This window comes from Rhinolophus hipposideros, assembly GCF_964194185.1.
Source record: "Rhinolophus hipposideros genome assembly, chromosome: 1".
Classification (NCBI taxonomy): Eukaryota; Metazoa; Chordata; class Mammalia; order Chiroptera; family Rhinolophidae; genus Rhinolophus; species Rhinolophus hipposideros.
In genome coordinates, this window is record NC_138047.1 from 101,304,383 (window position 1) to 101,448,561 (window position 144,179).

A 144,179-nucleotide genomic window follows, 5' to 3' on the forward strand; every position below is an offset into this window, starting at 1 on the left:
GCTGGACCACCCAGGTTTGTGTAAGGGCGCTCTGGGATGTTTGCACGACAAAATCACCTAAAGACACATTTCTCAGAATGTATCCCCATTGTTAAGCAGCATTTGACTGTATTTGTGTCAGGTCAGGAGAAAAGAAACCACAGTCAATGCTTAAGAAAAGGCTTTGTTTTTTCTGCCCCTGCAAAATAGCCCTGACTCATTGCATGCCCTGGCATGCAGTTGATGCCACCTGGGTGCCATACCCAGGCCCCCACCACACAGGGTCCAGGGACATCAGGACAATGACTAGCTCCACGAGTTCTAACCGCTAAACGCCTCAGCCACAGTGTGTGGTAACTGTGATACGCCCCATCTCCTTCTCCAGGGACACAGCCAAGCTAGCATCAGGTCGACGAGGAGCAGGAAGGCCAGTCGGGGACAGAGCTAGGCGTCGGCAAGCAGGACAGAGGGCCTAGTGGGGCATTTGGGGGCCCAGGAGTGAATGGCACCCTGGGAAGACCTTCTAATTGGGTGTCTGGAGGAAGCCGGAATGGGGTAGAAAAGAAGATTCCACTTACTAAGTACTTACTGCACCCAATACTATGCATACACTAATCCTATTGCTCAACCTTCTCGGTACACGTGAGCTAGGTATCACCCATCATTTATCCATAAAATATTATGGGCTGGTGGGTCTGTGCCAGACCCTGGGGAGACAGCAGGCAACAAACACGAAGACGCCACTCCCATGGAGCTCACTTTCTAGTGGGGGAGCAGACAAGAAAGAATTGGACCAACACATAGGAGCAGAGGGGTGAAAGTGCCCCAGAGAAAAACTGAGCTACCTCAAGGGGCAGCGAGGGGTATGGTCAGCAAACGCCTCAGGAGCTGTGCTGTGTCGGGGCTGAGGCCCAGCTTGAGGGGAAGTGTGATCACTGCAGGGAGCCCTAGGGAGGGCTGGCAGATTATAATGGGCCATGCTGAGCACTTTGGACGTTATTCTGAGTGGGGCTTGTGTTGGGGACCATCACCGGCTTTTAAGTAAAGGAGTGACAGGCTCTGGCTTCCATTGTAAAAGCGTTGCTCTGGCCTCTGGGTAGAGAATTAGACCTCAGGTGGGTGAGAGAGAGAACAGGGAACACATTATGACCCCTTGCTGACAGGTGAGGATTTGGAGACTCAGGCACCACGACCATCCTGAATATCTGTGTGACTTACTTTGCCTGTGGGATTGAGCACGTGCTCACAGATGTGACCCAGCTCGGTTGGCCTTGGCCTGTCTCCCCACGTTCCCTATTGCCTTTGGGCTTCTCTCTTGACTCCTCAATGGAGCCACGTTCAGGTACTTACCTGGCCTTTGTGCACCTGTCCTGATACCTGTAGTGCCCTCCTCCCATCTGCTCACCTGGCTAAGTCCTAGCCATCCTCTTGTGCTTAACCACCATTTCTCAGGGAAGCCACTCCTGTCTCCTACAGACCAGGCCAGGTGTGCTGCGTACCTGCGTGGGGTCCATCCTCCTCTGTGGCTGCATTCCTCATGTTTGGGAATCCCTGCTCTTTGTTAGACCGCCCTGGGCTCTGGAATACCCCAGGGCAGGCTGGCTTTGGTCTTGTTGACACATCATTTGGACACTTAGTAACAATTCTTTGTGAGTTAAATAGAACCCTTGTCCTAAGATCACACAGCTAATCAGAGGGAAGAACGGGTTTCAATCTTCTGATTCCAGCTTCCTTGGTGCCTCAGGATTAGTCCCAGCTAGTGATGGCTCAGGAATGAGCCATTTTGTTTTCCTAGGCCTCGATTTTTCCAACTATAAAAAGAGAAGGTTGGACACTGAGTGTCTTTCCAGAGTTACATACCCTGGAGGGATTCCACAAATTCATCTGACCACAAGAATCTTCCAGGCCCTGGGGCTTCTTAAGAATACTTGTTCCTGATCTCACTCCAACCTGCAAATCCACAGCTCCAGAAGATCGACTTGGGATCCTGGTTCTGTTTGTTAGTTTGATCAAAGGCCCCAATTCTTACCATAAGTGTTGGAAACACATTTCAATGGGACTGCTTCTGAGAGGAGCTTCCCAAAGAGACGGTCAGGCATGATTGCAATGAGTATTTCAATTCTAATAACAGTTGCTTCTCAAATGTCCACTCTCTTTTATAAAAAGAAGCTCTGCAACTGAAGCCTGATATTTATTTACGTGAATTATTTTGGGGGCCTAATGGGAGGTTCCTGAATTTCCGCTGAGGGTGCAGTTTCCTAGACAACTCCGAATAGCACTGCCCTGACAAGTGTTGACCAAGTCGGAATGAAGGAACACTCACAAGGAGCATAAAGGCAGGGAAGCTCTCAACATCCCTGAAAAGAGAGGCCAAAGACCAGAGAGGTTAACCAACTTATCTGAAGGCACACAGCAGGTGGGCAGAAGAGATGGAACCATATCCAACTCTCTGCGTCCCTGGCTGGTGTTTTCCCTTCTGAACCACAAGAGTGTGCCAAGGTAATGTGGGCTCTTCATAGAACTGTGATGCTCATACTTCACAGCAAAAAATGTCCCAGAAACATGACATCAGTGAACAGTGCATAACGCATAGTAGGCACTCAATATTAGGAGTTAACTGATTGGCCAACCCCACTCTCTCATGACCCTGGTCTGGGAACAGAGCACTTTTCAGACTATTTCATTCTCTGCCTTGTTGGAGTAAATCTATGGAATACCTAAAACAAGTTCCCACTAGCGAAACAGAAATATATTTGATGATTTAAAAAATAATTAATGCAGAATCAAGGGAGACAAATGGATTCTCACTCTGCCATTTCCTTGCCTCTTCAGAACCTCAGTTTCCTCAGCTGGAAAACGGGAATGATGCCTCCATCATTGTGTTGTTGGTGAGGGTTAGACAAGAAACGGCCTGGTACGTGGCACCAAGTGGCTCGGTGTTGGTTAAATGAAAGAACAGACAAATGAACGAAAGGAAGGAGGTGGTTTGTTTTGCCCTGGATTTGGATTTGTCTTCCATCCTCCCAGCTTCTTACTCTTTCTTTCAAGTGTACAGCAGCTATAGCTGGAACTTTCCTGAATGAAGAGCCTGAGGTTGGGTGCAGAGTGAGAGTCCAAACACGCCCTACAGTGTTTGATAAAGGCAGAAACGAATGACAAAGGAGTTCCCACCATCTTCTATTGAATGTAATATATTGGCATTTTATTTGTTATGAGAAAATTAAGCTACAAGTAACCCAAAACCTAAAATGACAGCAGCTTAAACCCCACAGAGGTTTATTTGTCATCTGTGATCACAATGGCAGTAGGAAGCCGCATCATGAGATGGAAAGGAAAAATTTTGACCCCTGAGCAAGTTAATTTTGAGGGCATTAAGCCATGTTCATGGTTGTGTCCTTTAACAGAAGATGTCACCAAGGAGAAAGAGAGGTTCCCAAAGCTCTGAATGCCTCAGGGGTCCTTGTAGGACAGCAGGAGAATGAAGAAAAGGTGGAGAGAGCAAAGCTGGAATGGAGAGAAGACAAAGATGGCAACCGAGAACCCAAGGACAACACGGAGTTGCGGCCTGGGAGTGGAGGCCGGAGGAAACGGTGATGAGCTCTAACTGTCCATTCAGAGAATCCTCACAGTAACTGTAAAACAGGTGCTGTTATGCCCATTCTGTCAACGGCAAAAGTGAGATTCTGAGCAATCAGACGATATGTGCACACCATCCAGTGTGCTGCACACGTGGGCTTAGAGCCTGGGTCTGTTTGGCTCTGAAGCCCACGTTCTTCCTTTCAGACGTGCTTCACACTGTCACCTGGAACTGACCCTGCAGGGAACACACAGGTCATATCGAAAAAAAGGGGCTTCTAGAACGTACCGCAGCAGAGCAATGGCTCCTAGAGTGCACGGTTACTCCAAAGGTCTTTCAAACACCAAGATTAAAGTCTCAGTGCAGGTTGCTCTGAGGGGCATCCAGAAAGCTGGAGCAGAATGGAAGCTGACTCAAGAGAAAAGGGAGTCAGGAAGCTTAACCTAAGCTCTTGGAAACCTCTTAATGACAGCCCATTAACACTGAGTGACAGCATGGGTTTCCTGGCTTTCGTGTAAGACACGATGGACTGACTAACGAAGCTACTCAGTAGCCTGCAGCACGTCTGTTGACAAGTAACTTAAAGGTTGTTTCCTAAAATAAAATATTAAACTCCTTGTGAATCACAAACTTGCCCAGACACAGAGCTGACCTTGGGAAAAAATGAATCACGGACTGTCAGACCCCTGGAAGACTCTCTGAGATTCCACTCTTGGATGAGGAAACTGAGGCCTGGAGGTTTTAGTTAGCTCCCTACATCTATGTATCTGGCCAGAGGCAGTCAGGTCTAAAATGTCCAGTTCCTGACCCCAGTGAGCAGGTAGCATTGGTCGACATGCCCAGAGCAAAAGAGATTTCCACTTAAATTAAAATCTGGAACAGGAAGTGCCGAGGGTCCAGGCGGAGGTGCCTGGAGCTGAGGGCTAGGCAGAAGGAGCTGGCCTGCGGGCATCCAATCCCAACCTTGGGAAGAGACTGGGCCCAGCCAGGCGCTAGGGCTTCCCCTCCAGCCTGGGGAGGAGACAGTGGTTAAGTTTCCTCTTAAAATAATTTTACTTGAATGAAAAACATGAATCAATGTAAAGGAGTAAGCGGTTAACAGTGCAGTGGCACAAAGGCTGCCTCTTTGCCCGAAGTCTCTGCTCTTGCGTAGAAGTCGGTGCCAAGGGTGAGTGAGACCCAGAAGACGAAGAGGCAAAGGGAGGAAGTGAAGGAAGAGTGGGGAGATACTGGACTGTTGTGGAAGGATGGTGTCACTCCAGCGGTGAAGACCCAGAAGACACCCAGGCTCCATGCCCCAGAGACCTGCATGAGGAATGGGCAGGCAGACTTTGCCACCAAAACCACTGAGCTGAGGGGCAAGCATGAAGAGAAACTTCAGCTATTGTTCCCTAAGAGTCCAGTGACTGAGGTGAAGAGAGAGCACTGCTTGAAGAGCACTGCTGAAGTGGTTCCAAAAGTCCTGAAGCAAGAGCTGACCGACCATGGCAAGACCCCGCTGCAGCTGAAAAATGGAGTGGACAAGCATGGATCAGGGCTGGACCAGGTGTCCGGACTCCCAGCCTCTGCCTGCACAGCCCGCAGCCCTTCTTCACAGACCCCAGTACAGTGTGACCTGTTTCACACATCTCTCCATACTACGGATAGCCTGAGCAGGATGTCTTGGAGCCATTCCCTATTCTGAGTCACAACCTTATAGCTGATTAAGGACTCTGGGGAGCCTCCTATCCCCCACACTTTCCCTTGTGCTCTCAAGAAGGGCAATTTTAGGCTGACCCAAAACTGGATTATTAAAGCCAATTTCCAAGCCCAAAAAAAAAAAAAAAATCTGGACATGACCTCAAAATCAGCCCCCCTCAGCTCTCTGTTCATTTACTTTACTTGGTTTGATTTTCTCCATAATTCTTAGCACCACCAGAAGTGATCTGCTTGGTTGATTTGTTTACAGATTTTTCTGTCTGCCTCCCAAACTAGACAGTAAGCTCTGGAGGAGAGGCTCTGCCTTGGTCCCTCTGTGTCCTGAAAATTTGGGAGGGGGGAGGGCGTGCCTGGCGCATGTAGAAGGTATTCAACAAATATTTGTAGAAGAAAGGGTGGGAGGAAGAAAAAGAGAAGAAGCAAGAAAGAAAAAAATGTGTGTCAAGCACTTTATTTATGGTCACATTCAATTTTCTTTGTATATTTATTTATACCTCACTTTATTTCTAAAAATACTTGAAGGCAGCTATAAGCATTGTAAGGCCCATTTCCAGTGAGGAAACTTAGTTCCAGAGATATAAAAGGGTTGGTCTGAAGTGTAGCACAGCAGGACGTGAACCCAGCTTAGCGTGCTTATGCCACATTCATTCATTCATTCAACATGTATTGACTGAGTGCCTACTTTGTGCCAGGATCAGCTCTAGGCTTATGGGACATTTTAGCATACAGAACAGATAAAGCCCCCTGCCCTTGCAAAACTTACAGTCGGGGGCATCTGAAATTTCAGTGACGTATAACAGAGGAATGGGCAGCAAGCCCTGATATGAAATACGTGGGAGGTAGACCTTCCGAGGCTACCCTCTTGGGCTGAGCTGCACATCGTCTCCATCTCATGCTTTACCATATGGAGCAGGAAACTGGGGGCCTGGCAGACAATGCAGGAGGTGGTGCGGACCTCTTTCCTGTCTGCGTCCATGGGAGGTTTGAGGGTTGGAGCCCTTCTGATCAGAGGGGTAAGATCTGGAAGCTGATGGGACAGTTCATAAGACCCTTATGAAGCTCTAAGAACAAGCAAAGCTGTTTTGAGTTTCAAATTATGGCCCATATCTGTGTGGTGCCCCTGGAACTCCACGTTGAGGGCTCTGCAAGAATCTGGAGATGGTGGTGCGAAGGACGTTGGTGTCTTGTGATGGGCTGTCAGCCCAGGCACCGAAGGGCTTCCTCAGGGGTTTTGTGGGCCAGAGCAGGAGCCAAGGCACATGCTGGGCTCTGGGCTATGGCAGGTGACAGACTGTACAGGACGCACATCTTTGGGGACTCCCAGACATGCCTCCCAGGTACTGTAAGAGGCATATGGCTTCCTACGTACGTAGGTGGAGGTGGACAAGCATGGAGTCTTTCTGAATGGGAATGAGTGTAAATGAGTGCAAATGAGGCCTCATTTTGTAGACCCAGGATGTGAGGCCAGCAGACATTTGCTATATATATTAATCGCACTTCTTGTCAGCAGTCGGGAGGAGAGAGGCAACAAAAAGAGAGGTTACATTTAATGGGTTATCTCAAAGACCATAGCCCTTCAACCTACAGGAAAAGGCCAAACTCCTTAATAGGACAGGAAGGACTCATGAACCAGCCCCTGAGCACCCATTCTGGGCTGTCTCTGGTTAGGCTCCTCTCTCCACACACCTTCCTCCTCCCCAGGCCTCTTTCTGGGTTGATCTTCCTAAAACCAATGTCACACCATTACTCCACTACTTTACAGCCTTTGATGGCTCCCACATTGCCTTCAGATGGTCCAGATGTCTTAGTGTGCGGTGAGCCCCTTTACAACCTGATGCCTCTCTCATTATTCATTTTCTCCAATATTATGTTCCAGGCACATTGCACTCCAGCCCCATGACATCACTGACCGATCTGAACACAGCTGGGTGTGCCAACTCCTCCACTTGGAATGTCCTACTCCTGGGTCTCCATCTGCTGACTCCATCAATCCAAAGAACTAGCTCGGGCACCATAGCCCCTGGGAAGCTCTTTCTGACCCAGCCGGGGCCGAAGTGAGTCTTCCTACCTATCTCCCTCCCCACACTGGCCTTGTCTTACCTCTCTGTTGGCACTCCTAGAATTGACAGTGGCCTGTTTCCCTCACTAGTTGGTGACATTCCTGAGGGCTGGACTTGATGTAATCATCTCTGCATGCTTGAAGCTCCGGGTGCAGAGTAACGCCCCAAAGAACTTGTATAGTGAGGAAATCAGTGGATGAGCTCTGGCCTTCACCAGCATTGCATAGAGGCAGGCAAGGGCCAGCAGAACATTTAAAGGGGAGGGGATGTCCTCAAAGCTCATTAATTAAAAGAAATCATATTTTAATGTGATATTTTTAAATCCATGTTTAAGCCCTAAACTCCATGACAAACAAATCTCAAAATATTCCTTCTCTCTCTCTCTCTCTCTCTCTCTCTCTCACCTTCCCTCCCTCCATGCCTCCCTCCCTCCCTGCCTCCCGCCCTCCCTGCTTTCTTTCTTTCTTGCCTTATTTTTCTTTATTTTTTCTTTTTACCTTATTATGATGGAAAATTTCAAACCAGCACAAAATATTACCCAGCTTCAATGATTTTACTGACTTAAATTTGACTTCAGTGCACACTTACAATATTAATTAGTAGTTCTTGCATCTCTAGGGCTACTTGCTAGGGGATTTTTTCCCTTAGAATCCAACCTTAATTTTACTTTTCTTGTCCCCCACCCCCCACCTCTACACATTAAGGTACTTCTAAAAGCAATAAATCCTTTTGGGGGGTTTATGCATTTTAACACTTTTAGGCAGCATTAAAATGGCTCCTGAGATGTTTTGCAGAATTACATTCATGCAGATGTTTTCTCCTTCGAGTCTCTAATTCTGTTCTTTGTCCCAGTGAATCTCTAGATACCTCTAACCTCAACTCAGGTCGTCCGAGGCCCCACTTCCCCAGGTTTCTGGTCACTGCTTTGTTGCATTCCAACAGATCTAGGATTTGGGGTGTTTTCTTTGTTTTTATTAGATTTTCATTTTAAATTATTATTTTTACCACCATAATTAATTGCCATTTATTAGAGTTTGATTGCATAGTCACAGTGTATGGCAGTCAGATCCAAGAAAAGGGTTACTCACTGGGACGTGGCTGAGTCACCTCTGTGTCCCTGGGTGCCTCGGAGAGGGCCTGTGTGGTTAAAACCTCCCTGAGAAAGTGCCTTACTTAGCATCCCTAGGTCTAAAGACTGCCATCTGCAGTTTTGTGGTAAGAACTTCCAAATGGGGGGCAGAAGGTGGGATGTGGAAATGAATCACCCCACCCAAAGGTATTTGGTAGTGCCTGCTTTCCCTCTGAGACGATACACTGCATGTGGGCAGCAGCTATCCACTGCTGTGTCCCCTGCCCCTAGCACCATCCCGGCGCATAACAGATACTCAGCAGATGGTTGTTTCATTTGCTTGGATAATACCTGCTTCCTAGTATTATCTTAAATGGTAAACGAAATGCTTAGAGTAATGGTGGCCTTGATAAATGATAACTGTTATTCTTATTGTGGGACTGATACAGGACAGCCTGGGTCTGTGAACCTCAATTTTCTTCTCTGGAAAATGGGGTAACTGTGCCTCCTTAGGAGGGCTTAAGTCAATAAGAGAAATGCATGGAAAGTACTTTGCTGGGGGCTTGACAGATAGTATAATAGATAGTCAGTAAGGGACAGCAGCAAGCACGCAAGCTGCCCAGGGCGTATACTTCATCTTTCCTAGAGCACTCTCTTGCTGTTACCACAGTTATTTGTCTGCTTCTGAGCTTATAGTTTCATTTTGTTCCCTTTGTTTTCCTCTAAGATTTACTGAAGCCTTATTATGTGCCAGGCACTTTCTCATGAGGCCAGGGAAATAGCACTGTCAGTCCTTCTACTCTGCTTTCTGAATGCTTCTATGATCAAACTTATACGAAAAATACTGAGTTTCACCACGGGCCAACCTATCCTCAGAATAAGCACACATCGCAGGACGTTGGTGAATGTCCCAGTGGAGGGATACAGGTGGGTGAGCTACATTCCCGAAATGACTCACTTCTTTCCGAAATGACTCAATTCTTCCAGGGCAGGCTGTCTTTGGGGGTGATGAGGAATCAACATGGCAGCTGACTTCCCATGGCCAACTAGGCACCAAAAGTGGGTCAAGAGGCCTGAATGCACCCATATACTTTAATTCATGACCCCCAGACCTTACTTAGCATTTGCCAAAGCTGACAGCAGGGACCCCCTCTTTAGTATATATGACAAAATGCTGCCCAAAGTCAATAATTTCTTCCTGTGACTTAAGAAAATAAAATCAAACACTAGATTTTGAACATTTTTGGTTGTCACAGTTTGGGGAGGGGTGCTGCTTATATCTAGTGAGCAGAAGTCAAGGATACTGTTGAATTCCCACAGTACAATCCCACGAAGAATTATCCAGCCCAAAATGTCGAGCGTGCTAAGGTTAAACAACGCTGATCTAGAATAATTTTTTCTCTCTCTTTCCGTCACCATAGATTTGATCCCCTTTGTCTCTCTTCATTTGTAATTTTCTTATTTTCTTCCGATTTTACCCAGGTAATTGGAAGGGATTCGGCAGTCTCGCTATTTTATCCCATCTCCAAGCATGGTTCACGCACATGCACTCCCCCCAGCCAATCCCTCCTCGATGCTTCCTGCTCCTTCCTGGGTAAAGTAATTCCTCTTAAATCCTGAGGATGGAAGGGAAAGCCACACTTTGGAAACATTTAAACCTATACCCCAGCCACTAGCTTTGATCTTCAAGAACCTCGAGACTGTTAATTAGAAAACAACAAATCATTGTGTGTTCTCGGCAGTCAAAAGCAGTCTATTGTAACCTAACTTTTAAAATATCTCCCCTTGTTCCTAGCAGTTCCTTGGAGCCTCTCTAGTCATAGACTATTCTGAATGGGATTGCTGTTGGGAGGGAGTTGGGAGAAAAGTTGGTAGGAAGCTTTGGTGTGAGGCCGGCAGGCTCTCTGTCCCAGCAAAGGGGCAGTTATTACAATATTAGAGTCTGTTCAAAGGTTTAGAGGTAACTATGCATTTCCCATTTCCAGCACTGATACATGTTTTAATTAAAAAATTAATGTTTAAAATTTGCTGTTTGCCTCCCTAGAGATCATAAGCGCCATTCGGGCTCCTACATTATAGTTTTCAAGGAATTAAAAATATGACTCCCATGCAAATATGTAGCAAACACATGTCAAAGATTTCACTCAGCTCATGAATGAATGAGGGAGCCAGTAAGATGTCATGACTGGTTCAAAGGATCTCTTGAAACATAGGCGTTTCCCTAGGCAAGCAGGATTGCCAAGGGAAATGTTAATAGTTGCAGGTCAACAAAATGTTGTGTTTGCGATCATCTTTTCTGCAAAGTAAACATGAAATTATCTCTACCGGAAAACATTCGTTGGCATTGCCATCGGTTTTCTACAGTTTAACTTCTACTCTTACAATGTTGTAATATAGCCTAGGCAATAGAAATACAGTCAAAGGTACCCACCTCTGTAGAAACCAATAATTCCTAGAAAGTCCATTCGATTATGCCCCTTCGATTATACTCTACCAAAAGGATGACCAGGCTTCTTTTTTGTCCCTTTCCAAGTCTTGGAAAATTTCTTCTGTAGGGCAGAGGTCAGAATATATCCAGCTCTGTCAGCCTTTGTGGCCTGGAGCCTTGAAAATCCTTGGGATGTATTCCACAAATATTTGTGGGATGAAATAAAAAAGGTGGGGGTAAGCGCACGCGAGAGACTTCGACAAAGAAACAGAGCAGAAATAATAGCTGCCACTTAATTTATTGCCTGCTATGTGCCAGGTATGTTGCATATATCATCTCATTTAATCTTTGCAAAACGTGTATTTTGTAGGTAAGGAAACTGAGGTTTAGAGATGTTAAGAATTGATTTGGGGGACAGCCCAGTGGCTCAGGTGGTTGGAGACCGTGCTCCTAACACTGAGGTTACAAGTTCGATTTCCACATGGGCCAGTGAGCTGCGCCCTCTACAGCTAAGATTGTGAACAACAGCTCTCCCAGGAGCTGGGCTGCTGTGAGCAGCTGGAGGTTGGCATGAGCTGCTGTGGGCTACCATGTGCTGCCAGGAGCGGCCAGTGGCCAGCGGTGAGTGGTAGGCAGCAGTCTGCTGCGTGCTGCCTTGAGCTGTTATGACTGGCAACCGAGTGCCTTGTGGGGGGGGGAGAAGGGGAGGGAGCAGGTAGCACAAGGCTCATAACACGAGCAGGGGCCAGGAGCTGTGTACTACACAACTAGACTGAGAAACAACGGCTTGAACCGGAGTGTGTGGGGGGGGGATGATGGCGGAAGAAAGGGGAAAAAAAAACAATTGGTTTGGTGGCTTAGTTTCACATTCTCCTCTATGAGGGGGTAAGCAAGGGTCTCCTTTGTTTTGCTCTCTGCCATACCTGAGTTTGACCCACAGAAGGAGCTCAATCAACATTTGTTCGATACATATATAAGTGAGTGAGTGAATGGATGAATGAATGAATGAATGAGGGAATGAATGAAGGAAGAAATGAAGGAATGGAGTAGCAGAGCTGGGACTCATTCCCAGGTCTGTTCCTTTTTCACTCTCTGGTTTAAGTAGCTGGATGGAACTGTAATTTTTTAATATTGTATTATGTGTTTTTTATTTTATGTTTTCTAGTTTTATTGAGATCTAATTGACATATAACACTGTATTAGTTCAAAGTGTACAATGTAATGATTTGATATATATATATTGTGACATGATCACAATAAATTTACTTAACGTTTATCAACTCACACAGTTACAAACTTTTTTCTTCTGTGTGATGAGATCTATTCCCTTGGCAACTTGCAAATATACAACATAGTGTTATTAATTGTAGTCACCACGCTGTCCATTCCATCCCTCGGACTAATTGATCTTATAACCGTTAAGTTTGTACTTTTAGACCACCTCACCCAATTCCCTTGCCCTCTAAGCCCTGCTTCTGGCAATCACCAGCTTGATCTCTGCTTCTGTGAGTTTGCTTTCATTAGATTCCTCATATTAGTGAGATCATACAGTATTTGTCTTTCTCTGACTTATTTCACTGAGCGTAGTGTCCTCAAGGTTGGATTGAGACGGTTATTTAACCCCTTAATTGCTCTGGTCAAAAAAAAGAAGAGCGTTTTAATTAGCAGAAAGTTTACTGCATTTAAAATAAATATCTGATTATAGCTTAGGTAGCATATAACATATGAAGCAAAAGAGAATTTTGCAGAAAATGCTTCTTTTAAAAGTCTTCCAATGAGGGAAATATGCCAGAAGTAAATAAGAGGAAAGACAGTGGTTGAAAAAAGGTTTTGTTTTGTTGTTTTCACAAGTTCTGAGCCAGATTACCTGGAGGCTCCAGTGGGTGCTGAGTAAATATTACTGACTGACTGAATAACAGATTGTCGAGTCCCACGCCACAAGAGTTGTGGGGAGCGAGGAGGGTGGCACAGGTTTAAGAAAAGACAGTAGTCATGAATAGAGTTTAAGCAGACCAAGGGACCCCTAATCTCAAGGACTGGAAGCCCCTAATCGGGCCTTGCATCACCTTTTATTAGTTCGGTGGGGAAGTAAAGGAGATAAAGCTTGTCAATCTCAAGATCTGTGAATCCTATACATCATAGTAGGAAACCGATTTAAGTCAATCACCCTTGCCTGCAGACAGCTGGACCTTAATTCCCAACTTCCCCAAGGAACAAAACCTATATGCATATGAATAGATGGAGAGCACCTCATTGAATCACTTCCCTTGCAGGTTTCAGGAAAGAATGCAGCCACAGAGGCTGAGGCTTTCCTTAGCCTGAGGAAGGTGGGGGGCTGTGCCCACCTCTGTGAACCCCGTGGGTTCTCCTGTTGGTCTCCATGTGACTGCGCCTGGCTTGACTTGTTCCTTCCGTGAGGAATCTTACTCGTCATTGACTGTCCAGTCATCTTTCTGGGACCAAACAGGGAGGCATAAGGTGCAAACACAAAGGTTTAGCAAAGTCCTTGAATTACAGACTCTCCTTTTAGGTAGAAGGAAACAAAACAGTTATGCTGTTGCGTGTGGAGACAACAGACAAAGAGAAGTGCAAATTAGTAGTTCTTTCAAGGAAACTAATAGTAATTATCCCCAGAGGGGTAAAGCACTGCTTACAAGATGTAAGTTTTGCTGTTGTATAAAGTACAAGTTCCTGGGTGAACCTTTTTTGGAATATGATTTAAAAAAACACTGAAAACTATAGAATTTTCCTGTCTACCTCCTTCTGCAAACTTTCAGTAGCATTTAGATGGAAGGAACCTCACCTTCCTTGAGAAAATGAGATCCAATACCTAGTGCTTTATTATTCTTTTACTTTTGCTATCCTTATTTTCTCCATATGGTTACTAAAGGCCAATTATAAAGCTCCATTTGAGTTAGTGCATGTTAAAAATTATGTCAGAGGGGAAGGCACAGATGAAAGCCAGCCTAGAGATAAGACATTTATTTGAAACAGTTAACCAGAAGACAGAGTCAGAACATAAAATGTAAAACTACCTCCATAACCGCCCCGTTACCCTGTGACTGAATTCTCTCCCCAAGTTTCACATTCAGAGTCCAAGCTCTGAGGCACTGGCTTTGGGCTGGCCCTTCTCTCTCTTTCCTCCTTTTGTCTAAACTGGACTGAAGTATTTTTCCTCTGCCTTTGAAGTATCATGCAATGGGCTTGATGGATGAGTTATAAATCTTACCTGAAGTTTTCCAATGTACAAGAAGAATGTTTTCTTGGCTTTCGGTCATTCAACACCAGTAATACTGCTGTTTGGTATCTAAGCCCAGAGGCAAGTGGAGAGGGGGGCGTGGAAAGCAAGATGAACAGGAAATGATGAGGTAAAACATTTATAGGAGAACTGTGGCTTGCATGAGGCCATTCCTTTCAAAACTAATAGAATTTCTATTTAGAACAATCTCTCAATCTCTCTCTCTCTCTCTCCCCCCCCTCTCTCTCTCTGTCTCTCTGTCTCTCTCTCTCTCTCTCTCCCCCTTTCCCTCCTACTCCCCTCCCTCCTTCCCCACTCCACCTTTCTGTTTCTGCCCCCTTCTCCCTGTCTCCTTGTCTGTCTCTTACACAAATTTCAGAATTACAGTCTTAAGAAGGCAGGCCAGTGGAAGCTGAAATGACACCACCCTGTTTTTCTAAAGAGTCATATGCTGCCATGTTTGTTGGTCATACAGACACGTTAGTTTTTTGAAACATAGTTATTCATGGTAGAAATTGTCAGGTTGACTAAAATAATATAGTCACTCACCTATTTTATTTTAATCTTAGTGACTAAGAAAAATACCCAAAGTCCTTCATAAGGAACATCTTATCAAAGATTTGGGATTGTTGAAGGCCCAAGTGTTGGGTACTCTGACAATAAGTAATCTCAATCAACACTTCATTTTGAATGCCACATAACCCTGATAACTTTGTTGAAACTCAGTCTTCCTATTCCAGTACTACTGCAATTTTTTTTTCTTTATTATGGTTCACTATTTAACCCCACACCATCCAATAGACTATTCTGTGATGACAGAAATGTCCCTTATCTGCACTGTCCAAATGGTAGCCTCTAGCCAGGTGGTCATGACCACAGCTACGGGACCAAAGAGGAATGTGAAGACCTGGGGATTATGCGACTTACCAGGGGCCACACTGGCAGTTAGTGACCTCACCTGAATGAATCTCTTAGGACTTGCGAGGTAGGACGCCCCAGTGCATCATGGTTAGATTTCATTTGGGCACAAAAAACGAGGGGGCAGTTCCAGAAAAGGAGACCTAATTTTTGCATCTAATGACAATGTATATATGGGAATAACATCACCCCCTTCTGGACTTAACAGATGACACAGAAATAAGTGGAGGGCCCCAAACCAAACTGAACAGAGCAAATCATGAGGTCCTGTCACAGTCTGCTTAAGGCTGATCAAAACAGACCTTCATGTTTTGTTCTTGTTTATTATATATTTATTCACTGATTGAACACCTATGATGGTCTAGGTGGAGTAGGTGTTGGGGGTAACGAAAATGGATAAAAACAGTTGAAGCATTCATTGTCACATTGCACTGTCTACTGGGGGGAATAGGCCAGTGGGGGTTTATGTTATCTATGCACTGGTGTGTTAGGGCAATTATGGGCTCTGGAGGCCGGATCTGGCTTTGACATTGGTGCTTCACTTACTAGCTCTGTGAGCTTGGACAAATTACTGAAATCGCTTTAGCCTTCCGTTTAAGATGGAGTTAGTAATATGCTGCTATTGTTGCTAAGATTACATGAAATGAGGCATGCCAAGCTCTTAGCTTAGTCCTCATTCACACTGAACACTCACTAAGCCCTAGCACTCACCACTTCCAGTACTGTTGTGGGTATTAGTATTATTAGGAATAAAATCGAGCCCTGTGAGGCATAGTCTCTTCATTTTGCAGACAAGGGAAATGAGGCTCTGAGAGATAAAGCAGCCAAAATTACAGTGACGAAAAGCGGCAGGACTGAAACTCAAGGCAGATCTAGGGCAGCCCGCTCTGAGAAGGGAGCGCTCACCTGGGAGCCCATCCCGAGAGGGCTGCCTCTGAGCAGCAGTGCTGGGTTCTGCAGGTGTTCAAAGAGAGGTCCCTGACCAGCAGGGGCTTTACAGGGGAAAATGTCAGGCCTGATTAGAAGTCTCCGGGTATCACCTACCCTTGGCATGCCTGTAGGGAAATTTTCAGAAGTTTCTGAAAACTTCCATACTAATGGGTTGTCCTGGACATATGCACACTCAAGATGAATTTAAACTTTAAACCAAACAACACTCTTTCCAGCAGCATTTTATGCTAGACTCTGGGGTAAGTGAAAGAGCCACTGAGTTAATATTCCTGTCCATCATTCAGTTGTCTGTTCATCCTTCCATCGATCCATCCATATGATGAACATTAAACATGGACTGTGTACTAGTCCTGAAGAAAAGGTGTTTTTCTCCCATACGTCTTGTTTGTCCAACCAGACAGCATTCTCAGTTCAAGGCAGGAAGTGGTGAGAGAGACACAAGAGGCACACTCGTGAGTGCACTTGGAAGAGGGATTACTTTCTGCAGGTTTCCACTGGGCAACCTAGCAGCGGGGCGAAGACTGTGGGGATGCCGGCTACTGACAGCTGCCAGGGATCAGACCCATATGAAATGATTAATTAAGGCACCGTGTGTTTCCTGTTCAGCGGATGCCTGCATGCGTATATGGGACAATGACTGTTTATGCCGTTTTTTTTGTTTTTGTGTGCGTTTTTTTAAATAGCTCCCGCCACTAGCATTGTGATTGGTACACACGAAGAAACCAAATAATTTGGATTTTGTTTTGTTTGGGTAATTTTTTTTCTTTCATTAAACTCTGTTGGGAGCTGGCAATAGAAGCGTCCCAAGCAGCCTGGGAGGGAAGGGGGTGGTCAGCGCAGGCAGGTCTGAGTTGGAACCCGAGCGAGGAGGAGTTTGCAAAAGGTCAGCGGCGTTCCAAGGAGAGTGCTCTGCCTACTCGGTGAAGGAGGCGTGGATGCTGTGAAAAGGGCGTGCTCCGGTGAGCGGGACTCGCGCCACAGGAAATGGATGCAGTCCCATCTGGTGGTGCCCAGGGCCATTGTGGCGAAACCGCCCGGCGGGTCCAGTGGGAGCGCGTCCGGAACCCCAGGGTTAGCTATCTTTAAAACAGCGAGCCGGGTCCCCCACCAGGCACCTGGCCGCGTGCACCTTTCCCGCCGCAGGTGAGTAAGTGTAAGGAAACACTGCCACGCCGGCGGCTCCATCCACAGATCAGGGTCAGGGAGCAAGGGAGGCCGCAACAGGTCCTGCGGGCCCCTCGGCCTCGCTCACGCGCCTCAGGGGCAGGGGCCTCTCCCGGCCCGACGCGTCCCGGAGCCTCTCCGGAAGCCTTCCTGGTGGTCCCCGAAGCCGGCTCATACATCATTCATGAGCCGGGGCCAGGCGAGCAAGTCTGCGAGGGGAGGGCGCAGAGGCTGCGCGGGCCGAAGCCGGAGCTGGACCTGGCGCGCGGTGAGTGGCCGCGGCCTCATCCCGAGCACAGGGGGCGTCTGTGGACCGAGCCGGGAGCTGCGCTCACTCCCTGCGGGGAGCTGGGGGTGCGGGGTGGGGAACGGAGGGGCTCGCTCTGCGCGCCTCACCCCCCAGCCGGCCGCCGCCCCCGCCCCTGCCCGGCGGCAGCAGGTGATGTGAGCCCCGAGAGCGGCTGGGGGGGCTGCCGGGCGGGCGGGTTGGTCCGGGCTCCGGGCCAGCGGCAGTTCCGGGCGGAGCGCGGACGCGCGCAAACTTTGCCGGCTGCCTGGTGGGTCTTCTTTCCATCCCGAGCAGGGGACGGGCGGCGTGGCTCGCCCAACGCCCCGCGCGAGCAGGAGCGCGAGCGGGAGCAGGGCCGGGACCCCGAGGCCGCGGGCTCGCTCTCGGAAGGGCGAGGACGGCTGGGGAGGCCCATCCGCGTCCCGGGGACCGTTCCGCGGTGAGGGAGCCCCGGGGGTGGTGCCGGCGGCCGGCGCGGGGCTCTGCGCCTCCCGAGCGCGTGCGGAAAGGGTCACCGTTCTCCGATTTGCCCCATGGAGTGCTCGGTGCCCGCGACCCGAGCGGGAGGGGGCTCTGGGGCTGCGGGGGGAGGCCGTCTTCCCGCGTCCGTGGGGAGCGCACTCACGCCTGCCTTGCCGCGGTCCCCCACCCCCTTAGGGGGCACAGCGCCGGGGCCTTCGGCGACCGCGGGATCTAATGGGTGCTGGGGCGCCCCCGGCTGTATGGCGCCAGCCGGGACAACAAAGGGAAGCGTGGGCACGGGAGGGCTTTGAGGAGCCGGAGAGCAGGCGCCGAGAGAGGCGAGGGACCGCTCCCGGGCGGTGCAGCGCTCAGGCCCCTGCTCCCTGGCGACTCCGGGTCCGTGCCCCCCAGGGCCGCGCGGGAGGCGGCCGAGTTACTCCGCACCCCCGCCCCCGGCGGCGGCGGTTTCCTCTAGTCTTCTCGGTGGGCCGCCCGTTCTTTTGTGTCCTGCAGCCCCAGAGAGGCTCCGCCGCGGAGGGAGCCAGAGCGGGGGACCCGGCCGGCGACGGGCCGGAGTGACGGGCTGGGGAAGCCGGTGGCTCCCGCTTCCTGAAGCAACAGGTTGCGCCGCTCCCCGCGGCCGCTGCTGCTCTTCCTCCTGCCGGGCGGGGAAGGGCTTTCCCCCAGGTCCTGCGGGAGGCCGCTGCCCTGGGGAAGATGCGCTGTGAGTGGCGGCGGGAACGTACCTCCCGCCCCGACACAGACCCAGGAAAGACACAGCTGCCGTTATGTGTTGGGTTGGACCTCGTGAAATGGCCGTGTTTGTGGCCCCCAGACGTGAATGTCGGCAACTTCATGTGATTCCACTTGGATGACATTACTTCTTCTTTTTCCTTTCTCACTCACTTGTGAGTTTCCTCTTTCAAAATCCTGGGAGCAGCCCTGTGTTTTCAGGGTGCGAAGACTGATTCTCTCAGCGGCAGAACAGACTCTTTACTGACTGCCAGCTGGGTGCCAGGGGCTGGCCCTGGTCCATCTCTAACCCTCCAACGCTATTTGAAAGCCCATTTTACGGATGAGCAAAGGAAAGCGCGGAGAAGGTAAAGAGCTGCTCACTGTACAGAGTTAATAAGTGGGGACTAGAGAGTCCTTCCCTGTCGCCTCTTCAGCAGTGCCCTTTAGTTGTGTTCTCTTAATGTGTCCCATAATATTTTTTATGAACTTCCTTATGAGTCCGTGCTGGATTGTTTCTGTGCTTCTAGTACAGTGAGGCAAGCAAGTGCATCAGAGGACAGGTTGAAAGTAATAAAACTTTAACCCACATACGGTTTTGTTGGTACTGTTTAAAATATGAAGGGAATAGGTTTTGCAGGGAGTCAGGAGCTCTCTCTGAGATTTGTTCAACATCAGGACACTTTGTTACAGATGATAAAAGCCAACTCTGGGTAATTTTAGCAGGAAAAGGACTGGGTCCTGGGTGCCTTAGAGAAGTGACAGGAGGCTGGCTAGCCAGGCTCAGGAGTCAAGGAGAGTGCATCTGAGGACATGCAGCAGGATCTCTGGTGTATGGACTCCTGGCACTACCACCATCATTTCTAGAATGAGTTAGAAACAGTCTGCCTCAGTGTGGTGCTCCATTCATAAGCCCAGGAGTAAGCACCTGATTGGCTGAGCTTGAGTCACCCCCCAGGGCACAGTTGGGGCACCTCAGCTGGCTTCACAGTGAGAGCCAGGGCTGCAACCCAGACTCACAAAGGTGAGCTCAGAGCTTGGGCAGCTCCCATAGCCTTGCCCAGCCCCACCACCAAAACCCCACATGACAAACATCCAGTACAAAGATCTTTTGAAAAGAACTTCCGGGTGTACTTTAGTGCAAGCCATTACTTGGTCATGGCAGACCACTAAAACAAGTTCCATCAAAAGAAGAGAAAAAATGATGCTGGATGGTCACCATGTTTGCTTTTAAACAGGGTTTGAGTGCCAAGCTGTGGACTCCATGCTCAGAATCATGTGAAATATTTGTTTAAAATTCACATTCTGGGGTCCCTTCCCCAGTTTGAGCTCAGTGCTTTTGGAATGGAAACCAGGAAGCTAATGCCCCATAAACCAGAAAAATGGTGACATGACCTTATTGATTAGTCTAGTGCCTGCTTAAGGAGATAGCCCCAAGGGAGCAATTTCCAAAGCCTGCAAACTTGAGGGTCCCAGGAGAAAGTATGGCCCCCCCCAGAAGGGTAGACCAGTTGTTCTGCCCTTGGTGACTCCAGTGAGGAGACAGTCTGCTGCCTGTGTGGGAGGAAGTAGCTACAAGCATCCCCCCCACCCCCCTTTCCAGGGGCCATAGGGCTGCTCCTAAACAAATGCTTGATACAATTTTGAAATAGGCAAAAATGACCATTTTGTCACTCCTCCCTCGTCCCTCCACTCCTCCTCAACCCTCCATCATTTGATTTTATCAGTCCTTACTGAGTGCCTACTGTGTGCCTGACTGTGGGGCCACAGAGGTGAGTCAGTCATGGACCCCACACAGCCACTAGGCTGGGTCAATGCTTTACTTCTGTTGTCCTGCAGCCCTGCTTGGGAAGCCTGCGTGTCTTTGGAAAGTGGTCTGAACGAGCTAAGGTGCAACTCAGGAACAGGGCTGGTTCTCAAACCATAGATGTCTTAAGAATCAGCCGCCAGGGGAGAGTGTTAAAAATGCAGATTAATAGGCCTCATCTCTAAAATGAGGTCTGATAATCTGCGTGTTAACTAGGCGCCTCATTTCACGCTGATGCAGCTCTTGGTCCCTGAGGGGTTTCCTGGGTTTTTTATGCTGGCAGTTCTGGGAGCTGCTCTCAGTCGTGCTTGCTACCTGTGTGGCTCAATAGGCGAACACTTAGAACTTCCCTTTTAGCAGTCAGTTAAAACAGGTGAAACACCCTTCGTTTTTCACTTAACTTTTATTAGTTGTCTAGTGTTTCATACGTAGTGAGATTTTAATATTTTCTTAATACTCATTCTACACTTTAAGAGGGACCTGCACTTTGGAGCAAGATGTAAAGGCATCTGGGGTTCCAGGTGCCGTATAGCTCAACTGCCACGTCCACCTTCGCTAGTGAGAACTAGCATCTCGTTTCGGATTTCTCTTCCCCAGCTGTTTCATGGAGGGAGCTTGAAAGTCTGTTTATTCACAGCTCTCCCAAGGGCCTTCTGCCAGTCTCTCCTGCTCTTTTTCTCTCCATCCCTGGCTGAGACTTGGTGGCATTACCAGGAAGCCAGCCTTAGCAGCTGAGCCTTTAATCCTTCCAACGGCTGAGCTCTCTGCCTGTCCTTCAGTATAAAACAAGACAAGATGTGTGTGTGGTGTGAGTGTGTGTATATGGTGTGTGCTTTGTGTGTGATATGTGATTGTGCTCTGTGTGTGTGTGCACATATGTATATGTGTATGTTGTGTGTATGTTGTATATGGACATGGTACGTGGTACATGGTATGTACAAGTATGCGCGCCTGTGTAGTGTGTGGGCATACCTGCCTGCCTGCTCAGAGGAGCCCTGTCCTACCTGAATAATCACCCACAACTATCCTTTCATACTTTCCTCCTACCCTGTGCATCTCCAAGAGACTTGAAGACTGAGGGGCCTTGCAAAAGCTGACAAGCTTTGTTTTCTTATTTGTTCTCTCTGGAAACAACTTGAAGACTGAGCAGAGCACTGGTTTCCCATGAGAACCAATGAAAGGCAAGAATGCTTTGTAGCTTGATGACAGTTATTTGCAACAGCCATGCCTGGCAGGGAAATTGCCTTTTGGGAACAGTGCCCAGGGTTCTGGTGTATTTGTGGGTGAGACAGAGAGCTGACATGGAAGCTTGGGGTTGATGAGCTTGGTACTGGGAGCCATTGGGGTTCTACAAGAACCACGATTTGAAAAAAGGGAGAGTTTGGGGTGATTCTATTAGTAGCTCTGGGCAGAAGTAATTGGAGTGGGACGGGACTTAGAAGCTGAGGCAACATCTAAGGGGATTCTATATGAATTCACATCTTTATTCAAATAGCTCATGAAATCCTACCTCCGTCTTTGACTTGGTGGAATGTAGGCAGTGAGTCCACCTGCCCCTTGTACAATGTGTCACTGTCTTGATGGTCCCTCTCCCCCATCTCACAGTGTTTCAGGAGCGCCTTTGTCCTTATTTGGAAGTTAGTAAGTGTGTCTATAGTAAAAAATAAAATCTGAGTGTTCCTGACGCAGGAACAGAGAGGATGAGTAGGACATCCCAACCGCTCTGGTAGGTCCTGTATTGGTTCGCCTAGCCTTGTGCAACAGCACAAGCGAGGCAGCTGTTTTGGCTTGTTTATGTGCATATTCAGCAGCACTTACTGAGCTCTGACTGTGTGCCCTGTCTCTTGTTCAGTTCCGGGCACAGAAACGAGGAGAACAGTGTCCACGATGGGAATCTCAGTAGACACTGGGTGGGTCGCTCTTTGTAGGATTCCTGTTTCTTTCTCCCTGTCCCCAGGATGAGCGGAAGTCCTCCTCTGCCCTGACTCATCGCCTGGACCCCCAATTGTCCAGGTGATTGTGACTTGGGGCGAAGGTTTCCATCAGCTGCCTGATGAGCGAGTGAGAAAGACAGATTTTAGTGTCACCTAGCCTTAAAGAGTTGGGTCCCTGCCCTTGAGGCAGTCCTCTTCTGGTTTGTGTTGAGGGTGAGTGGAGAGGGGGATGTTTGAAATGAGGTCAGTGAGCAGTAAGTAGAATAACAGGCAGAGTACAATAGATCTCCAGAGACAGGGACAACCACACAAACTTGGAGCAAAAATAAACCTACAGTCTCTTGCTGGGCACCCCTGTGCCTCCGACTGGAGCCTGAGAGGCAGGGTTCTGTAAGGAGAGTGTCTTGGTGTCTAGAGCTTGGGCTCTGAAGACAAAATCTGGGGTTTAAATTCTGGCTTCCTCGTTAATCAGCCATGATCTTGGGCAAGCCACCAAAATCCTCTCTGCGTCAGTCCCCTCATCTGCAACATGGGATAATGCCTTAAACAAGGTCCTACCTGTAAAGCAGGTGTCTGGAATATAGTCAATGCTCAAGAAATATTAGTTTCTAAGACATCACAGCCATCTCTGCACTAGCGGGTGTTGCTTGAACCCCTAAAGAGTTTGTGTTCTGAGTGTGGCCCCACACAGAGGGACCTGGTCGCCTTCATGGCCCTGTGGCTCTGAGGCGGCCTCTGCTTGCTTCCTCGCCCCTCATCCGGATTAGGCTGCAGGGCTTGCTCGCTCTGAAGCAGTGCAGCCTCCTTGGGGCAGCTCCTGGTGCAGGCAAGCTACTGTGTTGGTGACTGCTGCCCCTTCTCTCCCTGCCAGGCATGCTGCCTTGAGCGACTGACCCCCTGGAGATCGCGCATGCCAGCCCTGCCAGAAAAGAGGACTCTGCAGACCCAGTCCTCCCCATACCTCTTCTGCACAGAAACTACGCTCCTGTCTTACCCACCAGAACCACCAGAACGCAGCTTCCAAACCTCTGAGGCAGGAGGCCCTCCGTTCTACCTCATGTTTGGGGCCCCTTGCTAACTATGGCCCTGACACTCGGCTTCCTGCTGCTGCTGGGCCTGTGCCGGATTATCGTTTCAGAGGGGCCGCCGTCATCCACAAGGGGCTCTGATGTTCCGGAGTTTGAACTGCCAGCAACGAACTATGAAACCAAAGACTCTTATGAACCTGGACCCATTGGCGTTCTCTTTCAAATTGTGCAGACCTTTCTTCACGTGCTGCAGCCCAATGCTTTTCCTGAAGGTAAGTGCTGATTGCGGGAAAAGATAGAATCATTTTCCAAACACACACGTGCACATATGCAATATTGCTTGTTCATGCCGAAAACAACCAATATAGAAGATAGTATTTTAAGGTATGAGGCTTCAAGTGATTGAATTGCACATGAGCAGGAAGTATCAAAACAGAGGTTAAGAAAACTTGTACCACATTAAATAGGTTGTCAGAAATGTGATTATAAGAAATGAAGTCAAACTCTGTTGCTGTGTTGGTTTTCTCTATCCTCCTTAGGATATCCTCTTTCTCTCCCTCCTTTTTTTGTTTGTTTTGTTTTGTTGGCTAGAGCAGTAAATTATTCTCAAGTGCATACCAAAGGTAAAACTTAGGGTAAGAATGAAAATTCTCTGTCATCAAATGAGAAGTTAATAATTACCTGCTGGCTTACAATTTTAAGTCTCCTCCACGCACCACAAAATGCAATTTTGACATTGCTTAGGGCAAGGACAGGCCTGACCAAACCTATTTACCTGAGTAACTGTTTCACTTCTAAGAGTTTGTGAGGAAAGGAAGCACGGCCACTCATTGGAACTTGCATGGCACCGGGCTATTATTCATTCTTTACATGTTCCACTCCTTGGCCTTCTTACCATTGTTTCCCCTCCTCATCTGTACTCAGTCTCTGAGGTATGCGTTTTCAGGAACAGGATTATGAAAATGAAAATGGTCTGTGGGAAGTGTCTGTGGCTAGGGTTTGGCAGTCTAAATTTTTATTGGCTTAATGTTAGAGCTATCCTAAGCTTGTTGTTTAAACTACAAAGATTTGAACACTATCATGATTACTAAAAATTATAAAATTTGTAGTAATTTTTATCATTTTCCTTAGCTGTTCACCTATTGTTCATAAGAGGCATGTGTGTTGAGAGAGAGAAAGAGAGAGAGAGAGAGAGAGAGAGAGAGAGAGAGAGAGGCAATGTATTTAATGAACTTCAGCACTTTATATACTGAGCAGTTTATAGATTTTGATTAAATACATTTATATTGAAGTTTTTTGCATTTATTTGTCTTAGATTAAGCAATTGAAATAGTTTGAAGTGTAGTTTTCAATTTTTTGTTAAGTTTAATTTCAATTTAATGAAATAAAGCACTCTGAGACCTATTGTCATTGAAGAGAGTCCTGAAGATTACGACTTACCATTTATGTCATGGCTTAAAAGACTACATTTGGAAATCTAAGAGATAGAAGTAGAAAATAAGCTGAGTTTCTTTATTTACATTGAATGCAAATTCACTGTTTTCAGTAGATATCTCTGTGTATTAGCAGAATTGATATAAATATTATTGAATAAACAAATACCTACTCATGTTTCTACTGGCTTCTTATTTTATGTAAAGGTCATAGAATTCAGTTGTTTCCTATGACTTCTTTGAAAAGATTGTGAAGCATCTATGTGTCATTCTAAGGCATGCCAGGTAATTAGCTAATAGTGTAATCTCTTTCCATGTTGTGTTTTATTTCTCTTCCCCTGGATTTCAGAGGAAGGCATCATCACACTTATTTTACGTGGGGAAAGCAGTATTTTAAAAAAAGTCTTCATTCAAATGATTGTGTTAAAAGATATCCTACTTCCAGCCCACTTTAAGGTTTTGAACTCCACCATCATCGTTAGTCTAGAAGGCGGCGTCAGAAGCATTTAAATCCTAATGTAATCTGAGCGAGTCAGCCTTGCTTGTATTATACCTTGGCCTTATTCGATATGTATTACTTCAGAGAAAGAAATTCCCAAAAGTTTCAACAGTAGACTAGAGCAGACCAGCACTACGCTTTTAAAAAAATAATCGCTGGTTGCTTAAAGAATGTAATATTGAATTTAGCAGGTGACATCTTGGAGTGTTGGTGTTTTTTTCCACCATCCTATTATTTATATTCTTTCACCCAGTTACTAGATTTCGTAACAGTCTCAAAGTACCTATTTGGTGCTTTGCAACATAAAGGAAACAGGACACAAACATGGGCTTTCCATTTGAAGCCAGTGCATTTCATGAGCACCAAGTCATACGTAGGTGTCTGGATAATTGAAGATGAAAAGAGTGAGAGAATGAGAGACACTGATACCTATTTATTAACTTAACAAAGTTAATACATTAACCAAAACAGAAGACTTTAGGACGAGTCATCTGCAGAATAACGTCTTCACAGAAGCTATTGTCCCATAGGTATATGCTTTCATTTGAAATAGCAGTGTTTTGAATGCAAAGTCCCAGTGCAGGAGCAGAAGAGGAAGAGGGGACCCTGGAGTCTGGGCCCCCTCTTCTTCTGCCATCCTACTGAGGAGTCTTCTACTTTTATGCGCACATCCTGTGTTCAATTAAAAGGGTATACTTTTTTTTTTTGGCACTTGGAACTCTGAAGAGAAGTACATGTTGTATCCTTATAAATATAAGATATTATATTATAAGTAATAGATTTGTATTATATTACATTACATTATATAAATAATAGCTAAACAATAGAAAGGTATTGTTCAGCTGGGACTTGAGACAAAGGCCTGCTTAACTTCCTGGGAGAAGAAAAGATTAGCTCAGATAAGACCAGGAAGCCTACACACTGAGGCAGAACCTAGATCTGCCCTGATCTGAAGCTGCAAGGGCGACACAGGGTCCCGGGCTTAGACTCACTAAGAGAGTGATGGCCGACATTTGGGAGGACTCATTTGTCCGTTCGTTCAATTTAGAAAGGACGTTGATGGCAGGATGACCAGGGGGCGTTGAGGAAAGGGAGGCCAGGCAGAGAGAACACCATGTCTGGAGCGTAGAGGAGACAGTGGTTTACAGTGGACTCGTCACGGGGGTGTTCATGTGGTAAGACTGCCAAGGTCAGGGAACCAGAGCGCAAAGACCCTGACTGACAGGCCAGGGAGTTTTGCAGAGGGAAGGAAGCTGAGGCAGCAGGAGTCCAGGTTTCATTTCATTCTAGAAGCGTTTATTGCAAGCTGCTGCCTTTTGTGGTATGTCTTGCTGGGATCTGTGAGCCAGGTTTTGGGAAAAGAACCCAGTAGCAGCTGGTAGGATAGGACACAGGGAGATGGAGGCTCCCGCAGTGGTCCAGAGGGAGGTCAGAACAAACGAACGCAGAACTAAACAACGATAATGGGGGAAGGGGCGGCAGGATCCATTTTATGTCCAAAGGACTCGGTTCAAATCCTAGCTCATGCCTGTTACCTGTGAGTGACCTTGGCCAAGTGGTTTAAGGTTCAGAGCCTCTGTTCCGTTAGATATAATATGACTGTGATCATAACGCACTTGATAGCTTTTATCTGTGATGCTTAAATGAGATGATACATGTAAACCCAGTGTTTAAAACCATGCCTGAAAAGCACAGAGAAGAACCCTCAATAAATGTGGCTCCTATTAATATTATTATTTGAGAGGAAGAACTGGTCGACTTTGATGCCAAGATTGGTGTCAGGAGGGGATGTGGGAAAAAGAAGGTGTCTCTAGGAGGGATGGTTAAAATGTCCCTGCTGCTGCTTCCTTGGAAACATTCCACATGGAGTTGCCTCCTAAGAGGCAGTTCCATTACTTTTGATGTTAACTGGGCTGTGTCTGCTGGTGAGTCCCACAGGAGCAGAACTGGGTCAAGAAGCCAGGACTCAGGTGTAATGCTGGTTTACTGAGCGGTCTTTACTCCTCCAAAAAATATCTACATCTAATGAACTCTAGCTTTGCTCTGCCTCTTTCTTGTTTCTTGCTGTATCTCCCAGTATCTGCTGTAAGGCGTACTTTGCTAAGTGTTCGCTCATTTGAATCTCCCAGCAACTTTTGAGAGATAGATAATGGTGGTCTTACTTCTGTTTATTATATTCCCCTTTACAGATCCGAACATAAAATCCACACAAGACGACATGATCAAGGCACACAACCAGCCAATGGCAGATTGAGAAACTCGTCTCTAGGACTGGCATTTCTCCTATATTCCACAGCTTATCTTGTGGATAATTTATTTCCCTTTTATTTTATCATAGTGCTTTCAAAAGGGTCATGAGTTACTGTAAAAATAGTAATTTTTGCAGAAGATAATCTGGTCTGGTTGGTGAACAGTGCCTTTTTCAATTTGACGTGTCTGTGTTGAATTTGGCAGAAATCATGACCCAGATGAGAACCATTCTAATGGGATAAGAAAAGAAAAAAAAAAAGTCTCCTCTGCTTTTATTTTTATAGAAATTTTCTAAAATTATTCCACGCCCTGTTTTGCCATATTTTTAATTAAATATCAGAATGGTTGACCTACTTCGAACAGTGTTTTAAGCTAATCCGATTTGTTCCTTAGATTTGAGGGTCGTGGGAGTGGAGTTAGGGAAGTGGTCAACTAGGAAAAGGAAGAGTGAAGCTTAGTTTCTGTGGAATTGGGATGCCGTCAGGCTGTTCTGTTACACGGGAGCTCTCTCTGTTGCAGGTAACAGGAAACTATGAGCTAAGGCAATCTAAAACAAGGACTTCTCATCAGGACTCCAGGGTATCTGGCACTCAGTGAAGGGGTCAGCCGCCAGGGACTAGAGCTTGCTCTCTTGGGACTCTACCTCCCATCTTGGCTCCTCTCTGCATGTAGCCCCTTCATCCCTCCTCCCCTCTATCCTTACTTACTCCCCCCGGGTTCCCCAACTCCTGTAGTCCTCAGGCTAGGGAACCAGGTGTTAGTCCAGTTTCCTAGAGAGTGGCTGGGCGTTCTTTCTCTTTCAGCCCCAAGTCCCAGTTACCTGGGACTGGTTGACCTGCCCGGGCCAGTCACCAACCATGGGCCCACTGAGTTGCTATGGCCAGGGTCACAATGCGTGGGCCTGATACAGCATCCCTGTGTGCGTGGCGTCACAGGCAGGGAGGGCGTTCCAGGAAAGAGGTGGCCGGGCAGACAGCCCAATAAGTGTGTCTATGCCAATATCCACGTAGAATCAGGACGTTACATCTCACATCTGCAAGGTCTTACTTAATTCAGACAAAGCCAGTCCTATCATTTAGATCATGTGACTCACTGGCCATGGGACTGGCCATAGAAGGTCATGGAGGGAAACAACTAACGTCTATTGTTCCTCCCTACCTGGTGTCACTCATGCTGGGCAGCCTACAGCTGTCATCTTTTTTCCTCCTAACCCTTATGAGAGCAAACAGCTATTATGTGCCTGCGTTCAGGGATTTTGACAACTCTGTGGGCTAGGTACTATTATTCTCATTTTACAGAACAGGAAGCTCAGGTCCAAGCAGCCAGCTAACTTAATGAGGGTCACACTCTGCTCAGTGGCAGAGGCAGCGTTTGAATCCAGCCAGGCAGGCTGGCTTTATAGAGTCCAGGGACACCGTGGCTGCTTTTGTTTTGGTGATAAGGAAAGAGATACTCAGGGAGGGTAAGGAACTGTTGCAAGTCACACACACTGGTGGCTAAATAAGTGGCTGAGCCAGGGTTTGACCTAGGGCCTGTGACCCAAGCCTGGGCTTATCCCCAGTGCCCCATGTTGCCTCCTGGAGGAGACCTGCGGCACAGATTGTTTATAATCCACTAACCCGTGGGTGTGGGGTGGGATTGGCTGGCAGGTGATGTGTACACACTTTGTAACTGGCACGCCTCTAATCCTCCACACTTGTCTTCCGCTTCTTAGTACAGCTTTTTCAGCTGAACTGAAAATTGGGTCCTATGGACTATTTTCCCATAAGCGTGTCTACAGAGTCCTGCTGAAATGTGCTTTTGTCTTTCCATAAGTAAACAACAGAGACAGGCTGCTTCCTTTTGGGAAGTGTGTGCCTTACCTGCAAAAGACAAAAAGAAAAGCTTCCTGCTGTCCACGTCTCCAATGATGACGTCCTTTTAGGAGGCCTTCAAATATATGCAGGAAGTGAGAGATTAAGTATAAATATAAATAAAGACCAACCCAGCAGCTGTTGGATGAAGGCAATGTGGTATTAAGCATCATTTGTCCATTGGGGTCAAGAGTGGAAGAGCAATCCCAAAATTTGCACGTGGAGAAGCAGCTGTGAAGTGTGTTCTGTACACAGCAGTGCCGGGTCAGAACCGTAGAGCGGGATGGACCTGACCAGGAAAGATGGCCCCAGGCAGGCCTGGCACGTACTCTCTGTTTGGCTGGGGTCTAGATTCGGAAATGAGCCCAACACTTGAGCAGTGGTGAAGAGCTCATAATCTGAAGCCACTGTCTGGCTTTGAATCCTGGCTCTGAAGTTGGCTAGCTGTGCGACCTTGGGCAAGTTGCTTAAACTCTCCATTCCTTAGTTTTCCCTCTGTACAATGGAAATAACAATAGTACTTTTTGGGTCATCATAATATTTAAATAAACTGGGTCGTTTTAAACAACAGAAATTTATTTTTTCATAGTTCTGGAGGCCAGGAATCCAAGGGCGAGGTGTTGGCAAGGCCATGCTCTCTCTGGAGGCTCTCGGGGAGACTCCTTCCAATTTCTGGACTCCAGGCATTCCTTGGCTTGTGGCTGCCTCACTCCAATCTGTGCCTCTGTCTTCACATGGCTGCCTTCTGTGTCTCTGGCTCAGATATCCTTCCGCCTTTCTCTTATAAGGACACCTGTCATTGGATTTAGTGCCTTCCCCATGTCCAGGATGATGTCAAGATCCTTAAGTTAATCACAGCTGCAAAGACCCTTTTTCCAAATAAGGTCACATTCACAGGTTCCCAGGGTCAGGACTCGGACATATCTTTTGGGGAGTCGCCATTCAGCACACTGCACCTATTACATAGTTCTTTAATTTTCCCCAGCAGCTCAGAGGTATTAAGTAATGTGCCCAAGGTCATCTTTCTGAAAGATGGTGGGACCAGATGCAAACCTATTTGATTCCAAGGGCTCACATTTCAATCCTGTAAATATGTAGTGTGCTCCTACTGGGGATGAAACCTGGTGCTATTTGGCAGAGATAGTGTTGACTGGGTCTCCCTGTTCTTAGAAGGCTGACATCGAGCGAGGAGACCTCCCCTTCCACAAGGGGCTGTGAGGAAGGGCATGCTGGTCCGTGCACTGTCAGGTATGAAAGGTTTGTTCATGGCCACCGAGAGGAGGGATGAATCATGACAGGGCAATCAAAGAAGGCTTCATGGTGGAAGTGGCATTTGAAGTGAATCCTGAGGGTATGGAAGGGTTCAGGAAGCAGAGGAGAGTGCTCCAGGTAGAACATTCCAGGTGCCCAAGCAGAGGCCTGAGTGATGCAAGTTGAGACAGAGTCTCATAGGGTACAGCCTGGAGAGTAGTGTGGCTACAGGCTCTGCTTGTCTGGGAGGTTGTCATGATCCTGGGGAGTAGCTCGTAGGCAGATGGCAGGCCAGCTCTGGAATGTCCGGACAACACGTCTGCATGGGGTTCTGCAGACAGTGAAAGTGGGCACTACTCAGTAAACCTCTAACCCTGACCAAAGCCTCAGGAAAGACTCCATGGGGGTCTGCGTTGTCCACTGAGTGTGTTCCTGGAAATTCTCATGCACCCTTGGACAGCAGTGGCCTAGCTCAGTGCTACTCCAGATGTGGGAGCTTGTTAGAAATGCAGATTCTTAAGTCTCATCCCATGTCTGCTAAATCAGAATCTTTTCTTTAACAAATATTTAACTTTTTGTGTTGAAGTATAATATGCATGCAGTAAAGTACACCTAAACCTACAACGTGGTGACTTTTCACAAATTGCACACATCTGTGTAGCTAGCCCTCAGATCAAGATAAAAAGTAAGTGCACAGAAGATTTTCTTATTTCCTTAGAGCCTCATGTTATTACTCTTTGGTTTCTGGCTTCTTTTGCTCCATATTTTATTTATGAGATTTATCCATATTGTTGCATGTAGTGTAAACATTCATTTTCCTTGTTGTATACTATTCTATCACATGAATATATCATAATTTATTCATCTTAGTAGGTTGGCATTTGAGAGGTTTCCAGTTGGGGCCTGTTTTGGTCAACTTGCGATGCTATAAAAAAACCCCAAAAAACAAAAACAGAAAACCCAAAAAACAAAACCAGAGACTGTGTGGCTTAAACAACAGTTATTTATTTCTCATAGTTCCAGAGGCTGGAAGTTCAAGATCAAGATGCCACCAGATTTGGTGTCTGGTGAGAGTCCTCTGTCTATTTTGTAGATGGCTGCCTTCTTCCTTGGCAGAGCAAGGGGGCTCTGGTCTCTGCCTGTTCTTATAAGGATGCTAATTCCATCATGAGTGCTCCACCCTCACGACCTCATTTAAAGTTAATTACCATCCAAAGGCCCCACCTGCAAATGCCATCACTGGTGATTAACACTTCAATATATGAATTTGGTGAGGGACACACGCATTCACTCCATGGTAGGGCCATTATGCATCATGCTTCTATGAAGATTTCTTTTTTAAATTAAAGTTTATTGGGGTGACAATTGTTAGTAAAGTTACATAGCTTTCAGGTGTACAATTCTGTAATACTTCATCTATAAATCCCATTGTGTGTTCACCACCCAGAGTCAGTTCTCTTTCTAGCACCATATATCAGACCCTGTTTGCCATCTTTTGGTGCCCCATTTCCCCCTTTACCCTCTGGCACTTCCTAAACTATTGTCTATGTCTATGAGTTTTTGTTTCTTCATTTGTTTGTCTTGTTCTTTTGTTGTTTGCAGTTTTATATACCACATATCAGTGAATTCATATGGTTCTCCACTTTTTCTGTGTGACTTACTTTGCTTAGCATTATAATCTCCAGAACCATCTATGTTGTCACAAATGGTACTATTTCATCTTTTCTTATGGTAGTATAGTACTCCATTGTGTGTGTGTGTGTGTGTATCACGACTTCTTCATTCATCTATCGAAGGACATTTTGGTTGTGGCTTTTTTTTTATTATTATTAGTTTCAGGTGTGCAAAACAATGTAATAGTTAGACATTTCACCCCTTACAAAGTGATAACCCCCTCCCCCAATCTATTGACCCTCTGACTTAGTATATAGCTGTTACAGTTCCACTGACTCTATTTCCTATGCTGTACTCCATATCCCATGACTATATATATATATTAAATTATAGTTGACATACAATATTCAGCTTCACGTGTACAGTGCTGTGGTCAGGACTCTACACCATCCCTGAAGTGGTCTCCCTAATAAGACATGTGCCCATCTGACACCCTACAAAATCTTTACAACATTATTGATTATATTCCACAAACTATCTTTCATATCTCCATGGCAATATTGTAGTTACCAATTTGTGCTTTTTAATCCCCTCCCCTTCTTGCTCATCCCCACCCCCTCCCATCTAGCTACCATCAGTTTTTTCTCTGTATCTCTGAGACTATTTCTGTTTACTTTGCTCATTTTATTCAGTACTTTAGATTCCACATATAAGTGAGATCATATGGTATTTGTCTTTCTCCGTCTGACTCATTTCACTTAGTATAATGTCCTCTAGGTCCATCCATATCATAGCAAATGGTAAGAGTTCATTCTTCTTTATAGCCCAGTAATATTCCACTGTATAAATATACCACAGTTTCTTAATCCAGTTGTCTACCGATGGGCATTTCCGTTGTTTCCATGTCTTGGCTATTGTGAATAGTGCTGCAGTAAACATAGGGGTGCATATATTCTTTCAAATTAGCATCTTGGATTTCTCTGGATAATACCTAAGAGTGGAATTGCTGGGTCATAAGGTAGTTCCATTTTCAGTTTTTTGAGATACTTCCATACTGATTTCCATAGTGGCTGCACTAATCTGCAATCCCACCAACAGTGCACAAGGGTTCCCTTTTTTCCACATCCTCAACAGCACTTGTTGTTTGTTGATTTATTGATGATAGTCATTCTGACTGGGGTGAGGTGATATCTCATTGTGGTTTTTATTTACATTTCTGTAATGATTAGTGAGGCTGAGGATTTTTTAAATATGTTTATTGGCCATCTGTATGTCCTCTTTAGAGAAATGTCTCTTCAGGTCCTCTGCCCATTTTTCAATTGGGTTGTTTGTTTTTTTGGTGTTGAGTTGTATTAGCGTTTTATAAATTTTGGATATTAACCCTTTATCAGATGTATTATTGACAAATATCTTCTCCCATGCAATAGGATGCCTTTTTGTTTTATTGATGGTTTCCTTTGCTGTGAAAAAACTTTTTAGTTTGATATAATCCCATACGTTTATTTTTTTCTTTTACTTCTCTTGCCTAAGAGGATATATCAGTAAAAATATTACTCAGGGTAATGTCTGCAAATTTACTCCCTATGTTTTCTTCTAGGAGTTTTATGGCTTCGGGTCTTGTATGTGGCTTTTGGTAACTATATATAACAACCAGATCCTTAAAAACAAATTGCTTTTGTTATCCAGAATTTCAAATGTCCAGAAGTAGAAGAGTCTGATGAGCCCTTGTTTACGCCATCACCCACGCTTCAACAATTTTCAACTTATGACCAACCTTGTTCTATTTCTAACTCTATCTCCTCCTCCTACTCACCGGCTTCATTTTGAAGCAAATCCCACTCTTTCTATGATTTCATCTGTAAATATTTTAGTGTCTCTAAAAATTAAAACACAATGCTATTGCACTATAGAAAGTTAACAGTAGTTCGTCAATGTACTCAAATATTCAGGAGTGTTCAGATTTCTTGATTGTTTCATAAATGCAGTTTTTAAAAGGGTTTGTTTGAATCAGGATCCAATTAATGTCATGTGTTGCATCTGGTTATGTTTCCTTATGTCTCTTTTTAATTTATAGGATGCTCCTCCATGTATATTTTTTCCTCTTGCAATTTACTTGTTGAAGAACCTGGTTACTTTTCCTGTAGCATTTCCCATAGGCTGACCTTTACTATTGTGTCATCATAATGTTCCTTTTTTCCCCACCTCTGTCCTCTGCATTTCCTATAAACTAGTAAAGATCAGATGCAGGTTCATTTTGGGGGCAAAGACAATTTATAGATAGTATTGTGCATTTTTGTCAGGAGATGTATGTCTGGTCATCTCTCTTTTTATGATGTTAATAGCGCTGATGATCAGTGTCTATATTCATTATTCATAAAAGGTCCAATCCTTTCAAAATTGTTTGCACACATGCTCTTAACTGTATTGAAACTCTTAAGAAAAAATGGAGTACTTTGCCTATTCTGTAACTTGAATTTTTCATTTAACATTACACTGTGGACATCGCTCCATGTTTGTTCCTATAAGGGTGTTGACTAAAATAAAAAGGTTTTTAAAGCAAGGAAACTACAACATTCTTTCACCAATCTTTTGATGTAGGGCCAAGGGCTTAAAAATATTTTTATTATGAGATGATTGTTTGAAGTTTCACAATTAGTGTTTCTGATATAAGCAGCACCCAAAGTGCGTCCTCTCTATTTTTGGTTTCTTTGTTTTGATTTCTTTGAAGTGGAGCAAAACCCTCGGAGCTTAGCGTTCTAGATTCGTAGTTTGTTGTTTTCTCCCCAGACTTTTACAGTTTACCCACATGCAATTTCATCCAACTGACTGGCTTTCATTAAGTCTTTATAGAACACTTGACTTCGTTTTCCTTGCTCATTCTTTTTATGTTCCTATTTCCTCAGTTTGTATAATATTTAATTACACATTGTAGTTATTATACATAAAGAGGCCGAAAGAAGCTTGGGAGCAAACCCAGTGTTATGGGTTGAGTTGTTTCCCCCAAATCCATATGAAGCCCTACCCTCCAGTACCTCCGAATGTGACCTTATCTGGATATAGGGTTGTTGCTGCAATTATTGAAGATGAGGTCATCCTGGAGTAGAGTGGGTCCCTAACCTGTTAGGACTAGTTTCCTTATAAAAGGGGAAATTTGGAGACAGATACAGACACAGGGAGAATGCCATGGAAAGACTGGAGTTTTGCTGCCAGAAGCCAGGGAATTATTGGAAGCTAGGAGAGGTCTAGAACAGACCCTTCCCTAAGCCTTCAGAGAGAGCATGCCTTATTGACATCTTGATATTGGACTTCCAGCCCCCAGAACAGTGAGACAGTAAATTTTTGTTTAAGCCACTCCATTTGTGGTACTTTGTTACAGCAGATCCAGCAAACTAATCCCCCCATAAAGTGAACAAGTGAACAAAGGACAAGTGCAGAGGACCAAGGCCACTGGGCAGAGGGAGTCACCTCACCCCATGAGGGATGGTGTGCAGCCAATTTTCTGAGGGAAGGAATTTATGGCTCGGTGATCTGGTTGGCTGGAAAGTGGGATTTATTGAGTTTAGCTCCCAGAGTCTCTACTATACATTTATATATACATTAGAGTCACAGCATCCATTCATTAATTCATGGATTCAACTCTATATGCTGAAGAATAGAGAGAGAGAGAGAGAGAGAGAGAGAGAGAGAGAGAGAGAGAGAGAGAGAGAGAAATACATAGTACAAATGATTTTTCTCACCTTTCTACAACTGTATTATGTAGTATTTACCTTCATCAACACCTAAAAGAAAAACTGCCACTGCTTGCCCTTTTAAGGGATTTTCATGGATAATTCCTGCTTTCTGTTCATTGCACTACCTGCCTCATTGGAGGACCTAACCTCCCTCGAGATCAGACATTTCATTCTGTTTCTTCCTGTCCTCCATTTGCCTCCTGGCAAACTCCTCTTGTTTCTTTAAATCTTTTCTCATGTGACACATCTTCTGGAAATCTGGTTCCTCTTATCTCATTGTTTTGTCTGTACTATTTCTGTATTATTTTATACAATTTTACATTTGCATGTTTAACACTGCCTTTTAATAGTTGGCAGTCTTAGATTATAAACTTATTGATGCCAGCTGTGCCTGGTACATTGGAGATCCTTCATAATTGCTAGCTTTTGTTTTAGTATTTTTGAGCTTTTCAGGAGACTACATTCCCCTCCTCCACCAAATATCTTTCTCTATTCACTCAACAAAGGTTGAGTACTTGCTGTCTGTCCTTTCCTGAAATAGTGGCTCATGATGATGTCACTGAGCTATCCAATTGTACCACCGTCAGGGCCGTGAGCCTTTTGTTCTGCTTTTAAGTTTTCTTCTAGAACTTCCCTTACTGGTGGGTTTTCGATTTTTTTTCTTTTTGCTTCTCTACTGTCAGTTGTTGCCGCATCTCTGTTTTTTTTCAGATCCTAATACACATTTCTCTGTATTCAACTAGCTGGGTGGGTTGCAGCGGGAGGCTCCATTTTTCCTATAGAATTCAAAGTGTCTGGACTTTGTGGTAGTATTTATATTTCAGAGACTTGAAACTTTATTTCCAAGATTACCACTTTTTTTTTTTTTTACTTTCATGGCAGAACTCAAGTTTATAATTTTTTAGCCAGCGAGATTCCCAAACTTAACAGTAATTAAATATCTGTGAGTAACTCAAGGGGAAGGAACAGTTGTGATGTGAGGACCACTTGCGTGATTCCCACGAAAAGTGACAAGGGCTCCTGGGGCTACCTGAACTGAGAAGGAATGGGTTTTGAATTAAATACAAATCATCAAATGAGTCCAATTATGTATGAGTACATTACTTATATGCTCAATATTTATTAAAATAATTTTAAAAACTAAGTTTATTTTTACTTTTAAATATAAAAGCAACGTATGTACATAAAAGGCAAATACCACTTAAAGGTAATGATTGTTAATAAATGTTTTATGTAACCATTTACTCACTCATTCCATCAGTGGATGTTTAGTGAGTGCTTTTTAAGTGCCAGGCTCTGTTCTAGGCTCTGAGGACTAAACATCTGCAAAGTGTTTTACACACACACACGCACACACACACACACACACAAACACACACACACACGTACACAATTTTTTTTTTCTTCAAAAAAAATTATTTTTTTCAAGAAAAATTATGCTCTTCTACCTTTGCTTTTAAAACTTAACGTGTCTGGTAGATTATTCTAGACATCCATTTCATTTCTCTTTAATTTCACAAAATGCAGAGAAATACAGAGAAAGATTTCATAAAACATCCATAGTGCATTTATTCTCCCAGAATGAACATGTAGTCAGATAGTTTTAAATAAAAGAAAGAAAACATTTTTAACAAAATTGGAATTACATACCACCCCTGATCTTTCTCTCTTGCCTTCTCTCCTCTCCTTTTCCTCAGAAACTAGTATTCTTTTAATACATGTTTTTATGCACTCACTATATATCAACAGAGTATTGTATTGTTTTTTGTGTTTCTGTGTCTGCTTTTTCTCTTTAACTTACTGTGATGTTTTTGGTTTCTATCTATGTTGAAACCCATGGATTCTAACAATTAATTTGAACTGTGCTCTGATGTCCCACTGTGTGAGTAAGCCACACTGTGTTTATCCCATTCCCTAGTGATGTTGTTTAGGTCTTTTTCCTCATCTTGGTAACTACTACATAGTGTTCCGTTTATTAGACAATGCGTTTCACTGTAATTGATGGGTATTTGGGTTTCCAGTTCTTTTGCTGTTTTAAACACTGCCGGAGAGACCACTGTTGAATGTATAGCTTTGCGTATTTGGACAAGTAAAATCAATAGGAGAACTCCCAGGAAGAGTTACTGTAGCAAATGGTATGTGCATTCAGAATTGTTTTACCAAATTGTTCTCTAATTTGTGCACCAATTTGTACTCCCAGTATTAGGACATGAAAATGCTTGTTTTCCTACACTTTTCCCAACCCTGGTAATTAAGAATTTTATCACTGCCAGTTTGACATAGAAAAAAAATCATGTTTTAATTTGTGTATCGTTACTCATGAGTGAGTCATACCCTTTTATCCATTTGTATTCTTTCTTTTCAAAGAAACTTCCTGTTCTTGACTTTGCTCATTTTTCAGTTTAATTATTGGTATTTTCCATTTTGTTTTGTTAAACAGTATCTCGTAAAATTTAAAATATTTCATTTATCTCATAAAATATCTCATAAAATTTAAAATATTTCATTTCTTGAATAGATAACATATTTACATCACTCAGAATTTGAAAGTACAAAAGGAATGCCATATGAAGCTGTCTCATTCTTGATTCTCAGCCACCCAGGTAGCTTCTTTACAGGCAACCACTGTTCTCAGATTTTGTGTGTGCATTTGTGTGTCTGTGTCTTTTCAGCCCTTTTCTGCAAGCAAATATGTGTATATGGTCTTTTCCCCACAAATGATAACATATTGCACACATTAGTTGATACCTGACTTTCTTTTTAAACATATAACTTGGTCATTATTTTATACGAGTACACAAATCTTCCTTACTCTTTTCTTATTGCTGCAAAGTCGTTCATTATTTATTAACTTGTTTCTACCATATTGCTGTTATAAACAATGTTATAAATAACTTTTGTTATTTCACAAATGTGCAGGTATGTATGTAGGATACATTTCTAGAAATAGAATTGCCAGATCAATTTATAATTTTGTGAATTTGTACTTTTAGTAGATAGTTGCCTTAATCCCACTCCATAAAGTTTGACTCAATTTAATCCTACAACAGCAATGCAAAAATATATCACTGAATTGTGTCCAGTGTCTTGTGAACAAATTCTCTATACTGCATACATGGAAATCGAGACTCAGAGAGAACTCACTTAGTCAGGCTCACACAGCTTGTGAGTGGGCAGAGCAGGAATTTGAACTCAGATCTGTCTGATTTCCGCATCTTTCTCTTTTCATTATGCTCTTAGACTAAGCTATTGCACATTCCCTCTTAGTGGGATTGAACAACGCACCTCATGGAAAATGCTTTGTAAGTTCTACTTCCTAGAAGTCTAGAAAGAGAAGCAAGTAGATTGATTGTAAACATTTGATATAAAGGTTAAGTCTGGTTATTATTCATTGGGTCTTAGACCATTTCCAAAGTGCCTTTTCAGATATTGTACTACTTGTTTTATAAGTAAGTCTTCCCCACTGTAAAAGGAATGGGCTTCAGAATTAAGGGCTGAATGGCCTCTAAAGGCTCCTAATGTGCCTTTAAATGAAAAATTAATGTTCATTTAGTTCAATTTATTTTTAGTCATTCTTCTCTTCTACACCTATTTAATATTCTTTCTCAAATTTTTGAGTTAAGCATTTGCTTCTCTCATTTTTGTTCTGATTTCCTATTGAGTGCATTTAACTCTTAAGTCTATAACATTTCTCCTGAGAACAATTTCAGCTTTATCCTGTTGGTTTTGAAATGTGGTGTTCTCACTTTTTATTTCTAATAGTTTATAATTTCAATTTTTATTTCCCCTTTTACTCAGTTTGACTAACATCAATGGGGTAAATTTTACCCTTTTGAAAAGGATTGAATGACCACAGCTGAGCATGCGTTGTTCTAGTCCGTTTATACGAACATTTCAAGCCTTCAGCTGTGTGTATTCAGCTGTCTATCTGGGCTTCGCCCTGAACTCTGAGCTCTGTATCCAGAGTGACTCCTGGTGAGCCTTTCTTTCATGCGTCTGTCCTCATTGCTTTCTGAAATTGGGCCATGAAACGCTTCCCTTCAGGAACTGTTAAAACCGTTGTTGATTATGTCTCAGCGTTTCTTTTTGGTAAGAGGATGTGGGAAAAACCCTTTCTAGTCTTAAGTTTTTCCTGAACAATTGGCCTGAGCAATTCTAGGTGGCTTCTGGGGAATTTTAGAATAGTGGCTCCCCCTTTAAGCCACAGGCATAGGACTCCGGTGCCCTTTGCCTCATATGCTCCATTTCCACAAATGCCAATGCGTATGAGTTCAGGCTGTGGGGATGGAACTAGGGGTCACATCTCTGTCTGCAAAAAGTTTAGGAGTTTCATCTTATGTCCCTGGGCTTGCTTTTCTTTTTTCTTTCTTCTTATTCGTGTTATGTTCATTTTGTTCATATCCCTGTTAGCCTAGGTAGAATAGGAATAAAAATTAAAAATCCTAAAGGCCAAAATTTTATTGAGTGGGATGAAAAAAAACTCTCAATAATTTAAAACTAGAAGAGGGAGATGGAGAAGACTTCCCATGGCAACAGTCTCAGTGAAAGTCGTCTCTTTAGTCTCGCCAGGAGAAGGGTGATTTACAGAAAGCAGCTTGAGACAGAAAACGTCTGCTTAGTTATCCTGTAGGGAGGACACTTCTTAGTTCACCACTGGGAGCCAAAAGGTGGTGATATGACTCTTTATTGGTGTTTGGCATTTCTTTAGCATTTACGACCTATAAGTTCCTGAATTATCATTTTAAAACATTTTAATTTGATGGTGTCACTGATTCAATAGGTCATGTTTATTAATTGAAATGAAGGCTCTCTTCAAGCCCGATTGGAAGTAAACAGCCTTGTATCCCGGGGACGAGGTAGTTGTACATGTTGTAGTATCCTTCTGGAAACTGGCTGACCCAGAAACTCAGCCTAATGAGATTTGGACAGCAGGCTCCTAAGAGGGTGATTGATTGTGACATGCTGTATTTAATGCAGCCAAGTCTACCGTGGCGTGTAGTGAATAGATACCCAGGACTTCTGCATTGCAAGGAGTTGTATTTCTTTAAAGAGCCATTCACATGTAACATGTGCAATAGAAAAAAAGCTGAGTGGAAATGAATATCTACTTTGAAATTCAAATTAACAGCGGCCTCAGAGGCCAGTGCTACCCAAGTATTGCCTTGCAATAACGGGGAGCGGAGCAGCCTTCCTGAAGACCAGTTTGCACACCGATACATCCAGATGCATATCAAACCTGTCCGCTTCTCTCAGGACTGTCCTCCCCATAGCTGAGGCTGCCCATCACTTGGACCATTGCAGTGTCCTCCCACTTACACAGACAATGGGGAGGGCTACACATAGTTGCCTCCTAAGATCGTAATAGTTACACCAGCTGGTGTCCCTGCTCTACCTGGAACGAGCCACATGATGTCCTGCCTCAGCCCCTTAGCATCTGACTGTTCCCTTTGCTTGGGCCATTCTTCTGCTTGGCTTGTTCCTCATGTCACTTGGGTCTTTGATTAAATGTCATCTCCTCCCAGAGATCGTCTCTGGCCACACTATCTAATTTAGGACCCCTCTCCCCACTCCTTTATCTTGCTTCATTTTTCTTTGTAGCATGTATCTTGGTGTTCTGGTAAATATTTGTTTGTCTTGCTAATTAGACTCTAAACATCTTGAGGCATGGGACCGTACAATTCAATACTGTATCCTCAGTGCCTAGAATGTAGCAAGTGCTCGATAATTGTTAGTTGTGTGCATTAGTGGATATACTGTTGCTCACTGTGCTGCAGTCTCACTGATCTTTTAGTTTCTAGAAACTCTCCAAGCTCCTTCCTGACCCTGGCACCTTTGCATGTACTGTGCCTTCCAGCTCTATGTTCTGTACCCTGCCAGTGGCTGGCTGGTTCCTTTGCATCTTCCAAATCTCTGCCCATGTTTCTTCCTCAGTTGGTGGCATTCCCTGACAGAGTGCAGCATGCTGCCTCTGCTTATTCTCCTCCAACTCGCCCCCCATCTCACTCTCAGAGCCCCTCATCTTCATTTTGTCAGCACCCACAGTCCTGTGTTATAAGCACCCTCCTCCACCCCCCTTTCCCACTGTAATTCTTTCCTGGCAAAATCCCAAATCTGCTTGTACTGTTTTCTGGTTCCTCCATTTTCTCATTTCTTTATCAGAGCAATTTACTGCTCCTAGCAAAAAATGCAACTGTGCCTGCTGTTCTCTCGTTATATTCACAGATCTCCGAACACACACACTTCTGACAGTTCTGACTTGCTTCTCAATAAATCCCCTTTCCCACTTCTTACTTACATACTTTCTCTCCTCAAATTTCTACCCCGAACCCTCCTCCACCAGCCAGTGACCTCATACTTCACAGAGACAATGGATGGAACCACATGGAAACTGACTCATTCCTCCTTATTTTTATTTCCAGTTTTTCACTAGGGTTATTCACATATTTAGAATTCTTTTCCCCAGTAGAGCTATTCATCAAAAGATACGATCCTTTTCAAAGTCTTTAAAGTAATTATCAGCTTACCAGAAGGTCCTGTAGTGGTTTATGCCACCACTAGTAATGTGTTGGGCATTTTAAAAACTGAATTAATTGCAAGGGACATAACATCTCATTATTTTAATGTATATTTTTTATTATTAGCGAGATTGATTGTTTTCCCATCTGTTTCCATTGTGAAGAGTTTGTGAAACGCCTTTTGCCTAGTTATATAGCAGAGTCTTAGTTCGTTTCGTATTTCTTCTGTGACATTAGCTCTTGACACAGAAAACCCTTTATGTAATCTGTTTACTGTGAATTGGCATTAGGCCGTTTGGCTTTAGGGAATTTGTCGTTTAGGGAAAATCATCTGGTCAGAAATAGTTGTCCAATGTCATTCTTCCATGTTCCAGATGAGAACACCAAGGCCCAGCAACAGGAGGCTTGCTCGTTTAAGATCATACAGCTAACTGAGAGTTGGTAGTATAACCAACAGGAAAGAGGAAAGACTGGGGAGGTGCTGCCTGGGAGGTTTCTGGGCACACAGGGGGCCTACTGTGTTGTTTGCAATTGGATTCCTGCTGCTTGGAGCACAGTAGGAACGTTTGTTGAATACATATGCTCTAATTGACTAAGTAAGCAAACTATTTAATCATTTTTTGTAATGTCATTCATTACAAACACAGCAGATATACCTTTATTTATTGCCATTTTATAAGTAGTATATGTTAATACAAAATACACAGAAAGAGAGAAAAAAAAAAGTCCATTCTTCACCAGCGATAACCTGTGTTTACATTGGCCGATTGCTTTTCAGATTTTTTTCCTAGGCGGGGAGTTATTTTTGCTATTGATTTTCTGTAGCTAAGAATCACACTATGAGGTCCCCATATAGAATGTAAGCATAAAGGTCTGACCTAGAACAAAAGCAGAAACATGTTTACATCGTCTGGTTTCAAACCATTTACTACTGGTCTGTGTATGCAGATTGTCTAGGACTGGTGTGCTTGAGGGTTGAATGATTTTTTTTATTATGGTAAATGAGATAAAAAAATATATAAAAGTTTCCCCATTTAAAAAACAGACTGAATTAAGGACTTAGAACTGTAAGAATATCAGATTTTGCCTGATGTTTAATGTACCACGGAACAGCGGGGTTTTCAAGTTCGGCAGTAATGGTGATTTGGGATTCTGTTGTAGTTTGTAAGAAGTCTGATTTCTCAGCCCCCACCACTTTGGAGGCTTAATGAAGAAGCTGAGGGGAAGGACATGCAGGAACTTTTTAAAACGAGGCAAAACTTCTTAAGAATAATATACCACGTTTGACTTCTAGATTTGTTTTTCAAGGAAAATATTCTTGTCCAGAAGAATATCAGCTTCTGAGATCTCGTTTAGCTGTCTTGTTTGGGGCGTGCAAATTTTACTGAACCCTTGACACAGGTGCATACCACTGGGTTGGGGATTATGAGATTTACGTGGGAGAGAGAACATTTCCTACTTTAAAGAATAGACAGTCTCTAGTTTAGGATACAAAATGTATTTACAGAGAATAAATAGTTCAGGGAACATGTAAATCAGTGGGTCATCAAATGTCACAAGTGAGTGGTGAGTTGTGAGGGTTTAGCAATAAGGGAAGTCAGTTCAAGTTTTAACTTACAAGGCTAGTGTGAGGGTTTTGATAGATGAGGGCATGGCATCAGCAAGCCTCAGAGGGGTCATGAGCAAGTCAGGTTTTGTTTGGGGGACCAGGGAAGAGATCTGGCTGGATTAGAGGGGTCTTGTTTGGAGGGAGATATAATTATAGCAACTGCCAATTTATTGCTTAGTATGTATGTGTGGGGCATCTTGTTCAAAGCTTTTCACATATTTCATAATAATGGACATTATGTCCTGCATTTTAAAATTGAGGCTCAGGGACGTTAAATATATCACCAAGGTCACAGCATTCAGTATCAGATCTGTTAATAGAATCTGAATTTAGGATTGCCTGATTTACGGTGAGCACTTCATTTATCATCTAAACCAGGACATTTTAAGAATAAAAGGGAACACTGGTGATGATTAGGCCAGAACAAGAGGTCCTGTCTGAGCAATCAGGACTGTCTGGGAAATCCAAAATATATGTTTGGTCACCCTAACTCCAAAGCCTGTGCTTGCTTTGATTTTAATTGGAAGGTGAGGGTCACATTACAGATAGTTTTAATGATAACATAAAAGTGGTTGTAGACTAATTAATCTGACAACTCTGAATAGAATGGAATAGAGTAGGAGAGGAGAGGGAGGCCAAAGGAATAATCAGTAGGCGACTTCATTAAAAGTAGATTAGATGTGATGAAGAGCCAAGTTGGATGGTGGAGTGAGAGGGAAGTAAGATTATTTATAATAAAAAATTTCAAACCTACCCCAAACTGGAAAAAAAGATAATACGATGAATTCTCCATATGCCAGTTGCCCTGTTGAAAAAAAGTATCTGGTTTTGTCTTGTTTCCTCTAGTGTCTTCTTTTTTCTTAAAAAAAATTTTTTTTTTTGGCTAGAATTCATGTGTAACATCATTTCACCTTCCACCTCAATGTGAATTTCTAAAGAATATGGAATTTTTTTTTGCTATCCAACCTACCAAAATTAATAGTAGTTTTTTTACTGTTCATTCTCATTATTAAGTTTAATATTCACATTTCCTTCATCTTTTTACTGAGTCCTTTCTTCCCTTGAATCAGAATCCCAGCAAGGAAGAAGGAAACCACGAAACATTGTGACTCTCCAAAACCGAGTCCAAAATTTTTGAGCTTAATAAGAAGGAAAATAGGTTAACTGGCTACTGGGTACTGGCAGTACAGTTTGGAAAAAAAGAGTTTGGAAGAGTTTACAGAGAAAGATGAGAAGAAATCCAGGAACTTTTTTCCTTCCTGATTTTTATTTTGAATAATTTAAAATCTTTAGAAATGTTATAATAGTATAAATGAACACCTCTATATCCTTTACCTGGATTCATCAATTATTAATATTTTGCCACACCACTAAATATGCATCTCAGAAGAATAAGTCATTCTTCTACATGACCACATGCAAGGATGACACTGAAGACATTTAACTTTAGGATAACACTTTTAGCTAATATACATTTTATATTTCTATTTCTCAAAATTTTCTATTAGCGTTCTTTATATTTTTTATTCCCTAGATCTGGTCAAGAATCCTGCTTTGCCTGAGTCAATTTAGTCTCCTCTAATCTAGAGCAATTCCCTAACCCCCCCTTTTTTTTGTCTTTATGACATACAAAATTTTTTGTAGAGCCTAAGCCACTTTTCCCCGAAAAATGTCTCTCAATTTTGAAATTATCTTGATTTCTCAGGATCAAATTCAAATAAAATATTTTGTCTGGGGTACTACACAAATGCTGTACCCGCTCAGTGGATCACATCAGGATTGACATCAATTTGTCCCATTATTGGTGAAATTAAGTTTGATGATTTGGTTAAAGTGGTATCTTCCAGATCTTTCCGTATCCTGTCCTGTTCCCCAACAATCATTTGCCTAGTGCTTTTAGCATCCATAGATTATATTCTTGCCTTAATAAATCATCACTGTGGTGGTTATAAAATGGTAATGTTCTATTATTTCTTTCCCCCATTTGTTACCATGTTTCCCCGAAAATAAGACCTAGCCAGGCAATCAGCTCTAATGAGTCTTTTGGAGCAAAAATTAACATAAGACCCAGTCTTATTTTACTATAAGACCGGGTCTTCGATACGATACGATACGATACGATAATATCGTGTCTTATATTAATTTTTGCTCCAAAAGACGCGTTAGAGCTGATTGTCCAGCTAGGCCTTATTTTCGGGGAAATACGGTAGTAGTTAGTAAGCTTCCTACTATATCAGAAGTATCCTGGTACCATGTTATGGGAATGAGGTAAACCCACATAGTCTAGGGTTTCCCAAGGATTCAGTCAGTGGTGATTTTGTGAGTGGCCTGAACAGAGCTAAAGGATTTGGATTCTGTGGGAGTTCAGTGAATGTATGTTTTTACATACAGATATAGAAATAGGGGAGGGAGCCCTGAGCTTCTCCAATTACTGAGGAAGTTTTATTGGGCCTGGAATTCTCAGTGGGGGTCCCCCAAGTGCTGAGCTATCATAAAGCATTCCTTTTCTTTTCTTTTTCTTTCTTTTTTTTTTTAAATGCAGATATAATGTATTTAGGAAAATTTATTACTTAAATTTCTTACTTCTGACAGTTTCTAGAAATGGCCCAAAGAACAGTACTATTTCTATTCTTAAGGAGCTTAGAATTTTTAAGCATCATCTGCATTTTTTTTTAACTGTTGTTTATTTTAAGTGTGTTTTTCCAGGACCCATCAGCTCCAAGTCAAGTAGTTGTTTCAATCTAGTTGTGGAGGGCGCAGCTCACAGTGGCCCATGTGAGGATTGAACCGGCAACCTTGTTGTTAAGAGCACTGTGCTCTAACCAACTGAGCTAACCAGCCACCCCATAAAGCATTCCTTTTCATCTCCACTGGCTGCCGATTTTCTGGTCCCATAGCTAATAATCTCTATGCCTATAGATAGAAATCCAGCAGAAGTTGGTTTGTGTTAAAATTGAAAGAATTTAATGGTCTTTGGTTATTTCATTCCCTTTCTCTTCATTTGGGGTTTTGTTTTGTGTCACTCGGGAAGTTTATGTAGGAGAGATTCAAAGCAAATAAGCAGATGTCATATTTGTATTGGATTTGGGAAGTTGTCTTTGGGGGGCTACTGAGCTCTTACTAATCCCAGTCTCATTCTGAGTTTCTAACTCTGCTCTCATCCCTGCCACAAGGAATAACTGGAAGACTGTTGTTAAAATGCTGGGTTCACTCGACCGGCGTCAGGAGTCAGGAGTCAGGTCCCAGCTTACTTGCTTCTAGAAAAATCATTTTGTGATCAAAGACAGCCCTGGGCCTGGCCACCTTGACCAGTCAGCCAATGTGGGTCTACTATCGATCCCAGAGAGACGGGACCTTGTGTGGAGTCTGAACTCCCAAAGCACATCCGGTGAGGCTTTACCTCCCACTCAACCCATGCCCAAGCCAATGCCCTCCACTCAGCATCTTATGACATAAATATCAGCTCATTTTGAGCTCGGCGAAGGCTTAACACACGGTAGATACATCCTTAACAGGGTGATGGATATTTAGAGTTTTTAGGGAGCTCAGAGATAATTATTTGTTAATGGCCTCCCACTACTCAACAGATTCTTACTGACAAGATAGCTTAACATTTACAGATGAGGAAACTGAGGCACAAAATGGTTAAGCGACTTGCGAAAGGCCACGTAGCCATTACATGACAGGGCTGGAATTCTCTGTTCTTAACTGTTATGCTAATTTTCTGTCTTTCCTCATCTCCCACCTTGGATTTTTAATTTGAGCAATACCAATTATTTGTAATTCCTTAAACCAGTCATTTTATTTGCACCCATACCTTCTGTTCCTTTTCCCTGACATTTCTTCCTTGTCACTTAATAATTGGATACATTTCCACTCTTCTTTTAAGACAGTCTAAATATCACCTGCTCTGGTAAGTCTTCCTCCCTCCCCACAACTCTCCTCCCCTACCCCGCTGATACTGAACCTTGCATGGCCGCATCCTCCCACATCGCACGTCTACTTCTTTTTATCTCTGTATCCGCCAGACCAGTGGGCTGTTTATGTCATCCCTGTATGAGCCCATTAACAGCATGGACTGTATCTTTTCATCTCTGTATCTTAGCACCCAGTACTGGGTCTGGGACACATTCACGCCTAGTAAATATTTTTGTGAATGTAGTCTGACCACGTTATCACACATGTGAGAAAACTTAGGCCCCAAGAATGTAAAGGATGTACTGAATATAATGAAGCCAGTAAATGGAGAACTGGGACTAAGACCAAAGTCTCTCATCTCCCAGTCTTATCCTCTTACCTGCCATTAGTAGATGTTTTGTTAATATTTAGCTTGGATTGAGAAGCCCAGAGATATATCTTTTCATAAACTACCACTACAGCTGCCACCATCATCACCATCACCACCACCTCCCCCTCCCCCACCACTTGAGGGCATTTATTTTGTGTCAGGTACCATTCTGAGTGCTTTACTCATAGTATTTACATGGCTTAGAATAAGCTCGCAAAGTTAGTTTTATTAACCCCATTTTACAGATGAAGAAATAAAAGCATAGAGAACTGAAGCCAATGGCCCAAGTCATTCCACATGCCCACAGATGGCAAGGCTGGACCTGCAATCCGAATCCACACAGGGTTGCCTTGTGGAAAGAGCACAGGCTTTGGCATTAAAAGGATCTTGAGTTTGCATTCCTGCCCCACCATTTATTAACTGAGTGCTCTCCTGCATCTTCCTGAACCTTCCTGAACCCCAGCTTCCACATTTGGGAATGAGAATGACAATCCTTCCTCTCAAAATTTGTAGGAGGAGTCTGCTAAATGGCCACCGCACGTCATTTGCAATCTCTTTGATAAGCTCACAAGGAGCAATTTGCTTTCTCCCCAACTTACAGATGATAAAACAGAGGCCCAGAGAGTTTCTGGTCCCATATACAAGTCAGTCACAAAGCTTCTAAGTACTGGAGGCAGCCACTTTTTTGGAGCGTGACTGATCCTAAATCTCATGCCTTTCCTGCTCTGCCACACGGCCGAAAGCACTAAGCTCAGAGAGTGATTCATAGTGCCCAGTTAACACACTTTACTTCCCCTCCCTTCCCTCTAAAGTACTCTGAGAACGTTAGAATGCAAGGGAAGAAATAAAATCCATATGTTGGAGATTTGGACAGAGCAGGACCAGTCATTACAATTTTAGAGAATTGCCCCTGGGCTGACTTATAGTAAAAAACAAAAACAAAAAACATTTAAGGAGAGCAGAGCCCTCTTATTCAACATGAGTATGACTGATGGTTAGTTAAAGTTGGTAAATACAGGGAATCCTAAAAATTATATATACTTAAGCATTTCCTTTTACCATGAATTATAAATATAAATCCCCTTAACATTTCTTTTTAAGTTTCTGTCATTGAAAGTTCTAACATCTGAATTGTCTGAGTCTGATTCTATTGTATTCTCTCTTCACAATGGGTTATTTTCTTTTGTGTTTTTGTGTGTGTGTGACTTATAATTTTTTATTGAATGCGGGATACCGCCTGTAGAACTGTGGAAACTGTGGTGAATGTATCTGGATATGGACATGCGTCCTCTCCCATCAGGCTGTTAGTGTGGGACCTTGAGTCCCTCTGGTTAGGACTTGCCCTGGTTTGAGTCGGTTTGCTGCCATCATCACCTTCAATGTACCACAGCTTAAATTCCTTCGACGGTGGACTGCAGCCACTTTGAGTGTAGTGTGGGGCCTGGCATGCCAGACGATTTTACTCAGTGTTCCTGTCTCACCCTCAGCTTTTAGCTGTCCCTACTCAGCAGTGCCACAGAAGGCCCCCTCCTGCTTTTGCTACTTCCCTCATGATGGAAGTGCTTGTCACTTGGAGCCAGGTTCCTGGTGGGAGGCAACAGGGCGTGTCTGTTATCCTGGTCCAGCCTCAGGCTTAGGCAGACCCTGTGCCTCTGAGCCTGGGAAGAAGAGTGGGGCGTTCTCAGTGTTCCTGTACCTCCTCCACATGGCAGCTAAACTGTTAGCTGGAGTCGCTGTCAGTGATGGAGCAGAGTTTTATGCCCTGATCCCAATGGTAGCATGCCTACAGGTGTTTTCCTTCCCCCAGAATGGAAAGGTTTTGCTACTGCTCCGTGCTCCCGCAACAATGGGCCTTTCCCCATGTCCTACAGGCAGGGGGATTCCAATCTCTTCCCCACAGGCAGCTTTGCCTGTACTCCTACCTTAGAATCAATGGGGTTTGCCTTGGCCACGGGGCAGAGAGGGTCCACTGCCTCACCCCAATGACTTTAAGGCTTTTGCTTCATCTGAGAGAAACATCTAAGGATATAGATGGGGCTTCGTGCTTGTCCCCAAGCTACAGCCCATCACCTCCTCCATACCGTTGGGGGGACATTCTCCAGGTTTTCTCCAAAGACTGCCCCAGTCTCTCTCATGAGCACCCATAGGGGCTTGCAAGCAAAGGGAATCTCCTTGCTGTATCTGGAACTTATAGAACCTTCCACACGGGCATGCTAGCCCGTACTCGGCCTTCAAGAGCTTGTGAACATTTTCGGTGATTTCTTCTTACCAGCTTCAAAGAGGAAATTGTGTCCCTCGTCTCTCCTCGGAGGACTTCGTCCTCTTTAGAACTGATTGCTTTGCAGCCTCAGCTCTCTGGTGGGACAAGGAAAAGCAACAATGTCATCTGTGACCTGCCTAGTTCTCCCCGCTGGTGAGAGGGGCATTGTTCTGCAAATTCCTACCTCCTAATTCCCCACTGAACAATCTTAACGTCTGGTGAGTGTGAATCTCCTGATAGGAATTTCCCAGGTAACACAGCTTTTATGATTTCCACTTTGTGTTTTATGCCAGTAACAAGAACTTGTGGTGGAAATGTAGGCTGATTTTTTTTCTAGTGTTTTTACTGGTTTTCTCTCTGAGCTTTTCCAGTTGCCTCTGCTACGCTGAATTCAACAGCTCCTTTTTTTTTTTTAAAACAATGCCTCTTGACTGAGTTTTTTAAAGCATAAAAAAACGCTGTGCTGAGTTTTTAAAAGAATTTGTATAAATGACAACCTTTGCTTTTTGTAGTCATGTTTTACCTGTTTACGTAATATTTAATTAAATCATGCACTCGCCACAAGTACAATTAGCAGAAAGCAGTTTGAGGACAAACACACGAGACTCTTAGAAAGCCCACAACTCAGTTGGCGCAAGCAGGAGAGAGATGGGTACAAAACCACAAGAAAGTTGGCTCTGGTACGTTATTAACAAAACACTGGAAGAGTGTATTTTGCCTGAAGCAAACACTTGTTGGGACAAAACCAGGCTTTCCTAGATCTTGAATATTTAATTATTTCTTTTGCAATCATTATTTATTGGGTAGTATCTAAAGTTTTCAGATTATAGCCTCGTTTCTTTTCAGTTTTTTTTTTTTTAATGAGAAATTCTACATGCTGAAATACTCTAAAAAGGACTCCGGAGCACATATCCCACACAAGATGTTGTAAAATATGATTACATTTATAGGAAGTAGAATTTTAACTCAATAGTATTAAGAACTATGTCTTTTTATGATTTTGGGGAAGGAGAAACGTTAGAAGAGTATGTCAATAAAAGTAATTCATTTCAAAATTTCAAAATGTTCTTTTAAAAATTAAAAGTGAACTCAAAGTATATACAGGGGTAAAAAAAAAAAAAAAGTCCTCCTTCATTCTGCTATTAGTGCCTCTTTCTGTCCCCTGTTGCAGAGAGGCGATTGTCAATATATGAGCCTTCTGTCACACAGCAGAACAAAATGGGGTTTAGATGATTTACATTCTCACAGGACTGTGTGTGGAAGCGTGTTGACCTTGGTAAAGACCAAAAAATGGAATTCAAACCACATCCTCAAGGCAAACTTTTCCCAGTGAACAGCAGAGGCAAAGGCTGTCAATTGAATTACACTTTCCAGGAATGTCTTGGGGAAGGAAACAGACCAGAAAGAATCCACAGATACTTCAGCTGTGTTCCCTGCCCCCTCTCCTTGGATTCACCAGGGCTGACAATACAGCTGTCCCGCCTGGCCCAGGTCCAGGGGCCCTTTGCCAGCACCCCCTCACTAGGGAGGCCACTGAGCCCCGAGCCTTATCGGACATGCAGCTGTGTTGAGGATTCCACGCTCCAGGAGACCCCAAAAGTCCCCCTTCACTTGTGCAACCTGAGTGCCTGCTTCCTCTGAAGGAATGTGACATGATTTAAGGGCAACCCAGGCCAGTAACAAACTTGGCTGTCTGCTGCTTGAAGGTAAAATGAAATCCCAATGCATGCATCAGTGTGAACCATGGTCGAGAGAAAGCTGCAAGGACCAGACTGGTCCCAGACGTTTGCATAAGGATATCTTCCTGTGCAGCATTTTCCTGGGAGAGAAAGTCAGTGCATCATTCATTTTGGTACGAGTCCATGTGTGTCAGGCCTTCAGGGAGAAGCAAGCAGCTCCAGTCAGTTAAAAACTATACAGTCACATGTTGACAGCTGTAATGAAGTATAAAGCACATCAAGGGTTCCCACGTGTATTTTTTTAAAATTTATTGGGGTGACAATTGTTAGTGAAATTACATAGATTTCAGGTGTACAATTCTGTATTACATCATCTATAAATCCCATTGTGTGTTCACCACCCAGAGTCAGTTCTCCTTCCATCACCATATATTGGATCCCCCTTACCCTCATCTCCTTCCCCCCACCCCCCTCCCCACTTACCCTCTGGTAACCACTAAACTATTGTCTGTGTCTATGAGTTTTTGTTTCTCATTTGTTTGTCTTGTTCTTTTGTTGTTTTTGGTTTATATACCACATATCAGTGAAATCATAGGGTTCTCTGCTTTTTCTGACTTATTTTGCTTAGCATTATACTCTCAAGATGTATTTTTTTATTAAGTTACAGTTGACATTCAATATTATTTTATATTAGTTTCAGGTGTATGGCCTAGTGGTTAGGCATGTATATGATTTATGAAGTAATCCCTCCGATAATTCTGGTACCCACCGGACTGTATTTTAAATAAAGAAAAAGGGGGCTCACCCTCCTGATACTTGATTATATTCTTGGAGGCAGCAGGAATACATTTGATAAGTCCTAATAAACCCGGCTTGGCTTCCAAAGGTCTGAAGCATCAATTTCTTTATTAAAAACCAAACCAAAGAGTTTAGTCATGTTGATGGAGGTTTTGAAGGGTAGAATGAAGTGCTCCATGAAACTGAAGAGTGCAGGACGTTGGCTGTGTCAAGTGGTTGCGAAAATGCGTATCACTTCAGTCTAAATTCAAACAGGCACATCACAGGCAGCAGGAAATATGCTACTCGAGGGATTTGGTGAACTCCAAGGTCAGAGGCAGTTGCATGCTTTGGGTCCCCAAAATCATTTCTTTGCGCCCAGCCTCACCCATACCAGCCACAGGAAAATGTGACTTAAGGAGTGGGCCGGTCATATTCATCCCAGTGACAAAGGAGAGTGAACACATTCAACCAAACAGGGCTGCTGGGAAGATGGGCTTCCGAAGTGCATTCTTCAGAGAAGCGACACTTAACCTTGCAAGTAACAAACTAATTTTGTTCTGTCATTTTAGACAGAAATCTTCTCAAAAGACATTTACTTGCCTGCCTTTGAATTCAGCGCACACCAAACATAAGTCAGCTTTGGGGAGTGGCTAAGGGCAATCTCTCAAGGTTAGCTGTCCTCTGAGACGACGTGTGGTCCCTGCCCTTATACTAACTGGGTCTCGGTTGTGATCCTTCGCTTTGGCAGGGGCTCACGTGTCAGGAGTTGCCATTAATGGTGGGGAGTCTGCCTGATCTGCATGCAGCGGGCCTGCTCTGACGTGCTCTGCTCCAACACGCGTGGCCAGAGTCCTGGTTCACGTTCTGTGTCCACTTAGCCAGACTGTAGTTCCCAGGGAGTTAATGAAACGCTAAGCTAGGTGTTGTGGTGAAAGAATTTTGTAGATGTGGGTAACACCTCCAATTAGTTGACTTTAAGTGAAGGAGATCTCTTTCAATAGCATGGGTGGGTGTCATCCAATCAATTGAAGGTCTTAAGAGCAAAAACAGATTTCTGGAGAAAGAAGAAATTCTGCTTCAAGAGTGTAACATGACCTCCTGCCTGAGTTTCCAGACGGCCAGCCTGCTCTAAAGATTTCATCCCCGACAATTCCTTAAAATAAATCTTTCTATATGTATTTCTATCTTATCTCTAGCTTTCTCTGCATCTCTGTTTCTTATTGGTCTTGGTTCTTTGGAGAGCCCTGACTGACACAGACGGTTATCCCGATGTTTGGGGATGAGGGTGGGGAGGAGTATGTAGTTAGAGAAAAGGCTAGTCCTCTCCCCATTCGAGTCACTGAAGAATCAGCTAAGCCAAGTCCCCTCCTATCTTGAGGCAGAGTCTATGATCACTGAGTGCTTTCTCTGAAATACTCGTGCTATGTGTAGATGGTGTAATTTTGTGAGCCACTGATGCCATTTTCATCAACACTCAGCTTGTGGCTTGGATATGGGGTGGTTGACAGAGTCAGCCTTTAAATTAGTGAGGAGCTTCTTTTACCATAAGTGCTATCTTAACTTACCTCCATTCTAGGCAGTGGACTCACACTCAAAAAAGGACCTTGACTTCTCATCAAATGTTGGGCAAATAGATGTGTATGTATATGCCTGAAGTTAAGTCCGAGGCACCAGTTCCTGCCTTTTCTTTTTCCATTAACTTCTCAGGTATCAGAACTGATCACCCTTTACTATGCTGATTCAACACAGATTTAAACATTTTCCTGCAACTGAGTTGGCTTCTTAAACATTTTTCTTGGTAAAAGGTAAACTAAGTCAAATTATCCAAATAACCAGAAATTTCTGAATTTGTTTGAATTAATGAGATACATTCCTGTGAATCAGGAATTTCTAAAGCCTGAAAAGAAAACCCAGTAAGCCTAGACCAATTAGGGAAGAACAGATTTGATTATACTGAATTACCTCTGTTTGTTATCTAAGATCCCTTCCCTTTGGGAGCTCTGGGGAAAATGCTGGGGACCACATACAAATCACATAAAAGTTTATATTTTCACCACCAAATTTTGTATCTTGATATAAATCTTCACTCTCCTCCAGAAAAAGCAGCTGGACCTGGTTCTCCCCACCCATTTTAACGGCATTCTGTGCACATTATTCTTGGAGAGGGTACCAAGATCTCAAGCCAACTTAGTCTTAATCCCATTTTAATGCACATTTCCCAGAATAACACTGTAACCCGAGAGCATTTTCTTTAAATATTTTGGCAGCAGAGACACGCTTGAATCCGTGGTTTAAACTGGGTATGAACATGTGTTTTGTAGATTAGGAAAATTCAGTTGGTAGCGAAGCTTTTGAAGGGGTTATGGTCGTTTAAGGCAGGCACGTGGATAACTCCCAGGGCTTTGTAGACCCATGAATAACAGCAGGCAGGATGAGTTTTGTCTGAGCTATATTGCATTGCATTTGGCAGTGATTTTTCTGGGTTCAAATGCCTTTTCATGCATTCTCTTGTATGAATACAGAAATTTCAATCTTTTAAGAAGATAGCTTTTAAAATCTCAGTTTACATGAGTGCCAAGCTATTGGCTTCCCCCAGTCTCAGTCTGCTGTGTGATATGTATCTGTATATCCTCTACTGTGAAAAATGAGGTAACCTTTGTTTGGTCAAAGCTGGTAGAATAGGCTACAGATAGAGGGTACACATAGCAGGAAAATGTTGGGTGTCTCAACTGGCGAAAGCTTTCTCAGTGAGGGTAAGCGTCACCATTTTCTACAACAAACAAGCCAAAATTTCAGTGCCAGTGCTTATTTCTCACTGCTCACTCCAATGCAGGAGTAAGTGGTGGAGTAGAGAGGTCTGGACCCTTGGGCTTGCTCTGTCCAATGGTTCTGCCATTCCTTTGGGCTTCAGAATTCTCCACTGGATCCTCCATATTTGGGTGGGAGATGGGTAAAGAGGCCAAGCATTAATGGTCTTCTGAGAGGTTTCAGAGGCCACAGCTGGAAGTGTTGTGCACACACATCTGCCCACATGCCACTGGCCAGAACTCAAGTCACATGGTCTTACCTTCCTGCAAGGGGGTTGTGTAATCAAGCAGCGGGCCAAAGAAAATGGGGTGCCATGAGTTCTGCTGAGCACTCACATTCTGTGCCACAAGCAGAAGGCCTGGAAAGGACAGAGCACTGAGGGTGCATGGTACTAGAGTGGAGGTGAAAAGGGTAACGTTTTCAAGTGAGCACATCATATACTAAGCACGGCCCTAAATACCTTCCTTAGGGCAAAAGGCCTCTTGCTCTCCCACACCCTGTGTAATGCCAGCCCATCCAGGAAGTTCACACTCTTGGAACTGTCTAGGTTTGTGTTTTATCTGGACTTGTCAGGCATTCCAGTGGGTTTGCCTACCTGCCCCTTGTCCCCTCAGGAATTTAGTCGAGACAGGGGCAAGTTGTCCAATGTATTTTTAAGATCCTGTGGAAAGTCTTTTATGCCTGGAAAGAGAGTTGTGTTCTAATTAATATTTAATTTATTAAGGTTATATATTTACAAGCCTAGCTTTTATGCCTCGAAATCGAACTTGAATATCATTTTATTCTACTTCTAAAACTAATACTTTTGGTGAAAATCTGAATAATCTCTTTCATTTTGATCAGTGTTGATTTAATGCATACATTAACAGATTACGTCATTCTTAGTACAGGGGCCGTCCACACCGGGTGAGTTTAGGATGTCACAATTGAAGGTCAAAGGGAGATACTATGCTGTCTCCACAGACAGACACCTAACCCTACTGATGCTCTTGATCACATTTCCCTGCAAACATTTAAGTGTCTGCGCGGGCTGACTCTGTGTGTGTGTGTGTGTGTGTGTGTGTGTGTGTGTGTGTGTGCAATTTCTGTTAATAAGAGTTCTGAGTGCAAATAATAAATTTAACCTGACATTTAGGGGAAAGAAATGATTCACTCTCTAAAGTTTGTTCCTACAGAAAAACCTGTTCTGTACATTTTAATCTCCAGTTTTAATGCTGAACACCATAATGCTTCTAAGTCTATAACTTCATTTTAGGCTTCATTTGAATAATTCTGTCCTGTTGCATCTGGTTAAAGAAACTAGAAAACGTCAGGTAGAAAAAAAGCAACAGAATAATTAAAATGACCTGAATATAAAACTTCAGTAAGACTTTTTTAAAAACCTTTAAAACAAGACACTATAACATTGGAACACTTTTGGCAGAAAAAAATGAACAGCGATGGACAAAATTAATATTTACATAATAAATATGGACAAGTCACTCTCCCTGTCTGGGCTTCTGGTTTGCCATATCGTTACTAGATTAGGGAGTCAGAATGGGCAGTGGTTCTTAACCTATGTCAGAATTTGAAAATGCCCCAAATGAACAGGCACAAAAAAGTCCAATTTTGTATGACATCTCAGGATTTCATGCAGTGTTTAGAGGTGGGAAGGGAGAGATGTCCCATGCGATTCAGAACTCTCAGGTTAGGTTAATTGTAAGATTCCTTTCATTTGTAAAACATTATATAAATGTGAATTTATTAAAGAAAAAATTGCATTCATAGTTCCAAATAATTAAGAATTAGCAATTTCGGTGTAATGTTTTTATCAGTGATTATTAACGAAGTATATGTGGTTTGCTGGTCTAGATTAAAGTATATTGTGAGAAACTGAAAACTCTTAAAAATGGTAACCCTCGAATTCTGCCATTGGCAAAATAGTGAGTCAGAAATATTTATCCTACAGTCTTTGCTTTAGAGTCTCGTTAGCTCAATTATTTACCTACATTAAGAAATAGGAATAATTCTAGAATACTACCATGTTTCCCGAAAATAAGACCTAGCCGGACAATCAGCTCTAATGCGTCTTTTGGAGCAAAAATTAGTATAAGACCTGATATTATATCATATTATATTACCCGGTCTTATATTAATTTTTTGGGTCTTATATTAATTTTTGCTCCAAAAGACACATTAGAGCTGATTTTCCGGCTAGTTCTTATTTGCAGAGAAACATGGTATATAAAGGTAATTTGTGAACATATATAGACCTTTATTTTCTAAATATGCATTTTACATTTTTTACTGAAAAAATAATCTTGCTATTGTTTTGTGGCTTTTCTTTTCCCAGATATTTTAAGGAAAATAATACAAAAGAAGTTTGACCTCTCAACTGATTATGAGAAGGTAATTTTTATTGATATATTTGTTGCTAAAATAAGCATGAGCAAAATTTTGGCTGACTTGAAAGTAAATCTTTAAACAACTGGTTATTTAATCTGTGAACTTAGTAACCTTTTCTGACTAGGAATTTCTAAAGAATATTGAAACTTTTTATAAATCCCATTTACAAAAGCTGTGTTTGAAGAAACATTCACCTTTCAAATTATGTTATTTAAAAATGAAGATTCCCATAAAGGAAGTGTTATGCTACCTTTTTAGCTGAGGGGGGAGAGCTCTACCTACCGTTGACTCTTGAACAACGTGAGAATTAGGGGTGCCAATGCCCCCACACAATTGGAAATTCATGTATAATTTTGACTCCCCCAAAACTTAAGTACCAATCGCTGTCGAATGAACTCAAAAAGAGTCTGGAGGCATTGCTATGAGTGAATGAAAAAGATTTATTCATGGGTCTTAAACCTTGCCAACCGAAACACAACTAGGCAAAACCCAGAAGGTGTTCTAAAGAAGAAAGAAAAGTTCAGAGTTGTTACACTAACGTCACATTCTTGAGACTAATACGTCCTGCCTTCTTAGCTTCTGGATTGGTCCGAGGTGATGATCCACTAGATGACCAGTGGTCTGGATAATGAATATCAGGTGGTCCGAATACGTGAACATTCTTTCCTTAGTCCTTCAGGGGTTACCACAGGGTTGTCTGGAGGGTGGCTGTACATCCGGGCATTGACACTGGATGTGGAAGTTCAAAAGTTGAAGTTCCCAGGTGGTTAAACCAAGAATACAATTGTTTCCTGAGACCTCAACCTATTTAATTTCAGTAATTTAGCAGCTTGGTTATAGTGACTCCATTTTATTTCTTCACCCTATTCCTCAGGGCCTACTCTTGGCCTTACCAATAACATAAACAGTCGATGAACACATATTTTTATGTTATATCTATTATGTACTACATTCTTACAATAAAGTAAGCGAAGAAAAATGTGATTGAGAAAATCATGAGGAAAATACGTGTATAGTACTGTATGTATTGATTGAAAAAAATGTGCATATAAGTGGACCTGGGTAGTTCAAACCCATGTTGTCTAAGGGTCAACTGTAGAATTGTTTGAACATCCTTAGAAACAAGGATGGGTACTTTGTTTTAGAAGATCGTTTGTTAAAAAGTAGCTTCCCGTTTGAACAATGTTTTTGAGCGCTCCGTGTGTGTACTTGGCTAGGATTGGAAGGACTATGGAGATGAGCAAGATAACCTCAGGTCTCAGAAGGCACGCTGCAGAGACAGTATCTAATTATTTAAAGAAGAAGGGAAGAAGGAGAAGAAGGAAATAACTAGATTTATACGTAATGTGCAGAGAAGCGTAGAGGAAAAATAATTCATTCTTACCAGAAGTTGGGACTTGTTATAAAAAGGATAAGGAGCGCTGGAGCAGGTGGGGCGGTAGGTGGCTTTGCTGGCATTCCAGGCTGCGGGGACCACACAAGCCACGAGGACATGGTGTGGAAGAAAGAAGCCCATGGACAGGGCTGGTGGGTGAGGAAGCAGAGGAAGGAAAGGTGAGCTGAGGCCGCATCCTAGGAGGACCTTGCATGCCTTGCTGAGATAGGTGGACAGTATTTTCAGAAAACATCATACGGTACCTTTCACATCTCTACATAATACCCAGGTGCTGGTAATTCATTTCGCTGGCATCTACCTACACTGAAGGATGTGTTCTTTTGATTTTGGTTTATGATGAGCATAGGTTGCCAGTGAAACAAGCAGGCAAATGTGTGTTGCATTGAATGTTATGAAAATAAAAAATAGTTGAATCTGTTTGTCAGGCTCTTAGTCCTGCAGGGCCAGGCACTTTGTTCTTCCCTTTCCTGGTACAAAGTGGTTAACAAGACAATGATAAAAGCAGTTGGAGTCGGGTTGCCACTGTCCATGGCAGAATTCTCAGCTGGGCAAATCCCAACTGTGGTCAGCTTGGTATTAGATTTGGAGTTCCTGTAAAATCGGGGTTCCTTGAATCCTGATTTCCTCTCTACATCAGATGCCTTTGCAAACTGATAAGAACCATTGGGGTGAGGGTGGAGTGCAGAGAGGAGACAAAACTGAGCTCACATGAATGAACTGAATCCTACCATAGGTGTGGCTTGGGTCGTGTTTCCCACAGTGACCCAAGGAAGACGACTTTGGTTAAGCAAAGACACCAAAGAAGCCAGAGCACCTTGGGAGGGAAGCTTCTAATTGGTTTTAACCTGACATATGCTGGGTGTGTTAGGCTAGACTCTCTAAGAGCAGTCCCTGAGTCAAAGACTGAAGGGCAAGTCATTTGTTTGGGAGGCAGGGAACCCTGACTGGGAAGTGGGGAGGTCCTACAGGGGCGGGAGGGCAGCCTATAAAAGCGGTGTCCTCACACCCTCTCCCACAGGGGGTGACTGGGACTTCATCCTGCAGAGCTGCTGTGGGAAACCCCACAGACCAACTGTGTCCAAATTAGCCCACCGGAAGGGGGAGGGAGCTGAGGTATCTATACAGCAAGATCAAAGAGGCACAGGTTATGGGCCACTGGGGGCTGAGGGAGAATGTTAACCCCTGAGCACTTCGGACCTTTTAAGGTTCTGGAAAATGCCTTGGAGCACACAGTTAAAGATAGCAGAAGTTAGAAGTCTGAGGAACACCGAGGTGACTAAGGCCTGAGGGACAGGGAGAGGCCAGTAGCATCTTCCATACTGGCCAGTACCCACCTGTTCTCTAATTAGCACAGTCACACAGGTAAGCTCTGTGTGGGTGAGTGGCCTGGGCAGGCCCACTCATTGTCCTGAGCTCAGTGTTTCATCTTATGCTGAGCTCTCAGGTGGTCAGTGACCTCACAGCTGGGGCTCTTTTAGTGAACTTCCTTTGTCAGGAGGTTCAGAAGCATTCAGAAGTGCAGACCTTTTGTTCCAAGGGGTGGGGGGTGGGCTGGCTTTGGGAGGGAAACGCTCCCTTTCACAGACCGGACTCCCTTCTGATTGTAGCTGAAAGTTGAAAGTAGTACGTTAAGATCCTTGGGCCCTTTCTCCCCCCTGACATTGTTGTTATACTTAATTTAATGTGTTTATTTAACTAAGATTTACAGAGAACTCACTAGAAACAATGCATGGTAGGGGTACAGACATGTGAAAGTATGGCCTTTAATCCAAGAACTCGCAGTTGGTGAAGGAGAGGCTGTGGGATAAGATACACGCATGGATGTTATGGGCTGAATTGTGTCCAAAAGTCGTATGTTGAAATCCAAATCCCTAGTACCTCAGAATGGTTTTGTATTTAGAGATAAAGTCTCTGAAAGGGTCATTGAGTTAAAATGGGGTCATTAGGGTGGGTGCTAATCCAGTCTGACTAATATCCTTGTCAGAAAAGGAGATTAGTACTTAGGCAGACAGGACAAAGACCATGTGAAGAAGACACAGGGAGAAGGCAGCCGTCTGCCAGCCGAGGAGAGAGGCATTAGAAGATTTTGATCTTGGAGTTCCCGGTCTCCAGACTATGAGAAAATACTTTGTTTACGATTCCGCAGTCTGTGGTACTTTGTTACGGCAGCCCAGCAGACTGATGCAGTAGGTAACTAGTAGACTAATGCAGGTTGGAGAGGGGTGCACATCATATAAGAAGTTCTGGTAAAAGCCTGTGAAGGTTCAGAGGAGGGAGAGTGTACTTGCACTTGGGGAAATCAGGGAAGACTCCACGGTAGAGCTGGCATTTATACTGAGACTTAAAGGCAAGTCAAGTAAATGAGAAACAAGGTCTTGCTTCCATTGCTAAACACTTGGCTCAAAGCACAAAGCTTCTCCAAGTGTGTATTAAACTGTGTCGTCTTCCTCTCTGTGATACTAAGAGATACCATTTCTTGTCTGCTGTCTGCCATGCACGGGATTGGGAGCCTTACATTGTTTCTAATCTTCACAATGGCATGTGTCCAAACAGAAGTATTTCTGCACTATACACGCAAGAAAATCCTATACTCAGAGAGGCTAGGGAACGTGTCCAAGGTCACCCAGTGACTAAATGACAAAGCTGGGATTTGTACCCAGACTAGACTAACTCGAAACCAAGAAATACACTACCAAGAAAAAAATAGGCTCATTCTAGACCACTGTGCTATATAGTCCTAAAGTGACTAATTTAGAAGAAACAACTATCATGCATCTTGAGCTGTGGGCAGAGTGTGGCAGCCTTTTATCTGTTAAACCATAAAATGCTAGAGCAGGAGATTATTGCTGAGGGAAAAAGAACAGGCAGAAATGGAAGCCTAGAAGGGAAATAGGACTTGGAATTCTGGAGCTATAAGGAAAAAGGAGGATCAGAGAGATGAAGCTGTAGACATCCAAGAAACAACTCTCATAATCCTAGTTTCCTAGCGTTTCCGTAGCACATACTATGGAGCAGACACCCTTGAGTATGACTTACAAATAGCCACTCATTTAGTCTTCACAGGAATAGTCTGTTCCTACCAGAGGTGTTGAGGTAGACATTTCATGGGCAACTCATCTATCTCTTTACGGGACATTTAGCATGCCCAGTGTGTGCCATGCCCTGTGCTCAAGATTCAAAAATGAGCCATGCCGAGCACAGCCAGTATTGCAGACGCCTGAATACTACCCCTTGGGGATCAGAGAGGGTGGGCGGCCCCTTTCCAGATTCTCCGCATGCTGGCTGATTGTAAACAAAGGGAAACATCACCCACCTCACCTGCTTACCTGGGGTTTCTGCAGAGAGAGCCTCTCAGCCTAGCTCGTCAAGTGGTGTCTGTACAATTAAATAAAAGAGCTCAATTCCCATCCTCAAAGAATGCATAGCTTGGGGCAATTATATATATGACTTACGATCACTCCCCAGCGATAGCCCCTGAGTGCCACCCACGTTTCAGAGAACAGTTGTCCCAGCAAGCCCACTGCCTACCATCTGGTCCATTGTGTGGTCCATTGTGTGGATCAGTGTCCGGAGGGACAGAGAGTTTCCTTGGGATGACTTCCTGAATTAGTTCCCACGTGGTCACGGTGCGTCTCCACGCCAACCTCTCTCAGTTAACTCTTCTTTAGATTTACCTGGTTTGTATCATTCATTTCATTCCTCAGTCTACTTTCCTTTTCACTACCGTTTCCTTTCTTGAAGCTTCCTTTGGGGGCAGGTGCAGGGCTTGGGACCTGGCCCTGTTGCTTTCACGACCTCACTAGCGCTAACGGTCATGGGATGTGGATTGGCACTTAGTAAGGGTCAGGTCATCAGTGCAGGAGGCTGTGTGATGTTTGGAACCCTACATTTTTACAAAAAGTAAGTGAATAGGTTCCCGTTTCTCACCCTCCAAGAGGGTGGTGACGTGCTGCCTGTAAGAACACACTCTCCTTTCCAACTAAGGGAAGATCATCTAGGACTCTCAGGTGGCATCTCGATAGAAGGCGGTGCAAGATAGCCCATGACTGGGGTCATCATCTAAGGCTCATGGGAGCTCAGAGATGAGAATAATGCTGTGCATCGATTATTATTGTTATATTATTATTGTTATTATTATTGATTGAGCATTACTTTGGACAGGCATTGGTCTAAGTGTTTCACGTGTATTTACTCATTTAACATATATTAAATAGTACATGTAAAGTGCTTACAATAGAATAATGCACAAAACATGTTGCTTCTCATGGTTTCTTAAGTTGCCTTTGCAATAACCGCATAAAATAGGGTCTCCTCTTATCTCCATTCTGTCGATAAGGTAACCACGGCTCTGAGTAGCATTGTAGCAATGCCTAGACCCGACCCCAGAGATTCTGATGTAGTTGGTCAGGGTTGGTTGGTCATTGATGTTTTTCAAAACCCTGGATGATGGTAATGGGCAATAATTGGAGTAGGGAATTCACAGGCACTGAGTGGTGGAGACGGTGCAAATTGCTTCACTGCATTGATCATAGCCTCGTACCTGCATGACAACCAGTGTAGACACAGAGAAGGACCACCAAGGGGTTTGTTGGTACCCTACCAAACATATCGGGCCAGGCTGACTCTTGGGCAGGAAAATTAAACACAAAACAAGCAGCTGACTGGTGTAGCTTATAGGTGGTTCTGCCCTGGCTGCAGCCCAGCATGATCAGCCCTGGGAGCTAAGAGCAGGTTTCCCAGACTTACACCTAGTCGAAGCCGTGACACAGGGCAGGATTATGTTAGAGACAGATTCCTGCTCTCACCCAAATCTCCTGACACTCCCTCCAGGGGAAGAGCCCCAAACCAGTGTTTTTTACTCATACTGTGAGGTGCTGATGCTGGTGAATTGGGGAGGTAACAAGCCTGTGGGGCCCTCTCCCAGGGAGGGGGCCTGGGGCCATTCAAAATGTTCCATGTGACCCTGGGGCAAGTGTATCTGAATTGTCCAAGCCAACATTTTGGATGCCTCATTTAAAAGTTATTAATATTATAAGCATTTTTTTCTTTCACGTCTGGGAAAATCTGCCATCTAAGGTAATAGTTAACAAATTTTGATTTTTCTGAATCAGACAATTTCAAAACCGTCATCTGGGGAACAAGATTGAGCCACCTAATTTTATTCTGTCACAAAAGTTCATTGAAAGTCAATCATAACAATAATAAATTTGTCCCCTTCATACATATCACCCCTCCCCCCCCAAAAAAAAAGGATCATCTTATAAATTGAGCACATTTCGCTTTCTGGGAAACTGATTACTTCTTTGTTTTTCTACTTCACTGAGGGCTAGTCCGTCCTCATCCCTCATCAGGCCCCATCTCTGGATAACTGTTTAGGTATCGCTGGTCTAAGGCAGTGGGTCCTACTCCCTCAATTTATTATTTTATCTGATTCTGAATAGGCAATTACTGTGTGCCAGGTCCCAGGCTGGGCACTTGGGAGAGAATGGTGAGTGTGACTATTATGGTGTTGCTCTCCTGGAGCATACAGCATGGCTCAGGAAATGGTCACATGGGAGCCAGGCACCCTAAGTGGGGTAAGTGCTGTGAAAGGACAAGTGTGGGACCACAGGGCAGCACAAAAGAGGGATGTGCAGCAAACCCAGGCTCGGTTGTCAAGACAGACTTCCTGGAGGAAGCAACATCCGAGCTTAGACTTGAGTCTCATCAGGGGAAGAAGGATGGGAATAATGTCCTGAACAAGGAAGCAGCTTGAGGGAACCCCACGCGAAGGAGGGGAGAGAGAACATGATGCTTTCTGGAGACTGGAATGGTCAAGAGGAATGGGGATGTGAAGCCAGGATTAAATAAATATAGGACCACATTACAAAGTCTGAATTCAATGTGGTGAGTTGTGGCATGCTATAAGCAAGGCAACGGACCATTAGATTTTCATTTTAGAAAGGACACTTTGGAAGGTGTTGCCTTTGGCTCGGGGGTCCTAGGAAGCTGCCGATTCTCTGTTTTCTGAAGACCACATGGTTAGTGTGTTCACCTTTTGTACCTTTCTCCCTCATCCTCCTGTCCATAACTGACTAGCATACTAAGAACCTTTTAAGAAATTCAAATGTGAATTCAGAGGTAAGTTCCAACCTTGATTCTACCCACCACACTGTTCCTCTGGTAAACACTCAAGTTTTATACTCCTGTCTCGTGGTGTTCTTTCTCTCACTTGGTTTTCTCTGTGTGGGATATGAATGTTCTCGTTGTATAATAGCTTATCACTCACATAAGTTTTTCTGTTTTCTTGCCGCATGCTGCCTCTGCCTTACGCTCCTCATCTGCCTTGTTTTCCACAGCCAGAAAATGTAGTCTTGACTCTGAAGGTAAAGTTCATGTCTGCTGCTTCACGTTTGCTCTGTTTAAAGCCAGTGAGTCATGTGATGGCTTTGCCAGAACTTTCTATGCTTCACTGTTATCTCCACTGCAATGGTATTTACATGATTTGTTCATTTTTGTTTCTGCCATTGTCTTTAGTCTTCTCTTTCAGTTTTAGCAGTTCATGGAAGAATAGCGGTCCATCTCGGCAAGTTTAAATCTTGAGCTTCCCTTCAACGTAATCCACAAAGTGCTCCGGAGATCTTGGTGTTTCAGAAAACAATTTAGGTCCTTGCCAGACTTCAGCCTCATACTAAACTCTTGAAATGTCATACGAGTACCTTGTTCCTGATCCTGTTTGATGACCTAATGTTTAGTCAGTAACATAGGCAAGGTCCTATATCAAACATAAAATTTGTATTTGGAGCTAAAAGGAGCGGCATATTTAAAACATTTCAATACACCTTCTGTCCTCAGTTTGGGTTCAGTGTTTCCTAAGATTCAGAAAGGATTTTAAATTCCTTTAAAAATAGTAAATAATTTAAGATATTGGCTGAGAAATGGTAGCAAAATATGTAAGAATCTGGAGTGTCTGGGACTGATTTCTTGGTTGGCTAATGATATGAATTTTCAAGAAAGTGTTGACAGTGCCAGAAAATAATGACTTTTCCTGGCCATTGGGTGGGCCAGATAATTTTCACGTGCCATGTGCCCCTGATTTAATACTCTTGAGCATTTACTCACAGAGTTCATTAATATTGATTGAATATTTTCTGGGCGCTTGCCTTATTGTTTCCACATTAAATCATTTCATTATATGTCCCTAGCACTATACTTATGAGGTTAGTGCTACTGTAATGTTTTCCAGTTTAGGGAGCTAGAAGCCCCTGCTGCGATTGAGAGCAGATCTTCTGACTCCAAGTACAATTGTTCTCTCTCCCAAGCCAACACATCTGTCCCTAGGAACAACACTTGTGATTCGTTTGACTCTGCTTGGCTTCAGAATCGTTTGCTAACCAGCTGGTCCATTAGTTACAAACTGCCAATCTACAGTTTTCTACCGTTCTTTAAAAATGTCTTGCTTTGTGGAAATGTGAGTAACGGCGTACATGAATTGGAAAGAGATCAAGTTTCGTCATCCAGTTGCATTAATTTTTATTTATCCCAGAATAAAGCCAGGAGTGATTATGAAAATATGTTTAGGTCATATGATTGTATCTAGAAGACATGTCAGTTCCTAGGAATCCAGGAACTGTCTGAGAGGCAGCACCGGGGAGAATTGCCACTTATTAAGTGTCTCCTCTGTGCCAGGTATTTCACTTGGCACGTTATAACTAATCATATATTATCTGTAATGTTCACAATGACCTTACAAGGTATGTAGTATTATTCCCAGTGTATGCGTGGGGGAACTAGGTGAGTGTCCATGTCTGACTCAGGAAGTCTGAGCCTTTTTTCTAAATGTATGTATGTTCCAGATTCGTTGGTAACTTGTCATGAATTGATCCAATCCAAACCGCTTTGATTCCTTAATAACTTCTACTGGTCCTATCTTTCTAGTGAAAAGCCCCCTATATGTAGGTTCTTCACTATGCAAGTCCTTCTGCCAATACCTGTTGCGCCATTTAAAAAGAAACAGACTGCCTCTGGGGTTGAAATTAAACTATTTGCAACTTGACCTTGCATGTGGACATTTTCCTGGGTGTTGGAAGAAAACAGTAGCCGTTTGGTTCCATATTCTGATGACTCGAATCTCTGCTTCCTCTGTTTCAAGAAGGAGCTTCAATATGGAAGCACAGGCTCAGGGGCACACACAAACCCAGTCATGGTAGGAAACAGGGTAAAGGAAATGAAGTGTGTGCACGTGGAATGTTCTTCTTGTTATTTTGTGTCACAGTGTGTGCTGTTTCTTTTCTTTCATTTACAGATCATCCGCTATGAGATTGGGATTATTATCTGTGCTGTCCTGGGACTGCTTTTTGTTATTCTGATGCCTCTGGTGGGGTTTTGCTTTGCTTTGTGTCGTTGCTGTAACAAGTGTGGCGGAGAAATGCACCAGCGACAGAAGAAAAATGGGACCTTCCTGAGGAAATACTTTGCAGTCTCCCTCTTGGTGGTCTGTATATTTATAAGGCAAGTAGAATCTTGGACAACAGTTGGTTGGGTTTTTGGTCAGTGAGGAGCATCTCATGTTTTAACTGTTAAGCCCATGAGTTTAAAAACAAAACAACAATTTAAAAAAAACCCTAAAAATAGAAAAGAGAGAACAAAAATGCTTGTCTAGAACAGTTCAAAAAGATGTCACTAGAAGACATCTAGAAGATGTCTGGCTAGAAGTTATCATTATAATCATGCTTCCCTAACTTAAGTAATAAGCCAATCCTTTATTATTTTTTTATCTTGAAGACATCCTGATAAATCTTAAACTGCAGGAAGCATTTACTTCCTAGAACAGCAGCTCCCTTCTCTTGAATAGCGTTTAGAGATAGGCAGCCTGCAGGAAGGCAGAGCAAGTGTTTGCTAGTTGTTTTGTACGTCCCTGGGGATCTTAGAGGCGGGGTACAGTCCCTGAATTTGGGAATTTGAGAGTATTGTAGAATTGAATTAACTTTTAAATAATAGATCCAGTTCTCTTGAAATTGCAATTAAGCTGTTACCCTCTCTTGAAGTTTGGAATACACGTCTCAATTTAAGATGTTTGTTCTGTAGCTGCTCCCGCGAAAAGTTTTCCAACTAACTGACAGATCAGAAGTACACTGCTTTTAGGACGATGGCATTTTGTTGAGTCCAAATCAGATTCCTCAGCTGAGGAATGCACTTCATGACACTGGCCCCTGGTTGTGATATTTGGTCATCGTTCCGCATTTCCTCATTCATTCAACCAGCACGTCATTTAGTCACAGAAACGAAGTGCTTACGACATGAATGGCGCTCGGCCTCCAAGAGACACAGAGACAGTGGGGAATGACAGTGTGCTTCCTCCTTGCCATTTCTCCAAGTGCCACCTTTGCTCGGTAGTCATGAGTGAGATTTTACAAGTTTTGCTAAATAACTGATATTTGGGAATTTAAGCAGAAAACAGACCTAAACAGAAATTAAACAAAATTAAATGGAACAGTTTAAGTTCTGGCTGCAAATTCAGGAAGAAAAGTTCTTTATGTGTGGCCACCAGCAGGGGCTGGGTAAGATGTATGCTTTGTCCATTCATTGAAATGCAGCATACCCATTGGAAAGAGTTGGGCTGCTCTAGACAAGCTGATACAAAACCGTCTCCAAGTGAGATGAAGTGAGAAAAGCAGGTTGCAGATCATGTGTAGAACATGGTACCAGTGATAAAAATAAAAGGAGGAGGGAGACACAGACACTTGGTTCTGTTTGCATAGAGCATATGTGGACAGATTGCCAGGTCCTCCACAGCAGCCGTTGCCTATGGGAAGGAAATTGGCAGTTTTGAATCACCTACCATAGTCAGGCATAACCTACAGAAGTAATTACACTAGAGATTAAAATTGAACAACCAAAATATCCCTACAAAAGCGAAAAGCCAGTGTGTTACCCCTTATTACAGAGCATTATTTTTTGTTAAGAAAGATATACTTATACTGAAAATAGTGAAATAATAGACTTTAACAATATACTTGTAAACCAGATCCAAGGGAATGTGTTAGCTAATTTCATGCACCCTTGTTTAACCACCAGGGTTATTTTGTGTTCTCTCTGAGAGATGGGAGTATGGGCATCTCTCTCTCTCTCTCTCTCTCTCTCTCTCTCTCTCTCTCTCTCTCTCTCTCTCTCTCTCCTCTCTCTCTTTCTGTAAATAATTTGAGCCTGTTTCTTCATATTGAATTCTGAAAGGTAACTTAAAATCGGGTCAATGATAATTCCAGATGTCCCTGTCTGCCTGCTTTGCGCTTGAAGTATTTTCAGGAATGCATGGATCCTACAGCTGTTACTTCCTCCCCAGCTACCAGAAAAATGTCATTTATAGCCCAAAGACCTGTCAGACCTTTGTGCATGTCCTGCGAGGCTGAAACTTACCTCCTTTATTCATACAAAAACTTGGACAGCCCAGTTTGTCCCCTTGGTACACCTCGGACAGCCAAGATGAGGCTCAGATGAGAAGCGTCCTTTGAAAATACTTACGCTTAGCTAAGGCTTCTTGTTAGTGTGCTCACTGACTGAACAATGTAATATTTCTCACTTGATATAAACACATATGATGTCATTTCAGGAAAATTCTTTATTGCATGTACTTACTCATTTACCCTAATAAATGTTTTTGTTTTGTTTTGTTTTGTTTGTAAGGGTTAGGGTCAAGTTTAGGTATAGTATGTTTAGTAAAAGGGTCAGTGTTAGGGTTAGGATTGAATTTAGGATTCCGGTTAGGATTGAGGTTGAGGTTAGGGTTAGGGTTAGGGTTAGCTTTTTCAAATAAATGTTTACATATGTAATAATGGACTTTCAATTTAATTTTGAATAAAGAATATATCCTGTATTGGGTTTCTATTTTTAAATTGAACTTTTATTTGCATTACATATAATTATGTGTTATATATTATAGTTGACCCTCTGGTTGAATTATTTATATTATGTTTTAGATACCAAAATATATAAACAACCAAGCTGCAAAGTCATAAATAAACTTGGCTTTCACTTATATATAAAATGAATGCTACAATATTTTTATTCTTGAGAGGTCAGACCCATCAAACAAATTTAGATAAGTTTTTTCTCCTGAGAATATTTTAGTTTAGAAAATTCTTTTAAAAAATACGTTCTGTGATTAAAGAGCCTCCTACACATTCATTAAGATATTTTTCCCCACCCAAATAAAAGTTATTAATTTGAAAATCACAATTTTAACTGTCAATATAATTAAACTAATGTTGATCAATTATTTGAGGCTTAGTGACAAATTTAAAACTAGTTTATTTTATATCATACATTGAATTTATATATTAATTATATATTAATTATACATTAATATATTATATACTATTTATACATTGTATATTAATTATACATAGGTCTAAATAAGAGTAGTATTTGAGATTGTTTTGTTTACTTTAAATTCAGACTAGAAGTTTAAATGTTTTTACCTTTAATTTTTTAATTGAGAATAGCTATTTTGTTGTCTTCCTTTTGAAACCCCTACTGGTTTCCACATCATGGGTTGCACACTAGCTATGTATTGTTTGCAAGTAATCAAAATTAGTCCAGAAAAGTAAAGATTTGGGGAAAGCAAAGGTTTCTATATTATTATATTAAGTAGAAAGGAAAAGAAAGTATGTGCACAAATTTAGAAGATTAGATAAAATAAAAGGGGAGTGTATGTCAGCAGAACTAGAAGGCAGAAAGAGAAAGGAAAGGAGCTATTAGCCTCTGGCTTGCAGTGGCCTCAGCAGAGACTGGATACTATTGATAAAGAATCCTTGTATATGACTCTTTTTTTAAATTCAGAAGGCCAGAGTAGTCCACTTGCCTTTTATCACACTCAGTTTCATTTGGTGGCTCTATACAAAGTGTTACGATTAAAAATCAAAGTTGGTTTTTAAATTAGTCTTGAGAACTCTAATTTTTCATCCACGCTTTTGTGTTTAAACTTTTTTTTTTTTAAATTAATTTTATTGGGGTGACAATTGTTAGTAAATTTACATAGATTTCAGGTGTACAATTCTGTATTACATCGTCTATAAATCCCATTGTGTGTTCACCACCCAGAGTCAGTTCTCCTTCCATCACCATATATTTGATCCCCCTTACCCTCATCACCCACCCCCCACCCCCGTTACCCTCTGGTAACCACTAAATTATTGTCTGTGTCTATGAGTTTTTGTTTCTCATTTGTTTGTCTTGTTCTTTTTGGTTTATATACCACATATCAGTGAAATCATAGGGTTCTCTGCTTTTTCTGTCTGACTTGTTTCACTTAGCATTATTCTCTCGAGATCCATCCATGTTGTCACAAATGTTCCTATATCATCTTTCCTTAACGCCGAATAGTATTCCATTGTGTATATGTACCACAACTTCTTTATCCATTCATCTATCGAAGGACATTTTGGTTGTTTCCATGTCTTGGCCACCGTAAACAAAGCTGCAATGAACATTGGCGTACACGTGATTCTATAGAGAAATGCTTTTATATTTTTGGGGTAGATACCCAGGAGAGCTATTGCTGGGTCATATGGTAATTCTATTCGTAATTTCTTGAGGAACCTCCACACTGCCTTCCATAGCGGCTGCACCAGTCTGCATTCCCACCAACAGTGTATGAGAGTTCCTTTTTCTCCACAGCCTCTCCAACACTTGTTACTATTTGTTTTGTTGATGAAAGCCATTCTGACTGGGGTGAGGTGATACCTCATTGTGGTTTTCATTTGCATTTCTCTGATGATTAGCGATGTTGAGCATTTTTTCATATGTCTATTTGCCATTTGTATATCCTCTTTGGAGAAATGTCTCTTCAGGTCCTCTGTCCATTTTTCAATTGGGTTGTTTGTTTTTTTGTTGTTGAGTTTCATGAGTTCCTTGTATATTTTGGATATTAGCCCCTTATCAGAGGAACTGTTTGCGAAAATCTTCTCCCATTCAGTTGGTTGCCTCATTATTTTGTCAATAGTTTCTTTTGCTGTGCAGAAGCTTTTCAGTTTCATATAATCCCATTTGTTTATAAAATTTTTTTTAATCTTTTGTTTTAACTTGAGAAAGGCATAGGTGTTAAGAAGAAAAATCTCCTACTACATGTGGAATATATGTGGTCATGTTCTTTCTCTGTTTGAGCTTTTCCATAGGTAGCGGCGAATGTTAGAATTCCCCAGACGTTGACATATGTTTATGTAATTCTGACCATCAGTAGAAGATGGAATTTCCACCTCTCACTGTAGACTGTTTAAGCACATGTGTCTCACACCAGAAAAAGCCAAGTTTCCTCTTCTTTCTTTCCTTTTTATTTGTCCTCACTGTATTTTTCAGAATTTCAATAAGGTTATACATAAACAAAAAGGAACAGCCATGCCTTTATTTCTCCAGTATATTTCCAAGTTTTAGAGCATGATAAGTCAACTTTTGCCAGTTACCATGGCGAAAATTGAATCCCAGTCATTTTCAGGAAGATGGGTACTTTTCCAAAGTTCATTTTTTATTATGATGTGATTGTCATTTCCTGACTTGGAGGCCACAAGGTTTCAGAAAAGAAATTGAGCTTGCATGCCTGGAAATCATGAGACTTAATGTGAATGAGAGGACTAGTTACTTAAAATTGAAATTTAAAAATGATATTTAAAAAATAAGAAATTAGTTGCAAACTGAAAGTATTTATTTGGCTTTTTTTTGGCTAATTTCATTAAGTCAGTAAAAATTGGTAGAAAAAAAATGCTACAAATTTTAAAACTCTATCCTTACCCTTTAAAAACTTTAAGTGTATATGTAAGAAAATTAGTCTGTCCATAATAAAATATAGAAGACGTAATGCTAATATGCCAAGAACAATAAAATTCCTATCTTCTGATAAAATTTCAAGAGATTTTGTTATATTGCATAATAGCACATGTTTTTGACAGCTTTTGTGTTTAAGTAGAAGTTTTAAATTAGAGCGCAAATGGAGACCAATTAGTTTGCATGGTATTTATATTTTTTTTCTTTGATTAGTTGCTAACATTGAAAAACAGGTGATTTGACATAAGAATCCAGATTTCCAGATTTTTGTGAAGATCTGGCAATACTGGTCTGCCATCACAGTGGCACTTGCTAGAACTGCAGAGCAGCTGCCCCCACCCTCATCTTTGTTCTCCCAGCTCCCATAGGTCCACGCCACACACTTTGCCCTTCATTCTTTCTGCCTGCCCATGTAGGCATTTGAATTTTCCATCCTTAATTTTAATATAAAATTTACAATGTGTTATAGGTTTGAAAATCAGCTTTGACAGTTGCTGAATTCTATTCCGGAATTCTGTTTAGATCAGTTTTTTAAACATGATCAATGCTCTCATTTTAATTGGATCCATAATTGATTAGCAGAAATATGGGTCTTTTTAAATATGTTGCATTGAAATTCAGTGTCATATTGCAATTCATTTCACTGATTGATGGTCTTGTGAGTATAGGCATTTATTCAATAAAGGAACAAAAACAGTTTCTGACTTGGACACTCCAAACATACAGCTCATCTTCTAAATAGACCAAATGAAACAAAGCTTGGTCCTCAAAGTCAGCTTCACCGAGCACCCACAACGGCTCATAGACCCAGCATTGTGCGAGGTTGACAAAGAAGCAGTTTCCACTCCTTTTTAGAGAAATTAAACACAGGTAAAAGTAAAGGCAAAATAGAGTATGAAGTGAGAAATAGCCCATCAGAATTTCAGAGAGAGCCCCTTGGGAGTTCAGGGCATGGAGGTTCTTCTCCTCTCTGGGAGGGGTCAGCGAAGCCCAAGTAGACGTGGACTTGCTATTTGTTCCCCAAATTCATTTGGACTTTTTATATGACAGAATGGGCCTGGAGCATAATGAATGACAAATAATTTGGACATGCTGGGGAGACAGCAAGGGCCCCCCATGTGAAATCTTGTGGTGGGCAGGCGTATTCAGGTGGAGATCCTGACTCGTCATGGATGTTTGAAAGTTGGCATGGTAAATAAAGCTCCAGATGCATTGCTATGACCCAACTAGTGTTTTCTTCTCACTGATCCAAAGTCATTATTTTGGGTCATTTGGTCTTACTTGGCATGAGTGCCTCACTTAATAACTATCACTGGTATAGTGCAAAAAACCCTTTGTTCTATCAAAACCATGTTCTAACTCTGTTCTAGCCACACCTTCCATTGAATGGTTACAAACTGAACAATTTTGTTGACTTCTGTAGGTAAAAATATTGTGTTGTGTTGTTTATGTAATTCTTTACTGCCACCTAGTGGCTAAATCCAACAAAGCTTTGGTAATTAACAATTTTTAATGTAACATTTTAATGTTGGAAAGCTTTGATACAAAAACAAACCCACTGATCAAATTAACTTGTCAGGAGATTGTTAATAACGAGTCAACATTAAAAACCCTCAGAATGATTAAATGTAGACGTTTTTTGGCTTGAAACATATGTTCCTTATTTTCACATAGCGGAAACTCATACAAGATGCCTTTCATATAGTGTTTTTGAAACTCATTATTGAACTATATTTTCCGTGGAGAAAAGTGTCCCTGTCATAAATATATATGCATGAGTTTCCATGAAGTGAACACACCAATTACATCATTAGCTACCCCTCCCCAAAGACAACCACTGAATTTTAGCATCATCATTTTGCACAATTTTGTGCTTTATATAAAATGCAATGGTGTACTATATACACTATGGTTTGCAGCTTTTCACAGAGCATTTTACTACTAAAGTAACTCGTGTTTCTTTTCAACCCAGACAATATGAAAACTAACAAAGACCATTAGAGAAACCAAACATGTTAGAAAGCCCAAGCCAGTCTTATCATTTGAGTATTTTTCCTGATAGTCTCCTTTGCAGGGAGCAGAGGTATGTGTGTGGGGTGTGTTCATGTGTGTGCTGCATGGGAGGGTGTGCCTGATTCACATCTTTATAGGAATGGGGCTGTATCGCTCACATCTGTATAGGAATGGTGCTGGGTTGTGTAACCTTTGTTAATTACTATTTCCTGCACAATTTCTCAGGAACATTGTTCCATTTATGAAATTCAATATTTAACAGAACAATGTATCCTAAGTGGATATGTGTCTTCTCTGAGAGGACGGAGTCCTGTTTTGTGGCCCACGTGTTGGGGGTGGGTGGATTATGGGATCACCGGGGGAAGGCTGTAGTAGTGGAGAGGGCCGGGTGGGGAAGAAGGTCCTGCCTTTCTGGGGGCTCTTCTCAGCAGCGCTGCTCCCTTACATCTGCGGTGCTACCCTGGGCCTCGCCAGTCCTCTGACGTCACACAGTAAATGCTCTTTTTTCTTGGCTTTTCCTGCAGCGTTGGTATCATCTATGGTTTTGTGGCAAACCACCACCTGAGGACCCAGATCGAAAACGCTCGGAAACTGGCAGACAGCAATTTCAGAGATTTGAGAACTCTCCTGAATGAAACTCCATCGGTAAAAACCACAGTCTCTATATCCCATGATGCTTTGTCTTTGGGGCCTTTCAGAGTTCCTGTCTATAACTGAAATTGCATTTGGTCCTTGTAGAAAGCCACTGAATCAATGTAGACAGGTGTTATCTTTTAATTTTCTAGATGAAGAAATAAAGGCCCAGCAAGTAATGTCCAAAAGAGTATAAAAGCTTAATTTCAAAATTGGTGTTATTTTATTTTATAAAAGTGTAACATAAAATTATAGTACCTATTATAAAAGTATTTAACCATTTTAATGGCCTCATGATTTTTTTAAAAGGAAAAATCTTTGCGTGCCATTATCCTTTCTTTTAACTCCTGTTGTTTGCATGAAGTTAACTCGATAATGAAATCTTTCTACTCTATAGATGTCTGTTTGTTAATACCTGTGTAGATTGGGAAGGGGACACACACGTGCATGTACTCAGACCAGTGCACACACACGTTGTCTTTGGGCGAGGGGAAATGGATTGCCTGAAGACATGTTTTTTCTATGTCCCAGAAGCAAGTTGATGTCTTGTTTATTCAGAACATCGTTTTCTAAAATGTCTGAGCAGAAACCAGCCCAAACACATGTTGCTGAGCTCATGGGTACCAACCTGGACAGAAGGATGCTGTCCTACTGGGTTCACTAAGAGCCCGCCTGAGCCCATGGGTCGCCTCACACTGGATGTATTCTTCCAAGTTTATTTCAGTCTAAAACATACTAACACATTAAATATTGTAGTTTTTTTTAAAATGTCTTTGGAACTAAAAGAGCAAACGATGCTGGCATTTTTTAATATTGAAATTAGAAAAGCTAATTTTATCCATAGTTTTATAGCAATGCAGAGAGGGAAATGTTTTATTTTCCTAATCTGTGAATAAGTCTTCATAATATTTTTAACCTGTCATTCTAAATACTCCAAAGTGAAACCTTTCCCCTAAAATGTTGGCAAAATTAAATACATAGCCATTGTGGCTAGTGAACTTTGGGGTTACTTTCACAAACCCGGAAGGGTAGTAGATTGTTATGTCTTTGGGGAAAACTTATTTACTTCAAAATATATGAAAAGCTCTTAACAAATCTATAAACAATTAGGTGGAGAGTGTGAACAGTCATTTTACAGAGGAAATATAACTTTCCCCAAACATAATAAGATATTTAACCTTACTCTAGTAATTGGAAAAATGAGAAATTAAAAATGATGTACATTTTCACTGAGAAGATTGGCAACAGTTATTTTAAAATGATAGTACCGGCGTTGTGAAGGGTGTGGGGAGCTGCTAAGACACAGGAGACAGAAGAGTAAGCAACCTCTTGGGAGCCCAGCTCAGTCACAGTAACTAAATAAAACGGTCTTAGTGTGATAGGTTACAAATGGCCTCAAATTCTTTAGAGTTTTGCTCTTCAAGAAGTGGGTCTGTTTCCAACCTTCCAACCCCTGAAATCTGGGCTGTTCCTGTGACTTGCTCTGACCCAAAGAACGCAGCAGACATGACCTTGTGCTAGTTTTGAGCTTAAGATTCCCGAGGCCTTGAACATCATTCTTGCTCTTTTGCTGCCAGGACCACACTGTGAAAACACTCAGAGGCTGGCCGCTTGGAAGATGAGAGGCCCTGTAGAGAGGGGGGTCTGTTTGTCCCCAGGCAAGCCAGCCCCGACCAGACGATCCACAGAAACCTGAGAAATTATAAATCATTAAGCCAATAAGCTTTGGAGTATTATTAAGAAGTCTGGGTGTCAGAAAAATATAAACATTTCTAAGAACCTGCTTTCTTTTCAAAATGTTCTGATTCAAGATAATTTGTGTATGTTAGATCTCTTTTTATTATGGCTTTGGACCTTAGAAGAGGTTTCATGTAATTTTCTTTCCTTTTTTCTTTCTTTTTTTAATTTATTATTTATTTGTTTGTTTATTTGTTCATTTATTTTTATTTTTTATTTTTATTTTTTAGCAAATCAACTATGTATTGGGCCAGTATACCACCACTAAGGAGAAGGCATTCTCAGATCTGGACAGTGAGTAAAATTTAAAGTTGCCTCAATTTTTTGTTTGTTTGTTTGTTTTGGCTAGAAGGCACTATGGCCACCTCCCATAAAATGTGGACTAAGAAATGAAGTATGCTATTTCTACAATTTCTGTGTGAAAGTAGGAAAAAAACAGAAAAGTAATTCCCTAGAGTTACTGACAAAATTGCAGTTTGTTACTCAGTGTTTATTGTAAGAATGCCTTTGCTTTCTTGTAGCCAGAAGCGATTGTTCTTTGTGCCTCCTTGAAGGAAGTAATGGGTCTCTGTCGCTCTACTGTTGAAGACAGAAACAGACCCCTGAGAGACCAGAGGGCTTCAGAAATAAAGGGGTGGGCGTGAATGTCAAGTGTAACTGAAAAAAAAAGAAAGATACCCTGAGGTTGGTGGGAGGGTCCATGGCAATATTATATGTAATTAAAATCTTTGTAAAATTTAAATAAAAATGTTAATGGTAAAAAAAGGAAAGAAAAGAAATGCTTGTGACCTTGTGCTAGTTTTGAGCTTAAGCTTTCCGAGGCCTTGAACATCATTCTTGTTCTTTCGCTGCCAGGACCACACTGTTCCGGGCAGTGTTTATTCCTGCATGCCCACTGGGAGCTCACACACAGCCTAACTTACTGATTCTCAGCCAGGGGCTCTTCTGCCCTCAAGGCGACATTCGGCAATACTTGCAGATATTTTTGGTTGTCCCAGCCAGGTGAGGGTGGGGAGGCAGTGCTACTGTCATCTGTTGGTAGACCCGGGATATAGCTAAAAATCCTACAATGCACAGGCCAGTCCCCATGACAAACAATTATCCAGCCCCAAATGTGTTGAAAGACCCTGGTCTAGTTAGTTGAAGAGATCAGGGCCACAGGCAGTCATGGCCCAAGGCGATTAACACTGAGTTCTTAGTACAATTAAATAGCGAGTTTCTGGTGATTGATTTTTCACTTGGACACAGCTGGTGTGGGGGCTTTGAAGAACATGGAGAAATCACACAAGAGTCAAGGCCTAAACAAGGTCTAGAATATAAAGGGCATTTCACGGCAGGAGAGACGAGAGATAATTTTCCAGGAAGGGCATCCTGCGTGGTGAAGAGCATATGTGGTAAGGGGAGGAAATCAATGGAACTACCCTCACACTCCCTTATGCTTCTTTGAAATTAGATATTAAATCGTTGCTAGGAGGTGGAATTCATGAACAACTAAGACCGAAAGTGATCCCCGTTCTTGATGACATCAAGGCCATGGCAGAAGGTAAGTGCTGTGACAGATAGAAATGACCGAAAGAATGTTCCACCCGGAAATCTCCGGCTTCCCAGGTTCACTCTCCCTTTTCTTGGTTCCCCTGAGAATTGACTGGAGTGAGAGCCACGATCTGTGGTCATGCTAACAGATCAGGAGAAGGGACACTGTGTCATGATAGTTTTTTGTTTGTTGTTGTTTTTAAAGCTTGTGTCAAAGCTGTTGTACCAATGGTCTACAAGTCATTTGAAATAATAGTGGCAGATTGGATCGGGGCTTCCACCTGTTGTACACAAAAGTTATCGGAACGCAGGCATGCTCCTCTGTTTAGACATCTCTGTGGCTGCTTTCACACTGTGATGGTCAAGTTGGGGCAGCAGGGACGCTGTGGCCATAAGAGCCAAAAGTGTTCACTGTCTGCTCCTTCACAGAAAAACCTTGTTGACTTCTGCTGTAGAAGATGAGTGGCCCATAGAATTTTAGGCTTTGGGATCTATCAATTACTCTTTTCTTTTCCCGTAAAAAAAAAAAAAAAAAAAAAAAAGAAACAAACAAACAAGTTCTGGAAAGTAGAAATATACATTACGTAGTTGAAGCTCCCACAGTCAGAGATATATGTGAGCAGATATCCCGACCTTAATAAACTTCACATTCAACTGCAATGACAATAAGACCTCCCAGGCCCTTCCAAAGGTTGAGAAAATGTCTGTGCTGTGAACCAGCTGCTTTTTCTGCATCACATTATTCATTGCTCACAACCACCATGTGGGGTGGGTACGGTCACCTGCGTTTTACCAACTCAAGACAGGCTGAGAAATCATGCAACTTCCAACATCAGGGAGCCGGGAAGTGGTGGAGTTGGGATTCAGGCCCCCGTCTGCCCAGAAAGCCTGTACTGGCTGGGCCATAAAATTAGGCTGGTGCAAAAGTAATTGCGGTTTCTGCAATTACTGCAGTTACTTTTGCACCAACCTAATAATAGATGGTTTGGGGTACATTTGAGAGTGTGAAGATGTAGCGTGCTTCTGTGCCATCCCCGGCAAGACAACATAGTGTAACTCTGGAGGAAGAGTAAGGAATGAGAAGTTCAAGTGCTGCTGTGGCCATGAGATGAGGGCAGGTGCCCCTGTAGCCCATGGCCCTCACAAGTCAGTGCATTTGGAATATTGGCCTGCCGAGATCGCTTCCAGCTCCAAAACTATATAAAGGTAAAGGCTGTGAAGAAGGACATGAGTGATGGAGTGTGGTTGGCATGGACCTTTACTTTTTGCCCCATCATTTGCCCAAGTTTTAATGTTTGAATTAAAATTCTCTTTGGTTTAAAGGTAATTAAAACCCATTTCATTTTTCTCTTCGGTGCTTCATGTATCAGTGTTAAAGTTGTATTTTTTCTTTTCTTTTTTTTGTTAAAGTTAGCCTGTATAAGTTAACGTTTAGCTTCTGGTGTTGCTAAGGCTTCTTAAACTGTACTTAAAAACTGTTTCCGTAATTTTTTTGCTAAAAATTTTTTTGCAGCCTTATGTGTTTAGTGGCCCATCTGAACGGCACGTCAAGACCTATCAAAGAATGTGCTATGAGCTGGTAAAATGTTAATTAACTGAAATTGAGAATCGGAAATATCTTTCCACTGACTTCAGATACGTAATATTAATGTATGTGATCTTGGCAAGCCTCGAATGACTGCCAGAATTACAACCCAGTAGATATTTTATAGACATAAAATGCTTTGGAGATTTTAGGAAAAGTATGTGTATTTATTACCTCCGACTCAGTACACGTGACCCAGAATGTCTGTAGACGGTGCCGAATTGGACAAAATTTATTTTATCATCTATCATTCTTTGTTGTTTGTTTGTTTCTTGCCTTAAAATAACTTACCTTGAAGTCAAAGTAGAAGTTAACCATGAGAGGTAAACCACAAAACATGAAAATATGAGTGTGTCTTGTGTGATATGAAGTGCATTTTGGCATGTTCTTTTGCGTTCTTTGTATGTTTCTAGTTGCAACTGTGTTCTTTGTTCCTTGTTTTGCTACCATAGATATTTATTGAGCCTCTAATAAGAGCCAGGTACCAGATCTATTATTTGTTGATAATCCTGGGATGTAGGTGGAAAAGATGAGAAACTGAGGCCGAGAGTGACTCTTTGGTAAAGTCTTAAATATTATGATAGTCTCAAATATTGTTAAGATACAATTGAGCCAAAATTTAAGATGAAAGGTTGTTTGAAGCAGACTTTAAGATTTTCTATTCAGATAAGGTTGCAGAATTTGGGACCAATGGTCATACAGTCCAGTTCTGGAAGCGTCCCATAGTCTCATCAAAACTAGGTTGCTGAGGTGCCATCTTTGGAGGACATGGGCACTGCCATCTCCTAAGATCAAACCTGCTGGGACACTGTCTAAAATTACAGACTCTTCTACAAACCAGGAGATGACCCTAGTTTACAGATGAGGAAACTGAGGTCCCAGGAGGTGAAGGAAGTTGCCAACAGTGCTGTTACAGGTAGTAGCAGAACTGGAATGAGGTCTCAAAGTACTTTTGGTGAGATTCCACTACATGGAAGCATGAAAGTGTGTGTGTGTGTGTGTGTGTGTGTGTGTGTGTGTGTGTGGTGTTGTTTTAGCAACTAAGTTTTATGTGGTTGCTCAGGAAAGTTGGGGAAACCAGTTCTTAAGGGCATTTTTCCTAGCAACACCCAAATGTGGTTCTGCCATCTGTGTTTGTGAGCCTGGAAGACTTAATTTGCTTAGAAGAAAAACAATACCCTCTAATTTAAATTTTACATCTTTTTCTGCTGTTGCTTTAAATCACTACAGAAAAGAGTTGTTATTTGCTACCTCCCTATTAGTGAGTATGGAGCTCTATGCCCAGAGAAGTAGGATAATAGACAATTACTAGGGATGTCCTAGTATAAGAATGTGTTCTAGGCTGTGGGGATCCCCAAAATAAAACAGATGGACTTACTGCCATTGAGGAGTTTCAGCCTGCCTGTACTAACCCCCACATTTCATGACCAACATGGTGGCAGTTTCACCATTTTCAGATGAGGAAATTGCTGTAGAATGTTTGAGAATCGGCTCCCAGTTGCACAGCATGTAGGGAAGCTTGGATCTGCACTTACACCCTGCCTCAATCCGAAACTGTGCTTTTGACTGTTGCTCTGTTTAATTCCAGCTCTTTGAATATCTGTAGCTGAAGTATGTCTGGGTGTGATCAGTTTTCAGTGAGAATTCAAACTGCTTGGGATTGAAGATGCTAGCTTGTCGGGGTGGCCTCTTCAAAGTTGGGCAATGCTTGGGTGGTGACACGTTTTCCTGAGGTTGCTGCTCCAATGCCTGCCAGTTAATGTCCCCACTGTGTTCCTGGGTTGGTGCCTGCTTCTGCTTCTTGTGGGAAAGAGCCCCCAAGCAGGAAAGCTGAGCTTGTCGGAGTGGCTGGCAGAGGAGGCCAGCAAATGTCCCTGTATTCAGACTCCCTCGCCGCAGGCTTCTCTAGTTGCCTTACAATGACATTTACACGTTCATCTCAAGTTCCTTTAGGGGACTTCTGTAGATGAGAAGGGATGCGACCATTACCAGCCTAGGGCATGCCTCTGTTCTGAAGCACACTGTGTTCCTCCAGCAATCAAAGAAACCAAAGGCGCCCTGTTGAACGTGAACAATACCCTACGGGACTTGAAAAAATCAACTGCACAACTTAATAGCACCCTGAGTGACATTAAAACGAACCTGGAGCAATCACTCAACGACCCCCTGTGCTCTGTACCTCCGGTGACTGCCACTTGCAATGACATCAGAGTGACTCTAAACCAGCTAGATGACAACACCAATGTGGATGAGGTGAGGAGAGTGACCTTGTTCTGGGGCAGTTCCACCGGGCCAGCTGGGCGGGGCTAAGCATGGGTACACCTATCAGGTACACAGTGGCCTGGGTCTCTGTCGGCCTTCCCAGGATTCTGATCATTGCACCGTAATGGCTGCAGCAGGAGAGAAGGAATAATGGGAACCCCTTCTTGAGAGTTCTCTGTGATTGATTTGATGAAACGCCAGAATGAATTCAACTTTAAAAAGAAAAAAAGGAAGCAGAATGGATTTTTGCAGATCTTTCAAAGTTAAAATATATTTTTCAATGATGTGCGTAGTATATTAACCACGTATACGTAAATGTAAGGTGATTTCTCAGATTAGAAAAAAACAGAATTTGGAGCAACCTGAATATATAAAGTTCTGGGATATAGATAAAATAATCATGTCTGTTCATGATTTTTAATTTATCAAGATAGTGAGATATACATATATATCACATTTTATATAAAACAATGTTTTAATATAGCTATATTTTTCTACTTTTATTCCATGAATCAACTTTATTCAAATGCTTCACATTCAATATCTGCGTCTGCATATCTACTACAGTCATGTTTGTTGTTATCTAACAGATTGTTAGAGCCTAGGATCCACACTTGCATTTAAATTGTTTGAGATCAAGTTGTTTTGGGTGTAACGTTTTATTCTGATGTGCTTTTAAACATGCAGAAAATTTGCAAGGTTGGTACAAGGAACCCCTGTCTGCACCCTTTATCCAGTGATAATGTGTCCTTCTCGGTACATCATGTCAGGAGGCCCATATTTTCCCAGTATTGGTAAAAGATAGAACATTTTAAATCCATGTACAGTATAAAATGAAGGAGTTGTTTTAGAGCACTCACCAATATAAGCACTGGACTGTATTACTTTTAAATGTGTTTATAAAAAGGTCATTTACAACTTTATTCAACAGTATTCAGTACCTAAAATTGTGAGGTCACACATATTCAATCTGTGTTAAATTCCTTTCCTTAATTTTTACCTGACTGTAGCAGGAGACCTCCAATCATCTAAAAATCAGTGCTTATAGAGGCCATTCTGAGCTGCATGTGTTTTCACCAAATAATACTCTATTGTTCAAAAGAAATTTTGATCATACTCTATGATACAAAGGCCTTGGAACTTGGATGTAGGATGACTCCGATTTTTATGATATATAATTTTGGAGGTAACTACCTTGCCTTACGTTTTGTTTTATAAATTTTCAGCTCCCATCTTTGCATAAGCAGCTTGATAATGTTAATGAGGTTCTTCGAACAGATTTGTCCAGTCTGGTTCAAAAGGTATGTTTTTTGGAAAAAATGCCGTAGCTTATTTTACATTTTAAAGAGTAGACTGGTACATAAGAAAAATAAGTGAAAATAAAAAAGCAGAGAAGTTCTGGAAAGAGGTTGCCAAGAAATGTAATTAACTTACCTTACCTGGTCAACTTCCAGGTAATTTAGTTCATCGGTTCAATTCAAAAAATTTTATTAAGCATCTTTTATATGCAAAAAGCATTATATGCTAGGACCAAAAGAGATAAAAATTTTATTAAGCATCTCTTGTATGCAAAAAGCATTATATGCTAGGACCAAAAGAGATAAAAATTTTATTAAGCATCTCTTGTATGCAAAGCATTATATGCTAGGATCGAAAGAGATAAAAGAAAAACATGATCTTGCCTTCCTGGGGCTTAGACTTTGATGGGTGTAGTGCTGGACCCCACACTGATTCTGATACAAGCTGCTCTCCCATTCTGCCTGTGAGTCAGACATGTTGGTTTTGTTTCTTCCCACTTCTGTGCATTTGCACATGCTGTGCTCTATGCCTGGCACTCGCTTCTTTGTCCCTCTCCTTTGCCGAGCCACTGACGCTACTAAGTGCTAGCTACTTTAAACTTTATATATCACTTTCTTAATGAGGCCTTTCGAAGCCATCTTGCCCAGGTCAAACCCTTTTTAATACATTCTTACAGCATTGCAAGTATTCTTTGTTAACCCTCATAATTATCACTTTAATTATCAATTCCTTGTCATTATCACTTTAATGTTTGAGTTGTCTCACTGGACTGTAATCCCTAAGAAAGGTAGGGACCATATTGGCCTAGAATAGCATGATTTCCCTGCTAGCCTACTCATTGTTGCGATTTATTCAACCAAGGTATTGAGTGCATAGTAAATATTTCTTTATAGATTGAGATTCAGTAAGAGTGTCCTGGTTCTGTAGGAAATGGAGCAAAATTTTTATTCTTGACTCTGTCTTTTAGCATGGGTATAAAAATCATCAAATACCTATTAGATTTATCTACATATAAACCAAGTACGTATCCCCTTAAACAAGTCATTAAAAACTCTTTGGACTCTGGTGCCATCTAATTTATTAAATAAAGAAATTGACTTAGGAGATCTGCCAGGCTCCTTCCAGCCATAAAACCTCTTATGATGGTTGACCTGCACACATCCCAACACACATAAATGTAGAGGGGTCAGGTGTACAGAAAATCAACACAAGCTCCTGTGTGCTGGGTGACTTAGTCACCTAAGTTAGGAAACAGAAGTTGGGGATGTTCTTTTCATGGCATTACTGTTGCTAGATTAAAGTGGAACCTAACTGGCGCTATAAATATTATAAAGTTTGTAACTTGGATTGGCTTGCTAAACAAGAATATCATAGACTGGATGTAAAACAACAGACATTTATTTGTCACAGTGCTGGCAGCTGGGAATCTGAGATCAGGGTGCCAGCATGGTCGGGTTCTGGTGAGAGACCCCTTCCAGCTCCAGGCAGCCATTTTCTCGTTGTGCCCTCACATGGCAGAGAGACGTCTCTGGGGACCCTTTTATAAGGGCACTAATCCCATTCACAAGGTTCTGCTTTCCTGACCCAAAGACCCCACCTCCTAATGCCATTACTTTGAGGGTTAGGATTTCAACATATGAATTTTGGGGGGACACAGACATTCAGTTCAGAACAGGTTATAATTGCAACAGTGTTCCCTAGCAGATATATACCAGCGGCTCAATATACCAGCAGACAATTAAGAAACACACATTACACTCCTTCCAGAGGGAAGGTAGAATGTTCAATTGAGTGACTTGGAAATAATGACATTTTCCTGTCATGGATTTAGCCCCAAAGTGATCTACCTTGGCGTGGCTGTCTTTGTTTTCCTTTTAGCCTCACTATAATTTGTGTTTTCTATAAGCTGCATTTTAGGACATTATTGTTTTCTGTGAGACTAGATGTCTAATTTTATTTTGTAATTGCATTGCAAAACAAGAACTTCGTTTGCAATTGCATTGCAAAACAATGCATATGCATTATATATGACTTTATATCTACACATGGCACATTGTACAGATCAGGGTTTCTTAACCTCAGCACTACTGACATTTTGGGTTTGATCATTCTTTGTGGTGGGGGCTGTCCTGTGCATTGTAGGATATTTTTGGCATCCCCAGTCCCTGCCCACACAATACCAGTAGCACCCCCACATAACCAAAGTGTCTCTAGACATTGTCAAATGTCTCCCTGGGGGACAAAATTGCCCCCAATTGAGAAACACTGGTATAGATATATGGAAAAGTATTTTAAAAATTAAAAACTTTTAGCATGATCTTTAATGCATACAATTTAAAGAAAGTCCCCTCTAAAGGGAAGTTTTTTAGACTTTTAAAATGACTATGTGATGATAATTTCTGCCTTAAGATAAATGTTACATTTTTAGTTTGCTTCTCTACTCCATACTAAGCTGAAAATAAATACTAGTCAACTGCTCTTCTACTTATTATGTAGATCAATTTATTGTGAACTTTTTTTTTTTAGGGCAATAAATCCTTTAATGATATACCTGAGATGGTACAAAATCAAACCACAGACATGGTATCAGGTGAGAGTCACAGTTTAAAATAATTTTGTATCTCTCCTTGTTTAGAATTGGCTGGTTAGTGCAAAGAAATGTGTTGTTAAGAATTGTATTGTTCTTTTTCTCTCTTAAAAAAACCCCACTCTCACTGAAACCTAGAAAACCAAACAACTATCAGGACTTTTCGATTGTGCCACCTTCACACAGTGATGTAAATTTTTAAAAAATAGCAATCTCCCATTGAACGTGGATGAACACCATCCTGCTGGCCGGAAGCTGTGTGGTTAAGGATCATACTGAGAGGACCGGCCCTCATCGTGAGCTGTCAAAGCTCACAACAGCCATAGTTTGGTCACATTCTGATTGTTTTCACTGGGGGGAAAACTGGAGATTATTGTATTAACCAAAAGCACTTATCATTGATTTTTAAAGGAATACTCTGTATAAGTGCGTATTTTGTCATTTGCAGAAGATGTTCAGCTGCTCTCTGACACTGACTTAATGGTCTTTTAGGCTCGTAAGGTCACTTACAGTTTTGGAGACGGAACTGATGTTGACCAAATTGTACTAGTTTTAAATGGTCAAATCGCACTGTATTTAGGTTATAGCATTTAGGGTGAATGTACAGAGGAAGAATGCAGTGTCAACATTTCTTTGTGTAGAAATAGGGATAAACCTGGGTTATTTACTAAGAGGAGAAATCTCTGAAGCTACGTAAGATTAGCGTCTCTTTTGTAAAATATCATCTTCTCAGTTCTTCTTTTTATCTATTGACTAAGTGATTTTAAAATATTGTATTAGAGGTATTTGATTTTTTTTTCTTAATAGAGTTCTTTCAGTTCATTAAGACTTTGGGTAAAAAGTATTTTATCCCACTGCATAGTGCTTTAGATATTTTGTGGGTTTCCTTTGTTTTTTTTTTTTTTTTTTTTTTTTTGGAATCTAAGTTTCTACTAGGAAGTATAAAAATATTAAAGACAAAGGTCACGCTTTCCTATGCTAGCATGTGAAGGCTAATGCCGGCTGGATGTCTGATAGCCACCTGCTTACTAATCTCTGTGTTTACTTTCTGTTTCCCCTTCCTGGACCTCTCCTGCCAATACCTGCAGCCCTCCCTTGTAAGTCTGGCAAAGCGAGGTGTGTAATTGAGGCCCATTGCTCAGTGTCCCACCTAAACACAAGCCAGAGTTTTCCCAGGTCAGGGCGTGTGCTAGTCCATCAGCCTAACTTATTTTCACGTCCTTCCAAAACAAATAGAAACCCTTAGCACTTGTGTTTGATTATTTGGTCCTACTCTATACACATATTTTGAGTGCCTACTATGTGCCAGGTTCTGCTGGGCTCAGGGGATGGGAGCTGAGTAAGGCATGACCCTGCCTACCCTTCGGCTAGGCATGTATACAGATGCCGCTTTCCACACTCTGATACACGACGAGGTACATGCAAGAGATCAGAGGTGGGGAGAGGGTAGTGGGAAGCTCCCTGGAGGAAGCAACATCTAAATTGAAGCTAAGAGAGGGCTCCAGGTACATACAGAGTCACCAAAGCTGGCAAGGCTGGGGAGCTGTGTTATGTGGGAGGGCAGGGCAGCCTGAGAAATAGAAGGGGCCTGATTCTGAGTTTAGGGAACTGTTCGTAGGAGAAGGGGAGTCTGCACACCGCATCTCTCAAACTGCTAGAAATCCCAGAGTTAGAAAGAGGCCCATGGAGTCAGCTTGTTGAGGATCCTGGGGTCTTTTGGTACACAAGCTATTTGGAGAGGGAAGTGAGCCACTGTGCAAAAAATAGTCTCCTCCTACATGCTCTCGAGGTTTCATATCTTCATGAACAACACACTTTGAAAAAGTTTCCTGCCATTTTTATGTAGTTCCATTTTGGACCACACTGCCACCTACCCAAAATTCACCGGCAGCCCTGAGGTCACATTGTGAGAACTGCTAATCTTGCCTCTGCTGCTGCACAGATCTCAGGATCAGTGGACTTTTCCCTGACCGTTTTTCTTACTATGTCCATGTCAAGAATCGCTGTGGATAAAGCCAACTTCCGATCCTGTGGCTTTGATCCCAGGACCTGTCATCGTGGACACACTTTCCAGAAAACTAGAACTTCTCTCCTCACTGAAAGATTAGGGTGAATATTAATGGATCTGTATGACCACTGGGAATACTGTTCCCAGTCTCAGCCATGACCTGCCACCGGAACCATCCTTACTGCCCAAACCCATGGAAATTCAGACACTTTCATTCCTATTCGGGTTATTTATTATACAAGAGCACAGGATGAATTATAACAATAATCACTTTTTGCATCTAAGAAACACAGATATACATGAACAAGTCTCGGTTTGTATGAGCCAAACAAAAATTTAACAAAATATCGCCTTGAGTCACTTGTTCAAAAACTGGGTCCTAGAGAATTACTGCGTTCCTGAATGCTGTTTCTCAGATGGAAGAATTATTATGTGATTAAATTATTTCTCCAAAATCATTTAACAGAAGCTTTAGAGTTAGAGAAACCCGAGTTTCAATTCCATTTCTAGCGCTTTCTGAAAAAGAGACCTATGGACATTATTTAACCTCTGTGAGCCCTCAGGGTCACTGTTAGTAAAATGGAAATAAGAATATCTACCTGAGTGGAATAAATGAGTTAGCATTGATAAAAGTGCCTGGCCCAGGGTAGGTACGTACACAGTACATTTTAAGCAAGAGAGCCTTATTTTATTTATTTATTTATTTATTTATTTATTTATTTATTTAAATGAAATAAGTGAAAGAAAACTCTGGCTTGATTTCAGCACGATATCATTTAAGTCGGCCTTCATAGCTTGCTGTTTAGTTAAGTAATTGCTTTTTGATGGTCTTGGCTACATTCATGCTTGTTACAGAACCTTTTCATATTTTAAACACATACGTAGTACGGGAAAAACTAAAAATGGTTCAAGTTTTTCAGTTTGGGTCCAAAACAAAGTTTCTGTTTCCTGTATGTTTGAAAATGCATAACTGATGTATCTTTGTTTTCAGATATCAAAAGTACCTTGAATTCCATTGGTTCAGCTATCAAAAATATAAATGAACAGATTGCTATTCAGGATAAGCTGTCGACTTTCCTGGATCCCATTAATTACGTTGAGACTTACATCCACCAAAAATTACCCTCATTGGAAGAATATGATTCATACAGGTGCGTGCCTCCTTTGAGCGGGTCAACTAGGAGAGTGAGCCGTGCTATCGAATGGGGTAAAAATTTGACATTATGACCAGGATAATCTTATGAGAGCAGATTGTACAAAGAGGCTATAACCTGGTATGTGTTCACCTTAGTTTATGTTCATGAAAAAAAAAAGTTGAAGTGTTCGCTTTGTCAGGACATATACTAAAATTGAAACTATACAAAAACATTAGTATAGCCACTGCACAGGGATGACATTCAAATTCATAAAGTGTTTCTTTTTTTGTTTTGTTTTTTAGTTTTTCTAGCCAAATTTTCAATAATTTGCAATTATGGTGTCCGTAGTGGCTTATAGAATCTGTAGGCATGTAACAGGATTTTAAAACTTAAAAATAATTAAGAAGGGCAAAGGCATTTGGATAATCTTTTCATCACTGGTTTGTAAAATAAATATGGAGAGGTCGGTTCTTACAGAAAGAGCATCCTTGAAATCAATAAATTGTTCAAAGATCCCAGGTAAGCAACTGTCATTTGTCCCATTTGAAAACGCTAGGGGTGGAGTTTGGCCCTGGGAGGTGCCTGTGGGCATGGCAGATGCAGTGCTAAGGAAGGAAGGTGTTTAGAGGATCAGATGAGATGTTAAGATTCACTCTCCTCTCTGAAAGTCTCAGCCATGACCTGCCACTGGAACCATCCTTACTGACCAAACCCATGGAAATTAAGACACTTTCATTCCTATTCGGGTTATTTATTATACAAGAGCACATGATAAATTATAACAATAATCGCTAGCATTTAGGGAACAGTTACAGTGCGCCCACCATCACTGCATGCAAGACCTCTCTTTGAATAGTGTGTCTCTTTGAATAGACATACCCTTGGATTGTGTCCTATTTGTAGCCCCGTTTTATAGAAAACAGGCTCTAGACTCACTTAAGGTCAGCAACAACACAGCAGAGGTGGGTTTTCAACCCCCATCTGCCTATGCTCTTAATTACAGCCTCGTAATCAACAAGCCATTTTCCTACCATGAGGTTAGGCCACTTCAGTGGGTATCAGGACAAACAGAAGACAGACCCTCAATGAACTTACAATCTCATTTGAGGTCAGAGTTTCACAAATGGAAAGAATGGTACAATGATCGCTATACATGTCAGCTCCCCTTTCCTTTCATCTCTCCCGGCTTTATTTTAAAAAGAAATTTAACTAAACAGATGAGGCATTCATTAACTGTAAAAGATTTCTGAGGCTGGGATCCATGGCTTATTTAATGATGTGTCCCCAGTATCTGGAACAAAAGCCACAGAATGAGTACAGGTGGCTACTATTATAATTATCAAGATTGCTCTTAATTGAATAAAAAGCTTTAGTGTTGGCTTTTGTCCCAGAAGTAAATTCTTTATTTTTCAGTGTTTTAAAGGTTGGGAAGCATTCCTACCCTCAGCTGCTGGAAAAGGTTATTGTACATTCCAGGAATGCCAGTAAGACCTAATTGAGTATCCATTATCCTCAAATGTCTCACAGGACCATTACAAAATTGAGGTTTACATTCTGCAGACATTTGATTTAGGATGCTCATGAAATTCTAAAATATTTAATGTACTCACCACGTAGGGAGTTTCTGTTTCAGTAAAGAACAGAACACCCCCCAAATATTCCTGCAACCACAAAATATTTTAGAGAGAGACGAGGGAAAAGTGCCCAGTACTTCTTTATCTGTTGCTAGTCATGATCTGTTCACATCTTATATCATTATTATAATAAGCACTTAAAGCATCAAGAACTTTGAAAGAATGTAAAAGTCTTAAGGATCATTGTTACCAGCAGCCTTAGAGAAGTGGAGTGAACCCTGCTTATGAGCCCCATGGAAGAAAAGCAAAGGAAGGAAGCAATAATCCCATGACTATGGAGTGAGAACAGTTCAACACCAAGAGAAAAATTAAGGTTCCTTGTGGGTTGGGTTGGAAGACTAGGGGTGGGAAGGCATCTTTTCACAGCAGTATCATCCTCTGAGGAATTAACAGAGGAATCTAATATTTTAGTACCAAGTATTACTCAACTGCTCCAGCCTTAGTATGACGGCTTTTGTGTTATGATGATGTCACCTCTTTCATGTATAATAACATTGTACTTGTTTCACCAGGTGGCTGGCGAGCTTGGTTGTCTGCTGTTTGCTGACTCTCATCATGATTTTTTATTATCTGGGCTTATTGTGTGGCATATTTGGCTATGACCGGCATGCCACCCCAACCAGACGAGGCTGCATCTCAAACACCGGAGGCATCTTCCTTATGGCGTGAGTGTTTGCTCTTTCTTGCCATGTTGCAGGGTCGGGGATGGGGGGTGGGTAATTCAGGGAGGAGAGCAGGTGACTCTGGTGGTACGCGGATCCAGTGGCCTCTGGGCTGAGCACTCTGAGTTCCAGTGGAGTAAGTGTGTTAATGTGATTGGTACTTTTGTCGGTATGGGAAATTTCATCAAGTGTAAAAAAGTAAAAGAAAACTCTAAATTGGTCACACTTTCGTAGACAAGCTTAGACACACTGTTTATCTGTGGTGAGCTCCTTTTTAAAGCAGTTATCATGAAAATTATTTCCAAGTCTGCTTTCTTGATTTCCATTGTTTTTGTCCCTACATCCATCCACTCATCCACCCTTCCATCCGTCTGTCTGTCCATCCATCCATCTATTCATCCACCCATCCATCCACCCATAACCCATTCATCCATTCACCAGATACTTGTTAAAGATCGACGTGGTATCAGACACTATTGTATATGGTTTTCCACTTTGCTCACTTTGAAACTCTAGAAACTTGATATAGAACAGAGGTTGCCTGTCTACCGCATCCTTCAGGCTCTTCCAAGAGTGTTCTTCAGAGGATCTGGGCTGTGTTCCTCCTCAGTAGCTTCTCTTCCCTGGATTCGCCAGGCCTTCCCTGGTACACCCAACCGGCCTCTCAAGCTGCCATTTACCCCACTGTCTGTCCTCTCTGGATGTAGAGCCACGTCGGTCTCTTTCATACTCCAAAGGGTACATTTCCTGCCTCAGACCCTCCCCACTCACTGTATCTTCCGCAGAAAGGCTTGGTTCACTCAACTGACTCAGAGCCCATGTCGGAACCAGAGTGTTGGACTGCAAGCAGACCAGGGACTAATCCATAAGGGTTCTCTAAATACCTATGTGTCTAGGGCTGAAAGCCCACAGTGCCCACCACTTTCTGTCTTCACTCTGGGTAGGCAGACCTGTTTAAACTGCAAACCGCAGGCCCATTTTTCACGTTGAATAGGTAGAGTTAGTAAGTACTGTCTTGTAGAATCCTTAACTTTATTTGTCTCTTTTTTTTTTTTCCAGAGGGGTTGGAATCAGTTTCCTCTTTTGTTGGATATTGATGACCACTGTGGTTTTCACTTTTGTTGTTGGTGGAAATTTGGAAAAATTGGTCTGTGAACCTTACCAAAACAAGAAGTTATTCCAGGTAAATGTGGGTTTTGTGACCATTATGGGAGGGCTTTAGCCAAAACTTTGACTTCTCTATATCTTATGGGTTTCATCAAGAGCAGTGCAAAAAAATGAGCAGTTTGGCTTTTATTCAAGAAGTTGAGATTCCTTCTATTTTTCAGAGCTATATATATATATATATATATATATATATATATATATATATATATATTTTTTTATATATATATAAATATTTATATATTTATTAAAAAAGCTATATATAGCTAAAAAAAGCTATATATATAGCTAAAAAAAGCTATATATATATTAAAAAAGCTATATATATTTTATTATATTTTATATATATAAATATTTATATATTTCTAAAAAAGCTATATATATATTTTATTATATTTTATATATATATTATTTATTATATATATATAGTTGTACAGCATTCTTATTTTTCTTTTTTTATGTAAGTGAAATCAATAGCTAGAATTAAGACCTACACATCAATGGCCATGGTAATATTTTGGGAGAATAAAAGCAGTAGTTCTTAAATGTGGCTGGAAACATCAAAAGATAAATTCTTGGGTTCATCCCATACTCCAGAAAGTTCCTTTTCAAAAGTTTCCCAGATGACAGTTGCCCACACAGATGGCTTGAGGCCCTGAATCTGGAGCGAAAGAGACTGATAAATTACGCTCCTCATGGCAGACAGTTGTCCCTGGCGGAAATCTGACGAGGCAGTTAGAAATTGATCTCAAGCCTCCCTTTCTCCCTCTAAAACCAACTACAACAGGCTCTAGGGGGCCATTTTGCGGTTTAGCTTCATTAATTAAGAAGGAAGTTTTGTGTTTCCAATGTCTTTCTCCAGATCCTGATTTTTAAAAATATATTTCTGTTTTATTTGTATGTTTTCTACCTCAAATCTGTTATATAATCGAGTGAATGACTATTAAAGTGACAACTTGTTGTCATGGCATTTTAATTATTCATTTGGTTGAGGAAAATTAAATTGGTAGCATCAATTTGTCAAATTATCTTCATTTGGCTGTCTGATAAAATTAATAATAATGATAATAATAATAGTAATAATAATGAGACATCAAACTAGACTGCATTCATACTGTGTTAAATCATTATAAAGGAATTCTTAAAAAGTAGGGGATATTTCAAAACCACTTACACTCTTCAAGCATATATGCAGTCATACACTAATTAGCTCTTCTTATATATGTATATGATGTGAAGTCAGAGAATTATGAGTTTTAATTCATTTTGTTTAGAGAGAAGTAGTTAAGAGCTGGGTAGTTAATTGCATCATGGCTTTATATTAGCTATTCTGAATCAAAATGTCTATTCTCATTTATAATGTGTTTGTTTTGCTAAAAAGTAGTGTAGTGTTCTCAAAAAAAGTAATTTCAGTAATTCCTATTGATGCTACTCAGTGGTCAATTGATTTATTCCAATCATACTATTATTTTCTAGTTTTAAACTAAAAATCAGTGAGGAAAATCATGACACGAAAATCTCACAAATATATTTAACAGAATATTAGTTTTATTATGTGTATGTATGTTAGAGTAAAACTGTCTTTTTAAAAAAAAAGTTTTAAAATTTGTTCTAGATTTTGGACACACCATATTTACTAAATGAAAATTGGAAACACTATCTCTCTGGCATGGTATTTAACAAACCGGATATTAATCTCACTTTTGAACAAGTTTACAGGTATGAATAATTGCATTATGCATTTTTGCTACTTCAAATGTTGCTCCAGAACGAGAATTTTGCTTTCAAAGTGTCTTTAACCTTAACGATGAGACTTTCCCGTTTCATAATTAAACTGTTCTCTAGTCATAGCAAAGAAATAGTAGAAATAAGACCGAAACAAAATAATCTTTCCTCTGAAAGCCTTTGAGACTAGGACTTACTGGTTAAGGTGACCCTAAGATGCATTAATGGGATCCTGTGAAAACTCCCATTCAAGAATTACCCTTCCCCAAGTCAATGCCATGTAACAAGAATTCAGTGGATGGAGCCAAATCCCAGATAAGCAAAGGGCTTGGCTGTGTAGTCGGGCTGCCCAGGCCCCAGTCCTGGCTCTACTACCGGGAGCTTTGTGATCCCGAGTGATTCCACTTCTCTCTGTTCAATAGGGTTGAAGTTTCAATGGCTCCCCATCTCTTCCAGCAGAGACACAAATGAGTGGCACATATGTCCACCCTTCTCACACCTAGCCCTCATGGCAGATATTGGTAATAGATTGTGGTCTTCTACTCAGCCCAGAGAGTCTCCGGATATTTCTCAACAGCATGTTCCAGGCAGACATTATTAACCCATCACAGTTTCTGTGCATGATTAAACCATCCCAGCTCTTTGTGATTCTGGCACCTGCAGAAATTTCCAGTCTTCCCTCTGATTGTTAGTGCATTGAGTTCTCTGTTCCAACAACACCAACCTACTTGGGGTTCCCTGGAGAGCAGTATCACACCTCCTAGGGATGTGGGAAAGTTGCTTCTCCCATGCATCCCTCAGGGCTAGAGGGCTCTGGCTGCAGAACCAGAAGGAGATGCTCCCAGAAAGTGGCTGTGGCTGTCTTGGTGGCAGGTGACACCTACCCTTTTTAGCTCAGTCAAGGAGGCATATTTTTTTCCCATTTTAGGAAGAACAGAGAGGTGAGGCCAAGTGAGGTTTCAAGCCAAAGTATCCCAACCAGCTGGATGTTTGTAGACCCTTCCCTATCTCCATCCTGCCATTAGAATATACATCCAACCATATGTTTAGTAAGTGACGCTTACTAAGGGAGGTAGTCTGACAGGGGCTTGACAGAATCTTTTAATAAAGCCCATGAAGTACCTTGCAACACACCTGTTTCTAGTAAGTTTTGTTTTGTTTTTTGCTTTTTTTAATGAGCATTTATTTCACCCCAATTTGTAAACGTGTTATCCCTCACAGCACTGGATGGAGCACTAAGGAGACAGCTAGAGGAACCTATTTACCAAACCTATTGGATCTGTTCCCCAAATAGGACATTCAGTAAAGTGGGTAATGAAGTCAGGAATGGTGGGTGCTGGTGGTGGGGGTGGGGCTGGGGTTTGTGTTGCCACTGGTGACTGTTTACGGTGTCGACCTCAAAAGCCACTATGTTCACAGATTAAACAAAGATGAACAGTTAACCTTTCTCTTCGTCTTTAGCAGTGGGCAGAAGTAGCCACAACTGCCTTTCTGGATTATAATTATTCTGTCTATTCCCATAGTGATTGCAAAGAAAATAAAGGCATTTATGCCACACTTAAGCTGGAAAACCGCTACAATATTAGTGAACATCTCAACATTCAAGAGGTAAGTCATTAGAACCAATCATGAAATTGATGTATTTATTAAATCCAGCTGTCTTTGTCGTTTTAAATTGAGGTAAAATTCACATAAAATTAACCATTTTAAAGTGACATTTTGTACGTTCACAAGGTTGTGCAACACTTACATCTATAAAATTCCTAAACACTTCCATCAGCCCTCATCCCAGCCAGTTGTCTTCTTGAGTCAGGCGTTTCTCTAGTAGGCTATGCAAGATGCTCTAAGGGGGCCTCTGAGAACACAGGGAAAGATTTTTCTCTGAGTGTCAGTGTTCCCAGAGGAACAAAGCCCACTTGTTCCCCAGGGATATTGGCTCTCCAAGACCGCCACCCTTTTCTGCCAGGTTCCTGAAGAGGGAATGAGGCACTGGAAACGATAGCGCACGCTGTCATCATTCCTTATGAATCATGGCTGTGGCTGCAGGCCTGCAGGGTGGGCTCTCCTGAGCTCTGCTGGCCCATGGCAAGAGATAGTATGCCTGCAAGAGTGGCAGCACACAGAATGGAGTGACCCCTTCTCTTTGCCCGAGCCCACACTGAAGGCTTGAATCTTCAGACTCTGAAGAGAGACTACTGCAGAGAGAGCACACTGACTGGAAGTAGGAGCAAGAGAGGTTCAGCTGCCCAGGTCTGGGGTGACATTAGCCTAGGCTATCCTGGCTTCCACTTTCCTCGAGGCCTTCTGGCCTTCTTAGCTAGGTAGGGAAGAGTCTAAGGAGCCTTCTTTCTTCTGGATTTCCAAAATGGAAGAGATACCAAGGGATACCAAGGGGAGAGGTTGTCCCACTGTGGTGTCACAAAAGGCTGTCAGAGGTACCGTGACCTCATGATGACCTGATGGTTTTCATATGTGAAGATAGTTATTTGAAAGCAGTACACAAATTTTGTATCAATAATCTTACCAAAATTCCTTGCGTGTAGACATAAATAAATAAAATATAATTTTGTAACCAAGCCCGACATAGATGCCCTCTACACATTTGCCCATCACGCTATGTGTCATTTTCTTTGTGTGCCATGATGAGTAGGGGTGGAAAGTGCCCAGGACACAGGCACGTCACACTGCCTGAAACTAGTGGCTCTAAGGACAGCCCTAAGTTATCAACCATGTTCCCATAATCTCCAGCCTCCCTAGCACCCAACTCCAGCGCATGCTGTCTCCTTTCCTGGGATGCAGCCTGATAGGTCCCTTTCAGCATCTCTATTTATCAAGACTCACTCAGAAGCCATCTCCTCCCTGTTGCCCTCCCCCATCTCCTGCTTTGGAAGTTTCTCCCCCACTCCTAATGTCCTGGTGCAGTTTCGATGCCTTTCTCATGACTCTGCCTCTTCCTCTGGAGGTCTTTGAGGGTAGAGGTGCAATATTTTGCTTTGCACCCCACCTCCTCACATAGCACTTGGCACAGGGTATAAGGAAGGAGGCAGAGAGGCAGGCGAGGAGTGGGAGGGGGAGAAGAGAATCAGGAAGAAACTGCCAGTCAAGTGCAAGTACATTCTTTTTTGTCCTGTGTAATTTTATTGCTCTTTTAAAGCATTAAGTATGTGACATTATTGGAAAAGAATGGGCTTATTTATAACTTTTCTCTTACTCATGCAGCATACCGGAAACATAAACAGTAGTTTCGAAAACATGAATGTAAAGATTGACAATATTGTTCTGCTGGACGCAGCAGGAAGAAAAAACCTTATGGATTTTAGTTCTTCAGGAGTAGACCAAGTAGATTATGACGCTTACTTGGCTGAGGTATGACCTGAGTGCTCATGCTTGATCTTTTGGGGGAAATCAGAGCATGGATATGCGTGCTTCTTTTCTGTTTTTATTTTTCAATTGAGATGAAATTCACATAACATGAAATTAACCATTTTAAAGCGAGCAATTCACTAGCATGTAGTACAATCACAGTGCCGTACAACTGCCCCTTTTGACTAGTTCCAGAAATCTTCCTCACCCCAAAAGAAAGCCCCGTTCCCATGAAGCTCTCAGCCTCTGGCAACCCCTAGTCTGTGTTCTGTTTCTTGACTTTATATTCCATTCATTTCAATATGAATGGAATCATACAGTATGTGACATTTTGTGTTCAATGGCCTTAACTGGCCCCTTTCACGGAGCCTAAAGTTTTTGAGATTCATTTGTGTTATGGCATATAGCAATCAGTACTTCATTTGTTTTTATGATTGAACAAAACAATATGGTTTTCTGTGTGTAAATAAGAATGAAATGTTGTCAGCTATGTGAGAGCTTCCCGCCTTACTGTACGAACCTACGTTCAATTTGTTGCCTGTCAGATGTTGTTAAGGTTTAAAAATCCTGTATCTGTGACACAGTTTTGTTTTTGTGTGTTTTTTTTCCATCTCTTTTTTAGATAGCTAAACCTCCCACAAAAGTGAATCTTTTGTCATTTGCAGAGGAACTAGAAAGAAAAGCCAACCAGTTGGTGAGTTCCAACAGTTCGGTTAAATGCTATAATTGTAGATGTCACATGTCTGTACAATGCTTAGGCAAGCTTCCCTCCACCACGAGTGACCCCTTGTTTAAACCGTCTCTCGCACATGTCTGAAGTTCCACCAGCAGCCATTGCCATGTGGCCCACAAGCCTGTGAAAGTTTCCAGGGCGGCTTTGGGGGTCACACAGCTTTTCCCGACCCCTGCCTTTGGTGTTGACATCCTGAACTGCTTTAGCACCACTTTGTTTTCGCCCCGTGAACCCCTCCACTGCCAACACATGCCCACACATTTTCCTTGCAGTGAAGGGAATGGTAACGAGGACGGGGCAGGGAAATTGCATGTGCTGCTTTGCATCACAGTAAGAAGTGGGTGAGGGAAGGCAAGGACACCATCCAGGCCCCCTAGGCTTCCCCTCCATCAGCTACTTTGCTTGCTGATGGAGCAAGTCCTTTGCTTGCTGGTGACTAAATGGCTGTAAGTGGCCCCTTTCAAAAAGCCGCAGAGCGTGATGAAGAGGCACCTGGGCTCCAGAGGACAAACAGGATTTAAATCCTGACTCAGCCACTTCCTCACTGTGGGACCCTGGGCAAGGCCTTCCACCTGTCTGTGCCGTAGTTTCCTCACCTGTAAGATGGGGGCAATGTGATCATTAGGCATTAATATACTAAACACTATTGAAGTGTGGACTGAATAAAACTCACTCAGTTGAGCCTTGGTTTGCTCATTGTAAAATGGGGGTATTGCTGCTTTGCGGTGGCTATCTCATGGTGAGGTGAGAAAGAAGGAGCACAGCGTCTGGCACTCAGGAAGGGCTAACGAGTGTGGGCTTTTTGATTGCTGACAGTTCGTGCCCTTCTGTGTCTCCACACGGCCCCTCCCAGCACCCCCAGGCCCACAGTCACCATCTTACCAGGAAGGCTGCACGCAGCTCCTGGGGTTAGAGAGAGTACTCCAGGCTCTGGAAAAATGGGGTTGATCTTTGTTTGTTTGATTCTCTTTGTAGCCCCCTGGAAGCTTGAAAAGGTCCCTGACAAGTAATGCACAAACGATTAGAACAGTTTACCACGAGCAAGTCATGCCTTTGGGACAACTGATGGTAAGAATCAACCACCTCTGGCATTTCACTATGACTGGAGCACAATCCGTTTCACCTAGTTGGCTTGGTGACATATGCGCATCTCACATAGGTCAAGTCCAATTGGCCTCAGGCTAAGAAACTGAACTACTTAAAAAATATATGACAATAGCTGGACTTAAAAGAAGACAATTTTTCAATTTCACCCCTCCTTTCTGTTTATTTCCCTGTCTTTTTTCCATCTGAATGTGAACAGATAGATGAAATCTGTGGTTGCCTCATTCACTGTGCTCTGGTTTTCACAGCCTTCACCCGGCCCCTCTAAGCCATGCACTTGGCTACAGTGCTGAGGTCTCTGTTCTGGACTTATTTATTCTCAAATTCTTTTTCTCCAAACCCTGCCAAGAAATATGTGAAGGCAAGGGTAAGTCCTTTTAGCTCTGCCTCCATTGGCTCTGTTCTCTGTCCCGATCAGGCGTTTTCCTCTCTCCTCTCTCCCATCCTACTGTCTGACTTTCGTTTCCTTGTTCTCTCTGCCTGCTGGCCTCTTTCCTGAATGCCAGAGAGGCAGTTTGTAGCAGAGAAAGAATAGCGGCTCTGGAGTCAGGCTGACCTGATTTCATATTCAGCTTCTGCCTCTCCACAGTCCTGTAGCTGGCAGTTTCCTCCTCTGACAATGGTGGGACTGGTTCTTGCCTGGTTCCAGGCGATGAAGGTAAACTCTGTAACTAGGAGGAGTTATTATTATGCTTGTGGGGATGGTCAGGTTTGCAGCTCTCAAGGGGAAGATTCTGTGGAAAGCGAGTTACAGATCAGCTTGCCCAGGCTTGGAGATGCATGTTAGCCTACTTGACCTTCAACTCCAGAACCTTCCAGAACAAGTTTTTACCATCATTCTCTCTCCCTTTTTTCCTTGACTTCCTAATTTATCAGAGTATTCACAAAGTCCTCTTATTGAATTTTCTTAATTTGTTTGCTGTGCTTACCACAGTTCTCTGCTACACTTGTTTGCGTAGGTTTGCACAAATTCGTTAACATTTTAAGCTGGTTTTTTGCATGTTCCCTAAATGCCTTCATTCACATCAACACAGGACTCCTTGGCCTTTTCAGAGCTGGGGTAACCTGTTTATAAATAGGCAAGTTGTTCTATACATGTGATCTACAATCTAAATGAGAGGTTAACAAACTATGGCCCTGAAAACTAGCCTGTGGGCCAAATCCAGCCTGCTGCCAGTTTTTACACATAAACTTTATTGGAACACAGCCATTGCCCACTATTCACAGGTGATCTGTGGATGCTTTTGGCTACAAGGGCAAAGTTGAGTAGTTGTGGCAGGGTACGTACCACAAAGCCTTCAATCTTTACATCTGGGCCTTAAGTGATATAATCAGCCAATCCCTCATCTAAAACATGCAAATTAAATCATTCTTGTTGGGCAGGCTTTATTTTAAGTAGTCTGCCACTTTGAGCAAACCTGACACCTTGCATGTCATGCGCTGCCCTTTGAAGCTGTAGAATATGTATTCTAATATTTTTCCAGTGTTCTCATACCGGAGGTATGTGAGGTACACATTGTTATTATGTCTGTTGTTTTTTCTAGAATAACACCATTGCAGAGTAATGTTGGATTTCATGGCTGACTTGACAGGGGGGAGGGGGACACAAGTCATGAGATCTTGCTACTTCATGTAATCCGTTGGAAAATATTGTCTATGTTTGTTCACCAGAGAAGTTTATACCGAAGTATCCAGAATCTTCAAAACAAAAGCAGTGGATTGGGGGTAAGGATTTATTTTCTTTTTCTGTCACGGGGTCTTATTATAAAAGCACACACAGATTTTCAGAGATGTTGGTTTTGCAGATATTTTACATTAAAAAAAAAAGTATCAGTTATCCATCCATTTTAATTCCCGAACTGTGTTTTCCTACCGTTATCTTTCTGAGTGCTTCTATCAATGCAGACCTCATCTTAGCACGTTGTTAGGTACACAGAAGAAAGCTGTGTTTGGGTATGCAGGACACAAGCTTAGAAGGTACACTAGTCACTTTTATTGAGATAATGCTGCCTAATAAACAGCCTCCAAACCTCAGTGCCTTCTAGCCACAAACTTTCATTCTCATCATTGGGTCAACTCCAGGCTTTTTCACATATTGTCCCACCTAGAGACGCAGCCTAAAGGAGCAGTTCCCGTCTGGGTCACCTCAGATCCTCATAGTGGAGAATTCACTATGGCATTCAGAGGATGAATGGAAACACAGGTATCCTTTGAAGCCCCCACTTAGAACCAGTATACCGCCAATTCATCTACGTCCCATTGGCCAGAGCAAGTCACACAGTCAAGGCCGTCACCTTCGGGTGGGGAAGTATGCCCCACTACCTGGGCAGCCATGCCTGGAAAGGCATCAGTGATCAGGAACAGCTAATACAACTCATCACACGGGGCTCCCTCTGGCCACAACATTCCCACAGCAGAAACTGAGCTCCAAGACTGTGTTGTATTCCGCTTGTACCTGTAATGAATGCCAACAGGCAACTCAACTTCTTATGGAATGGACTAGGCTGCCCATAAGCAGTTTGGGATGTCAGTCCCACAGCAGAAAACTCTGCATTTCTCCCTGTGTTTTTCTCAGAGCTCCTTCTACTCACCTTTGTCACAAGGATTCTTGCCATACTTGACTGGGCCCCCCCAGTGAACCATGAGCTCCTTAAGCTGTAGTTGGTACTCTCCCTGGGCAGCATTAAGCCTGCCATTTGTTGATGGACCAAGGCCCCGACTCAGTTCTCCTGCAGACCATTAGGTCTGCTCTGCTCCAGGACCATCCCTGTACCTCTTGTCATGGCTGCCATATCACAAGTGTGTGTCCCATGCTCGGGGAACATGGAGACAGACCAGTGACTGCCTGCAGGTCCTGTATTACCCTGATGCACCTTGACTTTCAGAGTGACGGCATGCAGCTATGCACTGCTCTCCATAAAGGGTCAGGGGGCGGAAATCAACCCTTGACCTACTGGCCAGGCTATGTGCCCTGAGGTCTCTGTGCAACTGTTCCAATTTGCACCAAACTGCCATGTGGGTTGGCAGTGGTTTGGAGTGAAAATAACAAACAAGCAAACAAACAAAAACAAAAAACAAAACCAAACCAAACAAACAAAAAAACTAGGTGCAAATCCCAGGTCTTATGCTTCTCAGCTTGGTGACCCTGGGCAAGGTCAACTACTCATCTGTGAAGGGAGCCTAACAATAGCCTCCATTTGGCCTTGTGAGGATTCAGTGATGTGATTCAGATAGAGGGCCTGGCCCACTGTCTGGCACAAAGTAAATGCTTGCTGTGTAGTTGTCTCCTCCCCCCTGCCCTCAGAAGGCTGCACTGGTTCTGTCCTCTCTTTTGCCAGCAAACTGTGGTGGTGTGGGGCTGAATTAATAGCACTTGCATCCATATGCAAATGGTCCAATGAAGCCCTTTTATCACTTGATATCTTGTCAATTGTTGCTGTGTTTTCCAGGTGAAAGTGGTCAATATCATTTCCTCTTTGGATTCTGCTCAGGACTTCATCACAAACCGTATTTCCTCTATTATTGTTCAAGTAAGTTTTGTGTTTTTTTTAAATCGGTATGCCAATAAGTGGGTGTTTTGACCATAACTACAAGATTCAATAGAGTAGGGTGTAGTCATCCTAATGGTTTTCCTACTCTTTGATTTCTTTCCAGGAAAGTACGAAGTATGGGAATATGATACTTGGATATTTTGAACGTTATCTGCAGTGGGTCAAAATCTCTGTAAGTAGTTTATCTTTTACGAACAGAAGGGGACTGTGTGTTAGGATAGTCATTTTTGAGGATAAAGTCAGGAGGAAATAAAATTAAATTCCTGGTAATGTTGTAGGAGATCAGTAAAAGGACCTTGAACTTGGAGACCATGACTAGAGGTGACATGAGACTCCACACAAGTGTCACCCACACTGGGCGTCTCCTCAGGCCTGCCCGCCAGGTTGGAGAACATATCCTTCATGGTCTCCCCCAACACCTGTGCTCACCTTTGTCACAGGGATTCTTGCCACACTTGACTGCATCTCTGCAAGTGAGCCATGAGCTCCTTAATTTAAGAGTCTCATGCTCTACTGACTGAGCTAGCCGGGCGCCACTTAAGAGTCCATTTGAAGATATGGTTTGTACACTCCCTGGGCAGCACTGAGCCTGCTACATTGGAACCAACATCAATCTAGGCAGGAATGGTTAAGTCACATACAAGCCACACCATGGGAATGTCAGGCGGCCATTTGTACAAAATGGATCAGAGCTACATGTTACCAAACTCAATGTGTTCATTTTGTCTGCAAGCCCATGGAGACTCGAACAGGAGATTGCAGCAAAGAAAGTAGAGGTTGAATTAAGGAAATGGCACCAAGCCCAGAGACACAGGGGAGCTAGCGCTCAAAGACCTGGCTCCCCGATGGTCTGTAGGTTACAGATTCTATAGGGCAGAATCACAAGGTACCATAGGTTAGGGGTTCAGGGTTGTGTTGGGAGCTGATTGGCTGGAGGGGAGGTAAGAATAATGAATCATTTCTTCAGGTCTTGAGGACAGTTCTGAGGTCTTGCGTGGAGTTCCTCTCCTGGCTACTATGGGAAAGTAGCCAGGGAGTCGTTCCATCTTAGGGCTCAGGAACTGAAACATAATTTAGGTCAAGATGTTATCTTAGCTGCCAGGAGTCTCATCGTGTGACCATCAGTCAGGTCCTGGCTACTGTTTCCTGCTGCCTCGGGGGATGCTGATTATCCTGGGGAAAGGCTAGGTCTATATGTATAGAGAGAGGGGGAGATGATTTCCAGAGCTAGCATTTAAAACTAAATTTAATCAAAGTCACAGGGGCCCTCAGTTTCATACACCACAGGATTTGGAGAGAAAAGCAAGATGCAGGAAAACACATAGAATAGGATCCTTACCCCACTTTCTATAAAACTAACAGTGAAAAAGCCTATAAAAAAAAGTGTATAGAGTTGTTTGAGCTTGGAGCGATATAAGGTTATTAATACGGGTTGCCTTGTAAAGTATAGGTGAGCTAACCAATAAAGGACAAGAAATTACACACCCCCACTCAAAAGAGCTAATATCTATCGTATTGTCCATATTCCTGAGTGTTTTTCAGTGAATGAATGTAGCTCTCTTAAGTCAATAGGATTAGAGTACGTGTCTGGGATCCATTAAACTTGTATATGAGTTCACCTCATTAATGAGTACATTGTTTTCTGTCTTCTAAAATGGGGTCAGCGGGTACTGCTGTTTTTATAAATAAAACTTTACTGGCACACAGCCACACCCATTTGTGTGTATATTGTTTATGGGTGCTTTTGCCATACCATGGCAGAGTCAGGCAGCTAGGACAGATATATCTCAGTGTAGCCTGCAAAGTCTAAAATATTGCCTCTCTGGCCTTTTATAGAACAAGTCTGCTGACCCCTATTCTGAAATGTACACTTATTAAGTAACTCACTTTCCATTTTTTTCTCACAACCTTTGTCAGATCACAGAGGGGTTAGGAAAGAAATTCAGACTGAGACACTGTGCTGGACACATGTACTTTTTAATTCTCTCAGGAGTCCAGTAGGACGGGTTTTATTGTTCCAAATAGCAAACGAGGAAACAAAACCAGAAACTGGATTCAGAGAGAATCAGGGTCTTTCTTTCCAGTACGTACTTTTACACGTCGTAGAATTCATCTGTACAAATCTGCTGTCAGTTCCATGTCTTTACAAGACAGAGAGATCCTTCTTGTGGAAACAGGCCAAAGGTAACTGGTGTGGAGAATTCTTGTGGATCTTTGTGGCTCAGAGATTGCCTGTTTCTTACCCCTTAGATCACCGAGCAAGTTGCAGCCTGCAAACCCATGGCCACCGCTTTAGATTCTGCTGTTGACATCTTCCTGTGCAGCTCCATTATCAAACCCATGGTAAGAATTTCACCTTTCAAAAGAAGGAGACACAATAAACTCATCATCTTTGGTTTTTGTTTTTATTTTTTCCAGATTGCACTACACACTGTAATATAAAACAGTTTCTTGCTTGGGTCTATTACATTTAGACCTAAAATCTAAAATGTAGATGAATGTGTTCTGACACCTAATAGACTAGAAAAATCAAAAACCTAGCTGCTTCTTCGTTCCTTACCAGAATTATATTTACAGAAATCAGGAGACTTTCATGAAGAAAACTCCTATTTTTCCAGAATAATTGGAAAGGAACAACCACTGGTGGGCAGATTAGATTGTCAATATTCGAAAGGATTCTTAGTGCAACTATATATATATATTAATATATAATTAATATATATATTTGGGAACAATAATTTATATATATAGATTTATATATATATATAAATTATATATACAAATTAAGTTTGCTGTAGCTCTGGGCTTATATATATATAAGCCCAGAGTTACAGCAAACTTAATTTAACTTTTGATTTACAAACCCTTTGAGATGTTACTACTGGGATGGTAAGTTCCAATTAATCAAACATATTCCTCAGTTCTATTTCCTCTGCAATATATACTGGCTGTCTCCACGAGCCAGTCCTCTCACTCGGCTCAAAGTACCTCATTCGCTTCCAGTTGCTATCACAATAAGATTAGGATCCTTAATAGAATACACTAGACCCTGTACGATTGGGTCCCTGCCCATCTAGTCTACATTTTGCACTATTTGATCATCTTTCTCACTGTGCTTTAGTGAGTTTTCTTTCACTTTTTTAAATATATTTCGATTTCCCCACCGTCGGGCCTTTGCACATGCCATTTCTCCTAGCTGGACTAGAGACTAGACACATACTCTTTATGTTTCTCTCATTCTTCGCTTCCACACCCACACCCTACCCAGCGGTCTTGTAATGTAATGGTCGAGAACACAGGTTCTGAATTCAAATTCCACTTCTACCTTTTGTGAATTCTGTGACAGAAAAATGATTGAACTTTTCTGAGCTTCATCAGCTAAATGGGGTTGTTTCAATGGTTGAGTGAGACATTACATGTAAAGTCTTAACACCATTCCTGGTACATTAATACACTAAGTGTTCACTGCTATTAGCTGTTGTTCTGTTTTCAGGTCTTAACTCAAACGTATCTTTTTTTTTCCAGGAAGACTTTTGATTTTTTTCTTTTTTTCTAGATTGTACTAGACAGTATAATGTAAAATAGTTTTCTGCTTGGGTCTGTTAGGTTTACACCTAAAATTTAAACCTGATCTTTACAACTAGATCAGGCTCTCTTCTCTACCCTCCCCTAGAGCTCTATGCTTTTCCTTTAGAGATGTTATTGCTGTTCGAATTGTGTATTTGTGTGATTCTTTAAGACCTGTCCCCCAAAACTCACAGACTAACCTCTAAACTCCATGATCAGAGGCCCTATGTGATCACTGATGTGTCCCTGTCACCTGGCATATGCCTGGCACAGGTGATTGAATGAATGACGATCAGGTAGCTGTCTGACACAGTACATCCGGATTGTTCTATCTGTCCATCTTCCCATCCCACGCCCACATGTCCATCTTGTCTGTGGATGGGCTTTCATATCTGCATGAAAACAATCCTGCACTTACCCAGACATGCAGACCCTAAGCCTTAGCTTCCTGGCTGCTTCCCTCATCTTCTGACCTCTTACCCTTTCACCTTGCTGCTTGGAGCCTCTGCTGATGGCTTTGGTTGAAGCCCTCATTGCAGGGGTCCTAGGTTAGCCTTGTTGGCTCTGAATTGATTTCCTTGCATCCAGTGTTCACCACTGACCCCAGGCTAAATTGCCCAACCATGAGCTACCTCTCCACAAATAACAAGAGAAGTAATGGAGGGGAAGCCTGGAGACCATTCAGGAAGATTATAGGCTAGAGTTTTATAGTTGGTGGCTTAAATAGTAAGGAAGAGCTCCGGGCTCTGGCATCACCAGCAAAAGAGACTATAGGTTAGCATGTTTCTTTTATATCTTGATTGTTCCCAAAAGGATTGAAGCAGCTTCCAGTAGAAAGATACAGTTGTCATAAAGCTCTAAAGCCTCTCAAAACAAGGTAGAAAGCATAGAAATCTACCAATAAAAGAATGTGGGGGGAAGGAGAACAAATTACTGGAGCTTCAGGACCAACAGGTGCCATTGCTCTTCATCACAACACCGCCAGCAGCAGAGCAGAAATGCAGTGGCTGAGCCAGGAATGTTGGGGTTGTAGCCTTTGGCTTCAGAGTGGTCTGGGGAGAGCTCTCCTGGTGTTACCTACAGCATTACCCTAAGACAGGGGACTCAGAGTTGAACCTGTACAGAGACCTGGCTGGGTGTAGGTTTACAAAGCAGGCCAGGTGTCAGACTCTGGCTGGCGTGTGGCACCCATAGGATCACGCTGGTTGTGCACAGCTGTGTCTGTTCTGATTGGGGAATAAATTTAGATAATGTTGGCTATCACCCCTGCAAAAGGTAGTGGTGTCGTTGTGGCAAACGGAGGACAAATGCCTCTCTTAAAGGAAGAACCAACACTCAGCCACAGCCAATGTTGCCTTGTGGGAATGAGGACTTGTCATTAGGTCAAACATCAGACTTTTCAAGATGAGACATAAATCCGGGTTTTTATAGGAAATCGGACTTGTGCATATTGGCAACTATTTTTAAACAAAAATACTTCAACGTTGCTTCTTAGATGAAACAGGATTGAACTGAGCCTAAGATGTACCTTAAAGATTGGTTAAGTTAATCGTGGAGTGTTTGTTGAGAGCCTTGCCTGCGCTAAGCATTGCTCTGTCTTCTTCACACAATATTATTATGGGATAAGGATGCTGTTGTCCCACTGTTCAGATGCAAAACAAAGCCAGAAAGGTTTATTAGTCACCCTACCATCAAAACAACTCATAAAAAGGGATTTGAGCTCAGGCCTGCTAGCAGTCCATGCTCTCAGCATTAGCAGTGAAGGGAGACTATCTGGTGGGGTAGTCAGTTATTTCAGAGTGTCCTAGAAGCAAACCCTGACTTCACCACTCCCTACTTCCGTTCCTCATTTATAAAATAGACTTAATATAATACAAACATAACATACACGTAATAAACGTAATATAAAAGGAACATAAACATAATGTGCTGAAAATTTTTAAAAAGAGCTAATGAATTATAGTAATACATAGCACTTCACACAGTGGCCAGTTCCTATAATAAGTTCACAAATGGTTTCAATGAACAAAATTACAGCACTCATGAGAAAAGAGTTGAAAAATAAAATTATTTTTCCCAAGCAACTTGTTTTCCATCTCCCATCTTTAAACATTTAGTCTTCTTGATTTTCTTTCACCTCTAGAATCTGTTTTGGTTTGGCATTGGAAAAGCTACCATATTTTTACTTCCGGCTATCATTTTTGCTGTCAAATTGGCCAAGTACTATCGTCGAATGGATTCAGAGGATGTGTATGATGAGTAAGTAGTCAACTTTCCAGAGATTAGGGGCTAGGGGGAGGGGGTCATTTTATAAGTGCTGCCCCGCCCCCCTCCCCCCCACAACAGAGAGCTTGCTAAAGATGAGCTCTCATGACATGAACCGTGATTTTTTTTTTCTTTCTAAGTGGGTCGTCCTTGTTCAGGGCTTTTCTTTGTACCAGTTTTCTTGGGCTTATTTTTGCTATTTTTTCCCTTTTGCTTAATCTCCTCAGCTTCCTTAACCAGTCTTCTTATTTCTTGTTTGCAGTTCCTCTGTCTCGGGGACTTGGCACTTTACTTTATAACTGTTCTTACTAGTTTGTATTTTGACTCTGCAGTCCGCCCTTCACTCTGTGTCTGCTGAACTTGTATGCTTCATTTTCACTTCACTCATCTCCTCAACACGTGTTTCTCCTGAATTTACTCCATCAGCCTTCTGTATTAGAGTAAAAATGTGGGGGGTGCAGCTGTTGAATAATAAACAAAAATAATTATATCTTCTTTTTTGTATTTTATAGTGTTGAATCTGTATCTATGAAAAAGTAAGCCTTTTCTTTTTTGAATCATATTAATAAGGGGACGGGGGTGGGGCTCTTTATTATTATACAATGGGCCTTTTTAACTAAATTAATAACGTTTTAAACTTGTATAACAATAAATATGCACAGATTGTAAATGCTGATGCCTCTTAAAATGAGGGTGCTGAAGAAATGCTTGTTGAATTAATTAAAATTTTATGTGTTTAATTTATTAATATACAAAATGATTATTTTGGTATTTGTTTTTTAAAGGGAGCTAAATGTAAACATACCTTTTTGCCTTCTTTGTAGATTTAACAAGTTTTCACCTACTTTCAGTGACTATTACATTGTCTTTGTAATCCATGGCTTTGTCTTAAAGATAACATGGTGATTTTGGTATATTTATTTTTGTTACAGTGTACAAAAAGGTCATATTGGTTTTCATAGACATCAAACCACTCAGTCTCTATGAACAAAGTTTTTAAACAGATCCAACCGCACGAGCTCGTGATCTGAGCATCTCCAAAGATTGGAAAAGAAACGTGTCCTTCAGGAGTTCTCAGATTTGGTGACACCAGATGAAACATGTACCAAGTCCCAAAAGGAAAAGCGTGCACACCTATTTTCCACCTTTAGAAGTTTGGCTTTAATTATCTGAGCCTTCTATGAAAATTCAAACATGTAACACATTAATTAACTTTCAGTTTAGCCTTTGGGACCAAACATGAATCTTGCCACATTTCATTGCATGGGAACTTAGTCCTGTAGTTAGAGAAAATCAGCAGATAGCAATATGTGTGTGAACAATAAAAGAATGATTTCAGAAATATGACTCCAATCTTCTTGAGAAGTATATCTATACAATAGTTATTATTTAAGTCACTGTATTATTTTCTTAAGGCCGCTACAACAAAGTACACAAACTGAGTGGCTTAAAGTACACAAATTGTGAGAGAATTGTGTATTCTGTCACAATTATGAAGACCGGAAAACTGAAATCAATCAGTAATATTAGCAGAGTTGGTTCCTCCTAGAGGGCCTTCCAGCCTAGCTTCTGATGACTGCTGGAAATCCATAGAGTTCCTTGGCTTGTACACTTACCACTCTGATTTCTGCCTCTATCTTCACATGGAGTTTGGCGTTTTCTTTTCTATGACTAGGTCCAAATTTCCCTCTTCTTATAAGGAATCACTGGAGAAGGGCTCAGCCTCATCAATAATGATCTCATTTTAATTTCATTATATCTGCAATCAGCCTATTTCCAAACATTCACAGGTTCTAGGTGGACATGAATTTTGAGGAGACATTATTCAACTCAGCATAGTCACCCAACAGCAATAGCAAATACCTAAAAAGATAAGAAGAAGTAGACATGAAAGAGAGCAACCTTATATACATAGAAATTAAACTAAATTACCAAAATCAGAAAGGACAGAAAAGAAAAAATTTTATTAGACATGGTGACTCACTCCCCTCATAATTTTATGTTTCTCTTTATCTACAAACACATTGGGAATCCACTGCTTGGGTACATAAATTGTGTCTAACTTAGTAATGACCAGCCCCTGATACACAGTGGATTCACCTGGGGAAACTTTTTAAAAATACTGATGCTTGGGTCCCACCCCAGGAGATTCTGATGTAGTTGGTTAGGGATTGGCTTGAGCATGTGGATTTTTAAATTTTCCCAGATGATTCTAATGTAAAGCCAAAGTTGAGAAATACTGCCCTAGATTAATTAAATCAGAATTCCTAGGAGATAGCCCGGGTAATTCCCATATGTGACGTAGGTTGAGATGACTAATACAGCTTCTCCATGCATTTCATCTAATTAATAAATATTTATTTATCATCTACTATGTCTCCAGCACTGTGCAAGACACTGGGTGAGGGAAGGGTAGGCTAACAGGCTAGGTGTAACCTCCTGGAGCTCAGAGTCAGTGGTGGAAACCAAGACAAAACATTTGATGAGTATGGAGACAGAGCCAGGGGTGCAGTTTCCAGGCTCTCGGCCGCACATGGAAAGGTGCTCACTCAGGTAGTAAATGGCCATCAACTGTGATCAGATGGCCATCAGCTGTGGCTAGTTGGCCGTCAGCTGTAACCAGTGAGCCATTGGCCACTAATATAACTGCCGTGGCTACGCTAGCAGCAAATGGGAGCTAGGAAGAAGACGGTGGCTGAACTACCAAGAGCGGATTGCAGTTAGCACGGTGGAGTGCGGGTTGCAGATTGCAGAGACGTGGACAGCAGGTCACACGTCGTGTGAATCCAGCCTCCAGTGAGACTATAGTGGTATGACTCCCTTCCCAATGGCTCCGTGGGTGTTCCTTTTTGGCCTAGCCACATCCTGCGTTCTTATGTGGGGAGCGGGAGCAGACACCCTACAGGCCGCCCCACACGACAAATGGCACAGCGAGCAGGGTCCCCCACATGACACAGAGGTGCGGGGGGTGGGCAGCGGAGTTTTGCTGCCATTGAGTTTCTAAAAAGTATATACATCAAGCCTGACACACTTATCAAATCTGTTTCTTAGGAAGGCTCTGTGCCTTCCAGTTGTCTCCTCATATAATCCTCACCACATCCCTGTGAGGTCAGCAGTTCTGTCACGCAGGGGACCCTGCTCGCTGCGCCATTTGTCATGCAGGGTCTCAGCTCCCGCTCCCCACATAAGAACGCAGGACACGGTAAGGCCAAAAAGGAACACCCATGGAGCCATAAGTAGGGGAGTCAAACCAATATATTCTCGCTGGCGTCTGGGCTGGAGACACAGGAAGCAGGATCTACATAATCTGCCTAATAGCAGTCCGCTCTTGCCAGCCACCATCTTCTTGCTAGCCCCCATTCCATTCCTGCTAGCGTAGCCACAGCCGTTATATTAGTGGCCAATGGCTTACGGGTTACAGCTGACGGCCAACTAGCCACAGCTGCTGGCATCTGATCACAGTTGATGGCCATTTACTACCCGAGCCAGCACCTTTCTATGTGAGGCCGAGAGCCTGGAAACTGCTTTTTTGGGGTTTTGTCCCCACACTCCACCCCTACAGGGTCTCGCCTCACAATCTACGCGACAAGCGTCTTCTGCGAGGGTCCCTGTGCGAGGAGCCTGGATGTGAATGCAATATCCTGGACACAGCCAGGCTCTCTGAGCACAGCCAGGGTTTCTCAGGGCACCACCAGTACTTCTGGGCACAGCCAGACATCCTGGGCTTCTTAGGGTACCACCTGTTTCCCTGGGCACAGCCAGCTTTTCTCAGGGCACCACCACAGTACTTCTGGTCACAGCCAGACTTCCTGGGCTTCTTAGGGTACCACCTGTCTCCCCGGGCACAGCCAGAGTTTCTCAGGGCACTGCCACTCTCTCTGGACACAGCCAGACTTCCTGGACACAGCCAGGGCCTCTCAGGGCACTGCCACTCTCTCTGGGCACAGCCAGACTTCCTGGACACAGCCAGGGCTCTCAGGGCACTGCCACTCTCTCTGGACACAGCCAGACTTCCTGGACTCAGCCAGGGCCTCAGGGCACTGCCACTCTCTCTCTGGGCCTCTCGGGGTACCGTGCTGGAACAACAGCGGCTCACATCAAGGTGCTTACATATTATCAATGGCGGCCAGTCAAGACACAAAAGCAAACATCAAACCAGTCCCACTACATGATGGTATGTTCCCAAACAGTCAAGCGTCCATTAAATCAGGCATAGAAGGCAATTCCCCATAGTCCATAGTTATTCGCCAGGGCTGTCCTGGGGGTGAGGGATAACCTTGACCTCACCCTCATCTCCCACGGAGGACTCAGCAAGCATTTCCTCCTGGGACTAAAAGTCCTGCATCCGGGCTGCCTCAGCAAGCAGTTCCCAGCCCACAGGGCGGCAACAACCTTCGCTTTCTCCGCTTTCTTCGGCCTCTGCTGGTTGGGGAACCGTCCACATCTTTCCACCCCTCCACGGGAATCGAGCTCTCCGGCAGCTGCTCCTCCTGGTCTTCCTCAGACTGAGCTTTTATACGCACAAACTGCTCCAGTGCCCTTCGGAAAGCTTTGGCCGGCACCGTATCCTGCCGACTACGCCATGTGTCGTGCAGGGGACCCTGCTCGCTGCGCCATTTGTCGTTCAGGGTCTCAGCTCCCACTCCCCGCCCAAGAACGCAGGACACGGTAAGGCCAAAAAGGAACACCCATGGAGCCATAAGTAGGGGAGTCAAACCAATATATTCTCGCTGGCGTCTGGGCTGGAGACACAGGAAGCAGGATCTACATAATTTGCCTAACAGCAGTCCGCACTTGCCAGCCACCATCTTCTTGCTAGCCCCCATTCCATTCCTGCTAGTGTAGCCACAGCCGTTATATTAGTGGCCAATGGCCTACAGGTTACAGCTGACGGCCAACTAGCCACAGCTCATGGCCATCTGATCACAGTTGATGGCCATTTACTACCCGAGCCAGCACCTTTCTATGTGAGGCCGAGAGCCTGGAAACTGCTTTTTTGGGGTTTTGTCCCCACAAGTTCTATTCCCAATTCTAAACTAAGTGGCCTGAAGCTTTCAGAGGTGAGTTGTCCAACATCACACAGCTTGTAAGTATTCGTGCCAGAAGAGGATCCGGGTCTTCCGATTCTACAGCTCCTCGTTCTCAGTACATGCACATCAGAAGCTGGGGTGGGTGTAGCACAGACCATTTCCAACAACTGTATAAACTAAAACCACCACAGAGCTGTCCAGTGTTTTCTAATGATGAAACGCAGTGTAAATCAGCTCTACTCAAAGTGGGTCCTGAGGATCACCTGGGGAGCTCTAGAAATGCTCATTTTCACACTCCAACCCAGAAGCACTGACGCAGAGCCTCTGAGGGGGAGGCCCAGAAATGTGTATTTTAATATGCTTTCCAGATGAGTCCAAAACAAAACAGAGTAAGGTTAACCAAGCAGCATTTGAAATCACCATAAAGGAAAAGGTCTTGATTCATTTAGAAAATAGCTTTAACCCAAGAAATGTGGCTAAGCCGCATCGCAAACCACAGATTGTTGGCAAAAAAATGTCTGTGCCTATGCAAGCTCTGCAGGAGGAAAGGGAGAAGGCGGAGCCAGTCCTGAGAGTGATCCTGGCAGAGTTTTACAGGGTTAACCACCACTTTGAAGCCCTCTGTCCATCAGAAATGTCCATCCCCACTCCTGTCTTCCCCACGTAGGGATTCCTGCATGCCCTCATGCCTTTCCTGAACTGCTGCTACCACCCCTAGGTCACAACAGTGATTCCCACCACTCTTCTGTTCTCAATGAGCAGTTACTTCATTGCCCGCTCCCAACAAGATCTCAAAACACTTGTGCACAAAGCCCATGTCTTAAGTTCCTTTGATTCCTCACCATGCTTTATAGCTGGGGTGTCCAAACTGCGGCCCGCGGGCCAACTGCGGTCCGCAATCCATTTTTAATTGGCCCTCAGCAAATTCCAAAAATATATTTAGTTTACTTAAATAAACCAGGTGAGGCAATACATACTTCACCTTTACTGAGTGGCTCGGCTGTTTTGTGTATTTTACCGCATATGGCCCTTGGTGAAAAACGTTGAAAAAAGTTTGGACACCCCTGCTTTAGAAGGCAGAATGGGCTGTTATCTGTCTCGGAAAGCCTCAGTTCATACATGGCTCTACTTTGAGAAGCTTCACAAGCTCCCTTAGCCTCATCCTCACCTCTGTTAAATGGGGAGGGGAGTACATCCACCTCACTGAGGGGTGAGGTGCTCAGCATGATGCCCGGCACTGAGTAAGCTCCAGGTGGAGCCAATGTCACCCGCCCAAAGCAGGCTGTCAAGAAACGGCAGATCAAGTTTCTTTGTGAGGCAGTGAACTTGTCACTGGGGAGTCAAGAAAAGGCGTGTCATGAAGAGGAGTCTCCATTCAGTTCAGGGAAGATCATGGGGTAGGAAGCATCAGGACCTGTTGTCCATCTACAACAAGTCAAGCAGTCGTTCGCCGTAATAAGAAGTGTCTGGATGCTGATGGTAACCACTTTGAGTACCTCTTGTCATTGCAGAAGTCAAACATGACTTGTATTCATCTTTTGTTATTGGTATATATTTAGTATTACATTTTAATACAGTTTTCCTTTCTTAAAATGTGTATATATTTTTTGGCACCCTCTGTACTTGTCATTCTCAACCCCCAGCTAGTCTGCTAGCCAGAGCCCAGGAACAGGTGATGAAAGGCTTGCCCTCTCCTTAGGAGGAGTATTGTCTAAGGCAGGGACAATGGCTTCCAATTTAGCCCAGATTGGGAAAGGCCCAGGAGAGCAGTTTCCAGGCTCTCGTCCTCACGTGGAGAGGTGCTGGCTCGGTTATTCATTGACCATCAGCTGTAACCAGTGGCTACTAGCCACTATTGTTTTGTAGATAACTGCCGTGGCTACGTCAGCAAGCACGGAGTGCGGATGATGTGAGTCTTGTGGATCTTACTTCCTGTGTCTTGCCCAACAGCCAGCGAGACGGGTACAGGAAGACCCCTTGTTGGGGTACTGACAGATGTTTGCATCTTGTGTCTCGACCAACCGTCATAGTGATATGAACCCCCTATCCATGGCTCTATCGTCATTCCTTTTTGGCCTCAACATCTCCTGTGTTCACTTGCTGGGAGCTGGCACCCTGCATTATAGCCCCATTAGCTGATGGGTTCCTACTGCAGTAGGTGATGGGTTCTTCCAGAGCTACTGGGGCTAGACGGCTGTGCCACCCAGAGGACTTCATGAGCTTTCAGTAAACCAGGCCCAGGCATCCTCAGGGCTTCCTGGGAGCCATGTCCAAGTAGAAGACTGTCCCTGTGAGTCATCAAGAGAGATACAATGGGTCTCTAAGGATGTGGCTTCAACCTTCCTGTGGGAAGAGGATTCATCTTTGGGACCAGCCTGCCATTCTGGAATACTCCATTTCCATTTTTTTATGAGAAACCTGTTTCCTTTTCCAATTCTGTCTTTAGTGTTTTAGCATAGAGGGGATCAATGCAGGATGGGAATACCTGAACAGAATGATATCTGGCAATTCTCCCTAAGGCACTCAGTCTCCACGAGTGCCCCAGAGCAGGCCAGCAGTTTTTCTGAGTAGATTATAGCAGGGGGCCGTGCTGGCAAGAAGCCCGTAACCCATGAGGTGACACTGGACAGAGGCTGCCTCCTTTTGCCAGAGGCTCCACTCAGCATAGTTCACAATATCAGAGACCAGATTTTCCCCAAATCTGTGGGGTTTACAGGACCCCAGGGGAGGTAGCTTGTGGAACTCCCTCTAGCACACCTGCTACCCAGGTCCTCAGGCAAATGTGGCAGATTTTCTGGTCAATTTGTACATGGGGCTCAATGAAATACCTGGATGAAGCACATATTGTCGCCTGTCCCCAAACAGCCCAACTAAGTCTGGGCTTTCCTTTTGGTCATGGAGTCTGTAGGGTGAATAACTTTTCCTTTACTGTCTCAGGAATCAATTTTTGAGCCTCAGTCCACAGTGCTCCCAAGTATTGAATTGGATGGCTGACCCCTGATCTGTGCACTAATGAGCCTCCACCCGCATGCTTTCACTGTCATTCGAGGTCTGACAATTAAGTTCGTGAACTTGTTGCAAAGATGTTGCTAACCTATTTTGATAGCAGAGGGATTATTCATTATGAATTTGTACCAACTGGACAAAGAGTTAACCAAGTTTATTATTTGGAAGTGCTGAAAAGGCTGCATGAAAAAGTTAGCGACCTGAACTTTTTGCCAACAATTCATGGCTCTTGCATCACAACAATGCACCAGCTCACACAGCACTGTCTGTGAGGGAGTTTTTAGCCAGTAAACAAATAACTGTATTGGAACACCCTCCCTACTCATCCGATCTGGCCCCCAATGACTTCTTTCTTTACCTGAAGATAAAGGAAATATTGAAAGGAAGACATTTTGATGACATTCAGGACATCAAGTGTAATATGATAACAGCTCTGATGGCCATTCCAGAAAAGAGTTCCAAACTTTCTTTGAAGGGTGGACTAGGCACTATGGCATCGGTGCATAGCTTCCCAAGGGGAGTACTTCAAAGGTGACCATAGTGATATTCAGCAATGAGGTATGGAGCACTTTCTAGGATGAGTTCGAGAACTTAATTGTCAGACCTCATATGAGTCAGAGTCTGCTCCTAAGCTGTTGCCACCTGCTTTTCACTGGAGCCTATCAACAGATGTCATCAGTGTAGTCACCCTCTGGAAAAGTAGGCTGTCCCATTACTTTGCTATCCACTAGAGACAAATAGTATGAGAACTCAAGTGCCCCTGTGGAAGGACAGGAAATGTGTTTTGGAGGTCCAGGATCTTCCGGGCAAACTGATCTTTGATACTTGATGCCAAAGAGATTAAGAAAAAGGCATAGTCACGTCCAGGACAGATTACTGCCAGAATATAATCACTTTAGCTGCAGTCACAAATCCTGACAAGGCTGGGGCTATAGAGGCAAGTGAACTTTGTTGGTGAGAATTCACTGTGGAAACATCCATTTTGGACTTCAGATAAGGCAGAAATAAGTTTCCAGCGTGTTCAGCTCATAAGCTGGGGCTTTATTGTTATTACACAGCTAATACATTCTGCTACTTACAGGCTCTAGGACCTCGTCAGGGACATGTGCCCTGTCTGAGCTTCATTTCAGCACTCACTTAATGTTTGTCAAATTAATTGAATTGATAAATTTAAACTGACGACATTGAGCTATATCATCTCTAATACATATTCTTATACATTCAATGACCAAAAGGTTATTTGAATGTTGGATCAATTTGGGCATGACCAATTATTTACCTTTTCAACAACCATCCCATTGTCTGCAGGTGGGATTTAAGAAATACCTGAGCGATGCATAAATTATGGTTGGAGTCAAACCGCTTTGAATAAAGTGGTTAAGAAAATGTCAGCATGAAAAAACCCTTGCTGTGTGTCTAGTTGCAAATCCATCCAGATATCTGAGCTCCAGAATGACTGCAGTTTATAATCAGCACGAACAAACCCTTCAAAGGACCTTTTTCTGCCTGTGGAGCTCAAGTTTAATGCCATCCTAGAGGCGGCTGGGAGGCCTGCAGCTGTTCCTTTAACAACCTTTAGGTTCTCTGAAGTCATTATATATGGATAGACATTTAGTAATTAGAGGTGGAAAAAACTTCAGACCTATTTCAGATAGTGACCAGTGTACCAGAAGGCATATTCCGCATCCCCCTCCAGCCTTTGAATTATTCACTCCATATCCCATACCTCCCAGGGAATGTCTGTTCCCTTTCTTCCTGGCCTGACTTTCTCGGGGCCCTTCTACTTCTAGAAGCCAACTCAGGCCATGCAGTGAGCTGAAGTCTTACCACAGTTTTTCTTCCTGGATTCTTCCTAGAATCCTGGACTCAGTTGCTATCAGGCTTAGTTTTGAGTTGCCGTGTCTGTTTCATTGTTTCCTATCAGAGCAGAAAGAATACTGTCCTGGAGTAAGAGACCTGAGTGCAGCTAAAATAATGAGGTCTTAGGGACTCATGAACGAGTTCTTAAGTGACTTAAGGAAGTCAATTACGTCGGTGTTCTCATCTTTATTTCAGGCATAAATGACAGTCACTCATTGTTTAAAAGGTCTAATGTAATAATATACAGTGAAGTCTGTAACAATGAAATTGTGTTATGCGGATGTGCAGTATGATTACCAACCAAATAGAAAAGAAAGAAATATTCTAAGGGGAAGGAAAAAAATTCTTGGAAACCTGATCAGGTCGTCCAGGATAAGATCACCACACGGTGGCGATATAGAGTCACCAATGCTCCAGAAAACTGGAATACTTGTCTCCGGAAGGCAGGGCTAAACTGGCCTGAGCATATAACCCTTAACTGTGAAAATCTATCGTAAAAGTTGGTTAGTGCAAGTTTAAATCTAAGACAAATGAAATCTTTGCATTTATTCAGAGGGTTATTTTAAAGAGAAACTAAGAAAAGGTGACTGACCCTTTTTTTGCTTTTAGTTAATTTGAAGTTGAAAGAGGAGGGGGACTTGTTACTAAACCAAACGTGTTGAAGGAGGCCCCCTGGTGGACAGGACGGGTCCCAGAGGCCTGGGGCTAATTGGCAAAGGAAGGCTTCCTGAAGGGAGTGGGAAGCTGGGAGTGCTTTCCCTCCGAGTGCTTGGATGGTGCTGAGATGGACCATCTCACCTGTCATCACCATTAGAGCACCAGCAGGGGCCGCGGCGGAGCTGGGCCGTGAGCCCCAGGTAGGCTCCCTATTTGTAACCTTGTCTTATGCTGGTGGACAAACGAGTCCTGGTGAATAAGGTCCTCCTTCAACAGTCCATCGGAGACCAAAGTTGACTGTCAGTCCCCTGAGTATTGCCACCTTCTGGAGACACCCATTTGATTTTGGAATCAGGTCCATCAATCCTGATTGGTAGCTAGGTAGGGTGCCCTCCCCATGGAAAGCCGTGACTGCCCAAATGTTAACGTTGATTGAAGAGCAAATCTCTTTGCTGTTGCTTTCCTTGCTGATCTCATGATTCATCCCCAGGCTAGGTGTGACATAGGGATCACATCCTTAAAGACTAATGATCCAATGCTTAAGGAAAAAGGGAAAGGAGGAAAGAACATTTGGCTCCTACCCTTCTGAAACACTTGAGCTTATGAGTGGTTGTGATCTCTGTCCAATGTGCTTGGGTCCCTCCTGAGTGTCCGTGCTTATCAACATGCTGAGAGCCTCCTCTTAATACTAAACTGTTGGAAAATCAGGATACTGACGCCGTTGCTCTCTTGGATGTGGACCCCAGCCCCTCTGAGGGTGATTGGGACTCCCTAGAAAGGGAGTCTGCCATTCACAGCAGAGGCCCTCGGGACCACCAGGAGCTTATCAGGAAAACACCCAGAGGAAAAAGTGGTCAGGTGCAGACTGGAGACCTGGAGATACGCATTCTGAAAGGTTTTCTTTAAGAGAAGAAAAAAGGGGGGAAGGGGAAAGGGACTGATTATGCTGTAGACAGGGGCTTCCACAGAAGCACCTGCCCCTTTTCCTCTTGTCAGCCAGAGACAGAAACTAAAAAGTTTCTAAAAATTAAAAGCCTAAAACAGAAAAGAGATAAAATAAATATTCCTAAATACAGGGGGAGAAGATAAAGATAATTAAATAAATTATATATATTATAAATTATATATGTGCATATAAAACTAAATTAAAAAAAACAAAGTTTCATAATTTGATCTAATTAGAAATCCAAAATTTATATACTAAACATTTATATAAGGAGCATACACATAATACACATAATAATTATATATAAAACAAATGTATACACTGGAAGAATTTATATAACAGGGACAAGTTTGGTCTTTGTCTCTGGTTCCTGGTACACAGCTCCTAAATCTCAGATATGATAACAGTGTCTTATATGCTAATGAGATGACAGGTGACTAAGCGCCCCTAGATAGCTTCAGATTAGGGCTGGTAGTCATATGTTGTAGTCATAATACCTGCCTTCTTGCTATCTTTGCAAACAGTTTTTTGGGACATAATGTTGCTTAGGCCCAATCCAAAGGTTATCTTACGCTGTTTTTAACTTTCCAAAGGTTTCAGGCATAAGATGTGCAAGGCAGTTCCTTTGGGGTGGCAACTCAGGCTCATTTTACAGTGGCTCCATTTATATGATTATTTATACATGAGTTATAAGGAACTTCCAAAACATTCCCAATTTTCTTTCTGTTGTTTTCAGTTTTCTTTCCATTATTACATTTGATAAATACAAAATCCAATTCAATACAAAAATATTTGCTATGTGCTTTCTAAGCTTCATGATTGTGCTTTAGGCTACAGCTTTCTCTACCCAGGATGATGACGGTGGCAAATACACAACAAGGTGACATCTTTAACGTATGTGTGGGAACAGAGTCCCAGAGAGCAGTTTCCAGGCTCTCGGCCTCACATGGAAAGGTGCTGGCTCGGGTAGTAGATGGCCATCAACTGTGATTGGTTGGACATCAGCTGCAACCAGTGAGCCAATTAGCCACTGATATAACTGCCCTCACTGCGCTAGTTGGTTGCTGGGTTGGCAGGCAGAGAAGCAGATAGCAGATTGTGGATCCTGTGGATCCTACTTCGTGTGTCTCGCCTGGCAGCCAGTGAGACTCGGGTGCAAGAAGACTCCTTGTTGGGGTACTGGTGGATGTTTGCTCTCTGTGTGTCCAACCCAGCCGCCAGCGAGACTATAGTGGTGTGACTCCCCTATCTATGGCTCCGTGGGTGTTCCTTTTTGGCCTCACCATGTCCTGCGTTCTTATGTGGGGAGCGGGACCAGAGACCCTGCAGGAGACCCTGCATGATAGTATGTTTAACCTGTTTTACAATGATTTCCTTAAAATATATATGTATATGAAAAGCCTAGAGATGATCAATGAACTTCCTTGTGTGGAGTTTATTATAAAACACGTAAAAATAATTTTAAGGACACTTAAGGCTTTGATACAGCTCTATTAGTTGAGAAAAATAACTATTATTATTAGGTTGCTCCATTCAAAATTACTGTTATTCCATCACTGCCACAAACAGTAATTTCAATTTAATATAAAGACTGTGAATTTTGAGATGGATTCAGAATCAGAACCAAGTGTTGCACATGGCTTCAAAAAAATGGGATTCGTATTATGGGGTTTGACACAGGGCATTTCTTTCCAATAAATGAACTTTAATAGATTATGATTTGTATCCATACCAAATGCTGTACCATCAACCTTTGATGTACTAAACAAGAAGGCTGAGCTCTCACGAATCATGAGAGCTTTAAATTTGGAATGCCAGTACCAGTCAGTAGGTCTAAGATGAGTGCTTTTGACACCTGAATAGATTTAGCTGATGTGTGTTTAGACAATTTCCTCATTTTCTGGCATAAATAAATTTTTAATGCACATGATTCCACGCAACAAATTAATATCACTTTGATGCAGCAACTCAGCATTTTGTCTGTGTGTATGAGGTCATGTTTGTAGAAAAGTGATTTTTAACCTAAGTCGACCTGGTACAATGCACCGTTTCGACTCACCTCAGAACAAAATTGGATCCACTGATATAATCTCTGGTGAATACATCCACAGGTGCCAGCCCTCTAGGTCAATGAACCAAAAGGTAGTGACACATAAGAGTAAAATCAGCTTTGGAACTTGAAATCACCTGCCAGGGACCAGACTGCATGAGACATGTATTCAATCACCAGCTTTAAGCTGTGGGTGATTGGTTACAAGTTGTGTTCAGACTTCCTTTGAAACCCTCAAAAGGAAATGTGCTCTCCATCATTTAAATCTTTGCTGAAGAACAGAATGACATAACCTGGCTGGTACTAAAGAAACCTCTCAGGGTCATCAAAAACAAGGGATACCTAAGAAACCGTCACAGCCAAGAGCCTAAGGGGTTATGGCTGTTAAATGTCATGTGGTATCTTGGATGGGATCCTGGGCAGAAAAAACCATTAGGAGTTGAAAACTAATGTCCACACCAAAACCTGTACAGGATTGTTTATAGCAACTTTGTTTATAATTGCCAAAACTTGGAAGCAACCAAGATGTCCTTCAGGAGGCGAACGGATAAATAAATGGTGTTACATCAAGATAGTGAAATATTATTCAGTGTTAAAAAGGAATAAGCTATCAAACCGTGAAAAGACATGGAAGAACCTTAAAATCATATACTGAGTGAAAGAAGCCAATTTGAAAAGGCTAAATTCCATGATTCCAAGCATATGACATTCTGGAAAAGGCAAAACTGTGGAGACAGAAAAAAGATCAGTGATTGCCAGGGTTTAGGGAAGATGGAGGGATGAATTGGTGGAGCTCAGAAGATTTTTTGGATAGTAAACACACTCTGTATGATGCTATAATGATGGATACATGTCATTATACATTTGTGAAGACCCACAGATTGTAAAACGCCAAGAGTGAAAAACTATGGATTTGGGGTGATTATAATGTGGCAAGGAAGGCTCATCAACTGTAGTGACCACCAATCTGGTGAAGGATATTAACACCGTGGGCAGCTACGTCCGTGAGCAACAAGGTATAAATGGGAATTATCTGTATTTTCTACTGAATTTTTCTGGGAACCAAAAACTACTCTTAAAAGTAAAGTCTGTTAAAGAGAACATTTTAAAAAGAATATTAGGTTAAAAGAACATTTTAAAAATAACATTAGGTAAAAAGTAAGACGGTCTAAACAAAGCATGGACTTTAGTAATACTATATCAATATTGGTGCAATCATTTTATAAATGTGGCATTATAATGTAAGAGGTTAATGGTAGTGGTTCCTGGATGAGATGTGGGGCAGGGAAATGATCTTTATAAATCTTTTGTAAAGCTAATATTACTTAATACTTAAATATATATAAAAGAATTATAGGGTGAGAAAAGAGAGAGAGCGGGAGAAAGAGGAGTTTATAATTTATCCAAGAATGGGTACCTCACCTTGTTTTTAATAAAAATATTAGACATGGCCTTTGTTTAATTCCCCTCTAATTGTGTGTCAGGCATGTTCTTGGGTCACCTAAGCCTTAGCTCCACATCTGTACCAGGTTGGACTTTCCTCCAGGGATCCTTGTGAAAAAAGCAATGAGCCTTTACATAGTTCCAGGAGTCAGTGATGCCCTCAATCCCGGGAGTATGGGGAGGTGGTAGCCATGTGAACAGCCGTGCTAGGACTCCAGAACCTCTCCAGTTTCCCCAGTGCCCTGGAGTAAAAGTACGGCATTTTCTCAGTATATTGAAATGTGAAATAATGTGGGGAACAACTTTAGCACAACGCTGGTACATTGTAAGCTCTCATTGGGGTTGACAGTCTGTTACTCTTCATGAACCTCCACAAAAGGGTGGGGACATGGGTAAGGATCAGGGAACCATGACACCAAAAGAGAGAAGATGAAATACATTTGAGCTGGATGAGCCTGTGTGTGCCTGGCAAAGTAGGACTAGAAGGGCATTTCAAGTAAGAGGAACAGCAGGGGAAAAGGCAGGAAGTTAGCAGGTACACCAAGGATTCAGGAAATGGCGGGAGAGTGCTTAGTGTGGCCAGATTGAAGTGTGTGTGTGTGTGTGTGTAAACAAGTTTGGAATAACAGGCTGAGATAACAGAGGAAGGTCTTCATAGCTTGGTCTTACATATTGTGTCCCTTTGCTTGGAATAGAAAGATCAAGGCAGAAACTGGGATGGGAATCACAGGAAGGCTGAATGTCCGAAGGGAGGGGGTGGGGCAGAATTCTGTGTTCCCTGCCAAAGCTTAGAGAAACACTTCTCAGAAAGGATCCTGGAGTCCACATGTTTCCTTTAAATATGCTTTGTGTTCTGACCTATAGTCTTCCTCCAGAAAAAAAAAAAAAAATCTGGCCGCGTCCTGAGGATCAAGATGAATTTCTCATTATTTCAGAGGCCACCTTGATCTATATCTCCCTGTGGAACAAAGCTGCTTTATCTATGTCCAAATAATTTCCTAAAATACCACACTGTGAGTGCCCATTTGTGGAGGTCATTGTTCCCCAAGGGTGGTCAGGACAATGAGCCCATTTTAGAAGAGGCTTACAGGTTGGGGAAAAGGCCACCTCTGATGGAATTTATGAAGAGACCCTGTGAACCTGTCAGTGAACCAGTCAACATCCATGGCTCTGTGAGCCTGGAATTATCAAACAGGTGGATCTTACTGTGGGCCAGGACAGCGTTTTTTAGAAAATTTCAATTATATGCCAGCTGAACTCCATATACTCACATCTGGATGTTGGGGCATCTCTTAAAAATCCAAGAAGTCTCCATTTTTATTTACAAAAACTGTATATACAAAAAAAATCATGAAGTCTGAAAATACTGACCCCCACGTCAAATGTTCTCAGTCAGCTGCAGCTGAGCGTTGCTCCTTAGACGCCAGGATCTACCAGATTGCGCAGTCCACCCTGCATCCTTATCTTCCCTGTCCCAAAGGTAAGGGTCGGTTGCCATTTATTACCATTCTTATATTATTGTTTCCTTGTGGCTGAATTAAGAAAAATTTCTTGTGTCCAAACATGAAAAGTGATGTCCACGTCTTTCTGGAAGTGAGTCTCCTTCTATGTGTTTACTCTGAAAACAAAATACAGCTGTTTTTAAAGAAGACAACTTGAGTTCCTCTTATGAACCAAATCTGTTCTGCTTTACTGTATGTTAACAGCTCGGCCCCCTAAATAATTTATTACGAAACCCTACATGAGGTACTGTTATTATCAGTCATCTGTAGATGAGCAAATAGAGGTTCAGAGATGTTAGGTAAGAGCTAGATGAATGCTGTATCCAGGATTTCACCTAGGTCATTCTGGTCCAAGACTCTGCCTATCGAAAATTGACCAAATGGGCTGGCCCGGTGGCTCAGGCAGTTGGAGCACTGTGCTGTTAACTCCGAAAGCCGAGGGTTCGATTCCCACATGGGCCAATGAGCTGCGCCCTCTACAGCTAAGATTGTGAACAACAGTTTTCCCTGGGGCTGGGCTGCCATGAGCAGCCGGAGGTTGGCTGAGCTGCCACAGGCTGCTGTGTGCCATCAGGAGAAGCCGATGAGTGGCCAGCAGCCAGCGTGAGTGGCCATGGGCTGCTGTGAGTGGCCAACTAACGACCAACTGCTTCAGCGGGGGGAGCACAAGGCTCATAATACCAGCATGGGCCAGGGAGCTGTGTCCCACACAACTAGACTGAGAAAACAACAGCTTGAACCAGAGTGTGGAGGAGAGGCAGGAAGAGGAGGAGGGGGAAGACCTAGGAAGTTTAGGAGCAACCAGGAGAGGAGGAGACGGAGGAGAGGGTGTGACATGGAAGCCAAAAACCAGGAGAACACGGTGTCATTCTTGAAATAAAATATTTAAAAGAAAGATTGACCAGCGTGAATGTGGGGACAGAGTCCCAGGGAGCAGTTGCCAGGCTCTTGGCCTCACGTGGAAAGCTGCTGGCTCAGGTAGTAGATGGCCATCACTGTAAGCAGTGAGCCAATTAGCCACTGATACAACTGCCGTGGCTGCGCTGGTGGGTTGGCAGGCAGAGAAGCAGACGGCAGAGTGTGGATCATGTGAATCCTACTTCATGTGTCTCCCCTGGCTGCCAGTGAGACTGGGGGGCAGGAAGACCCCTTGTTGGGGTACTGGCGGATGTTTGCTTCTGTGTCTCTAACTCAGCCACCAGCGAGAATATAGTGGTATGACTCTCTTATCTATGGCTTATTTATTCCTATGTGGGGCGCAGGACCAGAGACCCCGCATGACACCCCGGGTGACAGTAAGGTTCCCTCATGTGACCAGAAGGTGAATATTTTCAGCAGAAATCCCCAAATCAGGAACTTCCTGTCTACCAGCCTTTCAGAGACCATGCATTCCTCTGCCCACACAATAACTTCATGTGCCTCAGTGAAAACAGGGCCTCAGAAACTGAGGTGGCTTCCCCAGTGCAGTCAATCATCAAACGTTTACTTAGAGTGGCAGGTAGGAATAAGTCAGACAACGGATGCAGGGAATCCCAGTCTCCAATTCTGGGCTTCTCATCCTCCCAGCTCTGTGATCTTGGACAGACCCTGAGTATCTCCCTGCTCCAATTTTCCACTTGTAAGATGAGCTGAATCACAGCTTACCATATCATGGAGTGGACGTGATGAGCACGAAGGGAGAGTTTTAGGTAAAGTGAACCTAGCACAGTGTTTGGCAGCTATGATTATTTTTGTTATTATTTATAACTTTCCCCACATATATTGCTGCTGGGTTCCTCGACCCATCAAGGAGAGTCTTTGCCAGGCTGAGCTGTCCTCCCAAACTGGCCATTGGGGAAAAGGGAAAGGCTATGAGCAAGCAAGTCTAATGTCCTGTGTGTAACACCCGCCTACAGGATTACACCAAACACTTTCCCTGCAGGAACTGGCTGTCTCTGAAAGGGCGGGGCTGGGAGGAGTGTGAATAGAGCTACACAGGTGTGTTGTGTTGTAAAACCTTTGTCTGCACGGGCTCCTATAAAAAGAGCCTTCCCTGCTTTGCACTGCAGATGAGACAGCTGTAAGCCTGCACGCTCGCTCTGACATCTGGGATTGCACTGGATCTGCGTACTCAGAACAAGGTAAGGGCCTGGTTCTCGTAAGAATTCATTGCCTTCCTCACTTATAGCTCCCCCCAGGACCTCAGGTTTCTGGGGCCTGGATCCCATCAGGACACGTGGGGGCTGAGTCCCAATGCCATGAGGAACGAGTGGGTCTTCACTGGTCTTCATAGCCTCCCATCCCACCTTCATTTGGAAGTCCACATGCTGGTGACTGTCTTCTCCTTTCTCAATCCTAATAGCAGGTCAGATGCCCAGGGTGGCAATGAAGTGAGGGCCATTTGCTAGGCCTGCCTCTTTTTAAACAGAATTCAATATTTTCTTTTAAAATGGAGCACTTATCATCATGCCTGAAGCCAAACCAAATCTTGAATTGTTCATAGTTGCTTTTTTATTTCCTGCCAATGCTTTTAAAAGGCAGAGTAAGGTGAAGGCAAGAAGTGATTAATAAGGGGTGATGGAAAGGACCCGAGAGATAAGTTCTGGCTACCTGTCCCAGCTTTGTCACTTGCTGATCATTGAATCTTGAGCAATTTATTTACCAGTCTGAGCCTTACCTGCCATATCTGTTACCTGAAAGAGATTTCTTATTGCCTACAAGCAGGGCTCTTGTGTGGATTGGTTAAATGTGGTTTTGTTGCCCACCTAATAAAATCCATGCAGTTTAGTGTAGCGTTTAAGGTCATCCTATTTATTCGAAGATTTATTTTTAACAGCATTGATTAAGGGTGTTCTATAAGAACACCCAGCAGTGTGCCACAACCGTCTAAACGCCTCGGTGGAACTTCACCCCTATCCACCCTGGTTCACTTTACCTAGTCAAATTGGATGACGTGCCCACCTTCATGCCTTTCCTTAGAATCTTACTGCATCCCAAACACCCTCATAAACCAACCCATTTCAGAGTGTACAAACCCCATGCATGTTTAACCTTGGGTCAAATACCACTTTTCATGTCACTATGTCCTTTCTCGTAGTGTGCTCATCGGAGTCCATGTAGAATTGTGAGATAGAAATCCAGTACACTGGAACTGGGGGAGAGTGGGCAGTCATCTCATTCAGCATCTTGATTTCCAGATAAAGGAACTGAGACCTGGCCGGGGGCGGGGGGGGGGGGCGGTGCAGGGGAGAGTTGGGGGAGGGTGGAGTGAATTGCCCAAATGAACTTGGGGACAGACTTCTGGTCAATACTATTTAGAATCCCCAAAGGGCTGCCTCTAATTTTTAAACATGTGAAACTTTCTTGTTCACCTTGATAAATTCAACGTCTAGTCTAGTGTGTGGCATGTAGTAGGTGCTCCAGAAATGCTTGTTGAATGAGTGAATGGAGTGAGTGAGTGAGCAAATACAGGAGTAAATGAATGGGTGAGAGAGTGAGAGTTAACGAGCCTCAGAGAGTGGAGAAGGAAAGAATAGAGCGGGAAGTTTTTGACATACAAGACTCAAGTCTAGCAGAAATGTGAACAGACCTGCGGCTCGTCCAGTAATTCGGGAAAAAGAAGGATTCTTGATCTCATTCCTAAGCAAGCAGCCATGTGTCAGGGCGGAGGGAGGGTGAGCGTGTACCCTGCACTGCTAAACTGCTGCCGGCATTGACTCACTGCCTTTTGTCAAACAGGTTCCCACCAATCTGAAGACATGAGGATCCATAGCCTCGCCTTGCTGTCCTTCCTCCTTCTGGCCGCTCAGGTGCTCTTGGTGGAGGGCAAAAAGGAAGCAAAGAATAGACGTGGCAGCAAAGCCACCACAGATAAAATGTATACTGTGGGCAAGTCCCAGGCTGAGCAGAAAAGCCAGCCACCCAAGCAAGTGACCAAAGGCAAGTTTGTCACCCAAGACCAGGCCGACTGCAGATGGGTGGTGACTGAGAAGGAGGGGGGCATCGTCTTGAAGGTTGAGTGCACCCGACAGGATGACAAGTTTTCCTGTTTCTTTACGGGCAATCCAAACCCATGCCTGGAGGCCAACAAAAAGGGCACCTACTGGAAGCAAATTAGCCGGAGCCTGCGCTCTCAGAAGGCTATCTGTGGGGACGCCAAGAGCGTCCTGAAGACCAAGGTGTGCAGAAAGAAGTTTCCAGAAGCCAACCTCAAGCTGGCGAACTCCACTCTGATTAGGAAGAAACCCAGCCAGGAGGCAATGGAGTCCTCTCCCAGGGAGCCGAGCATGACCAATGAGGCCTCCGTCATGGAGCCTAGCAAGGTCAAAGATCAGGTCATGGCCAAAGAGAACACCCTCCTTGACCCAGCAGGGTCCAAGACCGTGGCCACCAACGACCCTGAGTGTGTGGAGGACCCAGCCATGGTGAACCAGAAGAATGCCATGGACTACTGTGGGGAGAACTGGGGCTCTTTCTGCAAATTCTTCATGACCATGGTACAGAGTGATTCATGCTAAGAAGGTCAGGGGAAATCAGAATCCATTAGGAGGGGCCATGGCAAAGCCCTTCAGTATGCTGTAAGCTTTCCCGGTTCCCTGCAAGCCGAGCACCGTGCTACAGGACTGCAGCGGATTATTTAAACAGATTTTGTCATTTTTGTTACTGTGTTTTGGAATTTGCTTTATAGTCATTTCCTTAGGTGTGATTTTCAGAGGTCGTTGAGCTCGATGTTTCCACGGCCCGCAAAGCTATGTGCATCTGAGCAGTAACAACCAGTCTTTGAGCTGAATGAGCCAGAGGGATGATTTCAGTGCGATGTACTTTCTGCCGAATGAACAAAAATAATAAAGCTCTGTGCATTTTTCAGAAATACGTTCAACCACTGTTTGGTTTCTCTGTGTCTAGTTCCAATGAGCTCATAAGCAGGCCCCCATGTATCAGTGCAAAAAATAAGGAACGACTTCCTATTTCCCGCCCATCCCAAGTCATCCAATAAGGTGACCCACTCCAAACCCCTGTCTTCATACTTTTATCTATTGGTCTGTACTCTTTGAGTCTAGACTTACATGGAATGAAGAATAAAGCCAGGTGACTCTCTGAGGTAAGGATTTCTAAATAGAGGAACAGTCAGTGCACATGCCCTAAAAATTAGTAAGCTATGAGCTCCTACTATGTGCCAGGCATGGTTCTAAGGGAAGGAAATAACAAAACAAAAAAGAAAAACTGTCCTCTTTTCATGGTGCTTATATTCTAATAGCAGGATCGTGCTTGGCATGTTCAGAAGTATCAACAACTGCAGTGCATTGTAGGACAGGGTCCAGGACTTGGCCTGTGCACCTTACCCCTATTCCCAAGAGAGTGGAACCAACATCCCAGAGCCTCCCCATTGACCTCCTGGGAATGACATTGTCCCTTAACGTCTACATAGATTTTCAGCCATATGCCTCTCTCCCCCACTCATACATCTCAATTCTACATAGTCATGAAATAGGAAAACATTTATAAGGGTCATTAAATAATAACCCTGCTCTGGTCTGGGTGATATAAACATTGGAGAACTGACCAGATCTGACCCAAGGGGAAGCCTTCTTAAGATCCTGTCCAGCCCAAGAAGCTGATGGTTCTTCTAGGTCATTCATGGCCTCTGGCCACTGGCAGAAGTGGGAGGAGGCTTATTTCCAACAGGCTTATTTCCAGCAGAGTCACGTGGACCTGGACGAGGTTTGTCTCTGCTACTTCTCAACCAAAGTGTCTGGCTCAATTATTTAACTCTCTGAGCTCCAATGAGCTCATCTAGACAATGGGAATAATGAAACCACTTTTAAGGGTGGTTGTAAGACATACATTGGTCAATAAATCTACAGCACAGAGACTCACCTAATGGTCACATAGTAGGTGTTCAGTACAAGTGATAGTCAGAAGTCCAGAGCACAAGCCTGGTTGTGGGAGGAGCTCAAATTCTCTTATGCAAACTCTCTAAAAGTGTGAGATTTGTTTCTTTTCTGTGTAATACAATAAGCAAAGTGGAACAACCATTATTGATCACCTACTATGTACAAGTGGCTTTGCCCCATTCTCTTATTTCATCCCCCCAACAATCCTGTCTGATAGATGCAATTGTCCTCATTTTCTAGATAAGAAAACTGAGGCTCAGAGAAGTTTAGAGACTTGCCAGGGTCACGAAGCCTGTAAGTGAGAATCCCAGGTCTAGAGGTCTCCAAGCCCTTTCTGCTCGTAATTTTCTGAAGCTCGTAATTTCCTTCACCTGATGCGAGCAAAGTGACATTTGTGATCTTTAGACATGAACCAAGCCATAAAGTAAACAGGATGTATCAGTCTCTTTTATGTTATTTGAAAGAGAAAATTCCAGACGCTAAACCTGCCATTCCTCCTCAGACTTCTGTCATAGTCACAACCTGAAGTGATGTTTTAAGAATACAGTAAAAAATATGTAAAGATAACAGAGACTTTACATTAGCCTCTATTCAGTTTGGTATTCCATATTTTATCTCTGAGGACTTTCTGGATATGAAGTAGAGGAGCCAGGTGTGTGTGTATGTGTGTGTTTTCTTAAGCTATAATCCCCCTTAATAGCAAGAGACAGGAGGCTTTCATGGTGCTTACATGCCAAAAACTGGAAAAAAGCAGGTAGGTAAGAGGGGCTGTAGGATGGCATGTCTGCACCACTCAATGGTGGGAATGGCTCCTGCTCCTTATCAAACTACATCTCTTCCCTCCGGTTGCCTGAGCCCTGTGTTGTAACTCACATCCACACCAGTGCTGACTTGAATCTCCGGAGTCCAGCACACCTTACCTGGCCTCCTACCCATTGACCTCTTTCCCCAGACTCCCTCCTAAATTGGTTTTGGCAGAACAAGCAAAGGAGACATAAGGGGGTTGACAGCTCCCATTCAAATACGAGGCCAGCCATCACCTGCCGTGTTGGTTTTCGTAACCCCATGTGTACAATGCTCACCTTGAAATCTCTCTCTCAAAAAAACTTCATGAACAATATGCAAGAAAACCTTTATTTGGAGCCCTGCTAAGTGAAGGATCAGGGTGGATGATGGGGAGAAGAGTCTTGAGAAACGCTGTTTTGGGAACTGGTAAGTTTGAGGTGGGTTATCCAGGGGGAGTTTTCATCAGGCAGTTGGATATATGGATAATAATATAGCAAAGATGGTCCCTTTCGTGTCTATCACGACAGCCCCAGCCCTTAGGGAACAACCCAGCACATAATAGAGCCTCAATAAATACTGGTTGAGTGAATGAAAGAGGAGAGAAATCATGGAAGGGCAGATTAAAGGCTTCAGAGTAAAAGAAAACTGGGTTTGATTTTCTACTTGTGTGACCTGAGACAAGTTATTTTTTCTGTCTAAGCCTCGGGTTCCTCTTCTTAAAACGTACTTAAGAGTTTCCGTCCAATAAGAATTAGACATGATTTAATTAAAGTCTAAAGCATGATCCTTACATAGTGGATTCTCATTAAGGTTTTGTTATGAATGAATGAATGAAAGAATGAATGAGCCAATTAGCTGAGAGAATAGACAAAAAGGCAATTTTCTAGAAAGGGTGCATGAGACTCCAGACACACCACACCAAGGCCTGCCTGTCAAACAGAGCCTGGCTGTTCCTAGTCACCTTTCAAAGGCCACGCTCTACTTAATCGCCCTTACGACGTCCTACGCTAATGGCCTGAACAGAAGCACTTTCCATGAAGTAGGAGAAAGGTGAGCACAAAGCAGTTCTTTAGGGCAACTTTTAAGGTTTCCTTAACCTGCCTTCCAGTTTACTTCCCATGGCTCCTCCTCCTTATCTCCCTCACATCTCTAGTTTGATTGCTCTGGGGCTGGGGTTTGGCAAGAGCAAGAGTCCAAGAAGCCAGATGAGCCACCCACACTAGACACCACTGTTATTGGGGATGCTTGAGCCTGGAGCCTTCAGACTCTGGGAACAAGGGAGGGCAAAGGGGTCAGCTCCAGAGCAGAAGCAGGTGTGAAGGCCAGGCAGAACTACTCACTTACTAGGTGCTTCCTGCGTGCTAGGACCAGTGATTCCCAGCTGGCTGCAGGCTAGAATCACCTGGGGGCCTCTAGAAAACCCCGGTGCCCAGGCTGCTCTCAGATCAATGACATCAGAACCACAAAGGTGGACAGCTCGGGGATTTTTTTAAGCTTTGCAGGTGACTGTAATGTGCAGCCAAGGTTGAGATCCCCTCTGCCTGGCACTGTTCAAAGTGCTTTCCCAGAATGATGTCATTTCATCTTCAGGATTCTTTGTTGTCAAGACTGTCCTACAGATAAGAAATTGGGGGTGCAGGGAAGTTTGGCATTTGCTGGAATAAAATTTAACAAATAATCATAATTATTATAGTAAAAGTACTTGAATTTTGATAATTCAAAATGTACACGATAACAGGAACAACAACAAACCAATGAGAAAGCACACACATAAAAAAAAGAAAGAGCACAACTGCCTCCACTGAGACATAACGTTGTTTATACCTGCATATATATCCCCCATCCCTCTTCAGACGCACGTAAAAAATATTTGTAATGGGATTATAACATCCCCTGCTTGTGTAACTTATTTTTTAACTTAAATTATCATGAACATTTTTGATGATACACTGGCCTCTGCAACCTTTTTTTAAGTTTAAATAGCATGCAGTGTGTGATATATTGTAAATTATGGTAGGGCTGTCCCACTGTTGGGAAATTAGATTGTTTCTGTTGTTTGTTATTATAAACAATGCTGTTAGAAATCATCCTTAAGGAGAAACCTTTTTTTTTAAAATTAGGAATTCTTTTTCTTTAGGATAAATTTCTAGAACATAGACCGTCAGTTTCAACAGTTTGCTTTTGAAAGAAGCTTTTTATTATTTTAAAACTCAAACATTCGTAAGTAAAGAGATGAGCTCAGTGAATGTCCAAGTATCCTTCACCCAGTTTAAACAACTATCAATTTGTGGCCGATCTTGTTTCACCTACAAAAGGTCCCAATTATCCTCTCACCTGGATTGTTTGAAGCAAATCCCAGACACTTATCATTTCATTGGTAAGTACTTCAACTTTTATCTCTAAAAGAAAGGGCAAGAGGACACTCTTTTTTTAAAGCTCTTGGAACATATTACAGAACTGCCTGCCAAACAATTTCCATTCCCACCAACAGTGTGAGAATGTGGCCATTTCTCCCCACTTTGTCAGCCCCAGATATACCAGTTCAGGGATCAGTTAAGGCGAGGGTGGGGGAGTGGGAATTAAACACCCAAAGCTAAAGCAAAGTGTTCAATAGAGGTGATTAAAGATGGGAAACCAGTTACAATGATATTGGAAAAGCTAAAAGGGGAAACAAGACTTAGTGAGGCAGGCAGCCCCACAGCCAGAAGCTTCCCACTAGCAACCCCAGGGCTGCAGAGAGAAAGGGAGCAAGTGGAGTGACGAGAGCCCAGGGACCAGGGCACTCAGCAAGTGGAGGGACCCTGGAGGGAAGAACCTTCTAAGGGGAGCTAGAGTCAAAGCTGCTAGAAATGCCACCAGAAACAGAAGGAATATCCTGGCTTCTTCCTTCCCTCGGTTCCACTGGCCAATCCTAATCTAAAGCCAGTAAGCAAAGGAGTCTGGGAAATGGGTTTGCTTCAGCCTCCCACCCCCACAAAGACAATGGGCAGCTTGAGAGAGGAGGGGGAACGGATCTGAGAACCCACAAGCCCATGGGAGCTCTCTGACATGCCACTTTAGTTTAGTTTTGTTAATTAATGTGAGCATACACATGTCTGCAAATCATGAGCGAAGTCATGAGATTGACAGGTAGAAAGTGTAGATTACAGAGAGAGAAGACGTGCTGTTGGGGAGAATGTAAATTCGTGCAAACCATTTTGAGGGGAATTTGTCAATATCTCTCAAAATTTAAAGTCACAAGCCTTTTAGCCTAATCATTTCCCTTGTGGAGATTTAGGCTCCCATATATTTGCACATAACAAAGATGTGTGCTTGACGATGTTCATTATCGCATTGTTTACAATAACAAACCACTGGAAACAGCGGACATATCCGTTGGGACTGGTTGAAAACCATGAAGGAGTTGGTTGGAATGGTTCTAAGAGATGCAGCTGGAGAAATAAAGGTTAAAAAACTGCACAAGTCATGCTTCCACATTCTTATAAATCAGTATGTGTGTAAAATGTCTCCAATTCTACACAATTGTTTCTCAAATCACTGGCAGCAGCTATTGTCTTTAGGGCGAGAAAGCAGGACACTGGGGTAGGAGAGAGACTTCTGTACCTTTTGGCCTTTAAAATTTGTTCACTATGCTGTGTGTTAGGCTGAACCACAGGAAATCGCCAACATGGTGTCACTTTTGACCCATGAAATAGCTATTTCTTATAGTCTGTACTAACACTTCTTTATTGATGATAGCAGTAACTGGTTTTTAAAAGACCAGCAGGAAGAGTTATTACTCTTGGAATGCAAAATTGGAGTCGATACTTTCAGTAAGGTAAGAAGGTGACATATGATATGTCACCCACCCAGTATCATGATGATTTCATGTCTTTCGGAATTAAATTAGAAAAGCTGGAGTGACATCCCACAAACTTGGTTCTTTCAAAAGTTTACAAGAATGGCTTCTTGATTCTCAAGACAATATCGAGTTTTAAAGAGACTTAAAGAGAAGGTGAGCTGAGAGGCAGTTTGGGGCTGCTTGTGCTTCGTCAGTTCTGGAAGCTGCCGGAGGCGCCAAACACACCAAACTGAGAAGCACGTCGTCCCTCTGCCACTGTTGGAGGAGTTGTTCATCTGTTCCCAGAGCTGAAGTACGAATTTCTTCAATTTCAAAAAGATAAAAAGAATCTTAAGCAATATTGACAGCTTCTGATGAAAAACAGCCCAAGGCCCTTTGCATTCCAGAGCCTGCCAGGAACGTGGAGTTTCTCTGACAGATGACTGGACTTGTTCTCATGCACCAGGAGCATCTCATGGGGGCAGGCGCTACAGCCTGGACAGAGCACAGAGAAAGGTAACAATAACACCAGGAAGAGTAGGGGACTTTGGTAGACCACAAAGAGACCTACACATGTTATCTCATCACTCCCACCCCACCCCACCCCCACACGAAGGGCTGGTACCTGGTGCCCATTTTACAGGTGAGGAAAATGAGGCTTCGGGAGGTCAAATAACATAGCCACCATCTCCCCTAAGCTAGAACGAGCAAAAGGGGAGACCATTACCAAAACCTAAAAGGAAACAGTGGCTGTGGCTTCAACACTAGACACCCTGTCCTGTCACCACTGGAGCCAGAGCAGATAGAAGAACCTGGGGTTGGGCCCAGAGAGAGGCAAGAGAATAAATATCCCAGCTTCTTTCTCCCCCCACCCCCTCCTTTTTTAGGTGCTTAGCAAATATTTATTTGAAAACCAAATGAATGAATGTAGGGACAATAAATGTTAGCTAAAGTATGATGACCAGTTTTGTCAACAAACTAGTAAAGAGTTTCTAACTATGCAACACCCTTTTCAGGGATTTTTCATAAGATACAGGACTGTATACATTTTACACAGCACTAAGTGGCATTTCCTCTATCAGTTGGATCTCCCCAAAAATGTTCATTCTTTCTCAAGTGCATATTGTAAACACTTTTTTTTCACCTTTTTAAAAAATTTATTGGGGTGACAATTGTTAGTAAAATTACATAGATTTCAGTTGTACAATTCTGTATTACATCATCTATAAATCCCACTGTGTGTTCACCACCCAGAGTCAGTTCTCCTTCCATCACCATATATTTGATCCCCCTTACCCTCAACTCCCTCTCCCCACCCCTTTACCCTCTGGTAACCACTAAACTATTGTCTCTGTCTATGACTTTTTGTTTCTCATTTGTTTGTCTTGTTCTTTCGTTGTTTTTGGTTTATATACCACATATCAGTGAAATCGTATGGTTCTCTGCTTTTTCTGTCTGACTTATTTCGCTTAGCATTATACTCTCAAGATCCATCCATGTTGTCACAAATGTTCCTATATCATCTTTTCTTACCGCCGAATAGTATTTCATTGTGTATGGAATGCACAACTTCTTTATCCATTCATCTATCGAAGGACATTTTGGTTGTTTCCATGTCTTGGCCATTGTAAACAAAGCTGCAATGAACATTGGAGTACACGTGTCTTTATGTATAAATGTTTTCAGATTTTTGGGGTAGATACCCAGGACAGGGATTGCTGGGTCATATCGTAATTCTATTCGTAATTTTTTGAGGAACCTCCACACTGCCTTCCATAACAGCTGCACCAGTCTGCATTCCCACCAACAGTGTATGAGGGTTCCTTTTTCTCCACAGCCTCTCCAACACTGTTACTATTTGTCTTGTTGATGATAGCCATTCTAACTGGGGTGAGGTGATATCTCTTGTGGTTTTTATTTGCATTTCTCTGATGATTAGTGATGTTGAGCATTTTTTCGTAAATCTATTTGCCATTTGTATGTCCTCTTTGGAGAAGTCTCTCTTCAGGTCCTCTGCCCAGTTTACATTGGGTTGTTTGTTTTTTTGTTGTTGAGTTTCATGACTTCCTTGTATATTTTGGATATTAGCCCCTTATCGTAGGCACTGTTCGCAAAAACCTTCTCCCATTCATTTGGTTGCCTCTTTATTTTGTCGATGGTTTCTTTTGCTGTGCAGAAGCTTTTAAGTTTCATATAGTCCCATTCGTTTATTTTAGCTTTTACTTCCATTGCCTTTGGAGTCAAATTCATAAAATGCTCTTTGAACCCAAGGTCCGTAAGTATAGTACCTATGTTTTCTTCTATGCAATTTATTGTGTCAGGTCTTATGCTTAAGTCTTTAATCCATTTTGAATTAATTTTGGTACATGGTGACAGACAGCAGTCCAGTTTCATTCTTTTGCACGTAGCTATCCAATTCTCCCAGCACCATTTATTGAAGAGGCTCTCTTTCCTCCATTGTATGTTTTTAGCTTCTTTGTAAAAAATAATCTGTCCATATTTATATGGTTTTATTTCTGGGTTCTCAATTCTATTCCATTGGTAAAGTCAGGGAGTGTGATACCTCCAGTATTGTTCTTTTTTTTTAAGATTGCTTTGGCTATTTGGGGTCTTTTGTGGTTCCAAACAAATCTGATGATTTTTTGTTCTATATCTTTAAAAAGTGCCATTGGGACTTTCATGGGGATTGCATTAAATCTGTATATTGCTTTGGGTAATATGGCCATTTTAACTATGTTGATTCTTCCAATCCATGAGCATGGAATGTCTTTCCATTTCTTTGTGTCTTCTTCGATTTCTTTTAAAAATGTCTTATACTTTTCAGCATATAGGTCTTTCACATCCTTGGTGGTTTATTCCTAGGTATTTTATTCTTTTTGCTGCAATTGCAAATGGAATTGTTTTTTGTATTTCTTTTTCTGAGATTTCATTGTTAGTATATAGGAATGCAATGGACTTTTGTACGTTGATTTTGTAGCCAGCAACTTTACTGTATTCGTTGATTGTTTCTAATAGCTTTTTGGTGGAGTCTTTAGGGTTTTCTATATATAGCATCATGTCATCTGCAAAGAGTGACAATTTAACTTCTTCATTCTCAATTTGGATGCCTTTGATTTCTTTCTCTTGACTGATTGCTCTGGCAAGGACTTCCAACACTATGTTGAAAAGCAGAGGTGACAGGGGACAGCCCTATCGTGTTCCTGAATGCAGAGCAAAGGGCTTCAGTTTTTCACCGTTAATTATGAGATTAGCTGAGGGCTTGTCATAGATGGCCTTTATTATGTTAAGGTATTTTCCTTCTATACCTATTTTATTAAGTGTTTTACTCAGAAATGGATGTTGTATCTTGTCAAATGCTTTTTCTGCATCAATTGATATAATCATATGATTTTTGTCCTTTATTTTGTTTATGTGATGTATCACATTGATGGATTTGCAGATATTGAGCCATCCTTGTGCCCCGGGGACGAACCCCACTTGGTCGTGATGAATAATCTTTTTAATGCATTGTTGTATTAGATTTGCTAGAATTTTGTTTAAGATTTTTGCATCTGTATTCATCAGAGATATTGGTCTGTAGTTTTCTTTGTGTTGTTCTTACCAGGTTTTGGTATCAGGGTATAATGTTGGCCTCATAAAATGAGTTAGAGAGTACTGTCTCTTCTTCAATTTTTTTGGAAGTGTTTGAGCAGGATTGGTATTAGATCCTCTTTGAAGGTTTGGTAGAATTCACTAATGAAGCAATGTGGTCCAGGACTTTTGCTTTTGGGAAGGTTTTGGATGACTGGTTCAATGTCATTACTGGGGATAGGTCTGTTTAGATGTTCCAGTTCTTCATGGTTCAGCCTTGGAAGGCTATGTGTTTCTAAGAACTTTTCAATTTCTTCTAGGTTATTGAATTTGGTGGCATATAGTCCTTCATAGTATTCTTGGATGATCCTTTGAGTTTCTGTGGTGTCCATGATAATGTCCCCTTTTTCATTTCTGATTTTGTTAGTGTCTTCTGTCTTTTTATCTTAGTGGGTCTAGCCGAGGGTTGTGAATTTTGTTAATCTTTTCAAAGAAACAGCTCTTTGTCACATTAATTTTTTCTATTGTCTTTTTGTTCTCTATTTCATTTAGTTCTGCTCTGATTTTTGTTATTTCCTTTCTTCTGCTGACCTTGGGTTTCACTTGTTCTTCTTTTTCTAGTTCTTTAAGGTGTAACATGAGGTTATTTATTTGGGATTTTTCTTGTTTCTTGAGATAGGCCTGTAATGATATAAATTTCCCTCTTAAAACTGCTGTCGCTGCATCCCAAAAATTTTGGTAGGATGTATTTTCATTGTCATTTGTTTCTATGTATCTTTTGATCTCTCCTCTAATTTATTCTTTGACCCAGTCATTCCTTAAAAGTATGTTGTTTAATCTCCATGTATTTGTGTTTTTTCCTGCTTTCTTTTCGCAGTTGGTATCCAGTTTCAAAGCCTTGTGATCAGATAATATGCTTGGTATGATTTCAATCTTCTTAAATTTGCTGAGGCTGATTTTATGTCCCAATATATGGTCTATCCTTGAGAATGTTCCATGTACACTAGAAAAGAATGTATAGTCCGATGTTTTAGGATGAAGTGCTTTATATATGTCAATTATGTCCATTTCATCTAATGTGTCATTTAGGGCTGCTATTTCGTTATTTATTTTCTGTTTGGATGATGTATCCATAGCTGTCAATGATGTATTTAAGTCCCCTAGTATAATTGTGTTTTGGTCAATTTCTCACTTTAGTTCTGTTAATAGTTGCTTGGTATATTTCGGTGCTCCCTGATTGGGGGTATTAATATTGACGACTGTTATGTTTTCTTGTTGTATAGTCCCCTTTACCATTATGAAATGTCCATCTTTGTCTCTTGTTATCTTTTTCACCCTGAAGTCCGTTTCATCTGATATCATTATGGCTATACCTAATTTTCTCTGGGTACCATTTGCTTGGACTGTCAATTTCTATCCTTTCACTTCGAGTCTATGCTTGACCTTGTAGCTGAGATGTGTCTCTTGGAGACAGCATATGATTGTGTTTAGTGTTTTGATCCAATCTGCTACTCTGTGCCTTTTTATTGGTGAGTTCAGTCCATTTACATTTAGGGTGATTATTGATATGTGAGGATTTCCTATCATTCTATCTTTAGTTTTCTGGTAAGGCTCTGTCTCCATTGTTTCTTTGCCTTTTTGTTGTTGTCTGTTATTTCTGTGTGGTGGTATTCTATGATGTTTCCCTCTGTTTCTTCTTTTATTACAGTATATATTTCAGTTCTGGATTTTTTTTGAGTGGTTACCCTTAAGTTTATGTATAAGAAAGTTTTTTATTTAGAGTATTCCATTTTCTTCAGCACGCTTACTTTCTCCATTCCCATATTCCGGTTCAGGCTTTTACTCTCCCCCTTTTTATGTTTTGGTTGCCACAAATTGTCTCTGTTGATGGTGGTCGAATAGCCTCCTTTAGTATTTCTTTAGTGCAGATCGTGCATTAGAAAATTCCCTCAGCTTCTGGATGTCTGGAAAGGTCTTCATTCCTCCTTCATATCTAAAGGATATCTTTTCTGGATATATTATTCTTGGCTCATAATTTCTCTCTTTCAATAGTTTAAATATTTGGTTCCACTCCCTCCTGGCTTGTAGAGTTTCTGCTGAAAAATCTGATGATAATCTAATGGGCTTTCCTTTGTAGGTTACCGTCTACTTTTCCATGGCTGCCTTGAGGATTCTTTCTTTGTCGTTGATTTTAGACAGCTTCAATACAATGTGCCTTGGAGAATGCCTGTTGAGATTGAGGTAATTAGGTGTTCTATTTGCTTCTTAGATTCGAGGATCCAGTTCTGTCCACAAGTTTGGGAAGTTCTCATCAACAATTTGTTTGAATATATTCTCTGTTCCCTTTTCTCTTTCTTCTCCTGCTGGTATGCCCATTATTCTTATATTGCTCTTTCTGATGGAGTCAGAAAGTTCTTGTAGAGTTCTTTCATTTCTTTTAAGTATCAAGTCTCTTTCTTCTTCCATCTGTGTAATTTCCAGGTTTCTATCTTCAATGTCACTGATTCTTTCCTCCATCTGGTCAACTCTACTACCTAAGGTGGTTATTTCATTCTTAACTTCTTCTATTGAGTTCTTAATCTCCAGAAATTCTATTTGGTGTTTTGTTTTTTTTAAATTTCAATCTCTTTTGTAAAATGCTCATGTTGTTCTTTGATTGTGTTTCTGAGTTCATTAAAACTTCCTTTCTGTGTTTTTTTGCATCTCGTAGAGTTTTTTCAGACTGCAATCTTGAATTCTCTGTCATTTAAGTCACATATTTTCATATCTTTACGTTCCTTTTCTGGAGACTTTTCACTTTCTTTCTGAGCTGTCTTGTTGCTTTGGTTATTCATGGCAATTAATCATTTATTATTTCTCTTCCTGGACATCTACAGGAGTGGCTTCTGCAACAGGTTGATAGGAAGAGGTCTTTATTTTGTTTTCCAGTACTTGTTGGTAGAATGTTTTATTTTCTCTCCGACTGCAGCCTTTTCTTTCCTCTCTCACACAGTAGTGCTATGTTTTCTCTGCACTATTCCAGCTTCTCACACAATGGGGGGATTCCCTGGGAGACGGGCTTCTCCTCTGTTAATAGTTCGCCTGGGTCACAGGGCAAAGTGTCCGTGTGGGTAGCAGAGAGCTTTAGAAGTTCCAAAGCTCTTTCTGCACCAGATTCAGATTCCGTATGTTTCATCAGTTCTGTTTACTCCTGCAGGGATCCACCCAGATAGGTGAGGCCAGGGGCAGGATGAGTTTTGAGAGGTGGCCCAGAGCAATGGCGGAGACCAGCACCACAACAGGTCCCACTTCCACAGCTCCCTCCCCTTTGCCTGAACTTGTTGGGCTGCGAATCTGTGTCTGTGGTCCACAGTTCTCAGAACAGCAAATATTCTGTTCTTTTGATCTGACACCGCTACTGTTCTGCTTCTAGCACCGGGCAGGTGGGGGCGGGGCGAGCTCTGGGAGGGTAGGGAGGGGGTGGCTAGTCTCAGTGCCTAAGGCTTCCGTTCTCTGCACAGCAGTGAGGGCTTCAACCACAGTTTTCAGCCTTCTTCCCTCCGTCTTTTCTCCAAGGTCTCTGCCTTGAGCGTTGGGTTCAGCCGTGTTATATGCTG

General features: G+C 42.6%; 2 protein-coding genes across 10 annotated transcripts; both read left to right on the forward strand.

The window, feature by feature from the left end:
* Positions 1-16,837: 16,837 nt before the first annotated feature.
* PROM1 (prominin 1) lies at positions 16,838-111,990 on the forward strand. Of its 9 annotated transcripts, none has more exons than XM_081055160.1 (25): positions 16,838-17,061; positions 23,178-23,606; positions 58,237-58,292; positions 67,970-68,175; positions 76,017-76,137; positions 78,093-78,156; positions 79,316-79,405; positions 83,016-83,233; positions 84,469-84,543; positions 87,068-87,131; positions 90,128-90,287; positions 92,419-92,571; positions 93,628-93,751; positions 95,348-95,451; positions 96,981-97,065; positions 98,677-98,823; positions 99,443-99,514; positions 100,529-100,621; positions 102,329-102,382; positions 104,107-104,187; positions 104,312-104,380; positions 106,459-106,551; positions 109,919-110,034; positions 110,553-110,576; positions 110,973-111,990. In XM_081055160.1, the coding sequence occupies exons 2-25, from the start codon at positions 23,387-23,389 to the stop codon at positions 111,025-111,027; spliced, it is 2,544 nt and encodes an 847-aa protein (XP_080911286.1). In that variant the 5' UTR covers positions 16,838-17,061; positions 23,178-23,386; the 3' UTR covers positions 111,028-111,990. The 9 variants fall into 9 exon arrangements, with proteins under 9 accessions (XP_080911286.1, XP_080911291.1, XP_080911287.1 ...); XM_081055161.1 differs by lacking the exon at positions 16,838-17,061 and adding an exon at positions 17,108-17,350; XM_081055163.1 differs by lacking the exon at positions 16,838-17,061 and adding an exon at positions 17,353-17,521.
* A 13,576-nt stretch (positions 111,991-125,566) lies between these two features.
* On the forward strand, positions 125,567-131,390 carry LOC308500432 (fibroblast growth factor-binding protein 1-like). The gene is made up of 3 exons (XM_081055254.1): positions 125,567-126,512; positions 128,583-128,654; positions 130,252-131,390. The coding sequence occupies exons 1-3, from the start codon at positions 126,383-126,385 to the stop codon at positions 131,028-131,030; spliced, it is 981 nt and encodes a 326-aa protein (XP_080911380.1). The 5' UTR covers positions 125,567-126,382; the 3' UTR covers positions 131,031-131,390.
* The last annotated feature ends 12,789 nt before the right edge of the window (positions 131,391-144,179 follow it).

Coding starts and splice junctions, on each gene's coding strand:
- PROM1 (XM_081055160.1), top strand. CDS start 23,387: ATGGCCCTGACACTCGGCTTCCTGCTGCTGCTGGGCCTGTGCCGGATT. Junction 95,452..96,980: donor ACTTTTGAACAAGTTTACAG/GTATGAATAATT, acceptor CTATTCCCATAG/TGATTGCAAAGAAAATAAAG. Junction 104,381..106,458: donor TGCAGTGGGTCAAAATCTCT/GTAAGTAGTTTA, acceptor CTTACCCCTTAG/ATCACCGAGCAAGTTGCAGC.
- LOC308500432 (XM_081055254.1), top strand. CDS start 126,383: ATGAAGTCTGAAAATACTGACCCCCACGTCAAATGTTCTCAGTCAGCT. Junction 126,513..128,582: donor TTATCTTCCCTGTCCCAAAG/GTAAGGGTCGGT, acceptor TTTGCACTGCAG/ATGAGACAGCTGTAAGCCTG. Junction 128,655..130,251: donor ATCTGCGTACTCAGAACAAG/GTAAGGGCCTGG, acceptor TTTGTCAAACAG/GTTCCCACCAATCTGAAGAC.